The sequence below is a fragment of the Manis javanica genome, chromosome 10 (genome assembly GCF_040802235.1).
Source record: "Manis javanica isolate MJ-LG chromosome 10, MJ_LKY, whole genome shotgun sequence".
NCBI classification, from domain to species: domain Eukaryota; kingdom Metazoa; phylum Chordata; class Mammalia; order Pholidota; family Manidae; genus Manis; species Manis javanica.
Window position 1 is genome coordinate 59,295,534 of NC_133165.1, and position 125,663 is coordinate 59,421,196.

Genomic DNA, 125,663 nt, shown 5'->3' on the forward strand with positions numbered 1-125,663 from the left:
TATGTCAAATTCTTTCTCCTCTCAAAAACCTCCTTCACGCATGTGTTACTTTTTTTCCAGCTACTATGTATTGGGTGCCTGCTTACTGACAAGCACTGTAATGGGTGCTTTTCAAACATTACCTTCAATCTTTATAACAATCCTTTAGAGATGAGAAAAAGAGAGTCTAAGTCATTTACATGCCCAAGAGTCTATAGCTACTAAGTGCCAAAGCCAAGATTTGAACCCAAGTCATTCTGGTAGCAAAACTTGATCTGTTCTCCAGTCTACACTACATCCTTTCTAAAAATAATTATAACCACTTATTTTTAAAACTTTCATTAAATTCCCAGTGCCTAGAGGATGAATTTATGACCCAATACAATTCAGACTCAATCTACCTTTTTAATCAAATTAGTACCATTTTTTGAATTATTCATCCTCTGTCTATTTATCTATAATAATGGCTCTGTCTTGTATCAGGTTTACACATAGGCATTCTGGGCTTTCTAGTTTGTTCCACGGGTCCATAGCGATTATTCAAGGATTGCTAACTGCTGTTAGCTTGGAGGTGATCTCAGCATCTGACAGAAGGTGGCTAGTAAACACTGCATAATCAACTAATAAATGCAAAGAACCCAATTCTGCCACACCACCAGGTGCATGTACCTGAGAGATGCCTCCAGAGTAGAAGTGTAGGAACTGGTAATGGCATTGTGGCTGGAAATATGGGTGCCACATGCACACGTGCCCTTCGAGCAGCTCACAGCAGAGGTGCAGGTTCTCTTACGCAGCTCGCCATCTGAGCTCTGGGAACTGAGGCCTCTCTTCAGAGGCCCAGGCCTAACAGGGAAATAAAAGGGGAAAACACAGATGTGCTACTGAAAGACACCAACATTGTTTTAAGGCTTCATCCACGGTCACAAAATCATTCTAACGTAATGGAAAAGGATAATGTTGTTAATTTTACTGTTAATTCAGCTAAACATGTCTCACAAAGTCAGAAAGGGAAAGCTCAGTATTTAAAAATTTAAAAGTATGATTCTACCTATATATACTCTAGGAAACGCATACAAATCTATAGTGACAGAATGGGGACCAATGGATGCTTGGCAACAGGGACAGGATGAGAGGGAGATTTTAAGGCTTCACCAAGGGGCACGGGCAAGGGTCATGTTCATTATCTTGACTGTGGTGATGGTTTTGTGGGTGTGAAATTTAGACAAAATAGTTATTGTGGCAAGTTACTCAAAATGTTCCTCTGTGATTTCAAAGAGGAAAATTTATAGGACAATAATTCTGATAAAGATACATGTCAAAATTGATCAAATGGTACACTTCAAAGAGGCACAGTTTATTTATGTAAATTATACCTCAATAAAGGTGTTAAAAAAAAGTTTAGGAGGAACCAACCACTTTTTCTAAGATTCAAACTGAAACAGAAATTCCCTAAATATCTGTCCTGTGAAATAGTCATCCAACCTTTGTGACAGCACAGACAGCTCACTGTCTCCTGGCTGATGAATGTGAACCACAGAGCAGTTTATCCCTGCACTAGATGCAAACATACTTCCTCTTTCACTTACTTCACCTATGGATCCCATCTGGAGCCAAGCCAATTGTCCTCCTTTCATGTGATAGTCCTTCAGGTTTTTGCAGGCCATTATCCTTCCCTCCCTCATTTCCTTACACCCCTCAGGTTTTCCTCCTCTGGGCTAGTGCTTATGTACCTATAGAACCCCCTCACCCACCACCACCCCAGGACATCTTGAGTTGCTTCACTCTCTCGCAGTGAATTTCGGTCTGTGTCTGCGTCCTCTTGCAGGGCAGCACAGCCAACCAGCAGCCCTCCGCGGACAGCAGGACGAAGGCATTAGGACCACCTCTGACCAGCCTCCTCCTGGTCTTTGTTCTGCTATCAGCCCAGAGTAGGAGCATGTTAAGCTTTTCTGGCGGCCATATCATAGCGCTGACTCAATTTAAAAATGTAACTTACCCCAAGCCTTTTCACACACATTTTCAGCCTCTTTGCCTCCCAGCCAATTCTTCCTCAAATATAATTAAGCTAAAAGGTAGAAATCTCACATTTTTCTTAAATTTTGTACTGCTGCATTCTATCCATTGCACAAACCTTGTGATGTTTTTGTTACACACTTGGTTATTCAGTGTATCTACAAACCCTCTTAGCCTTAGCATATTTTATGCATATTAATGAAACATAGTAAAAGGAATTAGACAAAATAGTTATTGTGGCAAGTTACTCAAAATGTGAGGTAATGCAAATAATGAGTATTGTGGCTGAGTTGTTCCCCATCCCACCCCAAATTCAGATATTCAAGTCCTAACCCGAGACACCATAGCTCAGATTGTGACTGTATTTGGAGGTGGGGTCATTAAAAAGGTGGTTCAGTTAAAATGAGGGCACTAGGGTAGGCCTAATTCAACCTGAATGGTGTCCATATAAGAAGAGATGCCATGTAAGGGATGGGCATGCCCAGAGGAAAGGCCCTATGAGGAGGCAGTGAGAAGGCAGCCATCTGCAAGCCAAGGAGAGAGGCCTAAGGAGACCCAAACCTGGGACCCCTTAGGCTTGGGCTTGCAGCCTACAGAACTGTGAGAAACAAGTGTCTGCTGTCTAGGCCCCCCGAGTCTATGGTCTTTGATTATGGCAGCCCTAGAACACTAATGCAGTGAGTTACCTCAACAGCTATGGATGCAGGATGAGCTGGGAAGGGACAAAGCAGGTGCTGCCTGTTCCCCATGCAGCACTTGTCTAGGTGGGTTGTATAACTGATTGAACAGTGTCCCCCAGAATTCTTGTCCACCTGGAAATGGGGCCTTGCTGATGTATAAGTGGATGATCTCAAGCTAAAAATCATCCTGTATTTAGAGCAGGCCATAAATTTAATGACTGGTGTCTTTCTAAGAGAAAGAGGAGGACAATTTGGACAGACACACAGAGAAGAGGTCACATCAAGATAGAGGCAGAGATTGGAGGGATGCAGCCACAAGCTGAAGAATGTCTGGGGCCACCAGAAGCTGGAAGAGGCAGGGAAGATTTCTCCCCTAGAGCCTTCAGAGGGAGTACAGCCCTGGCAGCCCCTTGATTAAAGACTGAAGACCTCCAGAAAAATGAGAGAGTAAGTTCCTGTTGTTTTAAGCAACTCCATCTGTGCTAATTTGTTACAGCAGACACAGGAAACTAATACAGGGGAAGATGTGCCTCTCAATAGCCCATAGGACCATGAGGGAGGAAAGATAGGGACTTTGCCCAGCTTCCTCCTATGTCCTGTTTCCCCCTAGGAGATCACTGCCCTGAATCCATTTGCCTCCTGCTGCCTCTTTGGCAACAATGTGTGAAACGTGTTCGTGTTTGAGATGTGTGTGTAATTTTGCACAGAGAAGCAAAGATCACAGTTTGATAACACATCCTATGGGGAATGAAAGATGTGCAAACTCTACGGGGAGAATCTAGCAATATCATAGGTATCTTTCCCTACAGCAATATCTATTGCTGAATTGACACATCACAACCACCTCTAGCAATTTATTCAATACACATAAAACAAAAGGTGAACTTAGCTTTTTCACTGCAGCACTGTCTGTGTGAGCAAAAGACTGGAAACAACCTAAATGTCCCTCAGTAGGGGACCAGTTAAATAAACAGGGATGAGATAAATTCAGCAGAAATATGAACAGTACCAGAGGTGACCAGGAGAACGTTAGCACCTTAGCTCATTCCCAACCCTAACCTAACCTGAAGCTACAGGGAAAGGACCTGGGGCTCAAGTCAGTCTTTTCTAAATTTGAATGGGCAGAGAGAGACCCCAAATAGTATTATGAGACATGTGAACACTGAAGTCTATTTTTATGTTCTAACATGGAAAGATGTCCATAATACACTATTAAGTGGGGAAAAAAGTCCCTGGATAGGCATGATCTCATTTCCAACTAAAATTTAAATACCATGTATATATGTTAGTATATGCATAGAAAAAAAAAACTGGAAGAGAAGAATACACACCAAGCCATTAAAGCAGTTTATCATGCCTACCACTTGCTTGGTGCTGAGAACTTTCAGATAAGAAAATTGTCTTCCAAGGAGGAAGACAACTTTGCTGTTTTGCCAAGTGTCTGGTATATAATACATACTCATGTATGGAAAGGAAGGGAAAGAGGGAGGGAGGGATGCTCAGCCTAGCCTGGATACAGATGTATGAGCAGATGACTTCTGAGAAGGGACGGTGCAGAGAACTCTGGGAGAAAAGACCGCAGAGCTGGAGGGGTTTTGCATAAACTGTCTCTCCTACTTAAATCACCAGTCCATTTAGAAGAGAAATCAGTTACAAAGCCATAGCTGTGAAGCCCATTTTCAAACTCAGGTGTACCGAACTCCAGGGAGCCCTCTCCTTTCAGGACACTGCTTGGCCCGGTAAATGAGAACAAGATGACCAAGGCTGAGTCAGGGGATAGGAGTGCTGGTAATGAATACTTCCAAACTGGATCTTAGAGAGCCCAGCAACTCTTAGAAAACAACGCACTTTGTCAATGTCCAGAAGAGCTTGGCTTCAAACAATTCCAAAGTGACACCCAATGTCACTGTGGGGAACTACACAGAAATCCTAAAAGTGGTTCTGGAAGAGGAAGCAATGAGGACTCTTGCCTTTCACTGTTTTCCATTTCCTCTGCTAGGTTCTCAGAAAGGCTGTGCTAAACAGGGAGAGCCTGCCAGGACTTCATGAGAAGATCCTTTGGCTCAGCCAGGAGAGATTTGAGCACATTCTTGGGGTTACTATATCTTTTCTCTACCCAAATAAGCTGTTAGTGATTTCATTACTGGGTTCTTCTCAGATTCCTTTCCGGTAGCATTTGCTTAATTTCAGTTGCATTTAAACAGCAGAAGCTGCAAGAGTAGATGCCGATTCAGACTAAAAACTTTCCTGAGACCAACAGTTCTGGGGGTTTGTGAAGTCATCCAGGTCTGGGTAGGAATCTCTGCTTTTATCAGCTATGTAGCCCCAGACATGTGCCTTCATGTCCCTGAGCTTCAGTTTTCTCACTTATGTGGAGATGATGATTACCTATTTTGTGATGTTACCATGTAGATTAAATGAGGTCACATTTTGAGATTAAATGTACCAATTACAAAATGGGTAATGGATCTGAATATACATCTCTCAAAGGAAGATGTGTAAATGGTCAATGGGCATGTGAAAAGATGTCCCACATCACTTGCCATCAGTGAACTACAAATCAAAACCACAAAGAGATACCACTTCAGATCTACTAGGATGGCCATAAAAAATAAAGAAACAAACAACAATAAAATAAAACAGCAAGCGACATGGCCAAGGCTAGGGAATAAGCATTGGGAGGAAATGGGGAGTGACTGCTCATGAGTAAGAGGTCTCTTGGAGATGAAGAAAATGTTCTAAAATTGATTGCAGTGATGGTTACCCAACTTTAAAAAATGGTTTACCTTAAATGGGTGAACTGTATGGAATGTGAATTAGATCTCAAAAGAGCTGTTTTTAGACAGTGTATAAATAAATCTTATGATCTTTTTATCTTGTATTTGCCACATAGCTTATGCACCTCAAGTAATTCTTATGAAGACACACATCACAGTTTTCAGTCTGGGAAAGCAGAACGGTGTGGACCAGGTTCCAGGAGAGACATGAGTGGAAAAACTAAGGACCCACCAATGAATGACCCAGCTCATTCCAGCTTCGTGCCACCCCACAGTGAGTTACTTGAGAGCTGGAGGGCATGGGCAGAGCCTATCTGGACATGTAGTGTTAGGTCTTCTTCTAGATACTTCAGTTAAATTGCTCACAGCCTGACTTTATTGCTGTCGGCAGTGGTGTTTTCCTGTCATGATGAATGATCTGCACGGTTCCTGCTTTCAAGGAACAGCTGACACAATGTGTGATGTAATAGCTGATTTCTTATTCTTTGGACCATCCAGCCGTGTTTCTAACAGATACAGTTTCCCCAGGGCTCTGGGAAACTGGAGGAGGGGGACCTGCCTTCACCCCTACCTCCATTCCTCTAAACCATCAATTTGCCTTCCAGACCCTAACCTAAGCTAAACATTCTGTACTTTCTCCAGAGTCCAAATGAAACTGACCAACGCATCAGTATCTTTGTCTGCTCAGGTTGCTGTAACAAAATACCACAGACTGGGTGTCTTATAAACAAAAGAAATTTATTGCTCACCATTCTGGAAGCTGAGAGTCCAAGATCAGGGTGCCAGCACGTTCAAGTGAAAGCCCACTTCGGGGTTGCAAACTTTGCTGTGTCCTCACATCGCAGAAGGAGAAGGGATCCCTGTGGAGCCTCTTTTATCTTCATCTTCTCAGTACATCCTCTCTACCTCCCACAGCAGCATTGACCTCACTGTCTGGGTCCTTGTGTACTATGTAAATATTATTGTCTCCCCACCAAAATGATGAGCAATCTGAAGGCAGAGAGACTGTTTATTTTTCTTGGACTCTTCTGCATCAATGTTACAAACCAAAACTTTGGGCACATGGAATGGTAGGCTGAATGACGGCCCTCCAAAGATGTCCACATTTTAATCCCTGGAAATCTGTGAATATCACCTTACATGGCAAACAGGACTTTGCCAGTGAGTTTGCACATTGAATTAAAGATCTGGAGATGAAGAGATTATCACGGGCTATCCAGATGGGCCCGATGCAATCACAAGGGTATGTATAAGAGGGAGGCAAAAGGAGAGGTGACAACCTGAGCAGAGGCTGGAGTCCTGTGGGGCCATAAGCCAAGGAATGTGGGCAGCCTTTAGAAGCTAGAAAAGCAAAGAAACAGATTCTCATTTAAAGCCTCCAGAAGAAATGCATCCCTGATGACTCATTTTGGGCTTCCGACCCCCAGAGCTGTAAGAGAATAAAGGTGATTGTTTTAAACCACTTTGTGGCAATTCCTCACAACTGCATTGGGAAGTGTACATGGTACCACGGTCCTCTTCCTCCTCCTCCTCCTCATGGTGAAGGGTGATTGAGTTTACTGATGTAAGTCATAAAACAATGGAAGGTACTGTTATTGCCCCCATTTTGTAGATGAGGAGACTGAGGTTCAGAGAGGTGACAGAATGGAAGGGGTTTTTCTGGTTGCAAAGAGCAGAAACTGACTCTGGCTAAGGCAAGCAAGTAAGGGAGATAATGAATCATTGACAACTACCATCCAGGCAACATGAGAATTTTCCTCCTGTGACATTTTGATCTCCCAATACACTTCTCTGATGAACTTCCAGTCTTTCATTCATGAAATATTTGTTGAGAGCCTACTATGTGCGAGGCCCTGGATTAAGTGCTGAGTATAGAAAGTTGAACCAAAAACCAGGCACAATTCCTGCTCATGTGATGCTCACAGCCAAGAGAGGAAGCACATTAATGATACCATCACCCTGAAAGCTGATACGGTGCAATTTGCTGAGCCCTCTGGATGCAAAATGCAGACAGTGAGAAGGACAGGGGACGGGCAAGGGAGCTGATGTGAGATCCATGTAGAGTTACTAAGTATTGAGAGTTGGAAGGGCAGGGCCCACCTTCCCCTACTGGTGTCTTAGATGACAACAGAATTTTCTTTTAAAATTTGGGGTCATTTTCTCCATATTTAGTACCCCTACTAGAGGACAGAGGTGCAGCCATACCACCCAGAACTTTCTGCGGCTGAAACATTTTTTTCAATTATTTTTTTTTTATCGTGGTTAAATGTGTAACATAAAATGTGCCATTTTTAAGTGTACAGATCAACAGCTTGAATTACATTCACAATGTTGTGCAGCCCTCATCACTATTTCCAAAAGTTTTTATCACTCCCAACAGAAACCATATGCTCATTAAATATGCTCCATCCCCTCATCCAGCCCCTGGTTTACCTCTATTCCGCTTTCTGTCTCCATGAACTCACCTCTTAGGTGCCTCACGTAAGTCAGTCCATACAAAATATGTCCTTTTGTGACTGGTTTCTTTCACTCAGCATAATGCTTTCAAGGTTCATTCACATGGTGGCAGGTATCACAACTTTATTCCTTTCTATGGTTGAATAATATTCCATTGTATAGAGATACTGCCCTAAGCCCACATCTACTCAGACACACAATGCTAGGCCTTCAGATGAGTCTCTTTTTTGGACATGCCCCTGTGCTTGTTTCTCCTGTGGTTTCCATACCTATAAAACAGGAACATTTCTTAAAGGCAAAACACCCCAGAGAAGCAAGTTCTGCAGCCAAAGCAGCCTGTGGAATCTTGGGGCCATAGCATAGGTGCAGCAGAAAAGGTGGAGATACTCAGAGATCCAGGTGTGTGTAATGCACCATGTGTCCTTCACCCAGCAGCTGAAATGCCGCTTAGGAAAGACATTCAGGGACGCACAGTTCTCCAGCTTAGGGCTAAAGCAGGGGTGCTAATCCTCATGCTTCCTCAGGGAAGGAGGCCGTAGAAATGACTAAAGCAGCCTGAACATTAGAAAAACAACATAGGCCTGAGGATAAAATGGGAGGCGGTGGGGGCTGTGGAGAACAGAGAGAACACACCCCCTCAGTTCCGCTCTCTACCATATGGGAATGTGGCCCTCCTGCTGTCAGAGCTCTCTGTTTGTTAAACAGTGTTGGAAATCTGGATTTTTACGTGAAGTTGCCCAATTATAAATGCTGACAATTAATTTTAGAATAATAATCACAGTGCAACCTAACATAACATGTCATGTCTGGTGGCTGCATGTGATCTGGGGATAGCCAGAGCCAGGAGCCCATTCTGTGAAAAGAGACAAGACCAACACCTCTCCCTCCTTAAGTCCAAAAGCTCATGGGAGAGGGAGAAATTGGATGGGTGGAATCAGCTCCACCTCTGCATAATTTGCTGTGTGGCCTTGAGCACATCAGTTCCCCAGGATGGACCTCAGGACCTTCATTTGTGAAACGATGGGTGGACCAGATGTCCTCTAAGATCTCTTTCATGCCTGATATGCTAATATTTGATCTCCTTGAAGACTCCTCCCCACCCCCAAAGAGGACCCAGGGGACAGTGTATTTTGTTTAACTGTGGCCAAATAACACAGTACCTAATTCACCATTAGTGGCATTTGGAACATTCATAACATTGTGCAACCATCACCACTATCTAGTTCCCACACATCTTTGTCACCCCAAGCAATCTGTCTTTCATATCCCTGAGTTTCAAGGGAAAGGGGGTTCAGATCTGATCCTGAAGTATGTGGCCCTGAGGAAAAAAAAAAAACCACTTGGGAGGTGGGTTGCAGGACAAAGGGAGGGACAGAGGGGCAATTTGTGCTGTATGAGATGTTAGCTTCAGGTCTCCAGGGCACACAACCGGTTGATGCCAAAGCAAAACTGGCTCAGCCCTCTGGTGGTCTCTGAGGAGCCCCCAGTATTAGCCGAGGACACACAGAATGCTCCTGCAGCCTTGGGCCCAGCTGTTATTTTCCACTCAAGGTGAAAGCATTTCATTCTAATATCCCACGTGCAGAGCTTCCAGCAGGAAAGCCCTTCCAGAATTTGCAACTCCTTCCCTTGCATACAAGAAGCTAGGATTGGAGGAAAGTACATCCATGAGTGCCAGGGGACCCAGTTTGGAGACCTGTCACCTGCACCCCTGAGCAACTACGGTTTGAAAGCCCTGGATGGTGGAACAACAGTGGCATCTGAGTCCTTCTCTCCTTATCAGGAAGGAAAGTGAGAGCGGCCAGCCTTCAACCTTTCTTCCTCTTCCCAGGGCTTTTGGGTCACCAGTTCCAGGCTGAACTGAGAAAATACAGACACCCGAACAAGTCTGTCCACAAGGTAAACTGTGCCAGATGAAAGGCCGGCCCTTGTCTGAGATGATGTTATTGGTGTCTGTATGCTCTTCCTTTGTGACATGATGCTGAGAGGAAGCCGGAGTTTTTTGTTTGGTGTGGGGAAGTTGGGCCTCCTATGGCCAGGATGCTCACTGAACTCACACCACCTGATGGTGCAACTGGCCTGTTGCTAAGCTGCCGCTTCCACAGCTTTAGGCAATAATCTATTATTGCCCTGTATAGAGAGCTTGGCCCCACACTCTGGGTGGAGGCAGAGATGCTAGTGCTCGACTTACTGCCGGATAAACCCTTTCACCCCAAAGAAATGTTCTACTGTCATTTCTTTGGTCACACTGAATCCATAGCAAAACTTGCTGGGGGCTGAAATCCATTGGCAAGACATTTGGTTTCGTTGTAATTTGGCAAAATAAAAAGTTGACTTTGTCCTTCACCCAAAGGTTTGGAAAATTCACAGATCTGTGAAATTCTAAATTCTGCTGAGACACTGGCTTGCTTGTGACAAAGAGCCAGTGCCCTGGGCAGGAAGGGAGGTTCCATAGGAAGGATGAGAAGCCCATGCTGCTGTGTTTAATTGTTCTGATTAGGGATCACGTCAGCATTTCAGAAAGTAAAGAGGATAGTATGACAGGCCCTCATACCCCTCACCAGCACCTGGGTTAAAACATTACCAAATAAAGGCCAAGTTTGCTTCCTCCTTACCCCTACCTTCCTCCCCCAAAACAAAACTTAGACATCATGTCATTCCAACTGTAAATATTTCAGTATGCATCTCTGGAAGGTAAGGACTCTTCCTGAAAAAACATAATTGCAATATATTATTATTACACCAATAATTTCTTAATATCATCAAATACCTGTTAGTGTTCAAATTCCCCCACCTCTCTCTTGGTTTGTTCACATCAGGATCCAAATGAGATCAGTACACTGTAGCTGGTTGATATGTTTTTTAAGTGTCTTTTAATCTACAGATTCTCCCTCCATCCCTGGTTTGTTTGTTTTTTTACTTTCTTTCCAGCTTATCTGTTGAAGAACTAGGTCATTTGTCATTTGTCCTAGACAGCATCCTGTGTAAAGTCATTTTACATACACCATGGTCCTCCATATTTCTTATTCATTTGTACTTAGGTCTACAGGCTTCTTTACATTAGGTTCAATTTTTCGGCCAAAAATATTCAAAAGTGATGCTGAGTGTGCTTTCATCAGAGGCACACACTGACCAACTGTCTTTCTGTGGTGTCAGCAGCAGTTGATGCCAAGATTCACCAGTTCATGAGGAGTGCTTCTGTATTTCTGTTTGGTGAGGTCATTGGGTGACCAGCTCCCCCCGGTTTTCGTGGGACTTGCCCACTGTTAGCACATTAAGTCCTGTGTCCCAAGAAACCACTTCAACCCAGGCAAATCAGGATGATTGGTAGCCCTAGTTGAGGTTCCATATTTTCAAGAAGTGATTCTTCCCATAACTCCTCCTTCCCTCTTCTATACTGGGCAGAAAACTCAGAGACAAGATCAGAGAATGCAGGGGGGCAAGAGCTGCAGTATCAAGCAGCCAGTCGGGTGCAGCTGACACCTTAGCGGTCTGCTCAGCTTCCATTTCCACCTTCTTTGCATACCCTGATTTTTTATTAGGTGGTAATCCCTACTCACAGCCCATGTGCTACACGGGAGCTGACCACAGCCCACCTCTAAGGATGAGCTTTCCATTCCCAGAACTGAGGTCCCAAGCAGTCAGTATACAGCTTGGGCCAATGAAATCACAAAGGGTGTGATTCACAAAAGAATCACATTCTTTTATTTTTTTTTCTTTAACATACTGTGAACCATTTAAAGCATACAATTCAATGGTTTTTAGTAAATTTACTTAGTTGTGCAACCATCCCCATAATACAGTTTAGAACATTTCTGTCACCCAGATAAGATCACTCATGTCCATTTATACTCCCGTCCACACCCACACCAAACCCCCAAGCAACTGCTCACCTACTTTCTGTCTCTATGGAGTTGCCTTTTCTGAATATTTCATATAGATGGAATCATAAAATGCATGATCATTGGTGACTGGCTTCCTTTTACTTAGCAGGTTTTCAAGGCTTATCCTCATTCATGTGTCTGTACTTCATGCCTTTTTTATGGCTCAGTAGTATTCCATTGCATGGAAAGATCACATTTTGTTCATTCCTTGGTTGGTGGACACTTGTGTTGTTTCTACTTCCTTGGCTATTGTAAATAATGCTGCTGTGAACATTCCTATACAATCTTTGTGTGGACATATGTTTTCATCTCTCTCCATTATAAACACCTAGGAAATTGATGCATCATATGGTACATTTCTGTTTACGTTTTTAACAAACTACCCATCTGCTTTATAAAGCAGCTGCACCATTTCTCATTCCTATCAGAAGTCTATGAGGGTTTCTTACTTCTCCACATCCTTACTGTTTGTTATTCTGTCTTTTTGATTAGAGCCATCCTGATGGATATGAAGTGGTATCTCGTTGTGGTTTTATTTGCATTTCTGTAGTGATGACTGTTGTTCAGCATCTCTTCATGAGACATTGCCTCACTCTTAAGAGCAAAGCATGAAGCAACAGCAGTTTTGCTTCTTGTATACAGATGTGAGGTCCAGGACCCTTCCATGATCCTAGGACGAAGTGACTCACAGGAGAGTAGAGCTCAGACAGATGCAAAGGATGAGCATCAGAGCACTGCTGAGACACTACCCAGAGTGCATCCAGTCTCCAGACTTCTGCACCCACAGGAGCCAGTAAGTCCTTTGTACTATTTAAGCCAGCTTGAGCTGGATTTCCTGCTGCTTGCTTTCTATTAAGTATTTCGAGAAAGGCAAATTGCCTTACCCATTCTGAAGCAAAGACTGCCTTTGGAATAAGCTTTGCATGCTTGCTGAGGTGAAAACTAAGAACTGAGTGCAAGTGGTACAAAGAAGTTGATGGAGGGAGGCAACTGACTCTACTGCAATGTCAAGGAGTGAGAGAGAGGAAAATGAGCTAAAAATTGGGAAATTCTGAGCTAAGTCCCAGAGGACACCATACTGAGCCACAGCATAGAATATTGCTTTAGCCCAAACAAGGACATTTGTTATAGTGTCTTTGTGAGAAACAAGAAGTTAATATCAGAACAAATCCCACTGTCCAGAACACATAACCCATTAAGGGCCTTTCCCTTTAAATTATTAAAGTTCTAGAGCTTTCATTCCAGGGTATGGGTTCATTCATTCTCCACTTACCCTTTTCTCACCTAAATAGAGTCCCAGTAGCCCAAATATTGAATAGATAATATCTAATAGTTGAACAGATAAAACGAGATGGAGAGAATTATGTGGCTTTAGCACTAAAATAATAATTCTGTCTAGGTAGGAATTGTCTTTGTCGGTAAGAATGAGTAGATTAGGTCTAGGTTAGAAAGTGAGCCCCCTCTTCTCCCTCAGGCCTTAGGGTCATACGGTTCCAAGTGTTCAAAGGAAGGGAGAGCTACCCAGGAAAAGAGATTCCTGGGGGGAATTCTAGAGAGAAGGGATGTGGGTCAGACATAGGAAGAGGAAGGGAGGTGCAAAGCCAGCTATAGGGGGAAGCCAAGCACCATATGAAGTGACCGCTGTCTGGGATTTTCCTTAAAACTCCACTAGACTAGCTGTTGTGGAAACTGAAGAAGAAGTTGGATTCACATTAGGTTTGACATAGTGTGGGAGAGAAACAGCATTAAACAAACCAGAACCCAAGAGGAGAGGGAGGCCAGGAAAACATAAACCTCCTGGGAAGAAGCAGAAATCAAGGGGGTACCTCGGATTTCCCACAGGCTCTCAGATGTAGGAGGGGGGCCCCAGCTGGTGTCTGAGTTACACACACATATGTGGACTAGGTGAACCCTTATGCAACCAATACAGTCCATAGCTTGGGAAATAGATGAATCCCTAGAAACAGGCAGGAAAAAGGAATAGAATGCTAAAATAAACTGACAACTATTAAAGAAACTGTAGAGTTATCAGGACTTTCATCCCCCCAAAATTCCATGTCCAGTTGGTTTTAGAGGTGGATTCTACCAAATGCTCAAGATGCAGTTTGAGACAGAGAGGAAGCTGCCCAGATAACATGAGACTGGCACAATATTGATACAAACCCAGAAAAGATCAGTATAAGAAAATTATAGGCCCATTTCACTTAAGAATATAGATGCCAAAACCCTACATATTGTTGAATCATCCTTGCATCCCAGGGATAAATCCCACTTATTCATGGTATATGATCCTTTTAATGTGTGCTGCTGAATTCAGTTTGCTAGTATTTCATTGAGGATTTTTGTACTTATGCACATAAAGGATATTGGCCTGGGTATTATTATTATTATTTTTTTTTTTTTTTCGTCTAGTGTCTTTGGTTTTGGTATTGGGTGGTACTAGCCTCTTAAAATGAGTTTGGAGGTATTCCTGCCTCTTTTTTTGGTAGAGTTTAAGAAGGACTTGTATTAGCTCTTTCTGCATGTTTGTTAGAATTTAGCCATGAAGCCATTTTGTCCTGGGATTTTCTCTGTTGGTCAGTCTTTGATTACTGATTCAATCTCCCTATTTGTTACCGATCTGTTCAGGCTTCCTAGTTCTTCTTGATTTAGAAAATGTGGTATATATCTATACAGTGGACTATTATTCACCCTTTAAAAAGTAAATTCTGCCATTTGCCACAATACAAATAAAACTGTAGCATTTTGTACTAAGTGAAATAAGGCAAACATAGAAAACTATTGTGTGAATTCACTTATACATGGAATTTAAAATAGTTACATTCATAGAAGCAGAGCATAAAACGGTTGTTGGCAGGGGCTAGGGGGTTGTGAAAGGGGGAGATGTTGGTCAACAGGTACAAAGTTTCAGTTATGCAAGCTCTGGAGATCTAATGTGCAACACTGACTGTAGTTAACAATACTGTATTGAATACTTGAAATTTGCTAAGGGGGTAGCTCTTATGTGTCCTTACCCACAAGAAGATGGTAACTCTGTGAAGTGATGGATATTGTGGTGATTAATTTGTTTGATTGTGGTGATTATTTCATAATATGTACCTATATCAAGTAACCAAGTGCATACCTTAGGTTTACACAATTTCTAATTGTCAATTATATCTCAGTAAAGATGGGAAAAAATCTTATATAGAAAATTAGCCAACTGCATCCAACAGTATGTTGGAAAACAGCATACCATGATCAAGTAGAGTTTATCTCAGGAATGCAAGGATAGTTCAAAATAAGAAAATCTGTCATTGTAATTCATCACATTGGTAAGCTAAAGGGGGAAAACATATGATTACCGCAGTTCATATGGAGAGAGCATTTTATATTATTCACTCAAGAATATTCTACAGAGTAGGCAAAATAACAAAGAGGTGTCCCTTCTGGGATTATATCAGGAGGCATTTTCATTCCCCACTTTTTGAGTGACTACTATGTACCAAATGTTTTGCTGGGGGCACTTCAGCATGGGATCCTTTATGCCTCACTGAGGCCTTATGCAGTAGGTTCTATTGTGGCCCCCATTTTACAGATGCATACCATACGGTATGCTTCCCCACTCTGAGGCATGTGGCCTTGTCCAGCAGCTCCCTGCCTGAGAAGCAAGAGCCCCAGCTCTGCCACAGGCCATGGGCACAATTAGTTTGCTGATGTGTGTTGGAGGCCCCTGGAGCACATCATTCCCATTCAGTGTGCCGAGACACACAAGTCAGCAAAAACCAGCCTGGATGTCTGCTGAAAGATTGAGAGACCTTGGCTATCCCCAGGGTCCTCTCTTCACAAGAATCTGGTTCCAGGCAGAACGTCAAGTCGATTTTGTATAGCTCTCCTCTCCCCAGCTGAAGAGGGAGCTCTGTCTGCATGTTTAGCTGATGGATGAGTCAGCCAGAGATGGAGGAGCTGACTGAGCCCTGGTGGACCATCAGGAAGAACTGAAAGTGGTGACCTCCGTGCTCTGGAAGTCAGGCAAGCCCATGCATCCATGCACTGGGGAGAGACCCCAGCAAACTCTGGGTGCCCCTCATGGAGATGCCTGTTTCTGGGTATTCCATTCTTTTCAGAGAAACTCTGTACAGCCTCCCCGCTCTCACTGGGTGATCACTACTGCTGTCTGGCTTTCAGACTTACACCAGTCTATTGCAGAGGCCTGGGTTCAAATCTCAGCTCTAAAAGTTAGTTGTGTGACCTTTAGCAAGTTACTGAACTTCTTTCTAAGCCTTAGTTTACTCATCTATAAAACAATTAGTAAAAGTAGCTATCTCAAGGGGTTGTTATGAGGAATAAATTAGGTGACATGTGCAAATGGCTTAGCACAGTGTCTTGCATACCATGCACCCATTACATGTTAATTACATGTTCGTTATAGTCATGATGGCTGTTTTTACTGTTATTATTGTCCAATCTAAGTTTAAAGCACAAGGGCAGCTGTTGGAAGCAGCTTTCACAAAATCATTTGATTTCTTCAAGTCCTTGATAAGGACTGCAATGGGCATGTAGTCCAATCTCCCAGTTGATGTCTGATCCTTACAAATGCCAGTCTCTTACATCAGGTGGCCCATTCTATCTTTTGGACCTTTAGAAACTTCTACCATATCGCAGAGTACATCTGGAGTTGCTTCCTGTGCTGAATGTTTTCCATTTACCCATTAGGGTCTAATCTCTACCTTCTCTACCCTGCTTTCTGCCCTAGGAGGCTGACAGGTGTGGATTATAAGTATGTCTTCTTGCTTACAGTTGGATCCAGCCAATGGAAGACTGGCTGGGGAGTGGTGCAGGAGGAAAGAGGCTGGGGTGTTAATATCCTCAGCTACCTCCCTGGCCAGACACAGGGTGTGGGCTGCATTCTTCTACCAAAGGCCTTAGTTCTTCTACAGGCTGGATTCTCCTATGTCTATGGTTACTCTCTCTGGGTTCTGGTAACTGGTCTCCCCACTTGCCTAGATTCTCTGGTGACTGGTCCCTCCACTTGCAAATTCAAGCAGAAAGATACACACTCTGACCAGGGAAGTAGAGATTGCAGTGGGAGCAAAGAGAGGGGGCACCCAACCCAGACTCGGGGGGGTAGCGAGCATCAGAGATGTTTCCCTACAGGTTCCTGAAACTGCAACCCTTCTGTTTATGATCCAAACTAGTAATTTTCCTTCTGTTTAGGCTAGACACTTCTGGGGCCGCTGAACTTGTGTGGTTTTGAACATTTTACAACAGATCAAGGTGAATTCTGGAGGGCAGGAGGTGGTCAGTTTCAGTCACTCTTGTGTCCCCAGAATCCAGCACACAGCTGTGGTCTAACACAAGGGGCAAGGGACTGCTGAGTAGGACTCCAGGGGCCCCAGTGTACTTACATGATCTGTGAATTGCACCCCACCCCCAGGAGTGCAGGATGTGGGGAACTGTAAGGTGAATGCATGTACCTGTAGGCACTCAATCAAATACGTGTTGAATGAGTGGGTGAATGAATGAGCTCCGCCCTCACCCCCCCCTCAAAAACAGCCACAGTCTCATTTCCTTTGGAAAATTTCCTTATACATCATGATAGGGAGAAAGGAAAAAAAAATCTCAATTATGGGAAAGTGGATGCATTAGTCAGGTTTCTCCAGAGAAACAGAAACAGCAGGAAACATATATAAAAAGAGATTTATTATAAGGAATTGGCCCATGTGATTAATGAGGCTGAGGGATCCCAATGTTGCAGCTGGTGAGCAGGAGGGCCAGGAGAGCTGATGGCATGAGATCCAGTGAGAGTCCAAGTCTGAAAGCAGAACAATGTCCTAGCTCCAAGACAGACAGAGAGCAATTTCTCCCTTATTTCTCCTTTTTGTGCTACCAAGAGGCCCGCCCACATTGGGGATGGCAATCCTATTTCCTCAGCCTACAGATTAAAAGGTGAATCTCATTCAGAAACACCCTCAGGGATGCTCAGAATAATGTTTAACCAAGTATTTGGGTACCTTGTGTCCCTTCAGCTGACACATAAACTTACCCTTCTCAGTGATGTTTGCAAAGGCGTTAGAGGCTAGAATCCCTGGTGGCTGGCTGACAGCATTTAGGCCAGCTTCTCTCCTCTTTGTGTTGGGCTTTGGTGATGCCCCTCTGACATACTGGAGCCCCACTCAGTGACAGAACACACACAGGCACACAGCGCGTGTGCCCAGGAGTCATCAGGCAGAACAAAAGGAGTAACTGGCGTCGATCCTGAAAACCCGCCTTGCTCCCCACCAGGAGCTGTTGGTTATTCCTCTGCCCGCTAGCAGAGCTGCAGGCACCACTGCCAGTAGTCTAGGAAAACAAGGCAGACAGCTGGGAACTGCTAAGCAGGCCCACCACCAGCCTCTGCCCAAGGCTGCCAGGTCCCTGCAGTTGTACCTAAATGCCTCTTGGGAGGGCAGAGCTGGGAGACAGCCACCCTCTGTTTGTTGGTGGGGTGGCCTGGGATGCTGATGAATCCTCACAGTTGGGCTTGGATGTGTGTGAAGAGGAGGGGATGGAGACCTTTAAGAACTGGTTTTATTAACCACTTTTTAATGAGGCAGACACTGAATCTTAATCCTCACAACTGCACTCCACTCCCATGGTAATTTATTTTTCAGAGCAGAAACTGAAGCCCAGAGAAGTTATGGGACTTGCCCATTTCACAGATGAGGAAACAGCGAAAGGACGATGTAAGCCTGATCACAGAGCTGGCAAGTGGGGATACTTGGAAAGATGATGCCAGACTCCCAAAGAGAAAGGAAAACAAAACCTCTGGTCAGGGAGGACAGGAGCCCTTCAGTCCACACTGTGCCTTATCTTTACTTTGTTTGTTTGTTTTTTGAAGCAATCAGATCTTGTCTAGCCTTCTTAGCGAGTCATGATTTTATGCCTTCCTCCAGGGTCAGGTATAGTTAACTCAGTTCCTTTGGGGACCAGGTTCTAGGCAGAAGATTCTTCTTTTATGTCGTTCTCTCTTATCTCATTTGCAACAATATGGATGGAGCTGGAGGGTGTTATGCTCAGTGAAATAAGACAGGTGGAAGCACAGAGACAGTTGTTAAGCTACTCCAATGGATTATAAAATTCTTGAATTATATTCTAAACCGGTCCTGGGAGGCCAGCGACATCCAGGCTCGGCGCTGGGGCCAGAGGACACCGAGGCGGCGACCGACGCTCGTGCTCTGCCCATCCCCGGCTCCACGGAAGTGGCTGCTGCCGCCGGGCGGGGTGGGGGGTGGGGGGCGGAGAGCATCCTTTACTTTTTATTCCTATTCACCATCCCAAACCTCTGAGGTGCCTTCGCCTACTCCCTCCCCTCCTCCAACTCCATCCGCAAACTGACAGCCTCAAATGATGCCATTTTAATGTGAATTCATTAACATTTTTAAAGTTGGGAGACTTCACATTTTAAAAATCCAGAGTTCTAACATCTGTTTAAAAATCAGGCGTTCTGGTAATCCGGGCCAAACCCCTGCGGCAGTGGGAATGGGGACAGGGGGAAGGGTGTGCACCATTAAATGAGGCCTGACCCCACTGTCTGGGTCCCTTGCCCCACGACCTACTTGAACCTCTGCTCCTTTTGAGTTCTGTTCCAGCCACACTATCCTCTTGGCTGCTCCTCAGACACACCCAGCTTCTTCCCTGCAGAGGACACTGGCCCTGTCCTATATTCAAACTGCTCTTCCTTGGGGTCAGCTCTGGATGGAGCCCTCCTTCCCCGGTGTCTGTCAGTTATCCCCCCACAGAGCACCCAACCCAAAGGCACAGCATGCATTCCCCTCACTGTGGGTTGAATTGTGACCCCCTAGAAGAAGATCTGTATGTTGAAGCCCTAATCCCCAGTACCTGTGATGTGACCTTATTTGGAAGCAGGGTCTTTGCAGATATGATGAAAGTAAGATGAGGGCATTAGGGTGGGCCCTAATCCAATAAGAGCATTTGGACATAGCCACAGAGGAAGATGGCCTTGTGAAGGCAGAAGCAGACATGGAGTGATGCTTCTAGAAGCCAAGGAATTCCAGGAGTGGCCAGCAACCACTGGAAGCTAGCAGAGGCAAGGACCGATTCTTCACTTGAAGAATGGCAGTTTCTAAGCCAAGTGCCCACCCTAATCCAATCATCCTTGGCAAGTAGGTGGAGTAAACCAGTACAGGCATGACTACCTAGGGCCACCACTTCAGAAAGTGGTAGCTCCTGGGAAAGGGGAAGTCCCCCAAAGCAGAGAGGAAGAGAGAGAAATGCATGAGACGGTGATGGTGTGCCCTCAACCACCCATGGCTAAATCCCTGGACAATGTTCAACAGGCATTTATGAGCACCTACTCTGTGAGTGCCACAGAATGTAAACTCAGTGCCAGTGTTCAGCTATTCTCCTATGTTAACCCACAGAAAAACTATGAGTTAATAATACAAATCCCTTACAGGAATTGACAGCCTGATTATGTCCAAAACGGGTTCCATTTTCCCTGGAAGACAGAACCTGAAACAGCACCAACAGACCCAAATCAAACTTTATCACCATGACAGAGTGAGACAGGGACCATGGACTTAGACAGAGTAGGGTGAGGGCCTCCGGAAAAAGCAAGGCAAGATATTTACAGTCAAAGCAATGTAATAATGTAAAGTCCCTATTGAAACTCTTTATCCAGCATTATGCAAAGTCAAGGTCACACTAATTCTCCAAGGTAAAGATACCAGACTAGGAATATAGACACCTTCAGAGAGATCAGTTAAAGGTCAAAAGGCCAGGAGCAACTTGGCCTGGAATGTTTGATTGTTCTGCAAGGGTATCTCAGCATAACCTGTGACTTCACTGTAAACAGCCCTAGCAAACAGACAACAACCCAGCCCACCTTGAGGGCAGGGCAGTGGTACAAATCCACACCTTAAGCCATCAATTCCCGAAAATTCTCAACTGCCTATAAATCCCTTAGACAACGCACCACCCCAGGCTCTCTTGTCTCCTCCTGGTGTAAGCAAGGAGCTGTCTGTCTTCTTACTGTATCTCTTAATAAAAGTCTCCCTGTCTCTCCTACCTTAACTGTTTGCTAAGTTCATTCTTTGACTCCGCAAACAAGAACCCCGGCATCAAGAGTCCTTGTTATAACTGCTTCATTCTCAAAGGTTCCATGGCAAATTTCCACAGTAACATCTGGATGCAATGGCGACAATAATAACTAATATTTACCAAGGGACCAGTCTATATTCCTGGTAAGCATGTTTACATTCATTTTCTCATTAAAAGGGAGGCATTACTATTACTTATTATTATGTCTCTTTGTAGATGAATTTGATACACAGGGAGATTCAATTATTTGGCCGAGCTCACACAGCTGGTACATGGTGGGGCCAAATTTCTCTAAGTCTAGGTCTTTAGACCGCTATTTTTATGCTGTCTTCCTACAACTGGCCCATCCATTCATGGCAGGTGAAGGAATAGGATAACGTGAATGTCATGTAGACATAAGGAAAGTGAGAGCTGGTGCATTGTGACAAAGCCATTTTTCACTTGAACATCATTTCCCAGATCTACACAGTCTTTAGTGTCACTGCTACATCTAACGCTTCAAGGTTGAAAGACTGTGGGCAAGTGGAGACAAAAACCAAATGCATCTTCAGAAACAATCATTAAATAACAAGGGTGCAAATATTTACCCAGGGAGTATAAGAAAATATGAGGCAAATTCTCATCCTCCAATGTTATGTTTAATTAGAAACTGAATTATGAAAACACTAGATTTGTACACAAACAAAAGTTTCAAATAGATTCTCTTTGTCTGGTTTGCTAATTAGAAATCAGCCAGTCTTTCCGCCGAGCAAATATAAACAGACTCTAATTGCTGGCTGGAAATGAAAGGCAAACCTGCTCTGAGTCTAATGTTGGGGCTGCTATGAGCTGAGTGACATTAGTGGTGTTTAGTAACAGTGTGAGGATTAGCACCCCCCAGCTGGACAATCTGACAAAGGCAATTTAAACTTCAAAGGAGCAGGACATAATTATAATTTACAAGGGGAAAAGGCTTAAAATTTGTTCCTGACCACTAGGCCAGTGCAATATATCCCTCCCTTACCATGTTGGCAGCAGTGCAGGCAGAACTGCTTTATGGGGTATTAGGTCATGCGAATTGAAATGTTCCAAAAATATATATATACTTCCATCCAAAAGCTGACATCCAGAAATTTAGATTATGGAATTAAGGAAGCCTTTAAGGACTTGGTTATGAGAATGTCCATCATCAAGCTGTTTAAAATAATGACATAAGTCATACCATGAGAATTCGGTTTAATCAAATGTAGAACATCCATGCGAATGGTGTACTAATAACATAAATGTCATAGGGGCGTAAGAAAAGGGGGAGGGCACTTAGAATCGGGACATGAGTAGACATTTTCTCCAAAGAAGATATGCAAATGACCAACAAGCACATGAAAAGATGCCCAACACCAGTAATCGTTAGAGAAATGCAAATCAAAACCACAATGAGATACCACTTCACACCTTCCGCTAGGATGGCTATTAGAAAAATAACAGTAAGTGTTAATAAAGATGTGGAAATATTAAAATCCTTGTGCAGTATTTGTGGGAATGTAAAATGGTGCAGCCACTGTGGAAAAAAGTATGGTGATTCCTCAAAAACTTAAACTTTTACGATTCAGCAATTTCACTTCTACATAGGCAGGAAAAAAATTGAAACCTGGGATATGAACAGATATGTGTACATCAATGTTCATGTCAACAGCCAAGTATTCATTCACAATAGTCAGAAGGTAAAAACAATGCAAGTGGCCATTGATGGATGAATAGATAAGAAAAATATGATATATACATATAATGGAATATTATTCAGCTTTAAAATGGAAAGACATTCTGACACATGCTACAACATGGATGAACCTTAAGGACATTATGCTAAGTGAAATAAGCTAGCCACAAAGAGACAAATACTGTATTCCATTTACATGAAGTACCTAGGGTACTAGGTACTTCAAAATCAAAGAAACAGAAAATAGAATGGTGGCTACCAGGAACAAGGGAGAACACGAAAAAAGGAGTTATTGTCTAATGAGTATAGAGTTTCAGTTTGGGGTAATGAAAAGGTTCTGGAGATGGATGGTGGTGCCTGCTGCACAACAATGTGAATGTACTTAATGCCACTGCACTGTATACTTAAAAATAGTTAAAATAGTAAATTTTATATTGTATATATTTTCCAACAAGTTTTTGAAATACAAGACTTTTACTTCTAGTTTTTCTATAATGGACACATACCTGTACAACTTTACAGATAAAGCTATGAAATTAGCCAGATATAAGAAAAAAATCTCTAAAGATAGTTTGTAAATGTGTTACTAATACAGACTTGAGGAATACCAAGTTCATTCCAAGTGATTAGGGAATATCATCTACCTAAGAATAAAGATACTTAATTATTTATTTATCTCAAATTTATGGAATGCCTACTGTGTTCTAGGCTCAATTCAGACCTTGAGGATATAACATGAAACTAATGGAAACAGTGCATGCTCTTGGGGATTAGTAGGGGAAATACCCCAGGAAATGAAGAAGTGATCATTTCAGATGGAGAAAATGCCACAAGAATATGAGAGTAATTAGATAGGGAATATCTTAAGGGAGAAACAGCCCTCTTTAGATAGTGTTCAAAGAAGGCATCTCTGAAGAGGTGATATTTGAGCTGAGCCTCAAATGATAAAAAGCAGCCAAAGCTGCCAAGGCAAGAAGATTCTGGGCCTTGAGCAAGTGTGAAACTAGGCTCATTCAAACAGTGACTCTCAACTCTGACTTCACCTCAGAATCATGTTTTAAAGATCAATTCCAGGTCCCACCTAGAACAAGAGAATCAGAATCCCTGGGAGGGTAGGCCTGGAGACCAAGACCTTTGTTTGTTTTTCAAAAGCCCTTTCTATATACTATTAATAAACTTATGGGCACCAAAATTTTAAGTACAACACCATTGACAATAGCTCATTAAAAAAATGAAATACTTAGGAGCAAATCTAACAAAATATGTGTAGAACTTGCACTGAAAATTGAATAACACTGATAAATCAAACAAATGTAAAATAATGGTGAGATATACCATGGTCATGGATTGGAAGGCTTAGCATAATAAATATGCCAGTTCTCCCAAACTGATAAACAAACAATGCAATTCCTGCCAAATTCCAAGTAACATTTTTTATAGGTATAGATAAGATCATTCTAAATTCCATATGGACCTAAAATAGTTACAATGATTTTTAAAAGAATAAAGAAGGAGGAATCAGTCTACCCAATATGTAGACTTTGTACCTACAGGGATCAAGACTGTGTGGTATTCGTGAAGGGACAGAATGTTCTAGTGAATTGTACTGTTTTAGAAATAATGCATTTTCTTGTACATCCTGGGCCCCTTACATAAGCCAAGTATGAACTGAAGAAACAGTATTTCCAATGCTGAAGGAAAGATGGGCTAAGAGCTTAGATGTGGTATGTGGATCCTCAAAGCAATGGTTCTCAATAGATAGTCAAAGCCAGTTTTGATTATACTCTGTTTTCTCCTCACTCACATCCTTGGCTTCACTTTAGAACCATATTATAGATCTAGAAGAGTGTTGTTCAGATTGAGAGCTGGAACCCTAGGATAGACTTTCTCAAAGTATAGGGGGTAAATCATTGGCAACAGAATGACTTAGGGTGCTTATTTGAAAAGCAGATTCTGGGCTTCACACCAGGTCTTCTGAGACAGAATATCTGGAATGGGAGCCCAGGTATCCGCATCATTCATTCATTAATTCCTTGAGTGATCCTCTTGTAGACTGACATTTGAGGACACTGCTTAGAAACTGGGAAGTTGATGAAGTTGTAAGTTTCCACCCAGCTGTAACTATGGAAACAGGTTATGTGAAACAATTTAAACAACCTATTGCATATCATGTCCCTGGCTCACTTTATGCTCTTAATGGCTTCTAATAAGGGAGAGTGCATTTGCATGTGTGCTGCACCATCTGCCTGGAGTGCCCTGCCCTCCTTGTAGGCTCTGCAGTACTTCTAGTCAATCTTTAAAGCTCATCCTAGAAACCAGCACCTCTTCAAGGAAGCCTCCTCCGCTGCTCATATAGTTATTCCCTCCTCTATGCTACTTCACCTTTTACTTTGTTAACAAAAATATCAATAATAATAGTTTTGAGTTATGGAGTACTTATGGTATCCCAGGTTTTATGCCAAGTACTCTACCTGAATTAACTCATTTCAGCCTTGCAAGTAACCCTGTGGCACAGGAACTATTGATTTCTCCATTTTACAGATGGAGAAATTGAGATGCACAGAAGTAAAGTAACTTGCACAAACAGAAAGAAATGGAGCCAGAACTAAACTTAGGCAGGTCTATAATATCAATTTTTATACTTTGTACTACTAGCATCTCTCCACCAAGACCGTGAACACTTTGAGAACACGGATTGTCTCATTCATTTGTGGCTACCTGGTGCCCACCACAGTGACTGGCATATTGTAAGTGATGGGTATTTTTGCTGAATAATTTAACTTCAGTGGAACACAGATAGAGACCCCTTGTATCTCCTTATCTCACCTTTTAACTGAAAGCCCATTCCTAAAATGCCTAAGAGTGAAGAGTACAGGAGAAAAAGAAAGAAGTCACCCCCTTCTTTCATCTCTCCCCAAAGCCACTCTAGTTAATCTCTCTCCTCAACTACCCAAGTTGCCTGGCAGTTCTGTCTCATGTATATTACAACAAAGGCATCTTATCTTACGATATCACTTCTCATAATCAGGTTCTGTAATTTAAGGCTCCACAAAGGAGTCCTGCAGCTTCTCCAGCTTGACAGCCCCTCCTCTTTGGACCTCAAATAATTGACTTGTTTCCCAGAAGGTCTGCAAAGGAAGGCTCAGAATGGGAGACAGATATTATGTTAGTCACCTAAATTGGCTCTTCGTCTATTACAGACTGTGCCTCTCCACAATTACCAGTGCTCCTCCTATGCCCTTAGTATGAATTTTGTATTTCTTCCAATGACCTTTATCAACATTCTCAAAGCCATACATCATGACTTTGATGCATCTCTAGAAAGCAACCATCGCAGAGTTCTTATTACCTGGAGCTCCTGATCCCTTAGCCTATTTTCTGGGTCTAGATCAAATGTCAACTCAAGGAGTTGCATTTCTAGATCCTTAAATCCCCTTTACAACTTTCCATAATGTAAACTTTGCCCCCTCACACTGTTCAGAAATGAAGTTTTGCCAGGCATAAGGCCACACAGGTCTGCTGCTGTTTCCCAAAGCCTGGGGTGGGGCATGAATTGATTTTAGGAGGAATTTGAATAAATTGTATGTGGTAAAGAGGCATGGTGATAAATAACATTGAATTCCATAGGGAAACTTTATTCTCAGCTCAATCAGCCTTTGGTTATTTCTAGAAGACAGTCTCAGATGAAATTTTTTTTTTAGTACCTCTTTTTTAAAATTTTATTTTGGTATCATTAATCTACAATTACATGAGGAACATTATATTTACTAGACTCCCCACATCACCAAGCTCTCCCCCGCAACATACCCCATTACAGTCACTGTCCATCAGCATAGTAAGATGCCATAGAATCACTACTTGTCTTCTCTGTGTTGTACAGCCCTCCCCGGGCACCCCCCACAACATTATGTCTGCTAATAGCAATGCCCCCATTTTCCCCCCTAATTCCTCCCTTCCCACCCATCCTACCCAGTAACTTTCCCTTTCGTAACTGTTAGTCCATTCTTGGGTTCTGTGAGTCTGCTGCTGTTTTGTTCCTTCAGTGTTCACTTAGTTCTTATACTCCACAGATGAGTGAAATCATTTGGTACTTGTCTTTCTCCACCTGGCTTATTTCACTGAGCATAATACCCTTTAGCTCCATCCATGTTGTTGCAAATGGTAGGATTTGTTTTCTTATTATGGCTGAATAATATTCCATTGTGTATATGTACCACATCTTCTTTACCCATTCATCTACTGATGGATACTTAGGTTGCTTCCATTTCTTGGCTATTGTAAATAGTGCTGTGATAAATATAGGGGTGCATGTGTCTTTTTCAAACTGGGGTGCTGCAATCTTAGGGTAAATTCCTAGAAGTGGAATTCCTGGGTCAAATGGTATTTCTATTTTGAGTTTTTTGAGGAACCTCCATACTGCTTTCCACAATGGTTGAACTAATTTACATTTCCACCAGCAGTGTAGGAGGGTTCCCTGAGTTCTGTTTTTAACATGTCTCAAGGCTTGCTCACAGCATGGAAAATTTCAGATAGTTTGTACCCCTCTTTTCCAGAGAAGGACAATTGCTTATAACATGGGAGCCGAAACAAGGCCTTGCTTCAGCTCTGCCGTGACTGTGCACCTTGGATGCCTGAAACTTCTGTCACTCTGTGTACCTCTGTAACTGAGAAATGCTAAATGTGAACCAAGAGTGAGTGGACCTCCAGCAGGCAATAATATCTGGCCAAAATGTAATAACATTGCATCTCCTTTGTGTGTATTTTCAAAATTATCTTCTTTCTGTGGTAAGGGACACTTGTTTTCCATTTACAGTAGTAATAAAGCTTCCTTTTAAAATAAATTTGGTGAAAAAAGGATATTATTTTAAAGAAAAACATGAACCAAATTATAGTACAGATGGCAAGCACAGATATAACAAACCCCGAAAAACAGAAAGACTGGAGCTGAGAAGCAGTTGTGGTGGTTAAGGAGTCCTGGTCTGGAATCAGAGTGCCATGGGGTGGATTCTGTTTCTGCCACTGGATAGCTCTGAGATCCTGCACCAGTAATTTCACTTGTTTGAGGGGATAATCCCATCCTACAGAGCATCCATGTGGATTAAGAGATACGTAAACCAAAAGCTAAACACAGCATCTGAGTCATGAAAGCAGCCCACTCAGTGGATGCCATTGGTTGATTGCTGACTGGCCTACCCCCAGAATACATTCTGGCTGTCTTAGTAAATACTCAGAAGTCCATGCATGTAAGCATCTGTCCCAGTCCATGTCATCAGAACAGCATGGAAAATTTCTGGATTAGTCCCACACCACCCAGGCCTGGATTCTCTGCCTGCTAGCTGCCAGGCTTACATCATCTCTTCTGCTCCCATCTGCTCACACTTCCCAGAATCCAGTCAATGGGCTCTCCCAGCTCTTGACCCTCCCTCCTGAGTACCAGCCACCTGACTTTCCCAGTCATTGCGTTCCATCAATGCCACACAACTGACTATGTGCCTGCTGGGAGATGGCACAGAATGTGGAAGCCACCTTCAGAGCATTTATACTCCTAATGCTCAGAAATGAGTTACACTAAACAGGAAGCCACAGAGATGTGGGACAATTTCAGATAGTTTGTACCCCTCTTTTCCAGAGAAGGACAATTGCTTATAACATGGGAGCTGAAACAAGGCCTTGCTTCAGCTCTGCCGTGACTGTGCACCTTGGATGCCTGAAACTTCTGTCACTCTGTGTACCTCTGTAACTGAGAAATGCTAAATGTAAATATATGTGGAAATTCAGGGTAGATAAGGACTAGTTTTTAGCAGGTTTGTTATGTAGATTCCTCTGGTGCTGATAAGGGTCTGAAGTTGTCTCCAGTGATTAACTTTTTCCTGAAGTGAGAGGAGGGAAGACACCCTTACAAGTTTATGTCCTACTTTTATGCAAATAGGCAAAGGACAGAGAGATTTTCCTGTATATGCTCTTTATCAATTGCTTTCATTTCAAAATAATCCTTATGCCAAGATGGCATATTTTGGGGTGCCATATTCTGCTATCTTCAATAATTAGGTCATTTTAAATAAGTAAAATCTTATTCCATTGTCTCTAGAAATTGAACATGCATTTTATGCAGAGTTAATATTGAGCATCATTTCCTCTGGTGAACTCCTATCCACCTTTCAGAACCCAGCTAAGGGGTCATCTCCTTAGAGAAGCCTTCACAGATATTCCCCTAAAAAGGTAAGTATTCCCTGCTCTGCCCTACCCTTAAACTTTACATAGAGCTTTTTCACTGGAAACAAACCAAAAGAAAAAGGTAACTGTGATGTGATCAATGTATTAATTAACTTGATTGTGGTAATCATTTCAAAATTATATATGTGTATCAAATCATTACATTGTACACTTTGAATATATTAGTTTTGTCAATTATACATCAATAAAACTGAAAAAATCAAACAACATAACCATTAGCATCTAAAAAAATGCCTTGCATAGATTTCTATTGTTATGCAAATACGAATTAAAAACTATGAAGTATTTCAAACACAAAAATGGCAGAGAAATAACTTAGGAGACATCTATATATCCATCAGTTAGAGTTAAAAAATGAAAATATTCTGCAATATTTGCACCACGTCCCTTTTAAACTAACAAACTAAATAAATAAAATGTTATATATACAGCTAACATCATGCCCTCTTTCCCTCCCTCTTCTAGAATAAAAAATTAAGAAAAGAGTAGATGGGGTGGAAACCAAGCTCCAAAAGGTAATCAGCAATTCTTAGTGCAAGCTCCTTTTCCATCTTTTACTATTTCTCAGAATATTAGTGCTCTCTGTGGAGGAAGTCCCATGACAGAAGGGAGAGAACTAGACAGCTGTGGGTGAATCGATGATGCAAGAATAATTACAGAGAAAGGAACTGAGCATAGGGACAATTTCTAATGTCACTCATGTTCTGAAAACTGCATATTAGGCTTATGTAGAACCATACACTGGTAAATGTCTCATCTGCTTGCTTGAGCAGGCTCCAATGCTTGTCATGACCTCAACCAAGGTGATATCAATAATGGAGACCAATCACATGTGGGGAGGTCAGAGGTCAGGAAGGGAAAGTATAACAGCAACATTGTAGGTTGTGTTGTGTTGGTTAGGCTAACATCAACCTCCAGGAAATGACTTCAGGATCAGGAAAAAGTGTGTTGGCCCTGAGTAGCCTCACAATAAATTGAAATAAAATGAATGAAGGACCGAATGAACTATTGTATACTCTGCTGCCAAAGAGAGGTACATAATCCACTGTTTCTCTTTTCCCTGTGTGCTCAGGAACTTAAGAGTTAAATATAACTATCAGTCCACATAGCCTTCTTCAATCAACAAATCTGGATATCCTTTTCCCTTTTTTATCCTTGGTTTCTGCTTTTCTCTAATTTATGTCTATTGGCGTTACTGTCTCTGCAACTTTATTATAAAATGCTTCCAATCATCTTCGGAAGTAGATAGTGACATAGTTTGAATCAGTGACATTTTTAGAATATTCAGCTGTCCTGATATATTCACTGACATTTTTAAACCAGAGGTTTGTTTTTTATCCAATGAATCAGAAAACAGTTTGTTTGTTTAAAGACGTTCTTTACAAGGCTGGCTTATGCAATTTCTGATTGAGTTCCTATGCAAGATACACCAGTGTGATGTTAGAATTGTGTGTGTGTGTGGAGAATGAGCCCTGGCTTTACAGTCTGACCTTGGTTCAAGGCATACAATGTTTCTGAACTCTGCTTTCTCCCCTTGACAATGGAGGTAATACATGCAGACCTTTAGGATTGCAGTAGCATTAAAGATAAATATATTTTGAAGTTACATTAAAGATAATGACCATTTGACCTAGCAACTCCACATCTGGGCATATATCCAAAAGATTTGAATGCAGGGACACAAATAGATGTTTTGTACACCAATGTTCATAGCAGCATTATTCACAATAGCAAAAAAAAAAAAGGAAATCATCAAGTATCCATGCCCAGATGAATAAATAAAAGGCTGTATATACATTCTTTGGAATATTATTCAGCCTTATTTCCTTCTAATATAGTCTACAACATGCTTAAAAATATGTTAAGACAAATTAGCCAGACACAAAAGGACAAATACTGTGTTTCCATTTCTATGCCTGTACCTAGAATAGGCAAATTAATAGATAAAGAAAATTAAATAGAGCTTACCAGGGGCTGGTTCGGGAAAGAAGAATGGGGAGTTACTGTTTACAAAGTTTCAGTTTGGGATGATGAAAAAGTGCTGGAGATGGATGGTGATGATGCTTGCAGAGCAACGTGGATGTCCTTAATGCCACTGAATTGTACAATAAAAAATTGATAAAGTAAATTTTGCAAGGTATATTTCAATTTTTAAAAAATAAAAAAAATAATATTTAAAAATATGATAGTTCATTAATAACTTATAGTTGTTGTTATTACACATTTGTGTAATATATACATTATTTAATAGGTTAGCTGTGCAGCTTAAAACTACTGAACCTAGCTGGAGTTTTCCTTTGCCCACCCACAACACACCTTCCCCAATAAGGCCTCTGTGAATCTGTGCCAGGACCCTGGATTGAAAGTTACCAGGTTTACACCTAAGACTGTGTAAAATCATAATAAGCAATATGTTAATACCTCAGAAATAATGCAGTGAGATAATCATTAGCAATTAGGCAGCCATTTCAAATGTAAATCAATAAGCCAAAGGAACCTGGAGGCTGCTCCCATTTTGACACCTTTTAATGGCCCAGCTCTACTAATCCAGGGAACAGGGCTGGGCTGTGCTGGCCAAGGACATGGAGCTTTGAGGCTAGTCCCAGGAGCTCCATTCTATTTGGGGGTAAAAAAACATTTATGGGGACACCCGGGAGGTGGGGATGGGTCAGCGACCCTTAAACCTCCTGGATTTTAGCCAGAAAAGGCCCCCAGACTACATTGCTAAAATCTCAATATATGAGCATTTCCTCCTGGTGGATGGATGGTGTTGGAAAATGAGGGCGCAAAGTGACGCAGAAGATTTACTCACAGAAGCGTCTCATTCCTGGGGAAACTGGAACAACTGGTTTTCGCAACAGTTCATTGAAAAGGTGGTTAAACACACAGGGAGCTGGGGAGGAAGCCAATTTCAGCAGAAGGACTGGGTGACTGACTCGTCAGGAGATCTCTCAGGCTCAATGTTGTGTTCAGGTTGGCATCACTGAGTTGTAACAATGTCATCACCGTCATCAGCTGTAGATTCAGTCTTCCATTGCTGTTATTTTATCTTGCACAGTGCATTCTTCTTTGTGAAGAATTGTGTGTGTATTTTGTGTCTCATCAAGACTCCTCATTCCTGTTTCTGTTCCACTCGATGTCAGCTTTTGCATCCTTTTGTTCCAAATTGCATTTCTGTTAGTGAAGACTAAAAAAAAAAAAGAAAGACAGAAAGAAAGAAATGCCATGGAATTTGGTGACAGTTCCACAACAACTATACTAAAAACCATTGAGCTGGATGCTTTAAGTGGGTAAATTGTGGGACATGTGAATTAAATCTCAATAAAGCTGTTAAAAACAAACAAACCACATGAAATGATAAAGTCTGGCCAAAGTGCAGAGCCAGTTAGCTTAGCACAGTGTTTGTTGCCAATTCAGACAAAAAAAAAGTTTGTTGTGTGAGGAACTTAAGCAGCAAGCAGTGTATTTTCTGTCCCTGATGGTTACCTGGGTTAGCAGGCTACTTACTTCTGGTTCTAAATTTCTAGGAATAATTCGGACTTGGCTCTACAAAGTAAGCACAGAAACCCAACTGAGAACTCAGGAATTTTACTTCTGAGTAGTATTCAATGCTGCAATTGATTCTCCAACATCCATTTTTTGCTGGAAGATTTGTCTCTGGCTAGTGGTTCTCAAGCTTGGCCTGGGGTGTATTTAAAAAGTATCAATGCCTAGGTCCTAACCAATGCCCGTTAAATCAGAGTCTAGAAGTGCATTAGGTGTAAAATTTCCTGGGGTGATTTTAATGTACAACCAGCAGTGTAAACCACTGGTTTAGGAGATCCCCTTTGCATAGGGAGATACCACTTCACATCCATTAGGATGGCTATTACTAAAAACAAACAAAACAGGAAATAACAAGTGCTGGAGAGGATGTGGAGAATTCAGAATGCTTGTGCGAAATGGGTAATAATGTTGCTGGTGAGAATGTGTAATGGTACAGCCGATGAGGAAAACAATAAGATGTTATGTGTATTTTACCACAATAAGGAGAGAGAGATCTCCTTTTCAAAATTGGGTATGTGACCCAATTCAGGCCAATGACATGGGGGGAGACAGCTCCTGGTGGGCTTCTGAGAAAAGTTTCCTGATCCTAGAAGACAGCTGCAGGATGAGATGCACTCCCTTGCTTCCCCGTACTTAACATCTAGGACTCTAGCCATCTGGGAACCAGCCTGAGGATGAAGCCAAGACGCAGGGTAGCAGACAGATTAAAAGATGTAAGCCCTTGAGGTCATTAAGCTCCCTATGCAAGGGATTCAAGTCAGTCTTACCTGAGGGTTTATAGTTGTTAGAAACAGGACAATAGGCCCAAAGTGGAGTAATTTATGCTTAGCCCCACATAACCAAACTGAGACTTAGTTACAATTTTAGCTCCCCCAGAACTGTGATCTGAAACCAGTCAGTCAGGACTCACCTGGCCAACACTAGTGATATACCCTGCCTGATAGACCCCTGCCATCCCTCAGGGCATAAACCTTGCCACACCAACACACCTGTTCCTAGTGTAACTGCTTTATTCTTGCTCCCTTCTGTCCATAAAAGTCCTTCATTTGGTTTAACTCCCCAGAGCTCCTTTCTATCTGCTCCACTGGATGCTGCCCAATTCATGAATTGTTGAATAGCGCCAATTAGGTCTTTAAAATTTATTCACTTGAATTTTGTTTTTTAACATGGTTATGTAAGATAATACACTTATTCTGGTTAAATCCAGTTAAATTTCTGTAACTTGCTTCTGACAGTATCCAGACACTTGTACAAGTACTGTGGGTATAACAAAAATTTGGAAATAACCTAAAAGCCTAAAAGGGAAATGGATGAATAAAGAACAGGTATAAATATTGATGGAGTTACTCTGTCACAGTTAAGAGACAAACACATGATGTGAAAAGCATGTTTTATGTAGTATATATCAATTTTAAAACACTATGGTGATTTTCATTCATTTATATGTTGTATATGTGAATGTTTTTAAATAGATTAGATGGATCACATTTCATACTTGATAGCCTTTTGGGGAGGGTAGAATTTGACTGGGATGGAAGTAAAAAAGGCAACATACGTATTAAAATTGTTTTATTTCTGATCTTAAAACATAAAACAAGGTGATCAGATGTTAACAATTGACAATCTGGGGATTCTACATAGGTATGTGTTTGTGATTCTTGATACTGTTCTATATTTATAAAATTCTCAAAGTGAAAAGAAGACCCTCTTTCTCCAGGGCTACCCATGGCCCAAACAAATTTAATTAAGGAAGGCAGAAAAAACCTTCAATAAAGATGTAGGAATCAAGGCTAAAGTCTGTTTAATTACAAGTGGGCTTTACTTGTTCAGAAAACTTGCCTTTTTTGTTGGTATGAGCATTTTTAACTTTCTAACTTTTAGTTGGAAACTATTACAGAATCCCCAAAAATTGCAAAACTATTATAAGAGGTCCCCCATCACCCCACTTTCCACACTGGTAACATCTTATGTAACTATAATACACTATCAATACCAGAAAATTGACATTGCCCTGATACAAGTAAGTAGACTATATACCTTACTGTGATTCACCTGTTTATCCTTTCTTTTATTTTTAATGTATTTAAGTTGCAAAAGCAAGTTGTTCATCAATGGAAGAATGGATGAATAAGAAGTGGTACAGCCATACACTGGAATATTATTTGGCCATAAAAAGGAATGAAGCTCTGACACCTGCTACAACATGAATGAACTGTGAAAATATGATGCTGGTGAGGGCAGCCAAACACAAAAGATTATCTATTGTATGATTCCATTAGTATGAAATGCCTAGAATGGGTGAATCCTAGAGATAGAAATGAGATGGTGGTTATGGGGACAGGGAGGATAGGAGAAAGGGGAGCATGTTCCCATGGGAATGGGAAGCATTCACAGAATGATTATGGGCACCCTTATGCCACGGGGGAAATGTTTGGGAACTAGATTAAAGTGGTAGCTGCACAAACATTGTGATTACACTAAATACCACTGACTTGTTCACTTTAAAGTGGTTAATTTTATGTTATATAAATTTCACCTCATTAAAAAGTTCTTGAAAAAAGCAATTTGCTTATTGTAGGAAAACCCAAACATAATAGTATACATACAAAGTTGCACTTCTTCTCCCAGCTGCTCTCCTCTCCACATCCAATCCCACTCCACAAATACATCTTCCATTAACTGTTTAATATTTAACTGTCCACATTTCTAAAAGTTTTATGATGTACAAAAAGATGCATGTGTCTCTTTCTCTCCCAAATGTTTACTGAGCACTTTATCCACACCAGACAATGATGCAGGTGACTGGAGCACAGTCTGATGGGATTAATTTTCTGGTAGGAAGAGAAGGACAGTAAGCATGGGAACCAGTAGGAATTTCAGATTGTGTAAGTGCTGTCAACAAATAAAACTAGGTAAGAAAGTAGAGAGTGACGTGGGTTGGTGGAGGGCCAGGGTGGCTAGGAGAGGTCTCTGAGCTGAGAACACCGTATCTGAGTTGAATGTGAATGAGCTAGAGGTGAAGGTCTAGGGAAAGAGCATTCCAGAGAGAGGGAAAAACTAGATACTTTTAAAGAAATAGGATTGTATGAGAGAGATTGATTTACTGTTTATTCCACCACTACTTCATTGTTCTTTCCCTGATTTACCATATATTATAAATGTATTTCTATGTTGGTGCCTTGTCTCTTTCACTCCTGTAATAGCTGCATATTATTCCATAATATTGATATACTATTACTTAGCTAATCATTTCCCTGTTGAGGGACATTTAGGTTGTTTCAAGTTTGGAGCTACTGCAAACATGCTGGAAAGGACAGCTTTTCACCCTTGCACACAGAAAACATTTCCAGGAGTTGGGACAGCTGCATCAGGGTCCATTCGCGTGAATGCGTTTTCACCCACTAAACCCTGGGACAGCTGTGGCTTTTCATAGTGGCTTTGTGTTCAGAAGTATAAAAGAGAAAAAGATTTTTTAAAAGATAAAAAATATCGGCTTCCATCTCTGAGGTCACCCGCACTTTTTAATTTTTGAAAATGTTTCAGCATGCCCCTGTCCCCAAAGTAGCCCACACTCCCCTTTCTCTGAGTGTGCACTTTCTCTCTTCAAATAAAACTTATACCTTTCAAGGCGCCTCTCTTCCTTGAGGTCGCCTGCACATTTTCTCTCTTTAAGAAAGCAACTTTACATGAATCATTTACTCTATTTCAAAAAAAAAAAGATTTTAAAAACAAACAAAATACTGTGCAGTTGACTAAAAGTTATAAATGCTGAGACCCTGATTCTATTTATTTATTAATTTTTATGTATATACTTATAGGAGAGAGAAACATTATTATTTTTCTAAACTACTTGAGAACAATTTTCAGACATTATGTCTTTTTCTATTTTTTTGGTATAATTAATCTACAGTTACATGAGGAACATTATGTTTACTAGACCCCCATCACCAAGTCCCCCCCACAAACCCCATACAGTCACTGTCCATCAGAATAGTAACATACTGTAGAATCACTATTTGTCTTCTCTGATTTGCACAGACCTTTCATGCCCCCCCCCACATTATGCATACTATTCGTAATACCCCCCTTTCTTCCTCCCCCCTTATCCCTCCCTTCCCACCCATCCTCCCCAGCCCCTTTCCCTTTGGTAACTGTTAATCCATTCTTGGATTCTGTGTTGCTGCTGTTTTTTTTTTCCTCCATTTTTTCTTTGTTCTTATACTCCATATATGAGTGAAATCATTTGGTATTTGTCTTTCTCCGCCGCCTGGCTTATTTCACTGAGCATAATACCCTCTAGCTCCATCCATGTTGTTGCAAATGGTAGGATTTGTTTTCTTCTTATGGCTGAATAATACTCCATTGTGTATATGTACCACATCTTCTTTATCCATTCATCTACTCATGGACACTTAGATTGCTTCCATTTCTTGGCTATTGTAAATAGTGCTGTGATAAGCATAGGGGTGCATATGTCTTTTTCAAACTGGGCAGCCGCATTCTTAGGGTAAATTCCTAGAAGTGGAATTCCTGGATCAAATGGTATTTCTATTTTGAGCTTTTTGAGGAACCTCAATACTGCTTTCCACAGTGGTTGAACTACTTTACATTCCCACCAGCAGTGTAGGAGGGTTCTCCTTTCTCCACAACCTCGCCAACATTTGTTGTTGTTTGTCTTTTCGATGATGGCGATCCTTACTGGTGTGAGGTGATATCTCATTGTGGTTTTACTTTGCATTTCTCTGATGATTAGCGATGTGGAGCATCTTTTCATGTACCTGTTGGCTATCTGAATTTCTTCTTTGGAGAAGTGACTGTTCACCTCCTCTGCCTATTTTTTAATTGGATTTTTTGCTTTTTGTTTGTTGAGGTGCATGAGCTATTCATATATTTTGGATATTAACCCTTTATCAAATCTTTCATTTATGAATATATTCGCCCATACTGTAGGATGCCTTTTTGTTCTCTTGGTGGTGTCCTTAGCTGTACAGAAGGTTTTCAGCTTGATAAAGTCCCACTTGTTCATTTTTTTTTAATAAAACTTCAAGTAAGTTTCATTCACTTTTTAAAATTTTGGTATCATTAATCTACAATTACATGAAGAGCATTATGTTTACTAGGCTCCCCCCTTCACCAAGTCCCCCCCACATACCCTTTCACAGTCACTGTCCATCTGCGTAGTAAGATGCTGTAAAATCACTACTTGTCTTCTCTGTGTTGCACAGCCCTCCCCATGTCCCCACACACTATACATGCTAATCATAATGCCCTCTTTCTTTCTCCCCGCCCTTATGCCTTCCTTCCCACCCATCCTCCCCAGTCCCTTTCCCTTTGGTAACTGTTAGTCCATTCTTGGGTTCTGTGATTCTGCTGCTGTTTTGTTCCTTCTGTTTTCCTTTGTTCTTATACTCCACATATGAGTGAAATCATTTGGTACTTGTCTTTCTCTGCTTGGCTTATTTCACTGAGCATAATACCCTCTAGCTCCATCCATGTCATTGCAAATGGTAGGATCTAGTTTTTTCTTATGGCTGAGTAATATTCTATTGTGTATATGTACCACATCTTCTTTATCCATTCATGTACTGATGGATATTTAGGTTGCTTCCATATCTTGGCTATTATAAATAGTGCATCGACAAACATAGGGGTGCATCTGTCTTTTTCAAACTGGACTGCTGCATTCTTAGGGTAAATTCCTAGGAGTGAATTCCTGGGTCAAATGGTATTTCTATTTTGAGCATTCTGAGGAACCTCCATACTGCTTTCCACAATGGTTGAACTAATTTACATTCCCACCAGCAGTGTAGGAGGGTTCTCCTTTCTCCACAACCTCGCCAACATTTGTTGTTGTCTGTCTTTTCGATGATGGCGATCCTTACTGGTGTGAGGTGATATCTCATTGTGGTTTTAATTTGCATTTCTCTGATTATTAGCGATGTGGAGCATCTTTTCATGTGCCTGTTGGCCATCTGGATATTTTTTCTTTAGAGAACTGTCTATTCAGTTCCTCTGCCCATTTTTTAAATTGGCTTATTTGCTTTTTGTTTGTTGAGGTGTGTGAGCTCTTTATACATTTTTTTATGTCAATCCTTTATCAGATCTGTCATTTGTGAATATGTTCTCCCATACTGTAAGATGCCTTTTTCTCTTGGTGGTGTCCTTTGCTGTATAGAAGGTTTTCATCTTGATATAGTTCCACTTGTTCATTCTTTATTTGTTTCCCTTGCCCAGGGAGTTATGTTCATGAAGAAGTTGCTCATGTTTATGCCCAAGAGATTTTTGCCTATGTTTTTTTCTAGGAGTTTTATGGTTTCATGACTTACATTCAGGTCTTTGATCCATTTTGAATTTACTTTTGTGTTTGTGGTTAGACAATGGTCCAGTTTCATTCTCTTACATCTAGCTGTCCAGTTTTGCCAACACCAGCTCTTGAAGAGGCTGTCATTTGCCCACTGTATGTCCATGGCTCCTTTATCATATATTAATTGACTGTATATGTTTGAGTTAAAGTCTGGACTCTCTATTCTGTTCCACTGGTCTGTGGCTCTTTTCTTGTGCCATTACCAAATTGTCTTGATTACTGTGGCTTTGTAGTATAGCTTGAAGTTGGGAAGCGAGATGTCCCTTGTTTTATTCTTCTTTCTCAGCATTGTTTTGGCTATTTGGGTCTTTTGCAGTTCCATATGAATTTTAAAACTATCTGTTCCAGTTCATTGAAGAATGTTGTTGGTATTTTGAAAGGCATTGCATTGAATCTGTAGATTGCTTTAGGCAGGATGGCCATTTTGACAATATTAATTCTTCCTAGCCAAGAGCATGGGATGAATTTCCATTTGTTAGTGTCCTCTTTAATTTCTCTTAAGAGTGTCTTGTAGTTTTCAGGGTATAGGTCTTTCACTTCCTTGGTTGGTTTTATTCCTGGGTATCTCATTCTTTTTGATGCCCTTGTGAATGGAATTGTTTTCCTGTTTTCTATTTCTGTTAATTCATCGTTAGTGTATAGGAAAGCAACAGATTTCTGCGTATTAAGTTTGTACGCTGCAACTTTGCTGAATTCACGTATTAGTTCTAGTTGTTTTAGAATGGAGTCTTTAGGGATTTTTATGTACAATATCATGCCATCTGCAAATAGTGAGGGTTTGAATTCCTCTTTCCCAATCTGGATGCCTTGTATTTCTTTGTTTTGTCTGATTGCCGAGGGTATGACCTCCAGTAGTATTTTGAATAACAGTGGAGAGAGTGGGCATCCCTATCTTGTTCCTGATCTTAGAGGAAAAGCTTTCAGCTTCTCAATGTTACATATGATGTTGGCTGTGGGTTTGTAATATATGGCCTTTATTATATTGAGGTACTTGCCCTGTATACCCATTTTGTTGAGAGTTTTTATCATGAATGGATGTTGAATTTTGTTGAATGCTTTTTCAGCATGTATGGAAATGATCATGTGGTTTCTGTCCTTCTTTTTGTTGATGTGATGGATGATGTTGATAGATTTTCAAATGTTGTACCATCCTTGCATGCCTGAGATGAATCCCACTTGACCATGGTGTATGATCCTCTTCATGTATTTTTGAATTCGGTTTGCTAATATTTTATTGAGTATTTTTGCATCCATGTTCATCTGGGATATTGGTCTGTAATTTTCTTTTTTCATGGTGTCTTTGGTTTTGCTATTAGAGTGATGCTGGCTTTACAGAATGAGTTTGGAAGTATTCCCTCCTCTTCTATTTTTTGGAAAACTTTAAGGAGAATGGGTATAATGTGCTCTCTATATGTCTGATAAAATTCAGCCGTGAATCCATCTGGACCAGGTATTTTGTTCTTGGGTAGCTTTTTGATTACCGCTTCAATTTCTTTGTTGGTAATTGGTCTGTTTAGATTTTCTGTTTCTTCCTTGGTCAGTCTTGGATGGTTGTATTTTTCTAGGAAGTTGCCCATTTCTTAATAGGTTTTGTAGCTTATTAGCATATAGATTTTTGTAGTATTCTCTAATAATTTTTTGTATTTCTGTGGGGTCCATCATGATTTTTCCTTTCTCATTTCTGATTCTGTTGATGTGTGTTGATTATCTTTTTCTCTTAATAAGTCTGGCTAGAGGCTTATCTATTTTGTTTATTTTCTCAAAGAACCAGCTCTTGGGTTCATTGATTTTTTTCTATTGCTTGATTGTTCTCAATTTTATTTATTTCTTTTATGATCCTTATTATGTCCCTTCTTCTGCTGATTTGGGCTTCATTTGTTCTTCTTTATCCAGTTTCAATAATTTTGACTAAATTATTCATTTGGGAATGTTCTTTCTTTTTTAGATAGGCCTGGATTGCTATGTATTTTCTTCTTAGAACTGCCTCTACTGTGTCTCACAGAAGTTGGGGCTTTATACTCTCAGTGTCATTTGTGTCCATGTATTGCTTGATCTCTGTTTTAATTTGGTCATTGATCTATTGGTTATTTAGAAGCATGTTGTTAAGCCTCCATGTGTTTGTGAACCTTTTTGTTTTCTTTGTACAATTAATTTCTAGTTTTATGCCTTTGTTGTCTGAGAAGTTGGTTGGTAGAATTTCAATCTTTTTGAATTTACTGAGGCTCTTTTTGTGGCCTCGTATGTGGTCTATTGTGGAGAATGTTCCATGTACACTTGAGAAGAATGTGTGTCCTGCTGCTTTTTGGTGTAGGGTTCTGTAGATGTCTGTTAAGTCCATCTGTTCTAATGTGTTGTTCAGTGACTCTGTGTCCTTACTTATTTTTCTGTCTGGTGAATCTGTCCTTTGGAGTGAGTGGTGTGTTGAAGTCCCCTAAAATGAATGCATTGCATTCTATTTCCTCCTTTAATTCTGTTAGTATTTGTTTCACACATGTTGGTGCTCCTGTATTGGGTGCATATATATATTTATAATGGCTATATCCTCTTGTTGTGCTGACTCCTTTATCATTTTGTAATGTCCTTTTTTATCTCTTTTTATTTTCTTTGTTTTGAAGTCTGTTTTGTCTGATACCAGTACTGCTACACCTGCTTTTTTCTCCCTATTGTTTGCATGAAATATCTTTTTCCATCCCTTGACTTTTAGTCTGTATATGTCTTTGGGTTTTAAGTGAGCCTCTTGTACCAGAATATAGATGGGTCTTGCTTTTTTATCCATTCTGTTACTCTGTGTCTTTTGATTGGTGCCTTCAGTCCATTTACATTTAGGGTGATTATTGAGAGATATGTACTTATTGACATTGCAGGCTTTAGATTTGTTGGTATCAAAGGTTCAAGGTTAGCTTCTTTGCTATTTAACTGTCTAACTTAAGTCGCTTATTAAGCTATTGTAAGCACAGTCTGACGATTCTTTCCCTCCCTTCTTTTTTCTACTCTTCCAATCTTTATATGTTAGGTGTTTTATTCTGTGTCCTTTTGTGTTTCCTTTGACTCCTTTTGTGAGTAGTTGATTTTTTTTTTTTGCCTTTAGTTAGTATTTGGTTGGTTTGCTTTCTTTGCTGTGATTTTATTTTCTCTGGAGACATCTATTTACCCTTAGGCATGCTTCCATCTAGAGCAGTCCCTCTAAAATACCATGCAGAGGTGGTTTGTGGGAGGCAAATTCCCTCAACCTTTGCTTGTTTGGGAATTGTTTAATCCCTCCTTAATATTTAAATGATAATTGTGCTGGATACAGTATTCTTGGTTCAAGGCCCTTCTGTTTCATTGCATTAAATATATCATGCCACTCTCTTCTGGCCTTTAAGGTTTCTGTTGAGAAGTTTGATGATAGCCTAATGAGTTTTCCTTTGTAGGTGATCTTTTTTCTCTCTCTGGCTGCCTTTAATACTGTGTCCTTGTCTTTGATCTTTGCCATTTAATTATTATATGTCTTGGTGTTGTCCTGCTTGGGGCCCTGTGTTGGGGGTTCTGTGGGCCTCTATGGTCTGAGAGACAAATATTATTCCATTTGGATTGGTCACACAGTTCTCTTTATATTCTTTCATTCCTGGAGATCCTTTTCTCTCTCTCTGTGTCAGCTTCTCTGTGTTCCTGTTCTCTGATTTCTATTCCATTAATGGCTTCTTGCACCTCATCCATTCTGCTCTTAAATCCTTCCAGAGATTGTTTTATTTCTGTATTCTCCCTCTGTACTTGCTCCTTTAGCTCTTGCATATATCTCTACAGATCCATCAGCATGGTTATGACCTTTATTTTGAATTCTTTTTCACATAGATTGGTGAAGTCTATCTCCCCAGGCCCTCTCTTGGGGTTTGTCTTTGTAGTTTTGGACTGGACAAAATTCTTCTGCCTTTTCATGGTGATAGAGGTAGCTGTAGGCAGGTAGCACGTGTGCTACCTGGAGTTTTGGGGGCAGGCAGGGAGTGGCAAACTTGGGAGTGAAGAAGTAGGGGAAGGGAAGGACTGCTTGCAAAGTGGGACCTTTCAACAACAACTCTTGTCCTTGGGGCCAGAAGAGGGGCACCTACCCTCAGCCCTGCCACCAGCACCCAGACCCATGTTCAGGGCACCAGGAGGCCGGCTGCCCCTCCTCCACCCACTCCCCAAGCCTTTTCCTGCATTTCCTCTAAACACAGACATTTCCTCCCCGGAGAGGGCCTGGCAGTGCTGGGGTCACACATGGCTGGCCTGTGAACCTAGCACACAATGGCTGGCCCAGAGCTCAAGCTGGCCACTGCACACCCCAGGCCTTCCCTGGGACCCAGAGAAATGCCACCTTCTTTAGAGCTGGACAGTCAGTGCTCCCATGCCAAAGGTGGGCAACCTGAGGCTGGGGACGGTAGGGAAGGATGTCTGCCCCAGGATGCACAGCACTTCAGCAGCATAACATGCGTGGTCAAACTGCTCATAAATGCTCATCTCTACACCCTGGCCAGTTTGGCACTGACTGTCACACGCTGAGTCCCTGAAGTGGGAACACTGGGTAGAACTCCAGTGCCAGCCCCCTGGGCTTCCAAAATCTGGTTCTTAGCCATATACCAGCTGTGCAGCCTTGGGCAAGTTTTCTGTGCCTGTTTTCTCATCTGTAAAATGGGAAAATAATAGTGCAGATTTCCTTGGGGTTTTGAGGATTTAGTGAGTTGATATATATACATAAAGCACCTAGGATGTTACCTGAAACATAATAACTATGTTATTGTTGCTGATTTTTTAATGTTTTGCTCTATCCATGACAGACCCAGCTCTCCAGGCTACAGCCCACCAGGGATGCATTTTGGGATTGGATTTCCAACCTCAAAATCACTCAGAGCTAGAAGGGCTGTTCTGAGGGTCCGGACACTCTTGTTCTGCCAATGACTCACCCTGTGGCCTTGAGCAAAACCACTTCCCTCCTCTGCACCTCAGTATCCTCATCCACAGAATGAAGATGAAAATCTTTGCTCTGCCTACCTCATGGGTTGTTGAGAGATCAAACAACATTGGCAGGGAAGCAAAGCGGTATGTTAAGGGTTTAAATCAGGGGCCAGCATTCCCCAACAAATCATCACAGAACCTCATCTTCAGTGATAACTCTCAAAGTCCTTCCTGGTACAGTGTTAGTGTTACAGCTGCACCTGCGTACCAGGCCCTGGCCGAGCACCCACCTGCATGATCTCTTGCTCACTCCTCATGACAGGTGTCCGAGTGGGGCAGTACCACCCCATGTCCTGGATGATGAAACCAAGGCCTGAAGCAGTGGAGGAGGCCTGGAACCACTCTCTGTCTCCAGAGAGACTACACATGCTGCCTCCAGGGGAGTGAGACCCGAAGTTTAGCCTCTGATTTGTCTTTAACTTGACGTTTTAGGCACTAAGAATGGGCTCTAAAGGATTTCCTTATAGCCCAGCTAAGATCTGCACAGCACTTTACAGTCTATAAACACCTCTGCATACTTCACCTCAGTTGATTCTTCCCACCAACCTCTAATGTAGACATCATCACTTCTAACAAAGATGAGAGAATGAGGCCCAGAGAGGCTGAGTGACCTGCCCAGGGCCCCACAGGAAGGGATTAGAAATGGAGGACAAGAACCTGGGTGTCTGACCCCCAGGCTGAGAATTCTCCCCTTCACATGGCAATGCCCCCAGAGGACCCTGGATGGCGTGGGGGCAGGTCTGGCAACTTGCCCATGGACCCAGGGTACTGTGTGAGCATTTATTTCTGGGGGGCCTGTGGCTGTGTATCTGGAAGTATTTATGAGCTGTGCAGCTAAGCCTAATTTTTTTTGTCCGTGATTGCTTTGAAATGTGGGTTCTGAGATTTCAGCTGTAATGCCAGCTGGCACAGCCCTCTCCCCACACGCCCAGGACAGAGTCTACAACAGTGGTAGGCTGGAGAAAGCACCCATCACACAGGCCATTCTATGAGTATTTCCAATCCCACTGCTGCAAGAAAGTGCTGGAGAAGAGGCAAAGAGCTGGAAAACAGAACCCCTGAGGACAGCACATTGTCCTCCTCCTGCAGTCAGTCCTTGCAAATCCCATCTTTCAGCCCCCACCCCCATGGAGAACCCTGAGCCCCTAAACCAGTTGAAACATTTTCTTCTGTGCACCCCAGTTCAATTAAAATGATGAGTTTGTCCCTAGTTAGTGATTCAGGAGACAAATCTTATATAAAGCAAGCTGGAAGTATCATCACCTGGGAAGAGCAACTCACCTTTACTGAAACGAATTGCAGGACTTGATGGGTTGAGTCCTCTGTACCTCTGTACCTCCACCCAGCCCCAAATCCATCCTCCAAACACCCAATTCTACATCCCTTCATCTTTCCTCTCTACCCACTGGACCACCTGGCTCCCAACCTCAGCCATAGCTCCTCTCCAGATTCTAGGATTCATTCTGCCATTAGTCAGGGAGGAATGGTGGGCTTCATTCAGGCCTGCAGGGTCTGAACATAAAGTGCATTAAGGCAGTTATGAAACTGTAAAGTCTATGTAAGAGATAGTGTGCTGGGGTGACCCAACTCCAGAGCCCATCTGCTGTTTGATGTCAAGCTCACCTTATAACCCTGCTCCAGAGTCTGCGTGCCTATCTTGATAAACTCTGGTACATCCCAGCCTCAGTAAATGGAATGTGCTACATTCACCCTGCCTGCTGCACTTGCTCCCAGACTACCTGGTTTGGAGAAACTTTCTGAATTTCTCAGAACAGCAAGAGGAATCAATAAATAAAACTGTAGTGATGCCACTGCCTCCCATGGGGAGATGAGAACCCCATCCCTGGAGGAACTCAAGCACCAGCCCATCAACAGGGGCAGGGTGTCCCAATCTCCAAAGTTCCTTCCAATCCGGAGTGTCTACCTTCTCTAGCTCGAATTCAGACTTCCCACAGCAAAGTAAGTTGTGGGTTGATGAAGCCAGCAAGTTGAGAATGAATTCAGGATGCAGCTGGATAAAACCTCTCCTGCAGTCCACCTCAACCTACAGGATCTGCCTTCAGAATCCCTACAAAGGAAATGAACTGGTGGTGAGGGGGGGGGCATCAGGAGGATTTTGTTTACTTGTACAAATTACAGAAAAGGAAAAACCAAAAACAAAACAAAACCTAGAAGTTCTAGGCATTTTCTGAGTGAGCTAAGGCAGTTGTGTTAATTCTCAAACTCCAGAAGGCATAGCAATTAGAACCTGAGCTGAGGTAGACACCTGTCCAAAACCCAGGGTGGGGACTTCCTTGCACACCTTAGAAGGTAATGAGACACTAGTCGTGGGCTATTACAACTGACCGGACCAGCAACACTTAGTTAACAGGAGAGATGGCAGAAAGGGTTTCCAGGAAGGAAAAGCCACAAAAAAAGGGCATGAAGAGAGATACATGGACTTACTTAGGAGAAATTTGGGTTCTTTTTAGTCAAACACAACATAAACAGCTCTTTATATACATTATTTAACTTAGTTCTCCCAACAAGTCTGTGAGACTGGAGTTACTAGCTCCATTTCACCAATGAGAACACCAAGGTGCGGAGACATGAGACAGCAAACTCCACATCACGCCGCTGCCCAACCATGGAGCCGGAGTCTCACACCCAGTCTGCCTGGTTCGGAGGCTGCCTCCCCTCCAGAATGGAGCTGACCCCAGGGGAGGCAATTTCTCCATGCAGCTATGTTAGGGGAGAGTTTCTTTAGAGTGAACTGGGAATATCTGGGGGAATCTGTTACAAATGCAGATTTCTGGGCCATACTACAGAATCTCTGGGAACAGAGCCTAGAAACCTGCATTTTTAAGAGTTTTCTTTTTTATGGTATATTAAGATTTGAGAAATGCTGGAGTTATCCCAGCTCCCCTAGCTGTGCAAGCTTGGACAAGCCACTTCTCTTTTCTGAGCCTCAGTTTCTCCATTGCCAGGTGAGAACCCCTTCCCTCCCTCCAAGTTGCTATGAGAATCAAAGGAAGTTAGAAAAACTCTCTGGACACATGTGTAGACCCCAAGAGGCCTGGGTTTCTTCCGGCCACCAAACTGGTGCTTTGTCCATGGAAAACACTCCCGGGTGGGGAGTGGCTGGCTGTGACTACCTCAACAGCAGGGGTGGGTGGGGAGAGGGGGCAGGGTGGACCCAACACATCCTCCCAGCAAGGCGAGTTGCCTGGCACCCAGATGGCACTCTGCCAGTGATGCCTACTGCACAGCCCTAGTGGGGACGGCCATCTGCAACCGGGTCTGAGTAAGTGCCAGTCCCCACGGGAGCCTCTGCAGAGGGAGAGGGGAGCCTGGGCCCAGATTGCAAGACTAAAGGGGGCGGCCACAGCAGAGGGCACATCTGGTAGGCACACCAGCCTCACTCTTCTGCCCAGCTGAGAACCCCCTTTAGCACACCTAGAGGGCCCTCTCCAAGTGGCAGAGGTGTAAGGGCTCCTCGGCTCAGCCACCGTGCAATTTAGTTCAGGATTTCCAGAGACTCTGCTGTGTGGCAGGTGCTGTGCTGAGTTTAGGATGAGGACCCTTGCTTTCACGGAGAGCCCGAGTCTACAAAGGCCAAAAACCAATCAGGCAAGATGTCGAACATGAGGAAAAGACAGCTCACCATAGATTCTATTTGTTTTGAAGAAATACTAAGTATTCTGCTCTCAGGATTTTTAAATTAAGTACAAGAAACATCAAATTCATTTGACAAATGTAACAAACTCTTAAAAATATACTTGCATTCTATCTTCATAGTGGGGAGGGAGACGGTGGGGAGGAACCCAGCAGAGGCTGCCCTGGGGCAATCTGTCTTGGGCAAAATGAAACCATGGACACTACAGTCCATGGGACCAGTGTGTACCATCCCCTCTCCTGTCCAGCCATCTACCCATGTGCCTGCCCACCCACCACCACCCTGTTTCACATCCACACACAGGTCTGCACATGTGGTGCCCCTGCTAGACAGGGAAGGAATGTGGGGACAGGCATGCCTGCTCACTAGGAGTCTGGTTTGGTGGGGAAACTATGCACCATGCTGTGCACACAGCCACAGCACAGGGAAGGCGGCCTGAGTCCCAGGGGCCAGAGGAGGAGGACAGATAAACTGCTGGGAAAATTCAGATGACATCAGGTACCACTAATTGCCAGAAAATACGATGAAGGATTCAAGGAGAAGGTGGTACTTAAAATGGACCAAACAGCATCCCTGGGAAGCCTCGGAACCTGCAGAAAGAGGAACTGAGTAGCTGGGCATAAAGGAGAGCGTGAACAAGTCAGGGAAGCCAGATAGCTCAGGACGTTGTCAGGGGACCAGAAAGCATTCTGCTTGATGGATGGAAGAGGAGCAGAGAGAGATTAGGAGAAACGGGTCCCAACAAGCTGGCACAGCCTGGAGGTAGGCTCTGGGGCCCTGCCGGGAAGAGCCGGGCTAAGGAAAGGCCATGCGGGCCTCACAAACGCCCTGGCTAGGTGGACTTCCTGAGACCTGCCTATCTGCTCTGGTTAGTGATCAGAGAAGCACCCACTGTGAAAAGTGCCCGGCCCTCCCGGAAAGCCATTTCCAGCCACCAGGCAGCAGCTGGTGGCATACTGAGGGGGGAGGGACGGCTGTGATCCTGAGGTCTGTGGGCGACGGAGCTGCTCCCCTCAGACTTCTTACAGGGAACAGGGGCCCAGCCAGGAACACTGCTGGATCAACATGGGGACATACAGTTACATTTCCCTGGGTTCCAGAGAGCTAAGCTCCCCAAGTCAGGATGCCTTCCCAGGAAAAAAGCACACCCAACTTAGCTGTCAGGCTGAGCACTATGCCAAGAAGAGATGGAAGCCAAATGCCTGGATTTTAGCAATTCCCTGAGACCTCTTCGGGGAAAAAGTACTGCAGAGAGCCAGGGTCTGGGAACCGGCACAATGCGCCTGGTGGGGAGCTCCTGAGCACTCTGCAGTGACTAGGAGCTGGGAAGGCAAGCAGGAGAGGACTGCTGGGGGCCAGGTACCTCTCCATCAGACCCACGGGGTCAGTGCTGCCTGGTGACAGCACTTCCTCAAGCACCCAGATCCACAGAGGCCCCGCCCCCCTGTGTCCTCTCCAGATAAGGGAGAAAGGACAACTGTCAATTATACCCATGTCCTTTGCTGTTTGACTTTTTCTGTATCTTTTCTGAAATCTTATCCTTTAAAAAAATACATCTTCTCCTTAACTGAGACTCTTCATCTCCTTCCCTCCAGCAGTCCTTTTAGAGTCTGAGAATCTTGAATTAGTCACACCAACCCATCTCTGCTCAACAGCCATCCCTAATTTGATACCAATCAGGGCAGAGCAAACAAATTTAACCCCATGGACGCTGGTGCTCTGCAAGTGCCTGCACGCCAGCTTGCCCAAGCATAGGCAGTCATTAACTCTGCATACATAGCACCTTCCCTCTGTAATCTCACTGTCTTGTCTTTTACTAGCAGGTGTCACTATTATGCCTCACTGCCTCTTGGCCACACCACAGTTCCTGTTTTAATGGGACTCCCTGAGCAGTCCCAGGTGATTATGGGTGCAGCCCCATTGGAGAGAAACATGGAGCCCCTTTTCCCACTGCCATCTCTCCTATGGAAATAAACCAAAATGCTGAAAAAGCTTTAATTAGAGACATGTCCACCTGAGCGTTCTTTACAATGCAAGCTATTACAAATACCCAAAATACACAAAGGAATGAGTACATTAATTTGGGCGCAACCACTCAAATGGAATATGTGCGGTTCCTCAGGGCTGCTGTATCTGCAAAGCCTGGTAGAGACCCTCTCATACCAATTTTTATTAATTTAGTAAGTCATTTAATAACATAGGCAAATATAATATCTGGTTAAATAAAATTAGCAAGATAAGAGATTTTATGCACAACATGACAACTGTCTCCATGTTAAGTAACCCCTAGACACAGTCACATGAGACAAGATTAAATACAACCAATGCTAACAGTGATTATGTTCACATGGTGGCATTGTCTTTGTTTTTTAACTTTCAGATATATTTGTAAATATGTGCAAATGTATGTATAAAGTTATTAATTTTAGCATTTTCAGAAGAACATAAGATTGGAAACAACCTAGCTATCCATCAGTATGTGAATAGATATTGGAATTCTTTGCATTTATTAAAAATAATGGGGGCAGAACAACAAATGCTGGCGAGGATACAGAGAAAGGGGAACCCTTCTACATTGCTGGTGGGAATGTAAACTAGTTCAACCATTGTGGAAAGCAGTATGGAGGTTCCTCAAAAAGCTCAAAATAGAAATACCATTTGACCCAGGAATTCCATTCCTAGGATTTACCCTAAGAATGCAGCAGCCCAGTTTCAAAAAGACATATGCACCCCTGTGTTTATTACAGCACTATTTACAATAATCAAGAAATGGAAGCAACCTAAGTGTCCATCAGTAGATGAATGTGGATAAAGAAGATGTGGTACATATGCACAATGGAATATTATTCAGCCATAAGAAGAAAACAAATCCTACCATTTGCAACAACATGGATGGAGCAAAAGGGTATTATACTCAGGAAGCCAGGAAGAGAAAGACAAGTATCAAATGATTTCACTCATCTGTGGAATATAAGAACAAAGAAAAAAACGAAAGAACAAAACAGCAGCAGAATCACAGAACCCAAGAATGGACTAACAGTTACCAAAGGGAAAGTTACTGGGGAGGATGGGTGGGAAGGGAGGGATAAGGAGGAAAAGGGGCATTATAATGAGCACACATATGTAGGTGGGGGACAGGAAGGGCTGTACAACACAGAGAAGACAAGTAGTGAGTCTATAGCATCTTACTATGCTGATGGACAGTGACTGTAATGGGGTATGTGGGGGGGACTTGATAATGGGGAGAATCTAGTAACCACAATGTTGCTCATGTATTGGATATTAATGATACTGAAAAATAATAATAATGTGGGCAGATCTATATGCCTTGAATGGGGACAATGTCCACAGTGATAAGAGCAAGGTCCAGAAGAGCACATACAATATTCCTCCACTTATTTCAGAAAAAGTCAAGGGTCAGGAGATGAATATGTATGTGTGTATGTTGTATATCACTGTGTGTTTGAACACACATAAACACCTGGGAAGGGGCTGGAGAACAAGAGTTTAATCATGCAAAATTTGATTTTTTCCCTGCAGATCTAAATTTTTGGAGTGCATGTTACCTTTCATAAAACATTTTTGAAGTGGTTTTTGAACTGAAATTGGTCAAATTTCTCTCTCAGAGGACCATACTAACACCATGGTTTCCCCTGTGGCTAGATTCTGGCCATTGTGACCTCCTGCACCTTGTGCTGTGCCCCCCAAGACAGGATCCTGCCCCCTCATTCTCTAGATACTTGTCAGTTAATCCAATTAGCATGGGGGGTGATATTCCAAAGGAGGAGGAGAAGGTGCCATGGCAGGCAAACCTCCTGGGGCCTCCCTGGATGGGCACAGAAGGGCTCAGAACACAAACACAGCTACTACTTGCAAATAGTTCCAGATCTGTAAAACACTTCACATATTATTCCCACTGGTTATGCACAAGTCCATGGGGTGTGCAGTACTATCTTCACTTTACACTGGAGGAGACCAAGGCTCAGGAAGGTGAAATGAATTCCCTACTTCCACCCAGCTCCTAAGTGGCAGACCGAATGTTAAAAAAATCTGCATTTCTCACTTCCTGGTGAGAAAAGTGAAGGGAAGGTGCTGGAAACACATGCTTTTCCTTTCTGGGTTCTAAGAATCCCTTTTCTTAGCAAACATCAATCTTAAGTCCTACCTAAATCCTTTTCTGCTGTATCTCAACCACATTCCCTACTGCTTCTAGCTAACTGATACAAAGCTGTGCAAATGTTTTTCCCAAAACCCTAAAGATAAGGCCAGAAAATAGCCACCAGTCTCTGCAGAGGTGAGGAGGGGCTGGGCGGCTGGTTCTGTTGTGTTTTTTCTCCACAGTTTTGGGAGAGGGGTATGTACGAGTCCCCCTCAGCGTCGGCTAACTCTGTTTTCCATTTTCTCCCTCTTTGAGCAGGATGTCTGTAACTGGTCCCACCATGTATCTGGGGGCAGATAATTTGTCTGTGTGTTCCCATGTGTACAAATGGAGGGGAATTATGCCCCAGGCTGGATGAGCCTGAGATGGTTTAGATGATGAGATAGATCTAGGATTTCTGGGCTGATGTTGAGCTGATGCTGGGAGGTGACTTTGGGGACTTGGAGTGAATTCTTCATCTGGGATAGACATGAATCTTGGGAAGTCAGAGGGCATACTATTGGAGGCAGAGTAACAGCCCTAAAAATGTCTATACCCTAATCATGGAACATATGAATGGAAACTGTGCATTACATGGCAAAAGACATTTTGCAGGTATATTTACAGTGACAGATGTTATATTGGGGAGATTATCATGAATTATCTGGGTGGGCCAATCAAATTACACTGGTCTTTAAAACAAAACTTTCTCTGGTTGGAGTCAGAGATTCAAAGTGTGAGAAAGACTCGACTTTTTCCAGGGACCCCAAGGAAAGCATGAGACAGAATGCAGGCAGCTTCCAGGAGCAAAAAGCAGTTCCCACCAACAGCCAGCAAGGAAATAGAGCCCCAGTCCTGTGTGGAACTGAGGTGGGCCAACAACCTGAATGCACTTGAAAGCTGAAAGTGAATTCTCCCTCTCTGCCTCCAGATAAAAACCCAGGCCAGCTGATACCTTGGTTTTGACCTTGTGAGACCCTAAGCAGTGTACCCAGCCCAGCCCACTGGACTTCTGACCTCCAGAACTGTGACTTAGAAAATGGATGCTGTTTTAAGCCAATAGAAGTGGGTAGTAAACTGCTACAGCAGCAATATAAAACTAACATGTCATCTCAGAAATCACTTCCCTGAATCCTTCGTTTTGAAAATGGGGAAACTGAGGCCCAGAAAGTAGAACACAGCAAAAAGATTACACAGCAAGAGTCCAAATGTTCCAGGCCAGTTTTCTTGCTCTCAGAGGGAGACTCAGGGCTCTAAGCCCAACACTAAACCATGGAACACAATGAAAACCTTTGTGAATGACCATAACCATTCTACACATGGTGATTCAAATAGAGCCCGCAAGCAGTTCCCAGCCTGCCTCCATCTATCTGGGAGGAGAGGAGTCTACCCACGCTGGACTTTATTTATACGAAATCCAGCTGCTCCTCTGGCCAAAGAGATAGGAATGGGAGAAGCAGATGCTGACTCAGAGACCAGGATTCTGAAAAGCCACAACCTAGAGAAGGCTAGTCCTTGGGCCAAAGCCGCCTAAATACATCCCCCCACCCCCCCAGCAATTAGCTCTAATTGGCCTATTCAAAGGACTCCAATTTATGCCTGTCCCCAGGGCATTGCAGATCAGAAGCAACTTGAGAATGAAGCTCTGTGTGCTGAGTACTGCCTCTCCAGCTGTAACTGGCAGACCAGACCCCAGCCTCAAAAGACGCTGTTACAGCCACACATTTCCCTTTTACGATGGGCGGAGCTCACATAATCCAGATAATTTCAATGGAGGCTGAAAAACGGCAGGGGATGATCTGATGAAGGAAACAAGGGCAGGGAGAGCCCAGGCCTGGGAGTCCCCTGCACCTGAGCTACACCGTCAGCCTCTGCACTCAGCCAGGCTGGTGGCTTTACTTTCATCACCCGCTGCCACATACAGTCTGGCCACTGTGTGCTCACCCTTAGTCTTTGCACACTCCTGGCCCTTTATGACTGTGTGCCTGTCATCTCTTCTGTTCAGAATGCCCTTTCCAGGCTTCTTCACTTTGCAGACTCTCACTTGCCCTTCAAGCCCAGGTCAAATGTCCAACTGGAACCCTGCAAACTTGTCATGGAAGCCTTTTCTTGGCCACTCCTTCTGTGTGGCCACAATATGGTTCATTTTCCTATTGTACCTATAACAGCATCCAGTTAGCTCTTTAGGGATCTGCCGCCCACCAAGACCTGAAGTCTGAGCTCCATCTGTGATTCCCCCAGCTCCCAATCTTACTGGCATGGAGTTGATGCTCAGTGAATGCTCCTTCAATTGATTTGTGTATTTCTTTCTAGACATGAGGCTCATGAATGTTTCCCAAGGTCAAAATTATATGTAGTAAAATCCCAGACTGTCTGGAGCCTGAGAAGGTCTGTAGCCTGGTACTTTCATTGCACAGCTGGGGAAACAGACACTCGGGTCATACAGGTGATGCCAGGACAGACGAGGCACAGAGCAAATGAGAGCAGAAGGAGCTGGTGGTAGTGAGCCCCTGGATACAGGGAGTGTGTGGAGTCCCATCTTCGTGAGGGGGAAGGAAGGGCTTTGGCCCCAGGCACTAGGATGCCACCACAGCCTGCTCAGGCTTCCTGCCTCAGGCTCTGGAGTCTGACAGACCTGCATGTAAATCCTAGCATCTCCTCTTGATACCCATGTGGCCTTAGGCAAGTTATGTCCCTGCTCTGAGCCTCGGTCTCCTCGTTTGTAAAATGGGAAATATGTACCTTTCTCACAGGGTCCTTCCTGACCTTCTGTCTCTGTCTAAACTCCCTCCACTCAGTTAATTCCTCATCATATTCAAGACTAAGTTCAATCTCATTTTCTCAGAGGTCTTTCTCAGCCACAAACAGGTCAGGGCACCTGTTAGAAGCTCTTAAAACTGCCTATACTTCTTTGGAGTGCTTAGTACAGTTGAATTTAAATAATTAACTGTGCAATCAGGCATTTCATATCAACCTGCCTCAGTTCTCCTGTTGCCCAGGCACCCAGAGCACTAATGGAACTTTGGGGGTGGAAGGGCGGCAGGGGGATTCCTCATGCCAGAGACTGAGCAGCCATTTAAACTCTGATCCCCGCTAAGGCACTGACTCACTCCACAGCTCTGAACCCAGCCTTGACCTCTGGCCTCAGGCCTGCAAGGGAACTTGGGTTTGGACCTAGAAATCAGATGCAATATCTACGAGGAGCTTCCTGGGAGGAGAGCGCAGGTCCAGAACAATCTCTAGCAGCATGACATCACCCTCCTTTCTTCTATCATCACCCAGAGCAGCTCCAGGTATTGCTCAGGACCCACCACACCCAGCCCAGTTCAGTCCCAGGGCCCAGCTTTGCTCACCTCAATCCCTGGCACGGTGCTTTGCAGCAGACACCTGAGTTCTTATGTGCAACTGCCACTTGCAGGCTATGTGAGCGGACAAACCTCCTTCAGCCTCCAGTTATCTTCCTGCTCCTCATCTCCCCTCCCCTGGTATTTTCCCAACCCTCAGTCTATAGGGACCTTCTCCTGCTGTACTTTCCCAGACCCTTTCCTCATAATAGGTACAATCAGAGCAATAACCACAGTTAGAGTCACTGAGAACCTATTTCACACCAGGCCCTCGGCATGGGGTACTGTTAGTCATTAGATACCTGTCACCACTTCTTATCCCCATTGTACAGTGAGGAAATGGAGGAGCTTTCCGGGAAGTGGCTTTCCTGAGGCCCCGAACAGAAAATAACTCTGCCTCACTACTCTTATTCTCCTTCTTAAATAAAAAACAAGAAAAATTTGCTTCAGAAGGTCTTTGCTTAACTTTTGCTTTGAATCAGTGTCTTGCCTGCTCTGAACAGTGGTTGTTGGGAGAATCAATGCAGCTCCTGTGAAGTGTAGAGCACAAGTATATGGCTGCCACATCAACGTTTCATGACTTTCTGAGCTTTCTGGGTTTTCTAGTCTAGCTTTCTGGCCCACAGAGGACTCCCCAGGATGGCTCTTGAGGGTGAATCACAGCCTCCTAGGGTGAGGCAGCTCCTACAGGAGCACACTGCTCAGCAGAGCTAGGACCTGCCTGCCGGTGCCTTCCCTGCAGGTCCTGGTGCTATGTTCAGCTCTCAGACCCTGTCTGTGTCCTGCCTCTGCCCCACTATACCTTGAAGCCTCAGTTTTCTCACCTATAAAATGGGGGTGATAATCAGTGAAATAATATACATCAAGTACTGATGTATATAAAATATTCATAGGTGGGGGAACCTACCGAGTATTGCTCCCTTTCCTCATTCACATCATTCATTTCATGTCCATTCTTGTAAAACCCCTTGTGAGGGGTTTTTTACAAATTCAGGAGTTAATGATCAAATCGTTATTTACCCCTAAACTGCTTCATAACCTGATACATTTTCCTCCTCAAATAACAAAGGCCTGTTTTTTAAAGATAAGCAGAAACCACCATTTCTCCACCTTCCCTACTGTATCTGAGGGCACAGGGTTTTGTAAACCACTGATTAAATTATTGGTGAAAAGGACTTATAAATATGTACACCTGAAACATACACTTATTAAAAGAAGCCTGCCCAGACTGTATGAGATGAGGTGGGATTTTCAAACTGCATTCCTCAGAAACCCTAGGCTCCCATGGGCAAAGAGTCACAAAAGTCTGCTTCGACTTTCCAGGACACAGACACTGCTACAGTGTTAGTAATGACAGCTAAAGTGCTGGGCACCCAAAATGCACCGCACCCCAGCTACATTCCTTGCAAATGCTCATTCAAACCTCACAACCTCTTGAGGTTGAAGTAGGTAGTGTTTGCTTCCCTGTTTTTACAGGTGAGATGGCAAAACCACAGAGAGGCTGGGTAATTTTCCCAAGGACACACAGCTAGTAACTGGGATGAGAACCCAGCCACCTGCTCTAGAAAACATGCTCTTAGCCCCCATAATATAACACTTGACATAATCATTGCCCTTCCTTAGGCTGTAAGAACAGCACCACCATCCCTAACTCCCAATTTCCATGGTTTCCATTCATCATGAAAATCTCATTAGTTTTCCTGTGAAGTATTAAAAATTGGAGAGAAATTGAGTAACAAAGCCTTGCCTTCTACATGGGGGTTCCAAGTAAGATTTCATTTGAAATGGTTCCTGCTGCAACAGAACCTTTGGAAACCACTGAGATTAAATGTATGAGGGAGCCCCCAAGGAGCCGCAACTAACCAATCTGCCCATCTTCTTCAATGTGGCCAGGCCCCTGGCTCCAGAAGGGGGACATCTGCCTCTCCTGAGGCAGGCAGAGCCCAGGGACTACCACCCCTCTGAGTGCTGCCTTCTCTGCAGGGAAGCCTTTCAGCATTTCAGTACTTTAGGATTCAGATGCAGTGGGCTTTTAGGCATGAAAAATGTGTTTCACTGTGCCGGGGGGCATCTTCTGGATGTTGATTTCTTCCTAAAGTCTTCTGGAGCTTCTCCAGCCTCAGATGCTGGACACCTTTCAGGGGCTGAGGTGGTGCCTACAGCAGCCGACCTACCTTCTCAGAACTCTATCTGCCCAGTCAAAAATGATCCCAAGAGCTCAGAGTTCCTTGCCAGGGCAAATCACAACAGGCTCCTGATAGATTCTGGTATCCCCTCCACGTGTGCTAAATCACCGACCATGATGGCGAGCTCACTGTCTCACAGGACATCCCAGTTGGACACATCTCTCAGGGGTAGAACACCTCATCATAACGGAGTAGAGCAGAACTTAAGGCATCAGAGCAGATTCTGTAAGGCAGGACTGTGTGTGTGCATGTGTGTTGTTTTCTTAATTAAAATGATACAAGCAAGCCTGAATTTTCAAGTGTTTGGGTCATGCCTTGACCTGGAGAAAACTTCTCTTGGGCTCCATCCAGGGCTTCAGGCCAACCCCATGCACAGAGAGGATGGGTCCATTTACATAGAGACCAGCCACATCATCCCCCAAAACAATCGCAACCCTGAGACATTCATCTGGCAGAAAAACAGCCAAAGACACAGGCCTAAGACAGGGAAACACTGCAGTTCAAAGCTGCAGGCTCAGAATTCCCTGACACATGGCTCAGTGTCTGCCTTCATCTCTTGGAGGCTGGAAAGTCTTGGGGCATCCTCAAGGAGCCAGATGAAACACATTAATTCATCACACAGAAATTATTATGAGTTCTTTGTCCTGTTGACCTGAAGAATCGTGAGCATGGACGATAAATTCCCCAAGGGCCCTTGCTGAGCCTAGCCAGGCAATCTAAGGAAATGTCAACCTCCTGCATAATATCATTCTTTTGATTTTCAGTGCAAGAGTATGCGCTGTTCTCTCTGCTTATAATTTTTACATCATCCCCTGGCCATGTGGATCTAAGCAAGTGGACATTCATTATAGGCTGACCATTTTGAATGCCTATAACAAGGACGTTTCCATTCTGAAGATTCAGACCTTGCTGTATGTCCTCACCTTTGACACCTAGAAGGCCAATTCCAGCTGGGAAGTTCTCAAAGGGGGTGAACCAGCAGAGGGAAGAACCTATACCTAGAGACACCCTCCTTCTGGTCCTAGATCTATCACTTATTGGCTAACAAGTCCTGTCACTACTCTGAACCTCAGCTTCCTCTTCTAGTAAAAAGCAAAACTGAGTGACTATTCCCAAAGGGGCATTCAGCAAATTAAATGAAATGATGTGCAAAAGTGAGAACAAACCTCACAGCATAATTGAGAGCACAAGTGCTGGAAGCTGCCTGGGCTAAAATCCTGGCTCTGTCGCTGACCAGCTGTGTGACCTTGGGCCCTTTACTTAACTTCTTTAACCTTAGTTACGTCATCTGCCGAGTATAGACTTTTTAAGAAGTATCTTTGTGGCAAGGTGGTTTTTCAGATTAACTGAGTTAATACATACAAAGGGTGTAAGGCAGTGCCTGGCATACACTGAACACTCCATAAAGCCTCATGTGCTGTAGTGCATAGCTGTGTATGTTCACTTCAGCTCCCTGCAGCAAGTCCAGGACTGACAGTGTGATTTTTTAATACCTGGCAAAGCCCTTATAACGGGCATTATCTCTGCCTCCTCATGTCACCTCAGTGATGAAGGGCACACTGTGCTCCTTCAACAGGTGAGGAAACTGACGCTCAGATCAGATGACAAGGTTAAGGGGCAGAGCCAGGCTTGAGCTCATTCTCTCTTCTTGCCACAACATGCTGCCTCTCTGGTTCTGTCACCCGCGCTACCTAAATGCCATTAACCACCCTGAGAACCTCTCCGCTGGGGAGCTGCAGCACAGCCGGAGGTCTGGTTTATTCTGCTCTGTGTGACTGCAGTAGCTGCAGCTGGGAGTCCATCACAGTACAGAAATGAAGATGCTGGAACCTGTTGCCATACCCAGGTCCCTGGGCATTTACACACCTCACTGGGCTGGCTTCTTTTCTTCCATTCCACCCCACACAGCTGGCAATGACTGTGCTAGAGCACTAGCCAATCGTGTTGCTCCCTTGCTCTAAAACCTTCAATAGCTCCCTGTGGCTCACAGATCAAATTAATTCACCAAGGGAATACAAGTCCAAAGGCTGCACATTCATTTCCAAGAACCTCCCACTCTTATCACCTTCTTCCCCTCCTCTGATGTGGCTGGCTCAGTCTCCTCTCAGTCCCCTGGGCCACCACCCTCTTCTGGAAAGAGCAATCAGATGGAGCATTAGAACCACTGTCTCTAAGCCATTCCAGAGCAGTCACGGCGGGGACAGGGACCTGAGACCCCAGATCTCAAAATTCACATAACCAGGGACAGAGCTGGGACCAAATTCAAACCTCTAATTTATGCTTCCAGAACCATTTTGAGTATCAGCATATACTCTGCTGCATTTTCAAGTTATTTGTTGAGCTGATACTAAATGTATGAGTCCTATGAAATGGTCCAGAGAGTTCAGATCATTTAAACATTTTTGGATCCTAATGCTTCCATCCAATGGTGCCTATTAAAGTAAAATCAAAAACTTTACAAACGTCCTGCCACCCCATACCCCATCATTCTCTATGGCACTCTAGCTATGCTGGCCTCCGGCCCCCCCCCCCACCCCCGGACAAACCCCACAGGGGCCTCCAGCCTCGGGGCCTTTGTCCCTGATGTACTCTCTGCCTGCAATGCCCTTCCCCTTGATAATGTCTGATCATCATTCAGGTTTCAATCAGATGTCACCTCCCTAAAGAAGCCTTCCCCGACCACCCTAAAATGTCCCTTCCACCAGTCACTTTCTACCACATTCCTTTTTCTTTTCCACAAAAGAGTCATCTCACCACAAAAGAATGACCTGTTTGTCTATGATTATTATCTCATTTACTTATAAGTATGTTCACTGTCTGCCTCTCTGCAGGGGGATATTAGCTCTACCAGAGCAGGGACCTAATCTGTCTGCTCCCTCCTGTAGCCAAAGCTCACAGAACCACGCCTGGCACACAGTGGGCACTTGATGCAGATACACTGAAGAAACATACAAATACAGAGATGATTTTTCTCTCTGGCTGCATCCTGTGTGTGATGTGCTCATGCCCAACCCTGAGGTGGGGAGGAGTGGGTAAGGCCCAGGGAATCAAGCCCCATCCAAACCCAGGCTGGAACAAAGTCCTCACTCCTCCACTGGGGCACAGCTGCCCAAGAAGACCTGCTGCTGACACTTCACCAAACAACTCATGCAACAAGACTGTCTTCTATTAATGAGAATTATTTTCACACTTCCCACTGGGGGATACCCTGACTTTATGAAGGTAAAACTGCATTGTGATTGACACTTAATCAGGATTTCAGCTATATTACAGTTATTCAAGGGAAAAAAAATAGTTGGGGGCCTTAATATCACACTAGTAAATGTTACAGTAAGTGTGTTCCTGACATGATTTTCTTATTAGGGTCCTTCCCTGTAAATTTTACTGCATTTAATTAAAAATTACTGCTAAAAGAAACAGCTGCAGATGATCTTTAGTCAGAAAATTAAAAAGTAAATATTCTCATCAGTCAATTTCAACAAGAAGCACAGCCACACATTAGGAATGTGATGGTTTTGAGATGATAATAATTTTTATGGCATTTCTAGGTCCTTTCAGTGAAACTTAATGAAAGCTGTGCATGAGTTAATTTATCAAATACATAATAGCAAGGCTCCCAGTTTACAGGCAGATATGAAGATATGAATGAATACCATGGCTAGGATGTGCCAAAACTCCAGCCACGCAGCTCTCAGCACCAGTGGCATCAGTCAGCAGGAGGCTCGGTTGAGGCTCCACCGTACAGCCACCCAAGGACTTAGAGCTGCTGTAAATCACCTTTGTTTTACAATCATGCATATATTTGTTGCTGCACCACTGTCTAAGGTTGTAAAAAATATAAGTCAGGTTTCATTCTCTCTCTCTCAGGGAATCTCTTCAGCAAAATATTTATAGCATTCAAAGGATGCAGGGGTGTGCTAGGGATTGGGGATGGGAGGGAGGGAGGGGCTCTTAGGCCTGATTCACGGCTGCATTTCCAAATTTTAATTGTAGCTGCTGTCCTTGGTCTGACTGCCCATTCCATTACCCCCCTTCCAACTTTGTTAGGACTTGTGTCCTTCCACTTTATTTTCAGGACTGAATTCTTACTGTTTCTTGCTGTGTCTTTTACTGGAAACCCACTCAGATCTTTTACGTATTTGGGATTGGACAGACTGTAACAGAAATGAAAGGACAAAAAGAGAAAAGCAAAGGCAGACCCAGCCAGCCCTGGACTTGCTCAGTACTGGAGAACTGGGCTGCCGTGCACATTCTGGAAGCCCCACCCCCATGCCACCTGCCACAGCCCTGCTCAGTCCTCATTGTCTCTGCAGGGGCTGTTGCAATGGCCTGTGAGCTAATCTCCCTGCTTCCCAACTCTGCAGCCCCTCTGCTCTCCACCGGCCAAGGAGCGGCTGGTGCCAGTCCCCCTCCCTGCCACACACACCCCTACTGAAAGCCCCCCAGGGCCTCCCCAGCCCAAGAGGTAACGGCCTGATTCAGCAGGCTGGTGTACAAGGCAAGCTGAGGCCCGGCCAACAAGTGTGCCTCTCCAGCTTCATCCCCCAGACGGTGTACTGAGCTCCATCTGAATACATCACGGTCCTTTCTGACTCCCAGACTCACACTTCATGCTCCTCCTAGACTGTCTGTCTCCATTGTGAATTCCTGTTCCACTGGCGGTACCTGCCTCAGTGTCCCCCAGATAGTCAAAAGGCTCCCCGCTGCCTCTCCTCCAGAACTGTCTGGAGGGCCTTTATCAAAGTCTGCATCACACTAGGTCCCAGAGGCCTCCATCAGCCTTCCGCCCCACCAGCCACAAAGGCATCATGAGGACAGGGACCTTCATCCCACTGGTGCCTGGACTAGTAGCTGACATGTAGATGCTGAACAAATGTTGGCAGGGTGAGTGTGCACCGTGTGAGCTGGGGCAGCATTCTACTGTAAGAACTAGAATTAGAAAAAAGTGGTGTTTGAGTTTAGTCCTTAGAGCTTTTCAACTCAACTGCTTCCTATAGTCTCTATGTCTGTAGAGGATGGGAACTGTCTGCCAAAATAAAGATATCAAGGTACCTTATGAACCAAGATTAGGTCATTTTCATTGCAGCTTTACCTGCTAAAACCACAGTACTATGTTTCTCTACATGTTCTCACATAGACCTTTCTCCTATCTCCATATGTCAAATCCTACTTTTCCTTCAGTGTGCATTCAAATGCCACCTCATCCATGGTGCCATCGCCCTCCTTTGGAAGCCTGCTCTTCAGGTCCTAAGCATTTTCTACCTGGCATTTCAGGGACTTGGGTCTGAGTGCTTTTCCTAGTTCCCAACTATAAGGTCAGTGATGGTACCTGGCCCACCTCTCTCTCCTTCCACACTTCACTTGGTGCAATTCCTTACCAGAAATACTCATTTCTCCAATGGCACCAATCAGTTAGCCAAATCACTGGGGTTACCTGGATCTTTTCACTCCTTATCCTCTAGCAGGCTATACAATTTTAGGCCAATCAACAAACTGTTAAACGTGTAATTTGAGTTGCATTCCAACAATAAACAGCTCTGTAAGGATCCTGGGCTGGAAGAAGAGAGTCATGAAATGTTGGAGCTCCATCTTCCAGAGCTCTCCCTGGAAGACACAAGCACTCCTGAACTGCAGCTCTTGGGTGGGCTGAGCCATCTGAAGCTCCCTTAATGATCCCAAACATATGGCCTGCTCCAAAGCCAGAGCTCCTGGTAGCTCTGCAGGTACAGCTGCCCAAAGGAGGGCAAGGGTCCCCCACCATGGCCCTGGGGGAGGGAAAGTTGTCTGAGTAGCTCATTAGCAATTCCAAGAAAGCCTGCCAGTCTTCCTGATGAGCTGTCAATGGATGCACAAACCTGCCAGCAGCCATTAGGGAAGTAAAGCCTCCTTCCACCCTTCCTTGAGCCCTCTGGGCCAACAAGCAAAGCAATGGAGGTGGCTGTGCTGGCCTGTCTTCTGCGTGGCAGACACTCTGCAGCTGCTGGACAAAGACCACCAGAAAACATGGCACTTTTCAATCACAGGAAACATGTAGTAGTGGAAAGAGTGGACTGAGTCAGAGAGACTTGGGTTCGAATCTTAGTTTGACCACTTACTACCTGTGCGACAGAGGAAAGTTTATTTCACTTCACTGGGCCTCAGTTTTCTCACCTGGAAAATGGGGCATGGAAACTCCTCATATGTCTAACTAATTGTGAATTATAAGAGAAATAACAGCTATAGTCTGGGTCACAGAGATAGGCATTTGTCCTACTATGGTTACAGAATCATAGAGTTCCTGATACTGCTGTTTTTGGTGTAAGATGCTGTGAATGACTCCAAATCAGTCTCACTCAGCCTGTTGTCAGCAGCCGTGACCCCAATGCGGGAGTTTGAGGTAACGCTGACACCACCCTCAACAGCTGAAGCTTGCAAGTTTGTGGTCCCAGTTTTGCTGATGTGATGTCCTGCACACTGAATAAAACACATGCAGAACAGTCACAGGAAGGGGAGAGACCCCCACAGTGAAAGGACCAGATTGTCCATGACACCTCTGGAATCAAATTCAAATTCTGCATCCATTGCTATGTGACCTTGATCATGTCACTTAATAACAACTAAGACTTACTGATGATTTCACTATGTGCTATATTAACTCATTTGGCCTTAAAAACATTATGAGGCAGGCACTATTATCATTGCCCTTTGCAGGTAGAGAAACAGAGGCACAAAGAGGTACGTAACTTGTCCCAGGTCACACAGAGAGTAAGTGGTGGAGTGCAGTCTAAAAACCTAAAAACCCAGGCAGCTTGGCTAAAGCTTGTGTGCTCAGCCATCACGCTCTCATAGGCTCTCCCTGGGCTGCAGTGTTCTTGTCTCTGAACATAAAAATCCACCAAAAAGGCATCAAAAACAATATGCCTTACTGGTTGGAGAGAATGCTAGAGAGAGATGAGAACAAAAACAGTGGGGCAACATACTCATGGTGAATCTAGGTGGTGGGTATATGGACATTTGCTCTAACAACTCAACTTTCCTGTTAGTTTGGGTATTTTCATAATGGGATGGGGATAAGTGGCATCAGGGATCTGTGTTGGTGTATAGTGCTGAGTGATTAAAGTAGACTCATCATAATGCAAAAAAAAAAAACACCCCACACAATTATGGGGATCTCAATGAGAATCTTAGGACAAACCAGATGGTGCACTGTTTCACTTCAAATGGGAATTTAGTAAATGGATACTAACACCTAGCACTGTCTTGCTGAAAACAGATGCAGCCCCCTGGTGAAGCTCAAAACCACCAGCTTGCATGGGATCATAAAACCCCTGGTCAGCAACATGCATTTATTAAGCTCCTACTGCATAACAAACATACTGAGGTATCATGGAATATTCAGAAGTAAAGACTAGGTTCCCCCAACCATGAGTACTGACTGAGGACCTAAAACATCCTGCTTGAAAAAAGTAAGAGGGTTGGACCACATTTCTCCACCTTTTTTTTTTGTTTTTTGCATGAAAGTCAATTTAAGAAAAAAAGAATGCTTTGGGGGTAGCCTTTAACCTAAAGAGTGATAAAACCTTTTCTGCATACCATGGGAAAGGTATATGTAAGATAGAAGAGTACAATTTTATAAGATAGAAGACTGTCAATAAGAATATCATTGCAGCCCCTAAAATGTTGTTATCTGTATGCAAAGTTTTCAAAGGAAGTAACTTCATAGAAGAACCTTTATCATTATCCACCAAGCCCCCTGAGCTGCTGCTCTGCTTCAGGGGTCTCTAAGGGCTCTCTGAACTCTATTATATACAGTTTCTTGAAGGGAGGTACTTTGAGTGGAAAAAGGACTTGGATTTAAATAACACTGAATCACACCATGAAAGAGTTATTCCCTTTTCAATCCTTTTGAACCCTGATTACACCGAAAAGGCCTCTGTATGGTGCCAGGATGTCTTTAAGCTCCCTGCTTAACAAAGGGCTCAGGCTTCTAGCTCACAGCCTTGGCAAATAATAACCTCAAATGAGAATTTACCCTGGTTACTTTTTTTCTCTGTATCTTATTTGTACAACTGCCTTCTATTTATGGTAACCGAGAGTGTTTTTTCCACTTTCCAACAGTGACATAAAATTTCTTTTCTAAATATTTTTTAAGTAAAAAAGATGGACTGCATTGAAGAAAACAGTGATAGTACAGGTGGTCAAACAGAAATGGCAAAGGTGGTCCAGGAAAAGCAAACTGCTACTGAGAACTAGAGATCTGCTCCAATTCACCATTTTACAGATGAGCAAACTGTGTCCTAGCCTTTTCCAAGACCCCACAGCAAGTCAGTGACCATGAGGGCTTTGAATCCAAGTTTCCCCATGCCCTGTTGCCCTATTTCAAGGCTGTTGATGTTTATTTTAGCTTCTGCCTCTGAGCCTCATGTGAAGCAAGGTGTGGGGCAGGACAAGTAGCAGAAAGAGGAAAGAGAACTGCCTTCCCATCCTCTTATTCCATCCCATCCAACCTAAAGCCACCTAACTCTCCAAGTCCCAATTCCGGCAAAGAAGCAGTAGGGTCGCCAGCCCCATGGAGGTCCCTTAGTGCTCAGCTTGATGTGTCTGAAACCTCCCTTGCCCAGACCTGTTCCAGCCCAAAGCAGGGATTTTTCTCCCCATTTGCTTGCACATCTTTCATGCAGAAAGACAGAGAAAGCTTTGCTCACTATTTGATGTCCAAGAGGTAACATAAGGGAAGAACTAGCCCAGTGCCTGGCACACAGTAAGTAGTCAAGATATGGTAGCATTAGCATTTTTCTCGAGTATTTTATTCCATTATTGTCATGTTAATTTGGACAAAGGTACTTTTGGTTTTTTTGGACAAAGTACAGATCAAGGCAACAGGCCTTTGCATACGGTCAAACAGCACAGGGGCTTGACTGAAAGAGGGTGTGGCCCTGGGGCTGTGCAGTGCACAGCCTAAACAAGCAGACCTGACATCTCAGCGTAATTCACTGCAAACGCCTAAACCAGGTGTCAGGAAATCTGAGTCCTAGCACTGATTTCTCCACTAAATCCTTGAGAAGCCTTAGGCAAGTCCCTTTCCCTCTCTGTGCCTCCATTTCCTCCTCTGTAACAGGATCCAAGGTTGTCAAAGTTCCCTTCCTGCTATAAAATTTGGTGACTCTACAGAACCAGATTTCAATTTCTAAAGGGTTGTCCTTCAAAACTGGAAATGAGCTCCCTAGCCTGACTGAGAGGGAAGAGCCAGCGTGAGAGGGGCAGGAATATTTCAGGGAGACAGCTTTTGCCTGGGTTGGAAGGAAAAACTTCATCGGAATACCTAGCAACAGACGAGGCAGCTGTGGGAGGTGGTAAGTTCCCCATGGCTTGAGGAATTCAAGCCCAGGAGGTGTTAGAGATGGGAAGTTTGGCCATATGCTGGAGGAGGTACTTTCCAGCCTGGAGAGTTTGGTTTTGGAGCTGGTTCCATTTCCATCAGTGCTAGCAGGCGCCCAGCTAGGGTTGGGTCTTGTCAAACCCTGCTGCTAACTACTAATGCAATAAACTGTCAGCAGCATTGCTCTTACCCCCTTAGAGTCTGCACATGTCCACGTTCCCCAAATTAAACTCACCCCTCCAGCAGGGCTGGTGTTTACCTTTGCTGCAGCCCTTTCAGCGGGGAGCAGTGCAGCCAGGGTGCAGAACCAGGTAAAAAAAACTCAGGAGAATAAACCATACAAACACTTCTTAGCACCTATATTCCAGGGAGCACTAATGCTAATTGCAAATCATTCTTTTCTGTCCATTACTGCAGGTGCCCTGGGAATTCTTAGGAGGAACAGCCTGTGTGGGAGTAGGTGATGATGCTGACATGGGGGAAAGAATCAGGCTACCCTTTAAAATCACCACCGTTTGGCTTTCACTCGTTCAGATCAGGTGCCCCCAAAGAGCATCCGTGGTGGAGGCTGAATGGTGTTGCCTTTAAGATGCATCCACAACGTACAAGGAATAGGGAGATTTGGTAATTATCCATTTGGGATGATCAATAGAGGCATTCAGTCAGTCTTGGGACAGTGGAGTCAGAAAATCCCTGCTATTGTCAGTAATTTCAGTGTTCCGCTCCTATTACCAGGCTGAATGAGTCCAAAAAAAAAAAAAATCAGCTTGGGTGCACCTCCTGAAGACCCCTATTCAGAAATTTAGCTCAGGGCACCCTTAGGTTTTCAAACAATTTAAATAAATTCCTGCTTCTCATTCCCTTGAATAGAGTGTGTGTTTACACAATAAAAAGGTATCAATCTCAATTTAGGGTATTTTCCTGATGGTGAAAGATATTTAGCTTGGCAAGGTTCCAGAACATTCTCTCTTGGTGATTTTCCCAGAGGGGAGTGGCAAAGCCATCTACCTAGGAGATGAGAAATGTTCCCTAAATAATGGAAATACAAATTGTCGGTCCCCTCCCTGCTTCTGAGTCGCAGACAAGGGAGGAGACCCGATGAGATATTGAAGATCTGAAAGGGCCAGCCAGGGACTCAAGGCATAACAGCGCAAGAGCAATGCCAAAAAGGCACTCCTCATGTTTACTGAGCAAATGAACTTGCAGTGAACTCAAACATCATTCTCCGGCCTTGAGTCTAGCCCAAGGACGGGACGCTTCTCAAGGATACCAAAACTGTGTGAAGGCGGCTCCGAGCCATGAGAACTGCTTTGGTTCTCATCACTCTGTCCTTGATTACACATCAACAGAGTGTATGGGAAAAACAATCAAGTCATGTGTACTTATACATTTGATTTCTATATTACTTGAATCATGTATTAACCCCATCAATCCCACACAAATGCTTACATTTGTACCACATTTGGCATTTTAGATAACACTTTTACAGAAATTATCTACTCGGATCTTCTCAAACCCTCTGTGAGGGAGCACGAATCCCACTTCACAGATGCAGTAACTGAGGCTCTGGGAGGTAAAGCCACTCACCCAAGTCACACAGCTAGATAGGAATAGAGCGTAAGGTTGAAAAGCAAGTCCACTCTGTCCCCTGCACCTGAGCTTGCCACTCAGATAGTTAGTTACACCTGCCCAACAACAAAGAAAACAGAACTTCACAGTACCTTTCTGCATCCTGGTCTGCACTCTGCTGTTTGCTCTCGAAGGCGTTGAAGCGGCTCATGTCCATGTAGCCATTGTTTTCATTGGCCATGGACAGGGCTCTGCTCTGCTCTTCAAACAGCTTTGTAAACGTCCTAGCCCTCGAAGGCCTCCAGGGCGGAATCTGGATATTCTCATAGTCCGAGTTCATGGCTGGAATGTCCTCGTAGTCCGAAGTGTCAGCGTTGGGGAATGAGATGGACCGTGGCTTGGTCAGAGGCAAGGGCAGAAAGGGGGGCCAGGATTGGTCTTTGAAGGATTCCCCCCTGGACACTGTCCTGCTGAAAGGGATGCCTTTCCTCTTGCCATCCCTGTAGAAGATGAGGGAGGAGGGTGACTCAGAGGCCCGGAGCTTGCCAGTCCGAGCCTGAAGCTGAGGCGAGTTGCTGAGGCTCCTCCGGTCAATTTCCAGAAGCCTGGAAGGCCTGTGGTAGCTGGATTCTGAAGAGGACCTGGGAGAGGACATGCTGACATCCACGTGCACTTTGTTCTCTGTCTTCTTTTTGAATGTCAGTGCCAGGAACTGCTTAAAGGACAACTTCTTCTTGGTGTACTTGTGCAGGGGCTTGCTCTCCATCAGCAGGGAGGGGGAGCTCTTCATGATGGGCTTTTCGGTGATGCAGGCCAGGTCAAAAGGGGGCGGGATGTCGACCACGGAAGATGGTGTGGAGGTGCCACTGGATGGGAGGTGGTTCCTGTGGGAGAAGCTCCTGGAGGAGCCAATCACACCAGGCAGTGAAAGGCTGTCATCCCTCCTTTTGATCTTGCGGTCCTCTAAGCTGGATGCGTCCTGATCCCGAGACAAGGAGACTGGAATCTCTCGGCCTTCCATGGAGGATGACCGAGGGTACAAAGTGAAGGCTCTGGGCTTTGCTGGCAAGGCCCTGCCAGCTTCCAGCAGCTTCCCCTCCAACGACAGAACCATCTTTCATGCTTCTTGGTGGCACCTCCAATGCAAATGGCTGACAAGCCAGCTTCTGACCCGGTTCCTTCAGGGACAGTTTCCGGGACACAGCCTGCCATCTTCCTGGAGTGGGGCCTGGCCCTTGGGATCATGTTCTTCCTGTCGATGGCAGTCAGCCCACCCTCAGCATCCAAGGTCATCTCCTCTTTGGTGCCATGACCATCCTGGGCAGCCTTCTCTTCCTCCCCGGGGTCAGCCCCACACAGTAGGCTGACTCCCATCTCATAGGGGCTGGCAAGTGCGTTGTCAGCAGCATCCTTGCCCTCCAGCACGACCATGCCAGGGACAGAGGGGCCCTTCCTGGTGCCACCCTGCAGGGAGCCACACTGACCACGCTGTGCCCCAGCCCCGGTGGCCTGCTTTGCACATTCTCCTGGCTGTGCTTCATGCTCTGACTCTAGGCCTTTTGCTGATTCCAGAAAGGGGGAGTAGCTTTTGCTACAGAAGGAGGTGCTCTTGGTTGGGAAGAACTCATAGGGACTTGCTGACAGTGAAGTCACAAAGTCGTCCACACACTCATTCTCAAAAGGAACGATCTGGCAACTGTCCTCGGCAGGTTCCTCCTGCACAGGGTCTTCACCTTCCCGGGGGTCTCCTCCTGCCTCCAGGGTGGCTGCCATTTCTTCTTGGCTGGTTTTCTCACATCAGTCAGGTGGTTCATCCTCATCACCGTGGTTGCCGCCACCTGTGGAATCTTCACACTCCTTGGAGATTTGAGGGCTGTGTGTGCCCATCACTGCCTCCAGTTTTCCCACAGCCAATCCATCCGGTCATTCTCTGGGGGGGGCCTCTCTGGCATCTTCAACATCCCCCTTGGCTGGCCCGTCTGAATCCACGTGCTTGTCTGGTGCCCCTGGCTCTGCATGAGTGCAGCCTTCCTCACCACCCTCTTCTGCCCCTGGGGGCCCGGGCTCCTCGCCAGGAGGTGGCGGATCTTCTAGATCAATGTGAGTCAGGATGATATAGCTCAGGAGCACCACCTCTCCATCCCAGGGGCTCCTGTCCACCAGGCTGTCGATACTGTGTCCTTCTACCAGCTGCACTTCTTCCTCACCTGCTAAATTCTGCTCCTCTACACCCAGGTCAGGGACATAGTCCTCAGGAGTGAGGGCTTCGTCATCCTCTCCACTCAGCACCACGTCAGCTGGGGCTGCCACGTCCTCAGAGGCTCCTGCCCCCTGTATGTCACACTCCCCACCTCCCTCCTGACACTTGTCTTCCCCAGTGGCATCCAGAGGCATCATGACTGCATTCTCTGCAGGGCCCCCATCCCTGGGTTCATCCTCTTTTGGGGGAGCCCCAGGGACCACAATGTAATCTTCATACCCCTCGGATTCAGAGCACTCCGGGTTGGACAGGTGCTTTTCATAAAGCCCCCTGTCCACGCACACCAACTTCCCATTGCTGCACTTGTTCAAGCTGTTGATCAAGTAGATGCTGGCTATCCACTTGCTGGGGATGGCCAGCCTGGGTTTAGAGGCGATGAGGGGTTTTGGCCCCTTAGACATGGAGTTAGGACTGTGAAGATTATCGGGCTGGGGTCATGAAGGAAATTTGGGTGCTGTTACTGATGTGAGAGGACTGGCAGTCTGGCTTGGGAGCAACTGGTGATTTTGGTGAATCTAAGGGATAAAAATGGAGAAAAGAAGGAGACAAAAGTATAGTTACCTTTATTTCCACTTAGAGTCTCCTACTTCCCATTTTCGAGAGTGAACACAGAAGATTATTTCCCAACCTGTGAGAACCCAATCTACTGTGCTCTGTCTCAGGTTTCTGCCCTCCACTATCATCTTTAAAAATCCTTGACCTTGCACTAAAGATTCATTCTGTAAACAAAGTGAACAGACCTTTCTTCTATACATAGTCCAGCAAACAAAACCCAAATGAATGGTACCTTGTACCCCTCAAATAAAGGTGTCCAGGTCATTGTGCTCAGCCTTTCAACATCTATGTCTGAAATAATTTCTATGTGCCTGGTACCCACAAGTCAGTGCTGGACTTGACAATCACCACCCCTGTTGTCCTCACAGAGTTCACATTCATCCTACAGGTCATTCATTGCCTACCTACTATGTAAACACATAGCACTGTACATGGTACAGTCTTCTAGGGTCAAGAAGAGAATACCTCTAGTTGACTTAGGGACACAAGACTAACAGGACAACTGGAGGACAGAACCGCAGACCCTTGGAATAATATGACTCAACAGGCATTATCTCATTCCCTCAAGAATGCTACATCAAAGGTTTGGGCAGGGATATATGATTCTTCTGATGTATGATTCTCTGAATTCTATGTGCTTCAAGACTGGTGTGCAGCTAACTGCTCTGCATTCAAATTTCACAGGAGAAATTATGTGGTCTTTCCCAACCTGGATATTTGCAAAAGTCTCTTCCCCTATGGATGTCGAGGATCATGGCAGAATAACAGATGTGGTACAAATGGAGTTAGAGAAGCAAGAGTTGCCATGACTAGGGAACACCTCTTGGAGAAGGTGATATTTCAGCTGAATTTTGCTGGGAGGGAGCTGGACAAGTAGAAGAGTCAAGGGAATGGTCACCCACTTCCAAGGTCAGCATCTCTCCTGCCACAAGCGAGCCCTAACCTCCATGCTTCCTGCCTGTGCCTCCAAGCCCCTGGGCAGACTGTGGGTAGCATGAGGAATGCCAGTTTCCAGGGATACAACTCTATCCTGACAGCTTGGCTTCAAAAGCACTGCCTGGCATCCCAGCCCATGGATTAGGATGCATGAGTCTCCCCTTCAGCCAGTCTCATCTCTAGTTCCATCCCCACTAGGGCTGGGGTTTGACACAGATCAGCCTCAGAATGACAGCCTGGCGTGTGACAGAAGCAAGATGGAGCAGAGGGCCTGGGGTCTATCAGCAAACTCTTCTCCCCCCTGCATTTGACTCCCAGTTAAATCCCTGCAGCATCTAACCCCAGCCATCTCTAATCTATGTCTGTCTGACAGAAATACAATGTGAGCCACATTTATCATTACATGTGTAATTTAAATTTTTCTCATAGCCACGTTAAAAAGTAAAAAAGAAACAGGTGAACTTAATTTCAGCAATACATTTTTGACTTTATATAACCAGAATTTTATCATTTTGGACATCATAATGTAATCAATGAATCATGTTTGGATCAACATGTAATAAATGTATGAAACTTACTAATGAGATATTTGACATTCTTTTTCATACAAAGTCCTCAAACCTGCATGTGCATTTTATGTTTAACAGTACTTCGCAATTCAGACTGGTTGCATTTCGAGCGGTGGGCAGCCACATGTGGGTGGTGGCTGTGTACTGACCCAGCACAGCTCTGATAGGAACCCCAATTTCAATATGTCTGAGGCCAAAGTCAGTATCATCCCCCCCAAACTGGCAGGACTGTGTACATCCTTTGAGGCCCCAAAGGAAATAAAATAGTCTGGAGCAGCAATAATACAGGTATATAAAACCCATGCACTCCGTTCCTGAAAGGGCCTGATTTCAGAACCTCTTTACTTGGGCTTTGCCCATAAATCTAATGAACTTGGCTCTCTGGTTTCCCAGTGCACAGTTAATGAGGAGGGCAGGGGGAGTTCTAACTGAGTTAGAATAGGAGCACTGCCAGCTGTAAGATGTGACGGCTGACAGAGAGGAAGAGGGAGAAGAGGCACCAATGTCAAGACCTTAGAGACTAAAGCCCCCAGGGCATCAACCCTCTAACCTACACCTAATTCATCCCCATAAACAACAAGGCCAGCCACTGACATCCAGATAATAACCCAGAGTCTTCAAGATATAATGAGGGACTTTCCAACTCCTTGTTTCTGTAGGCAATCAAATATACAACCTACTCTAGAAAAATACCTGTTCAAATTGGTAAAAAGCAAACAAACAACTGTTTGGAGCTTCAACAGCCAAGTTCAGCTACCTGTTAATACAGAGTTACAGAGTGAGCTTTTGGAGGCATGCTGATCTGGGTTCAAATCCTGCCTCAGCCACTTACGAAGTATGAAACCCAGCCTCAGTTACCTCTTCTGTAAAATGGGTACTCTCCTACTCCCAGGAGGTCATTATGAAATTTAAAATATATATAATATATTAAGAGTGCTTAGCAGCAGGCCTTTGCATAGGGGTACTCAATAAACAGTAGCTATTATTGCTCTAATAAAGTCAGTCTTTGCCTATCCCACAACCCTGGTATAAGCCTTGCTCTCCACTCATATATTATGTGACATTAGCTTCAAGATCTCAGCATCAGATGTCAGGTGTTGGCATGATATTATTCCTTGGGGTGGGGATCCTCATTTCTCATCTTTAAAAGGTGGTATTTCACAAGGGCACCACGAGGCCTGACAGAGAGACAGTGAAAAACGAGCATCATCTTGGCTGCATCACCACCACCACCACCCCATCCTTCATCCGATCAAGCTATTGATCTGTGGGCACCATCTCCTCGAGAAAGGTTACACTGGGTGTCTGAGGCATGAGCCTGCAAGAAAAAGCCTTCCCCGCAGGAATGACAAGACAGAGCATCCATGCCCTGCTCCGAGCTCAGAAGATCAGAGCACTTCACCGGCATCTCCCCTGAGATCAGAAGATACCAGAATCAGAAAGGCCTGGTGGCACCCCTCATTCAAAGATGAGGAAGCTCAGGCACAGAGAGGGCAGGCTAGCACATCCAGAGAAGGGCCAAGCTAGAGTGTGGTTTCCTGCTTCCTGCTCCATTCACTTGAATCTCTGACTTTACCCTGTTGCCACTGAGCATTTCTTCTATGGTGGAGACTCAGGGTTCCAGTGAGGCAGAGAAGGGTAAAAGGCAGGGAAACTGAGGCCAGAGAGACCAGCAACAGCTAACTATGTGAGAAATTTACCTAAGGCTGAGTCCAGAGCTCAGAAGTACAAACTGACCATAAGGTGAATGGCTGGCTTTCATTTGCTCCCATCCAATTTCCTGTATCCAATTCAATTAAATAGAAATTTACTGAGCACCTACTATGTGCCAGACACTCATCTCCATTCTTTGGCTCTATCACTGAACAAAATAAAAACCCTGTCCCTTGTGGGCCTTACATTCTATTGGTAGGAGATAAGCAATAAAAAGGGTAAGTGTATTACATATCATAGATGTCACAAAGCCTATGGAAAAAGATTAGGAGTTGGAGGTTTTTGCAATTTTAAATAGAGTGATCCAGGTAGGCCTCACTGAGGGGACATTAGTGCAAAGACTTGAAAGAAATGAAGGAAGCCGGAACATTTTTAAAGGAGGCCAGAGAGGCTAGAAGTGAGCAAGCAAGAGAAGGGGAGAGGCAGGAGTGAGGTCAGAAAATTACGGGGAAGGTGCAGGTTATGCAGGACCATGAGCAGATGGAGGACATGCCCACTCTGGCTAATGTGTTGAAATAAACAGAAGTAGTGAGGATGGAGGCCGGGGGACGAGGGAGGAGGCTCTTGCAGTAATACAGGCAGGAGATGATGGAGGCTTGGACCATGTTGGTAGGAGTGGAAGTGGTTAAAAAAAAGGGGTGTATGTCAGAATTCCAAAAATGAAGGTAAAGTTGGTGGGATTTGCTGACAGTATGGACATGGGGTGTAAGAGAGAAGTCAGAGACAACATCAAAGTTCTGAATTGGAGCAGCTGGAAAAGTGAAATTGCCACCAACTGAACTGGGGAAGGCTGCAGGTGCTGGGGAGGGAAAACTAGAAATGTGCACATGTTAAATCCAAGTTACCTGTCACACACTGAGGTGGAGATGTCAGGTGGACTCTTGGATGGGTCCTAGCAGAGGCCTGGCTGGAAGGATCCATCACAGAGAGAGAATTTAAGGCATAAGCCTGGTGAGATTACCATGAATGAGTGTGGACAGAGGAAAAAGCAGGGCTAAGGAGTGAGCAAAGAAAAGGAGTGTGAGAGCTTCTAGCTCTGCTCCCTCCCAAAAAGGAAGGGGATAGAGCCCTTACCTTCAGTACAAGGTTATCTGGGCCTCAGACCAATTCTGCCTGGAGACCTAGGGAAGAGGCAGCATCGGGGTGCATACTCAAGGACAGAGAGAAATTTCATAATCAAAAAAGAGATTGGGTATTCCAGATAGAACAGAATGTGCAGCAGCCCAGAGGCAGTGAGATGCAAGCTCTTTGAAGTATGGTAAAGAGTAGAGTTTGATGACCTTAGAGTACGGCGGGGATGAGTGCATTACAGGGCAAATCAGAGCTGGGGTCTCCTCCTCTGGGTAAAGCTTCACTTTCATGGATGGAGCTGGTAGACCCTCTGCATCTCCTGAGTCCCTCTGGCAGCTGCATGGACCTTCTCCCTGTGTCACAGAGCTTGGGGGTTGTACCCAACCCACCCAGGACCACCTGGCAATTTGCTGTGCCTGAGGATGACTCAAATGCAATACCCCTCCAGCCAAGAGGCCAAGAGTTAACTGGGAGAGTGGAGGATCCCAGTGACAGAAGGAACAGACTTAACAGCTTCTGGTGAAAGAAATCTCCCCACACAGCCCCTGGTACAAGTTTATATTTTCTCTAATTTATTTAAATATCTGTCACTCACACATTCATGCTGCTGCTCCTTTGTCACCTGTGTCAAGGTTAAATGAGAAGCAGCGTCAGGAGGAGCACTGGACTTGGAGTTATGAGCTCTGATCTCCATGCCTGGCTGTTCCACTAGCTGGACGTCTGGCCTTGGGCAAGTGCCTTCCTCTTTCTGGGCCTCAGTTTCCCCAGCTGCAAAGTGAAAGGACTGCACCAGGCAGTCAGCACCTTCTGCTCTGGCCAGCTGCAGCCTATTCAACTCATGGCTCTTCTTCTGATGCTCCTGATATCCCCATCTTCAGTCCCTGCGTCTGTTTCAACTACGGTTCAATATATTCCCCCTGGAACTCTCATAACCATATGTTCTAAGAGTAATTATTTTCCAATTTCAACTTCCAATTACATCTTAATTTAACTTTAATTCCTGGGTGCCCGTTGGACTATCCAAGCCAAGCCTGATGACTTCTAATTAGGCTGCTGTTAAACTAGTCCAATGATCCATGACAGGGCACTTCCTGAGAAGACAGCATGGGCCAGAGTGGGAAAAGCATGGGCTCCCGGCTCAGGCAGACCTGGACTACAATCCCAGCTCTGCCATACGTTAACTGTGTGATCTTGGACATGTTACTTCACCTCTCTGAGCATCCAGTTTCTTTATTGATAAAATGGAGAACTACTCCCTTTTTTTCATAAGGCTGTTGAGAAATTGAAGAGAAATAATAGAAGATGCCTAACAAAGTCAACCATCAGACATTTCTTGTGTACCTACTTTGTGTCAGACACTGGATAAAAAAGCAGCCTCTCTGATACAAGTAAAACACAAGCAGTACCTGGTTCCTAGTAAGAAAGTACCCAATAAACATTAGCTAGTATTTATTGGTCATTGACAATGTGACACTCTTCCAGGCACTTTACGAGCTTTTTTTAATCATGAGAACTCAATGGCAAAGATCTCATTATCCCCATGTTTCAAATGAAGAACTGAGGCACAGAGAGTTTAAGTAATGTGCTCAAGGTCACATAACTAAGCAGATGGTGGTTTTGAGATTCAGTCCCATGAAGTGTGACAACCACTGTTACATGATCAGGAAATTCAGAGCATGGCACACAGAAATCATTAGGGGAGTTTCCACCACTGCCATCACAGCTGAAATAGTAACCAGGTTTAGGCTGGAGGCAAATTACAGAGGCTGACCCCGAGTGGCAACTGCTAGGATTTCCTGGGACCAGACCTGCCTTCAAGTTTTTCCAGCTCACTCCATCCCCTAGATTCTCAGAGAAGGGAGAGCTTGCCCAATCCTTCTGTAGGGAAAAACGTGGGAAAACTGGAACCGCTCTCACCATTGTTTTAAAGCGAGTTTTATTAGGAGTGTAGGAAAAAGCTAGCCTGGCTCTGTTCAGGCTGTGCCAGAACAGGCAGGAGGGGACCTTGTTCCTCCAAGGGATGGCTGGCTGGGCACTGGGGCTCTGCTCCAGCCTTTCCCAATCCCAGAGTAGCACCTCTGCTCTCACCGCACCACCTATTCTGTGACCCACACTCACTCACTACCCACGTGTCCACATGTCCAGCAACAACAGAGTCTGGACAAAGGGAGGCGGCTACCACACTCCCTAGTCCCTGAGTGTCTCCTTTGTCAGAGCAGTCTAACCAAACATCTCCGGTCTGCACCTCACTCCTAAGACAATGGCTCTTTTCATAAAAAATATTTTAGAAAGCAAAACCCACAAACCTCCCATCCCCCCCCCACTCCCACCTCCAGCAGGATATGGTTCTAAGACAGCCAAAATGGTGGCTTCCTGTTTCTTTAGGGATGTGTGTTTTGGACTATGGCTTCAGACAAGGGTGTGTGTTTTGGACTATGGCTTCAGACAAGGGTGTTGGTAGGGCAGGGGGCTGCCTTCTGCTAAATTCAGAGAAAAAAGAAAGAATGACAACCGCTCCGTGGCAAACAAATGAAGTTAGCTGGATTGTTGCTCTACAAACTCGCCTCTTGGAGGGAACTTCATGCCCTCCTCGTGGATGGAGTCAGGAATTCTGAGAAATGGATTCCAGGCACCGCCCATCTCTGAGTCTCAGTTACTAAATCTGTTAAATGGCACTGCTGGGGGGTGGGGGGAATGGCTAAAATTGACTGTCAAAACGCATTCTGGATTCCATGGAATCCCTGAACTGGTGGGGTCAGATTCACAGAGAAGAGACGCCAGGGATGGGTGGGAACACGGCGCGTGCGGCTGGGCTTCGCGCGGAGTGTCCCCTGGGCGCTCTGTGCCCTGGGAAAGGCACAAGGAGGGCCCGGGCCAGGGCGCTGCGAGGGAGGGGTGCGCTGCAGTGGGGGAGGGGGATAATTTAGGGCTTTAGTCTCATCCGGGGAGTGAGTTCCAAGTCTCAGGGTCTAGGAGAAAGAAGGGAGCAGGAATCCTAAGAGTGCACCGCCGGGCACTGAGGAACCAGGACCAGCCCCCAGGGTGGGGAAGAGCTCCGGACGGATCCCGTGGGCCAGAAGGGACCTCTGAAGGGCTAAAAAGGGCCTGGCGGGGTCCCCAAAGAGCAGTGGTGGGGGGTTAGGGGCGCGCCAAGTTGCCATTTCGAAGGGAGTGTCTTTCTCCACTGCCGAGAGGACCCTCCCGCGGGTACGCGGCGGGAGTGGGCTAAGGGCGTGCACGTCCAGGGAGCGGCCTCGCCGACTTGAGGGGCGTCCCTGAGGCGGGGCGTCCCGGGCAGCGGCCTCCGAAGAGTCTCAGCCTTGGGGAGAGGGGACTCTAGCCCCACCCATACCCCGGCCGAAGAGGCGCTGAGTGGGAAGGTCGGGGGATCCTGGGCGGCTCGCTCCAACTTGGAGAGCCTGGCCGGGCCCCTAGCGCGCGGCCCTCAGCGCCCTGAAGTCGCGCGGAGCCTCCAATCTGCCCTGTTCATCTTCCGGCTCGCGGAGTCCGGGGACGCCGAGGGTCGGTCCGTGCGTCCGTCGGTCCATCCGAGCCCGAGTCCGCGCGCCGCCTCACTCCACGGCCGCCCCGCGGGGCCCGCCCACCCCTGGCGCCCGCCCCGCCCCCGGCAAGAGCCTCCGACGCTGGGCCTGGCCGGCCAGGGTGCAGGGAGCGAGCGCGGGGTCCGCGGCCGGGGCGGCGCGCGGCTTCGTGTTCACTGGGGGTTCCGCGCGGAGCGCCGGGCAAGTGGGCGCGGAGCGCGAGCCGCCGGGGGCGGGGCCGCGCTGACGGGGGCGGGAGCCGTGGGCGCACGAGCGCGCTGCGCGTGGGGCGGTGGCGGCGGGGCAGCGCGCGGCGTCGCGTCTGCTCCTGGCTCCCAGCTCCTCACCCGGCGCGCTGCGCTCTTGCCGACGCGCCTCTGCGCTGCAGCCGCGCCTCCTCCTAGACGTTTCCTCCCGCTCCCGAAGAGAGCAGTTTTTTTTTCCCTTTCTGCTGTTAGGGATCTGGGCAGCCGAGGGGCGAGGCGTCCCCGAGCACATTTAAAGGGGCCGAGGCCGTGGGGCCTCGGGGAGCGCGCGGGGTTCAAGGGACTAGGATCCGGGCGGGGGAAGCCGGCGAGTTGGGCCTTTGGGGCCTTCCTGGGCCCTTCGCTCAGTAGGCCATCCATGTCTTCGTTTTCATTCAGACGTACACCAAAAGCGGTGCTGAGCGCGGAACTAGACAGCTCCAAATTCTTGCCGTCACGCAGCTTGGTTGGGAGAAGGTCGGCAGAGGCACAAGACAAATATGCAGTAAGTATCATTTCAGATATTGGTAAGTACCTTGCGGGTGATAAACCATGGTTATGGGGCAGTGGCTAAGTGTGAAGAGCAGCATTAGAGCTGTGAAGAAACGCAAATTCTCGGGACCTTCCCCATCCTTACTAAGCCAGAAATCCCGGGCTTAATAAACCCTTCAGGTGGTGCTGATGTGCCGGAGTAGAGAATGGGTGATCAAGGAAGGCCTCCCTGAGGAAGTGACATTTAAAGGAAGACCTAGTTGCTGAGCTGCCTTTCTTTGTTCACTTTCAGTACACAGGCCAGCACCTCTCTGGGACCAGACACGGTGCTCATTGACATGAATGACTCAGAGAAGCCTTCGCCATGGAGCTCCGCGTCTGACTGGCCAGGCAACATAGTTCTGCTTCCTTGGAGAGTGCTGGGATGGGGACAGGAGTGCACAGTGTGGGAACTCAGAGGTGGCCCCCAAGTGGAGAGGGCCCAAGCAAGGAAAGTCCTTTCAGGTAGAGGGAATAGCTTGGGCAAAGACAGAGGAGTCAAAAAGTATGGCCTGTTGGGGCTGCCAGGAGGAGTTTGGATTGGCAGGAAATCGAGGGTGGAAACATTCCCAAAGTGAGGTGCAGAAGGGCCAGCGTGAGAGGTGCTTTGCCACACCAAGGGCTTCCTTCCATCAGTCGCTGAAAGCTGGCAAGGATCATGTCTTTCACATATAACTGGCAACTAATATTTATGGAGCACCTACCGGGTGCCTGTCACAGTGCTTAAGCTATGTACATACATGTTTTTTCATGTAAGCCTCACTACAGTCCTATGAAGCTGGTATCAAAATTCTTGCCATTTCACATGTGGCGAAACTGAGTAAAGTATTCAAATGAGAGTTCCTGATTCTGTTTTTGCCAGAATTTGCTCTGTGTCTGCCGCTCCAGAACCTAGCTCAAGGAGTGGCTTGGTCATTTGGTAGTTTGGTTGTGAGTCTAAGTGCCAGGTGTATACTTTCAGCATTTCCAGCACTCTGTGGGAAGGGCAGCAGGGGGATGTCTCAATTTGTTTTGGCAATTTAGTCAACATATCTACTACTCTGTGGAAGTTGGGGAAGGAACATGGGACATATCCCCCACCTCCCACTACCACCACCATCCTTTCCTATCCATCAGATGGGGAAGAAAGGCCCAGAGATGACCCCTTGCCAAGGTGATGGCTCCAGGGCCGGGGCAATGCATGCCCTGCTTACCACTGTGCAGCCCTGGCATCTAATGTTAGAACCCAACACTTAGCAGGTTCTCAAAAAAATTTTTTGGACAAGAAATAAAGGCTTAGGACAGAGGTTCAGATGATTATGTAAGATCACTTTAGTTTTCTGGGATTGAAGGTGACAGAGGCTAGAATTTTTGGAACTTGCTATGCTGGGACTCTGCGAGGAGACAGAAACCCAAATGAACACAAGGCATTTCACAATATGGCTGTGTCGGCCTGCACCTAGGCACTTGTGGTCCAGCCTTTGGTCCAGGTGGTCCCAGATGACCAGATGTTTCCATTGCATAGATGAAGTACTTACTGCTCTGAGCATACTGCTGAGCCATAGCATCAGCATTGCTCGGGTGCTTCTGTGAAATGCAGAACCTCAGGCCCTGCCCCAAACCTACCAAACCAGAATCTGCATTTTAACAAGCTCCCCAGATGATGTGTTTACATGTTACAGTTGGAGAAGAGTGCCCTAGATAACCGACCCCATTCTTTTTGGCCAGAGCACACAGAAGTAGAGAAAAGACATTGATTGAACTTTCCCCAGGTTTTTACTGGGGTGAGAACAGAATCCCCTTACCTTTGTCTCCTTGTGAGTACATTACTGGAAGGTTGGTAGGTTCTGGGTATCTGTGGGCCAATGCTGAGCAGAACTCCTGGTACATACCAGGTGCTCACTAAAAATATTACATTCATGAAGGTCTGATTTGAATTGTTGCATGAGTCAGTTGGTGCCTGGCATACAGAAGGTGTTCAGTGTACACACAGTGAGGATAGGAATGAATAAATTTCAGTTTGGTAATGTGGAAAGGCTCTGGGGAGGATAAACTTTTTTTGCCATCATTATGAAAAATCTTATATAGTGTTTTCACTCTCAGCAAGCTCTCCTGTCCACCTAGCCAGGTTTGCAGGTTTTCTCTTGGTTTATCTTTTAATACCTACAGTATAGAATGAGATTATGCACACTTTCAAGCCAGAGCCTCAGGTGTACCTCAGTTTCCCCAACCAGGAATTGAATTGGAATCCTTTCAAAGGACCTTTTAATCTTCGAGCCATGACAGAGTCCTTAAGCCCCCAGCCTTTTGTGGAGAAGTACTTGGGCCTCTGGAATAGAAAATCTATGGCAGAATCAGTGTCATGCAGATGGGCTCTTAATAAACTTTGTGGATCCCCTCATGGAAGTGGTGAAGAAGGTAAGTTGATGAAGTAACCGTGGAAGTCATGGTGAAGGTGGGAGATGGGATGTGGCTGGCAGTGGAGTTGGAGGTACTGGACCTGACAGATGGAGGAGATGATAGACTTGGAGGAGAAGATAGAGGTGGTGGGAGGGCTGGTCAAGGTGGTGGAGAGATCGTAGAGGAGGGAGGGTGTCTGTTGGAATGCAGGTACACATGAGTGAGTGGATAAATCACTTCAATATTTGATGCCAAAAGAAAGTATGTTTTAATAATTAGCTTGTTTTTGGGTATTAAAAAAATTCAAATAACCTAGGACCCCAGGGCAGCTACAGGAGAAAGCTCAGATAATTCAATATACAGCCACTGCTACCCTCAGTGGTAGGACCTGCAAAAGGAGAAAGGAGGGCAGCAAGAGACCTCAGTGCTTTGCTAAGCCCTTTCCACCACTGTTGAATTTGGGATTTGAGGCTAAGCCATGTCTACTTAAGGAGATCACAGCACCAGTGACAGCTGGAAAAACACACATGTCTGAGCCTGTTGGCTGAAGCCACATGGTGGTGTGGAGTGATGGACTGTGAAGCTGAAATGCTTATTCCTTTGTTTGCTTTTCTTAATAAGAGAAAATGAATGTGAAAGACCAGAAGACCGGATGTGAAATACCCACATCCGGTGCTAATACTGATGGATGGACTTACTCGGTCCTTAAGGAACTAAGCCATAACCACTCATTCGGCTCGGGGGCCAGCTGTAAATACCCACAAGGGACATGAGTGTGTGGGGGTAATTACCATCATCACTCTTCTTTTGAGCCTTTCATACATGTATTCTTCCCAAGAATCCTATACAGGGATTGTTATATCTCCATTTCACACATGGGAAAACTGAGGCCCAGACAGAGGAAGTGATTTGCCCTTACAGGCCAGCCAGGACTCACACCCCAAGAACACAGACTGAGTTCTTAACCACTGGGCTACACTATTTTCTCTGTGATGTGCAAAAAGTCTGCTTAGATGTCACGTTTTCCAAATCACTACCATCTTAATTGTTGCTCTCAGCAGACCGTCAGGCTGCCGTCATAATAACACTGGTAATAGTAACGAATGCTGATCCCTAATATCTACTGAGCACGTTCTCTCTCTATGCTTCTTGTGATACCATTTTAGAGAAATGAAGGTCAGAGAGGTGAAAGCCTTACTGAAGACTCAGAGCTTGAGCTAAGATTAAATCCAGGTCTTTTGTGGTGGAGCTAAGATTAAACCCAGTTCTTTCTGTCCTCAGGCCAGTGCTATTCACATTATACCACATTTGCCTAAGATCACAGTGGCAGAATGAGGACCAGAATCCTAGGCTGCCAGCCTACCTTCCTTTCTTCCATAAAAATGCAGTGTGCCTTCTCTGTGCCAGGACCAGAAACACGCCAGACTTACTCCCCAGCCAGCTGAGGAAGCAGGACACCCAATAGCAAATTTCCATCACTTTGATGAGAACAACTAATGGAGAAAACAAACCTCCCAAATCCCCTCAGATGCCTTTAAACCCCTGGCATGGGGCTGACCAGTTTTCTGGGGTCTCTGAAATCAAAGACACCCCTCACTAGACTCCTTAGGACCCTTAGGCTCCTCCCCACCAAAACGCCCTCCACATCTCTCACTCACACATAACTCAGCAGAAAAGATTAGGATCCTCCAACTAAGCAAATATCTCCTGCCTTCTTATTATCCTTAGACCATCTGGGGCTAATTATGTCCCTGCACACAGCTTAGATAACATCAGATCAAAACCGCTGAAATCCGCTGGATGTGGCCATGTTCTCCAGCAGCAGAGAGCGCCCAGGCTCTGTGAGCTCATGCCAAGCGGCCACGGCCAAGCCTCCCAGACAGGCAGTAGAACGCAGTGGCCAGGCCCCACACCACCCTGGCCATCAAGTCCCAGACTCAGCTTCTCCATCAGTAAATCATAATAACTAGTATTTGGTGAGTGCTTATTTTGTGCATTTAGCAAGTGTTTTGCCTATAGTATTAACTCATTTAATCCTCTCAACAACCCATGAAGTATGCCATGTTTGTTCTTACCTCCACATTACAGATGCGGCTACCATGGCACAGAGAGGCTGAGGCACTTGCCTAGGGATACTCAGCTAGTAAGTGGTGGGGACTCGACTCTGGCTCTGGGACCAGCTTTCTTACCCACTTTGGCACCCTGCTCACCCCTGTCAAGTGGACATGATAATAGCATCTGCTCATTAAATGAGATAATTCATCTAAAGCATAAAACATGCAGGAGGGGGAGATGGACACAGATGATCACTGTCATTTAAATGTCTAGTACATGTTGGTGCTAAATAAATGTTTGCAAAGTACACCAGGAACTGGGTCACACAAACTCCACAATCAGGGCAGGAGAGGACAGGGCAGAGAATTTACTGAGCGGCTGCTATACGCTGGGATGGGTGAGAGGGGGAAATGTGGGAGCCCCAGAGGAGCACAGGGAGGCAGCCCGGGTTCTGCTTCCCACCCAGCCCGGAAGGAGTGACAACCAAGGTTTTGTTTCCTGCTGAGATGGGTACTTTTCTGTAAAGCTGGGGCCCGATGCTGGCCGGTCCACTCCTATGGCAGTGTACCCCTGGGCTTCCCTTTTCAATAAGGAGGACTACTTTTTGTCTACAGGGAAAAAGTGCATGTTATTCAAATGGAAATGACCCTGGCCCCACAGCCTCTTTGACTGCTGAACCCCAAGTTTCTGCAGCCTTGGGCTGCTCACCTCACCGCACCATGATTGCATCATCGTCAGCTTCCCCTAGACATTAACTGAGGTGCGTTCCTGGCTCCAGAGGCAGTCGAATGAATCTGGGCCAGACACCTGCTGGGGTGGACTGGTCTTAGCAAGGCTGCCCTGCCCTTCTGTGCCCCATATTGGTTGGTCAGATAAATTCAGTTCAGGCACAGTGCACCCGCACCCACCTGCACACAACCAGGCCAGGCATGCAGAGAGAGCACAGCTGGCTCCAGAGAGATTAGGCCAGAATTCATGAATGTTCCTACCCATAGTACCAGGGGCTTGAGTGCATGCTGGGAAGGCTTCCAGGGGGAGTCAGGCTTTGCCAGGCATCCTGAAGAAGTCACATAAGCAGAGGGGAGCAGGAAAAGGCCTGCCAGGCAGGGGCTGGAGGTGGGAACTGGGACCAGTAGTCCAGTTAGGCCGAAGTGTCTGGTGTGCAGGGTGGAGGGTACATTCAGGTGAAGGAGAAGACAGGGTCCTCCAAGCCCATTGTGTCCAGCAGGTGGTCAGCTCCCCAAGGAAGGGCTGAGCTCTGGAGGAGGGGAGTCTGAGGCTGGACAGGGCCAGCTTGGAGTTTTTATCACCACTGGGTGGGATCTGAGGTCTGTGGAGGAAGTGGCCACCCTCTTCTGGCCAGGCATTTTTTTTCCTTCTACTGGCCCACTGGGCTTTTTCTCGAGGCCACATTTCCACACTGGCCCCTCCTGGCTGGCTGAGTGTGGGCATGGCTCCACCACACACCAAGCAGCAGGGGTGTCCTGGCCCTAGGCTTCCTGCCCCACCTTGGCCAGGCTGATTGGAGGAAAACAGCCCTCAGTCCCTCTTCAAAATAGGAAATTGTTCTCCTAGCTTCCAGAAGGACAGGAACTGTTCCCATGGCAACCATGAGACAAAGAGGCCTTGTTAACCCTTCTATGGCAGGCTTGGCTGAAAGCCCCTTCTTGCCAACTCCTTGTGGGCCTGGCACCATATAGGTGACACAGAAGGTCCACTTCACTGACATCCTCCGAGGCTCACTACCACTCCCAGGGCAAGGCAGGGCTGGGGTTTGAAACTTATCGGACGGATGGCACGTTGAGATTAACTCAGAGGGTGAAGACCTGGTCACAGGGGAAGTTGAGCACAACAGGGCACAAGCGTGGGGTTTGAAGTCAGTCTGTTCTAGCTCCTTGCTAGCTGTGTCCCTTGGGTATGTGGCTTAACTTTCCAAGCCTCAGTTTCCCTACCTGTGAAATGGGACAACTAGAGAGCCTGCCTCATGGGCCTGTTGTGAGCATTTACTGAGGTCATTCATTCATCGAACACACACTCGTGTTGTGCCAGCTATTGTAGGCCCGCCGGAAATACCTATGACAACACCACAAATGAAAACCTCCTGCCTCGTGGGGTGAGTGTACCATTCGCGGGAGGCAGGCAGTAAAGGCCACACATGGATGGAAGAGACTTTTAGAGATTCTATGCTGTGGGCAATGGATGGTGCGTGGAGCGTGGAGAGGTCTCTGGCTTCGTGGTCAAGGAGAGGCAAGAGTGGGAGCCTCCCAAGGGACAACCTGGGGGCCCCATTCAGGCAGAGGGGCCAGCAGGAGAAAGGCCCACGGTGGGTCAGGGCTGTGACATCGGAGGAGGGGAGAGGGAGTGGGAGCGAGAAGGTGGAGGAGGCTGGGCATCAGGGCCTCTGGGCTGTATTCATGGAGCAAGGCGGGGCCCTGAGGGGTGACGCAGTCAGGGGCACATTCGGATTCACAGTTGTAAAGATTTACCTCTGGCTGCCGGTGCCCATGGGACACAGCTAAGAGTGACAGGGACTTGGGACTCTGTCAGGCATGTCTTCTGGGGGACCTGGCCCTGTGGCCCTTGAGAGCCCTGAGTCATGGCAAGAGGCTTATTGGTGTTTTGGCAGGGACCTGGTGGCCTGCGCCCAGGGCTGCCACCATTCAGGAGCCCAGCCATTTTCTTGCCCACCCACCAGGACATGCTCTCCCTCCCTGTCTCTTGATGCTCAGGGGCCGCTGTGAGGGGGCCGTGGATGTAGCCCCTCACAACGTGATGCATGCAGCAGCTGCCCGATGGTTACTTTGGGATAAGATCTTCTCTCCTCACCAGGGCCTCCAACACCAGAACATGCCCACCTCCTCAAGCCCCCTCCCACCCCATCTCCCACCACCGCTTTTCCCTCAGCTCCAGCCACCATGGCCTTTCTCTCCATCGCTGCACCTGCCCAGCTCCCCCTGGCCCCATGGACTTTGCACATGCCATTTCGCCTTCCCAGATTTTCACATGACTGGGTTATCTCCCCTCATCAGTTATGTGTCAAACGTCCGCTTTTCACAGAGGCATTCCGAATGCACCCCCAGTCCCTTTCCATCCACCCCATCACCCCATGTCCCTTCTCTGCTTGCACTTACCCATCACTGGGTCCCACATTGGTTTGTTTACCTGCACACCGTCTGTCCTCACCCAGAATGCCAGTTCCAGGAGGCAAGTCTGTGTCTCTTGGCAGCTCTCTCCTGGCACCCAGAACACAGCCTAGCACACAGTAAGTGCTCACTGTCATATGGTACACACTGAATGAACACAGAGTGACAGAGACTCCCATTTCCTGGGCTTAGTACCAAACTCCCACTCACTAGCTGTCTCTCTGCCAGGAGGGCAGCCCTCAAGAGGACTCCGTTGCAGATGAGGGGAACAGGGATTAAATGTTTATCCTAAAGAGGAACTACGTTTACTCACCAATGGACAAACCAGTGAACAATCTCCGAGGACTGTGTGGGAGCTAATGCACTGGGAGGTATGCATCATTATCCCCATTTTTCAGATGAGGAACCTGAGGCTCTGAGAAGGGAAGTCTCACACCCAGCTGGGAAGTGGCAGGATTGAGGGAGACTCAGGAATGACACCAGGAGCCCATGTCTTTCTCCATACTCTCCCACCATGTCAAAGGGCCCTCGAGTACAGGCAGACCAATGGAAAAGGTTATAGAAGTTCTGAAGAATCTCCTCCAAGGGCTTGTCAAGGTCTCTGCCACAGCCACATCTCTGGGTTAATACAGAATCCAAACCTCCCGACCTGAGGAATCTTGTGGGCTGGTTAAACAGGACCAGTGAATCAAGATTCCTGGGGTTGGATTGGAATCGATTCTTCATTTGGGGGAAATGTGCTAAAGCTTTGGAAGCCACTTTAAATGGCAAGTGGAGCCTGGGTGGGAGGAACACTGGGACCCTCCTCTAGCCAAAGGGCCTGAGGTTCCATCTGGTCATCAGACAAGAACTTGACCACTGCTCATTTACCAAGTGCATAGTAATGTCCAAAGGGGCAGTGGCATGTCTGTGCCTTGCCCTGCAGAGCTGGGAAGTAGGGGCAGTCCCGGGAAGACCCTGCCAAGCAACTGACTCCAACTTCCTACCTCTGACAGCCTCCCGCATTTGATTCCCCCCAGGCACAGGGAGCTCACACCCTCACAAGGCCATCCTTCCCTTGTGGGGTAGCTTTGCAGTATGCGAGTGGCCATGTCTCCTTCCCCAATGTACCAGGAATGGTGGCAGTTTAAAAAGAGGATTTTGATTAGCTACAAGGCCTGATTCCTGATTTATTTTCCCCATGGAGCTACAGAGTGAAGACTGTGTCTCTCTGCCAGCTCCATGGCAGAGGGTGATGGAGACAGAGGCTCTGGAAAGACCATATTAATTAGCTTAATAAGGGAGTGTGCACCCACATGGTTGTGCTCAGAAAGGGACCTGGGAGGCAATGTGACCTCCTGTCATGGACACCATCAATTGTTGGGTGAGCCTCCCCCTACCTGAAACCCAGAGGCTCAAGAAAAATGGATCAGACCCAGTCCAGGAACACTATTAAAATGCTCAGAGCTCTGGGCACCAGTCCATTGCCCCACACTCACACCTCCATCCTTATAGAAGCAGCTGCTCTCCACACACGTGGTTCCTGTGGGAGCTGCCCATGGGCTGCCTGATGGCAGAGAGGCTGAAATCGGCCCCCATCCAGCCCAGGGGGAAGCACCTTTTGTGCGTGGCCTGCAGGAGCCATTCACAAAGCATGAAGCGTTCTAATGACCTGGTGCCAGAGCTTTGACAGCTCGGAGTTTGGGAGGAGGGTTTGAGGCCCAGCCCTCCAACTTCTCAGCTCTGAATCCCAGGCAAGTCCCTTTCCCTTCTGGGTGTCCCTCTCCTATTCTGTACAAGTGCATTTCTAGCACCTACCACACATGCCCATTAGGAAGAAGAAATACGATCGTGACCTTAAGGTGCTTAGCCTGGTGCCGTGCACACAGTAGCCATTTCAGTGCACACTGGGTATTATTTCTAAGTATGAATGAAGTACCTGCCACATAGTAGGTGGTCCATTAGGACTTGATGTCTTTTTGTAGGTAGACATTTGCTTATGTTTTGTGAAGGCCTAATTCATATGCCATTTCTCACCGACTTGCTAGTTTGGTTAACTAATTTTTAACTTTTTATAAATACAATTTATAAATACCATTTAGTCACATTTCCCTGATTAACAGGCAGCCGCATCCAGCCTTGCTCTCTAGCGACAGTGTCCCAGGCTGACCACATTCTTCATTTTAAAGCCTGAGGAGGATTTGTCTCTAGTTGCAAACTCCTCCCTCAGTATCCAGTTACCGACCTTCTGTCCAGATGTCGGTTGCTGCTTCCTCAAACTGAGAGATTTACAGTGCTTTAGACATTACCTGTCTAGGTGCCTAACTATAGTTGCATGTAGGGTGTGACTATACCCATTTTACAGAAGAGGAAATGGAGGCTTGAGACCTGCCCAGGCACTGGGGATTGTGACATGTTGCAACCACACAGTTGGTACTTTTCCCAATGCACTCAACTGGGGACCTGAAGACAGTTTTTTCTGGAAGTGGCAGCTGCAGTGCTTAAGGTTTGGGGAGTCTGCTGTGGCCAGGGCACACCTGGAGCAGGTGGCAGAGCAGAACCATAACCCCTGGCTTCTCCTCTCCCAGGCATTTCAACCCCACTTACTGGCTTCCTCCTTGTGCCTAGCCTTAGGGGGAACCCAGAGAGTCAGGCACATGCATTGAGAGATCAGAAGGCATCACACACACACAAGAGATATGTAAGTCTTGGGGCCTAGTGCAAAACGAAGATGCAGGGCATCTTTTTCAAAAATTAGGACTTTCAAGCTGGTGACAGCAGAGCAGGGTCTAAACTAAGCACAGGCTCTCGTGAGCATAGGCCCCTGTGTGACCACACTGGTCACAGACCCGTGGTACTGGCCATGCACACACCAGGGCTAGGAAGGCAGCACCTCAGGGTGTCCAGACCCCTGTTCATAGCCTGGAACAGAAGAGGAGTCAAATACACACCCTTAGTGAGTGAAAAGACACATTCACCCCCAGCTCTGACACACAGACACAAGATCGTGAATTTGCAAGTTGGTAAACTGAGGTTCAGGAAGACTCCCGCCTTTCCCAGCCTTACCCAAAGCCCAGATCCCTGTCTCTGGTCCCGAGTGCTTGCCCAGTTTTGTGCTGACCCCAATCCTGGCCTTTGTTTTCCTGATCCCACAAAGAAGGGGTAGTTTACTACAGGCTGAAGTTTATTTTATTTTTGTGTTTTCGAATAATTGATTCCAACAGTTCCTACAGACGTCCTGCCGAAGGAAAACATGTTTTGCTTGCTCAACCTCCAACTTCCTCGCAGCACACCGTTGGGGCGCCCGTGGCCACAAGGAAGGTGTGGGTGACTTTTCCCTTGGTTATTTTCTTTTTTTCCATCTCGTTGTTGGGGGACAACAAAACATGTTTTCCTCTTTCTCCAGAGGAAATAGGAACTTTCTTATTGACTACTTGTTGCCTGAAATTCATCTTCCTTCTCCTGTGATTATATTGGATTGGGTGAGTGGTGTGATTGAACCTCAAAATAAATATCCTTCATTTTACTGAAAGGACAAGCATGACAACCAAGATTTTCAGTCACATGAAGCCACGGACACCACTGAAACTCACCCTGGCCTCCTTGTCAGTGTCAGTACACACATCTGAAGTGGCTTTACTATCCCAAGTTCATCTTTTCCAACATGCAGGACTAGGCAGGGGTGCATAAAGCCAAAATTCTGTGGAAGGTGACTTGTCGCTTCGAGTTTAGTGCAACAGGTAAGGGTGTATGGTGTGAGGTAGGGGTCAAGAACCCTTTTCTCCCCCATATACACATCCAACTGATTCAGCAGCATTTATTTAAAACACCATCTTTTTTCCACAGTACTGAAGCATCTTGGTTACCATAAACCTGGTGATTCCACATATGTTGGATTTCCCATTCTGTCCCCTTAGTCTATCTGTCCATCTTTCTGCCATGACCACCTGTCTTAATCACTATTGTGTTCACTGAAATCTATAAATCATGGTTGGCTGAATAATTATCCTATGGCTGATTGGTTTACATTGTTTCCAATGTTTTATTATTATGACTTTCATTGTACTAGGTCATAGTAATAAAAAATATAAAAAGGAGTAATAGCTGAGGCCATGTGCCAGGCTCTGTCCTAAGTGCTTTCCATATATTAACTCGTTTAATCTTCATTCACAGCAACCTTTGCAGGGAGGTGCTATTGTGATCTCCTCTCTTGAGAGATGAGGAACTTGGACATAGAGAGGCTAAATCATTTGCCTTTGCTCCCATAGCTTCTGCTTGGTGGTGCTGGGGTCTGTACCCAGACAGCCTGGCTCCAGAACCTCTGATTTTATTTATTCCCCTCTATAATCCGAGAGTGGATGAAAGGGGAGTGTACAAAACTGAATGGAAGGAATGCCTTTCTTCTCTCCTTGAATTAATGAAGTGGCTCCACCACTCATTGGCTATGGGACTTTGGACATGTTACATGCCTCTTTAAGTTTCAGTTTCCCTGTCTGTAAAATGGACATAAATGGACATAATAATCCTAATTGCCTGGGTTATCATGGAGCTTCAGGGACCAGTACAATGCCTGCTGGCTCAGAGAAGGTTCCCTGTCCTGTCTTAACCATCTTGACTGATGGTCTCAGAGGACTCCTCCCAAAAAGGTCTTTGATTTGCAAACATTCTGGGCTTCCTGCTGGAGCTGGAGGAACCTTCCCAGATGGGGAAACTGAGGCCTGGAGAAGTTGAGGCCATAGATGGTGGGTCCCCCTGCTTCTCATAGCCTCTCTCTGCACTTGCAGATCTAATGTTGGGCTTTCTTGATCATCAGCTCACCAGGGTGGGAGTTCTGCCCAAAACACCCTATGGCAGCAACTTCTCCTTCATCAGAGGCAGACCCTGCCTCACTACACAGAATAGCTCTCTGACCTCCTGGAAGGTTTGAGTAAGCATCTGATGACATTACCTGCCTCCCGTGAGCTCTGGGGGGACAGGACCCTGTCATTGCTCTATGGACACAAGGAGTATTTGATAAAAGAATGAATTAATATTATCAAGCAGTTACCTTGGGTGACCAAATGTCCTAGTTTGCTCAGGACCAAGGGGTTTTCTGGGATACAGGACTTTCAGTGCACATTTCAACCACAAATGCCTTGGGCAAACCAGGATGAATTGGTCACCCTAAGTTACCACCATGTAGCAGGCACTGGATTTAGCCTTCATAGTCACTGTTTGATCTAATCCTCATGTCTTAGGTCAGGGCCCTTGGAAGCAGAGACTGAGCCAAGGATCCAGGTGCATGTGAATTATTGAAGAAGTGCTTTCAGCAGGGAGTGAGGACGGAAGGAGGGCAGAGCAAAGCACCAGTGAGGCTGTGGTCCTGGATGGAGGCTGGCCTCAGCCTGGCCCCTCCAGGGAGACTGGAGCTCAAAGAACACCACAGAGTTGACCTTGGCTTGAGGCCCAGGGTCCCACCCTGGAGAATGGAGGCAGCCAGGGACAGTGCTCATGAGAAGGGGCAGCTACTAGCAGCCACCATCCCTGCAGCATGGGAACAGGAGCACTGTCCTGTGACGGGGTTGGGGGGGACCCCAGTGTCCACATAGCTATGGAGGGAAGTCAAGTATGATTATATACCTAACGACCTTTTTAATCTAAAACCACCCAATGGTGCACCACTGCACTGAGAATAAAATCTTAAGTCCTTCTGGGGGCTGCTGGCCCATTTCTCTCCTCCCTCATCTCATTTTACTCAGCAGCCCTGGCCTCCTGTCTGGTCACCATGCACACGTGAAGCATGGCCATCATTCTTACCATTTGCTGCCTCTGCCTAGACTCCCCTTGGCCCAGATCTCTCTGGGGGCTCCCTCCCATCACTCAGATGTCAACTCAAATGCCACCTCCTTGAATATTCATGGCCATCCCACCAATATCCCCCAATGCCCCTGGTCATGCTCTTCCTTGTGATTTGGGATAATTTTCTTCATTGCACTCACCGTTGTCTGTAATTATTTATTCTCTTCAATTGCTTTGTGTCTGTCTCCATCTCCAGAATATAAATTCCATGAGGGCAGTATGCTTTTCTGTCCTTTACTGTATGGGCTCAATAAATATTTGTTGAATGAATGAACACCCCCCCACCCCACTTACAGATTGTAAAATGGAGTCTCTGAAAAATCATGGGACTTATATGCAAAGTCACCTGCTGCTGAGTGGCAGAGCCAGAAATCAAACCAGGAGACCCCAAGCTTGTGCCCTTAACCACTGGGCTGCCCCACCTCCTTTGCTTCATGGCCAGGCCCCCATGATAGAAATGGTGTCTGACTGTGTACTGAGGGTTCTCCAGCTCCTGGCTCAAGGCCTGGCCCAAAACAGGGGCTGGCATATATGTGAGCAGTGGATGAGTTACACTACCACAGATGAGCAACCTTTGTTGGCTTCTTGGAAGGGGCAGCTGAGGCTGTCTATGCCTGGCCTGCATTTCCTGGGCCCTTCAGCTCACATTACCATCCTGCATTCAGAATGCACTAGCTGGCTCTGCAGGGTGGGGTTGCAGGTGCTGTCTGCCTCAGTGATCAATGTGAATAATAAACGTTTAGAGTTAATAAGCTCCAGTTAACGTCTCTCGCTTCAGTGACTAATGGGCTTCCCAGAGCCCATAACTCACGCTGTTGCTTGCCTCCCTTCCCTCCATGGCTGCCCTGGACCCAGCCTTCTGGGAGATGTTGCTGAGGGAGGAGGAGGGACCTGACTTGGCTGAGATTTTATTTATGGCAGTGAACATGCTTTTGGGATACAGCAGGGTCTTTCTGGGGGAGTTCTGGCTCCAGAGAGAAGATAGTTGAGGGTGAGGGAGGTTGGTGATCCATCTACCATCCAGGCCCACCTCTGATGTTGGCAGCTAGGAGACCATGGTCATGTCCTTTGTCCTCTTGAACCTCCAGTTCCTTATCCATCAAGGAAAATAATAATAACCAGGGCTGCTCCAAGAATCAAATGATATAATGGACATAAAAGTGCAGAACAGTGGGCAGGGGTTGATCACTTCTGTTTGCAAATGTGTGACAAGTTGAGATAGAAGAGAAGGTGGTGTGAATGGAGATCCTTGCCCAGAGGACCAGCAGCATAGGTACCCACTGGGGCTTGCTAGAAATGCAGAATCTTAAGCCCTCCCCAGACATTGCTGGACCTGAATCTGTGTATTAATAAAATAAGTGATCCTAGTACATATTTCAGTCTGGGAATCCTGGTCTAGACCAAGCATGGCCATTTAGTAACTTTGGTACACCTGGTCACCAATCCCTGCGAAGATCAGACATTACTAATCAATCGCAGCACTCTTCCTAGTGGAGCCTAGAAATAGCCTCAGAGTCTGTACAAAACAACCTCTGTCACTGTTCAGAGCTGGCATGCAAGACAAGAACTGGTGGTGGTCCTAGGCCTGCCCCTGGACCCCCAAATATCTGACCAAGATGAGGAAACTCAGCCCAGTCTCTCCTGAAGTTTTGGGAACCAGTACCATTCACAGGATAGGGAAGGCTGGATGAGGCATGGGAGAGGCAGATAAGGGAAACAGAGGCAGGGAGACTCCAGGAGGCTCAGTGAGCAGTGGGGTTCCCGCTAGTGTGAGGGCAAGAAGCAGACACTTGCATGTTCCCTGGAAAGCCCAAGAAGAAAGTCCATGATGAGCCAGACTCCCAGCTCGGGATGGGAAGGACACCTTCCACCCTTTTGCCCTTTGTTCATTACAATGACATGATGGGCCACTCTCCTTAGGAACCTCCTAAAAATGACTTGTAAGGAAAAGTATTTGCTATTTAGATTATTAGACCTATAAAAACTTGTTAAAGTCAAATAATATGAAATGACAAAAAGTATAATAATCTTGCTCCCAGCAATCCTCTTGTCCTGGTGTTGCTAGGGTTAGCAGTTGGTGAATATTTCTTTAGTTAACCTTTTCAAACCTACTTACAAAAATAAGATCCATATAGCTGACTTTGCAACCAGATTGTTTAATAATAGATCATAAACACAGTTCCAGATACATACATAGCTACCTACATACATACATTGATTTTTGTTAGCTGCCTACTATTTTATAGATAAATGTCCCAAGATTCCTTCATTCATTGTCCTACTGATTGACATTTAGTACATTCTTAATTTTTTGCAACAAACACCCTTATATATATCATCTTATGCATCTGTGTGGTATTGCAGGATAAATTCTCCTAAGTGGGTTTACCAGATCAAAGGGCATGTGCATTTTAAACTTTAATAGAAACTGCAAATTACTGTCCCAAAAGATTCTGGCAGCTCACACTCCCACCAACAGTGTCAAAACTGCCCCCCTCCTTGCTGGAACTGGATGTCATCAATATTTAATATTTTTTTCTAATCTGATGGGATAAAAAATGGCATCTCATTGTTCTTTTAATTTGTATTTCTACAACTACCGAAGAGGTTGAGCCTCTTTTCATTTGTTTATTGGCTGTTTGCAATTCTGCAGTGAGCTGCCTGATCATATTCTTTGCCCATATTTCTTTCTTTGTTGTTGTATATTTTTCTTATAGATTTTTGGGCACTTTGTATGTTAATATTAACTCTTTGTGTCATATGTGGTCCACCTCTGTACCAAAAAAATTTCTGCAGGCTGCATGGATAGAATTCCATGAGATGGAACAATAGGAATAAATACAAATTCCTGGTTCTGGATCTGTAAGCACACACCATCCTTGGGTGGAGAAGGCAGGGCTTGCGGGCCAGGGAGTCAGCAGTCATTAGCTCAGTAGGAGGTAGCAGTGGGATACAGCTGCTAAAGCAGCTAAAGTGGGGACTTAGGTGCAATTGGAAAGATAGAGGGTTTAGAAATGCACTGCCCACTTTTGGGAAAGGTGGTCAGCTCTGAGCTCTGGAGCAGTGTGAGTAGGGGGCTGGCTGGAGCCCTCTTCCAATGAATAGCTGGCCTGCTCAGCCTGGAAAAGAGCAGGGCTGTCCCAGGACAGGGGAGCAGATGGGCTGGGGGCCCAGGGGGCAGAGTGGGTACCCATGAGACCCCCCAGGGGGTTGGCTGCCAGCTGAGAGTAAGGAGGAATTTTCTGCTTAACTCCCTGTTTTTAGAATTCTGACGTACCTACTACTCCTTTCCCTTTGTCTTCTCACAGTGCTTGCGATTTCTAACATACTATGAATGTAATTAATTATGCGTCTGTCTGTGTTTCACCAGAATGTCAGCTCTGTGAGCAGTATTTGTCTGGTTTGTTCACTTCTGTGCCCCCTCCAGAAGCATTGTTATTGCCTTCCCCAGTCCGAGCTGTGCAGAAACGGGATGGGCTGACCAACAGGTAGGTAGTTCCACGTTGGGAGAGGTGAGCAAGCAGAATCTGCCGGCCCGCCAGCAGGCTTTCTGCACAGGGCATCCTCTTTGTGCCTGCAGTCCTCTCAAGGTGGGGTCCGGAAGGGGCTTTGGATTAACAAGAGACCCAGTGCTCCCAGTGCTGCCAGGGGCCTAGGAGTCGCCAGCTGGGACACTGGAGCGCTCCAACTGGGTCAGCCTCTGTTTATGGCCTTGTTCTAGCCCATCCTGAGACCTGCCCCACCCCCAGCCAGCCCCTGACTCCCGCCTCAGCTAAAGGCCTCATGTTTTGGAAAATCAGCCAGCATCACAGCAGACTGGAGATACCTCAAAACCCCCCTTGCGACTTCCTCCTGCTCCTGGAGGCCACTGCCTGGGCAGGCAGTAGCCTTTCCCATGCTGTTGGTTTGCAAGAAAGAAAGGCTCTTCCATCCTTGGGACACAGGGAATTTTCAGTATTTTTCTTCCTCTGCTGTTTTTTTTTTTTTTTTGGCCTTCAGATGCCCACACTGTGTTATCCTGACACAGCTCCAGGCAATGTTTGGCTCCACAGGCCTGGGCTGGGTCGGGGAGGTGTGGACCAGCAGCCCTGGCTCCTCAAGTGCAGGAACAATGCCTCCATAATTCATTGAAAACTCCCCTCCACTGACTTTTTCCTGTTGCTCATTGTCTCTGCGTTCCAGGCCTGCACAAACTGCTTTTTCCTGAAGCTAAATTTAAAAGAGACAGACCCTGGAAGTGGTGCTCTAGGCTGGCCTCACTGTGGAGGCAAAGGCGGGGAGGCTGAGGGAAAGTGGAGCACTGCAGCCACCAATTCCCACCAGTCCTGACATACACACACAGGTGGCTTAAGCTTGTTTTCATTTTAATTCCCCAAACCACCCTCAGAGCCTCCTGGGGCATAGTCACAGACTTAGGAGTTCTGAAAAGCCTACTGGGTCTGTAGAGGTCAGAGAGGCCCCAGGTGCCGCCCAGAGCAGGCAGAGCAGGAAGGTCTGGGGGTCCAGGGGCAGCACCAGCCCCTACTGGCTGTTGGTCTCAGAGGGTGAGGCAGAGGAGGAGGCTGATTTCTCTCAGGCAGGGCAGAGCAGAGAGGGCACAGGAGGCCAAGAGGGACTGAGCCCCTCAGGGCTGGGGGTGTGCAAGCAGATGAGGCAACCCACCCACTAGGGAAGCTGTGAAGGGCTGGCAGTGCCAGGTGGAAGGCAGGTGGCTGAGGGCCCCTCTGTGCATCCAGCCCTTCTACACCAGCAGACTTGGGGCTTCCAGCAGGAAAGGAGAGCTCAGCCCTGCCCCCTCTGCCCCCACAGGCCTGGGCTATAGGTTTTGACAAGTGTGGCCCTGAATTCTCTGGGCTTGACTTCCTGCTCTACTGCTGACCTCCAATGTGACCTTAAACAGGTCTCTTGACCTCTCTGTGCCTCAATATCCCCATCTTCAAAATGGGAATAATAAAGGCACCCACAGGACTCTCAGGAGAAGTAAACAAGTTAACACCTGTGAAGTGATCAGAATAGTGCCTGACACTTAGTAAAGATGATAAAAATGGCAATGATGATGACTAACATTGAGAGATTCCAGGGAGGAGACTTCACCTTTCCTATGTCAGAAATGGCAGCCTTTTGTGGGAAGCACTGTACTCTCTGGGGGTCATATTTAAGCCCCTCTGAGGGAAGAGTAAGCCTCCAATGTCTGGAGGACCTCGCTTTGTCCCTAACAAGCTAGGCATGTGGAAGGGGAGCCACTGGCCACATGGCTGAGCCCCGTGGAGAGAGGCACCGTCCTAAGGCCACTTCCTGCCCCTCGTCCCCTCTCCCAGGTGGCTCCCTCAGGGAGCATGAGGGCCCAGCCCCGCGTCCACTCTCGTGTGTCATCCTGGATCAGCTGCCCAGCTGCCAGGTGATCTCACCAGGCTCCTCGCTGCTCAGTGTTGGTCCCCGTGTCACAGGACTGCTGAGAAGGAGAGCCCTAGTGGAGAGGTGTGGAGAGAGCAGGGGTCAGGGCATGGAAAGCCCCACAGGACAGAAAACAAGGAAGCTAAATGGTGCTGCTCTGAAGCCCTAAGGCCTGGGAGGAAGGTGTGAAGTCAGCAGAGCCGGCCAGTGTGGAGACGCCACCCAGTGGACTGGAACCGACAAGGATGCTAATCCGCTCTGGAGAAAGAGGGTCTTAGATGTTCCAGGGCCTGGGCAGGGTGGGTGGGGCAAAGGCTAGATCCAGCCCATTCCTGCTTACAAGAGGAAAAGGCCAGGGAACAAGACAGAAGAGGAGCTCAAAATACCGCAGAGAGGGACAGACACAGCAAGTACCTCACACGGAAGGACGGACACGGCCAAACCTCACTCACAGCAACCCTACAAATGTGTGTGTGAAGGGAGGGTGTCCTAAATGCTGGGGTGTACTACCACCACGATGGGTGCTGCGTATCTTCCAGTGAATCCATCCACACTTTCAGCTTAGATGTATTTAACAGAAACTTCCAATCACTGCCCAGATTTGCCATAAATACACAGCCACTGTAAAATAGCCATACTGGACCTAAAGCCATATTGTTAAATTCTAGCTGTACACCATTGTTTGCAGAGGCTGAGCCTGAGAGCTGCTTCCTCTTGGTTAAGGGGGACCTGCCAGTGTGGAGGAGGTGTTAAGGATGGGGTGGCTCCCCCGAGGCTCTCCTTGATGTGCTGGAGAAGGGGGCAAGAACGGCAAGGAATACCTTTCTCATTCTGTGCCCTGTCTGCTTCTGCCTAAAATAAACTGCTCACAGCTAGTGACAGCTGGAGAGCATCCCTGGAAAGCACCAACAAGGTGAGAAGCCAGCTATCCTCAGGGCACCCTCCTTGCTTCTCTCCCCACACCTCCCCGAGGCCAGACTGGAGGAGGGTCGTGGATCTCAGGCTGGGGAACTACAGGATCTGGGCCACATGCACCCTTGGTTTGTGACCCTTCCTGGGACCCCCTGTAGCGCTTGCAGCCCCAGCAGTGTCTTACTTCCCCAGAGAGTCAATCCAGAGCCAGGAAGTCCGCCTTTCCTCTTTCATGTGCTGAGGGACACGCTGAATGGGACTCAGGGAAGGCGGCATCAGCCCTCCTTAGCTGGGTGCTCAGCGGCATCCCTAATCAACACAAACACAGCTGAGATCCTAATTGCAGCCTCTCACCTCAGGAACTGCATTTCACCCTTCCAGAATGCTGTGGTCACTCCCGCTGCCTCTCTCCTCTCCCACCCCAAATCCTGTTAGGAACTCCTATGGGCTTGATCTTAGAAACATACCCACATTCTCTGTGCCTCCACCACACTGTCCTTCCCAGTAGCTAGAGGGATCATGTTAAGAGCAAGTCAGGTCCCATCTCTCCTTTGTTCTACACCCTCTGTGGCTCCCACCTCACTCAGATAAAAGCCAAAGCCCTTCCCAGTCATCCACAAAGTCCCCCCCGAATGTTACCTCTCTGTTCTCACCTTCTCCTGTGTCACCAGGCTCCTCCACGCTGGCCCACCTGGCCCTCCCTGTTTTTTCAACACTCCAAGTATGTGGTGCCCCAGGGCCTTTGCTTGGAAGGCTTTTCCTTTGGACATCCACATAGCTCAACCCTCACCTTCTCCAGGGCTTTGTTCAAAGGTCCCTTCCTCTGGGAGGATGTCCCTGCTTTACTTCCTCATAACACCCATCACTGTGGGACACACAGAGCATGACTTGCTGGGTGTGGTGTCTGTCTCCTCTCCCTGGAGAGGAGGGATTCTGCCTGTTTTGTTCACTGCTGTGGCTCTGTAGGGGCCATGCACTAAGGGTCAACATACAACTGTGGATGTGTTGAATAGATGACTCACAGATGGGGAGAGGGACTCTAGCAGCCCTGAGGGCATTAGCTGCCACTCACTGGCTAGCCTAGCCATCACCACCCTCCACTCAGCTCCTGTGACAAGCTCTGGGGACAGAGCAGAGCTTGGCACATCTGCTTGGTGCTGGTGGTCATCAAGGGCTTACAGAGATGTGCACAGCTGGGTGGCCTCTGGGCTGAACCCAACAGCCTGCAGAGTGGCTTGGTCTTGAGTCCTTGCCCACCAGCCCAGTGGGTATCAGCAGTGGGCCACGGTGGACAGAGTGGATGGAAGGGGCCACTGACCCCACCTGTGTCCATAAGCAAATCTGTCACTGACACAGGGCTGGACCCATGCTTCCTGACTCCGAGGCTTCCTGTCCCAGACAGCAGAGCTCCTCACCCTGGATGGTGCGCTGCCTCCCTCTCTAAAATGGTTTCGTAGAAGCATCAACCATCGAGGCCTTCGGGAGAGACTTAAATGAGATGGCCATATGGGGTTACCAGCAGCCTGCCAGGCCCTGAGGCAGAGTCAGATAAACCCTGCCAGCCTAGAGAGCCTCTTGTTGGCAGGGACAATAATGAGGGATGTCAGGTACGGTGCAGCCCTGAATTATGAACTGTTTTGGAATGGGGGCACTGGGGCAAAGGTAAGAGATGACCTGAGGAGTGAGCACACTGTTGCTCAGTGGGGGAGCAGGGAGAAGAAGGGAGCTCAGCTGGCTATGTTGGGTTGACTCTGGGGTATGCAGGCCTGCTCCTGGGTTAGGGCTGAGCAAAGCTAAAGGCCTGGTGGCTATCCCCTTCTCCCACCTTCCCTTCCAGCTTGCCTCTCTTCCTTCTAATACTCAATTGATCACACATTCAACAAACACTCCCTGGGGACTTTCTCTGTCACTCCTGGCAGGAGCAGGGGTCACCAAGAAATGAGATTTGGGTCCTGCCTGGAAGAGCCCAGAGTCAATGGGGGAGGTTGATGCAGGCAGGCATTCATGACTAGGGGATGTGAGAGGAGGGGGCTGTGAAGCCCAGGAGAGACATGCACCTCCACCAGTCCTGAGGAAGTCTTCCTGGAGGAGGTGATATCTGAGACCTGCTCCATGAGCAGAAATGCACAGGGAGAAATAAGATACTAGGAAGAATATTTGCAAAAGCTAAGGGGAGCAGGAATTGTGAGCAAGGAGTGCCACTGCCAGATCATGCCTTAACAAAACCACTGTGAGTGGCTGGGTGGAAGCAGAGAGCAGGTGACTGTGGTGGTCCAGAGGCACTCTGATAGGGGTCTGGGCTGAGGTAGAGGCAGCAGGGAAGATAGAAGGGGCTGGCCTGGAGGGATGTGCGGGAGACCCAATCACTTCCCCCGCTCAGGGCCATGCTGGGCTCCCAAATCTACTCTATGGCCAAGTGTACATGGCCCAGGAAACTTGGCTTAAAGGGTCATGGTCTGAGCACCCAGGTGGGGAGCACCAGCTCCATAAACCAAGGACACTACAGCACCACCCAGGAGCCCTCAGCGCAGGCACCTTGACTGGGGAGGCAGGTGATTCTGGGTTGCCATGTTGCCTGCTCCTCCCCTCTCTGCCCCAGGCACCTTGGTGCCTGTGTGCTGTGGAAAGTTGAGAATTAGGTCCCAGGGAGCCAGGAGGCTTGCTTTGGCATTTAAGGCCCTGGGGCACCAACCCAATTCCTACCATGCCTTCTCCTGCTCCCTTCCAGGGACCTTACCTTCTACAAAGACTCTGTGTTTTGCCCAAGCTGTGTATGCCACCTGCAGTGCCCTCCCTTTGCCCCACCTCTGCCTAGTGACACCCTCCCTGACTCCCTATCCTTGTCCCCCCTCCTCCCAGCTTTGGAGCAGCACTCACATTCGTGTTTCTGGGGGAAACTGCCACCTTTCCTATTTCAGACACTCTCCTCCTCACTCTGCCCATATCCTGTGCTTTAATCTCTATCCTAAGCCCAAGCTTTGTAGTCAAAAGACTTGAGCTCAAATCCTGGCTCCACCAATTACTATGTAACTTTGGGCAAGTTACTTAAATTCTTGTCTTAATTCCCACTTCTGAAAAATGGAGAGAATCAAAGAACAAAGTCAGAGGACTGACACTACCTGACTTTAAGACTTACTAGAACTATAGTAATCATGACAGTGTGGTATTGGTGAAAAAAAAATCATTGGAATAGAACAGAGAGCCCATAAATAGACCCACAGAAATAAAAATGAATCTAGACACAGACTTGTCACCCTTCATAAGAATTAAGTCAAAATGGATCATTGCTCTAAATGTAACCTGCAAAACTATAAAACTCCCAGGATATATCATAGGAGAAAATCTAGATGACCTTGGGTATGCAATGCCTTTTTAGATAAAAGACCAAAGGCAAGACCCATGAAAGAAATAACTGATTAGCTAGATTTTATTAAAAGTAAAATTTCTATTCTGAGAAAGACAATGTCAACAGAATGAGAAGACAAGCCACAGACTGGGAGAAAATATTAACACATCTGATAAATGACTGTTATCCACAATGTACAAAGAACTCTTAAAACTCAACAACAAAAGGAACAGGCCAGTTAGAAAGTAAGCAAAAAACCTGCATAGACACCTCATGAAGGAAGATATACAGATGGCAGATAAGCATATGAAAAGATGCTCAAAATCATAAGCCATCATGAAAGCACAAATTAAAAACAATGAGGTAATACTACACAGCTTTTAGAATGGCCAAAATCCAAAACACTGACACCACCAACTGCTGGTGAGGATGTGGAGCAATAGGAACTCTCGTTCATTGCTGGTGGGAATGCAAAATGGCATAGCCACTTTGGAAGATAATTTGGTCATTTCTTACAAAACTATACTTTTACCATATGATCCAGCAATGATGTTCCTTGGTATTTAAACAAATGAGGTGAAAACTTATGTGCACACAAAATCTGTGCCTGGATATTTATAGCAGCTTTACTCAAACCTACCAAAACGTGGAAGCAACTGAGATGTACATCGGTAGGTGAACGGATAAGTAAACTGTGGTTCATCCAGGCAATGGCATATTATCAGCATTAAAAAGAAATGAGCTATCAAGCTACAAAAAGAGAGGGAAGAACCTTAAGTGCATATTACTAAGCTAAAGAAGCCAATCTGAAAAGGCTACATACTACTCCAACTATTGACATTTTGGAAAAGGAAAAACTACGGAGACTGGGTGTTTGGAATGAGTAGGAGGAGCACAGAGGATTCTGAGGACAGTGAAACTACTCTGTGACACTGCAAAGATAGATTCATGTCATTATACCTTTGTCCAAACCCATAGAACGCTCACCACCAGGAGTGGCCCTTACATAAACTGTGGACCTTGGGTGATTATGTGTCTGTGTAGGTTCATCAGTCATAACAAATGCACCACCCTGGCGGGGAGGTGACAGTGAGGAAGGCTGTCACAGCCACACAAGAGATTCCAGTGTTGTTATCAGCCATCCCGTCAGGGGCCCTTCCTCCTGCCCCATCTGACCACAGCAGTCAGTGGCATTTCTGAGCTACCACTTCTCCTGGCAAAGGCCGATGCTTAGCAGAAACAGAGGACCCCCGGCAGGCTCTGCTGGGCACAGGAGTGCTGTGGGGACACTGCCTCAGAGTGAAGCTGCCATGGGGGGTTTATTTTCCCACAGACCCAGGGCCAGCGGATGACTGACTACAGAGATGCCAGCCACAGAATTTTTTTCGAGTTTCTCTCCTTCCTTCTGGTGCCAATTTGTTGAGAAATTGGGGGAATTTTTATCATTTCCATAAACTCTGTTCTCCAAAAAGGAGACCCCTGTTGGGGTGGGCCTGAGGGGCCTGCTTGGTTCAGTACCCAGAGTCAGGCCAGCAGCCACAGGTGATGACAGGAAAATGCCCTCCACCCTGAGCCTCCATGGTGACCCCAGCGGCCGCAGTGGCTTGCCCCCGGCGGGGTGAGGGAGGCCAGCAGGTGGTGTGTGCTGTGGAGGGCTGGGGACATGCAGACCCACCTCTAGCTTCTCCTTCCCCTCTCAGGCCCCTCTCCTAATCTGCCCAGAGCAGCACCCCTGCCCGAGGCTGCTCTCCATCTTCTCACTGTAAGCAGGTCCTGTACTCAGCCCTCAGATCCAGTGGCTTTCAAGACCCTGTGATGCCTCTTCCAGGGAAGACATTTTGCACATGAGGACAGGAAAGGAGCCAAAACTCACTGTGGGTCCATGCTCCCTGCTCTTCTGTATCACTCCTTCGTTCCTCACAATCACCCATGATGTGGGTGCTGGTCTTCCTGTGGACAGAAAATGAGACTGTTGTGCCCAAAGTCATGAATCCCAGAAGACCACCAAGGAGCCAACACTGATGCAAAAGCAAAGAGCCTTTACTCAAGCTAGCTCAAGCTCAATCTCTCATCTACACCAACACAGTGGCAAGATGCCAGAGAAAGAGCACGTCTTCCCCAGAACAAAGGTTTTATGGGTTTCCAGGGCGATTTGGGGGTGCAGGTGATGGCCGTGGCCCTGGCTGATTGGCTGGGCCTGGGGGTAGTTGGGGGGTGATGAGTCATGGCTTTGGTCAGTTGGCAGGGTCCAGAGGTGGTGGGTGTTCTTGCTGACTGGAGGGGAGAGAGGGACTAAGCTCCGATTGGCTGAAATAGGATCCAGGACCCAATTGGCTGAAATAAAATCTGGGAGCTTGCCCTTTCATTCCCCCCTTTCTCTGAATCCTAAGAAGGGACCCAATCATGGGTCTGATAAGGTTTCGCAGTTGTAAGGAGATAAAGGCTGATACTGTTGTCTTAGTACCATTAGCTGGACTGTATTAATTCTATCTTTAATAAAAGTTACAAGTTTATTGAGGATACATGGTCTAAAGGTAAGCAGGAGTATCAAGATTACTAGGGGCTTGTATTGAGCACGGAGGACTATCAGTTGGACAGCCCCCACGTGGTCTCTGACAATCTGGACCAGCCTGTTGATGATACAGGGCTCAAGGGTTAGTAAAAGGAGTAGGATGGCAAGGGGTCTTTGAATATTAAAGATAATTTCCTGCCTTGATTTCTCTCTAGGACACTGGCACCTTGGTTCGGGTGCACATCAAAAGACTGCGTGCCCAGCCTCTAAGGTGGGCTGAGATATTGTCTATTTGCTAAAGAATCCTGCCTTTTACTATGCCATCTACAGCTGGGTCTGCATGCTAAGTCAGTTGCTCAGCTTGCAAAATTACCTAGTCAGATCAGAAAGAGAAAAGACAGCACATAGGCCTGGGCCTTTTAGAATGCTAAAGTGAATCTTATACACGATTACAAATGATTAGCATAATAAAACATGTGCTACTCTTCTTTATCTGGGGAACATTAACTGATCTTACTGAAAAATGATTCTAGAGCTTAATATTCAACATAGTTTTAGTAGGGGGGGTTTCCAGCATGTAGTTACATTGCTCTGATTGCAAATATCCTGCCTTGCTTTCTCCAGAGGCTCTCACTTTATTCTGTCTAAGCCTATGGTCCCTGTCTCATTCTCCACTCTACAGATAGAGACTCTTGCTGCTGCTAGGGAAAAGGGGCGATGACCGCTCTGGCTGCTTCGTGCTGAGAAGGGGGTGCAGTAAAGGGTGCAGCTAGGTCTCCATCACTGGTCAGTTGAGAGGGCCTCAGAAGGCTGGCGCTTCTATTCTGGGTTTCATTTCTATTACTATTTGCAGTTTTGTGGCTTCTAGGCAAGATAAAACAAATTGTGTTATTAGGTTATGTAGCAACATCTGGAGTTGGATTTTCCATTCTGGAAGGACAAACTTGATGAGATTAAGAATGCATGGCTGAATATGAGAACTAGAAATAGCAAAACTTTAATTGCAATGATAGAAGAAAACTAAAACATCTGGGAAATCATAGCTAGATATTTTGAAGAAGCTGGAATTCTGGATCTAGTTTATGTCTCAATGGCTAGTATTAGGATTTAGTATGGATAAGGCTGAGTTATTGAAACAATACTTTTTTCTAAAATCACTCTCATTTTTGTTAGAAGTAACCAGGTTAAGAAAATAATTAACAGCTGGCTTGATTATTTGCATAAGTGCAGCAAGAAGAGCAATTGATTACACAGGCTCTTTTAAATATGCTTTGCTGGAACTTTCTGTAAGGAATTTCAGATTGAATTTTTAAAGGCCTCGAGGCCAGACATCCAAACTAGACTTGCCATCAGGCTTTGCCTGCAGCACCTGTAGATTTGGATGAATTCTTCTCTTCTCGAGGTCTCTGAGACATCCTGAGATTCCTGCACCTGCCAGGAAGTGACTTTCCTTACTCACCTGGTAAGGCTGCTGGGAACTTCATAAGCAAGGTACCAGGCCAGTTTTTCCAAGGGGCTTCGTTGGCTTTATAAAGTCAACCTTAGTTCCTTAAAGCTGATCATACCTGAGTTTATGCATGTGTCTCTCAGGTATGACATTCCAGTCAAAGCCTTTCAGGTGGTATAACCTGTGTTTTTAATTGGTCCTCTTATAAGGAAAGCAGGTTCTTATTGAACTTATACAAAAACTGCCATGAAATATAAAAATAGTCACTGAGAGTTTTTAAATTCTGGAGGGATCAGGTAGAGAGAAAGATAAAGTTTCAATTCTGCTTATAAAGATAATTATTTAATAAACTGTTGTCAGCTTAAGAGAAAAAGCTTAAAGCACTTTATCAGCAATATCTGAAACAAGAAGCCATAAAATCATCTTCTTTAGTTTACTTAACCCTACGTAACTAATACTTGTTCTGCTGAAATTTAGTTCTTTACTAGTTTAGGAGTAATAAAACAGTGACTATAAATGACAAAAGACTTACAAATGACAATGGCTAAAGATAAGATGAGAGCTTACTGCAAGACAGTTGACATAAGGAAATTCGGATATTTCTGTAACAAAAACACATTCAGTAACAAAGTTTAGCATCATTCCCTTTGACAGTGCTTTCCAGGTAATTAAGCAGGTAAGTATATATCAGATAAATAAGTCAAATTAGTCAAATACTTTCTCCAATGAGAAAAAAATTCCTCTGACATGTTCCAGGGGCCCTCTGGAAAATCTCAGAGTTAACTAGAGGTAAAAGTACCTTTTTGAATTTGATTTGGGGAAGTTGTCAGAAGAAAGTTTATTTGGCACTTGCTTAAATAGTATTATAGGTTGCTATGAAGCAATACTTACCCATTTAACCAGAATGACAACAAAATACGTCAAAAGCAAATAAAGAAGGTTACACAGTTGTTAGCATAGTTTAGCTTTTAGTCCTTTTAATATTAAGATCTCCTTTTCTTAAATACTCGGGCAACTCATTGAGACTTTAAGCATGAGAAACTGCTTTGATAAAACAATTAGAGAACCCTTTGTAATCTTTCAACAGAAAGAGCAGATTAACAGTTAAGAAAACCTAGTCTTTTTAACTGAAAACAAAATTCTAATTTTGCTGTGTACTTGATACTGAGACTCATTTGCTTTAATTTTATATAGCATGACCATATCAATTCTTTCACAAACTTCCTACAGCTTCCTTTTACATTCAGTTCTCCCTCTTTAAATAAACAGCTGTACTTCAGAACAAAGTTACTTTCTTTTATCAAAAGACACATTCTTTAGCATGTAGAATGAATTTCCATTCTTTATATTTCTCTTATTAAAACATACATCTTCTAGCATACAGAAATGTTTTCTTTATTACTTTAAGTAGTTTTAATTAGAACTTAAAACCATTAGAAACTTTAATTTTCAGTGAACACTGAGAAGTAGGCTATTGTAAACGGTTATGCTAGCATTCTTTAGATTGACAAATTTATGAACATTTTATAATTTCTGTAACTATGAGCTTTACAGCACAATCTCTCACTAAACATAAAGTATATCTTAACTTAGCAAAACTTTAAGGTTTTAGGTTACCACAAAGATTCTCAGGCTGCAGGTAGGTATACACACTGTAACACACAATTAAAAAGGTGTTCACTTGCCACACTCATTTAGTTCACTCATTCGTAACAACTATGCTAGATTACTTACAAGACCTTTACTGAATATTGGACAAAGCCAAGCCTTTAAGCATTTTATTCTTAAAAGATTTAGCAGATAACATAGACTTGAATGACCTTAGGTAAACATAGGCAGCTGATAACTACAAGGACATGCAGGCCTCAGCCAAACTCAAATTAGCATTGATGCTTAACAATTTTTATGATTTTCTGGAAGTTTTAGAATGCCTAATTTTCACAAGCACTTCCTTTAAATCAATTTCATTAATACCATCCAGAGGTAGAAAGATATTTTCATTTACACACTTAGACACACAAACATACAGACTGAGACATAATGATAAGGTTCCCTCTGGCAGCCATCCAACATTAAAACCTGGCTACTCACTAGAACAAAAAGTCTGACACCAACCCTTCTGGACTTCCACACTGAGGTTGTTAGCTCTCCCCCTAATATCTTTAACCTGTAAAAGAGTGGTTGGATTAAATGTTCCCTCCGGCAGCTAGCCAACGTTAAAGGACGGCCACTCGGAGGTGCAGAAAACACGAAATTTTCCTTTCCTGACGTCCGTACTCAAATTGTGAGCTCTCTCCGTAATGTCTGAGAAAAATGGTCTGTCATGAGAGACAAGGGGGTTGTGTGAGTCTGTCCCATTTCTTCTGTCAACAAGACTAAGACAAACATGACAAACAACAGGGCCTACAGAGAAGAATCTGCCGCGGCCACGGAGGCAAAACTGAAAGTAAGTTGAGGGTCTGTCATACTGCAGTGGCAGTCGACATTTCTCACAGATGAGAACCTCATCCTCCAGACGGGGGCAAGGGACGTCTCCCAAGAACCCTGGTCGGTGATGAAGGGCCCTCACCAGTAAGATGGCAAACTTCCGGCTTCTCTTTGGGGTCCTCAGTTCCCGCCGGCGCCACCTGAAGCCCAATCACCTCTCACCCCCCTACCAATCCCAGCACCTAGCCAACAGCCAACAGCCCCGTAGAAGTGACACTTCAATCAATTCATGTCCCTTCCTATATAAGCCAGCACCTTTCCCTAATAAAGCAGAACTCTCCGGTGAATTGCTGCTATGTGTCGCTCCTTTCCTTTCATTGGTGCCGAAACCTGGGAAACGGGACACCCCAACTGGGCCCCGTCTTCCCCCCGACACCAGCAACAGCTTGCCTCGTCCTCTTTTTCCAGCGCTGGCTCATCACACTCACCACTCCTCTCTGGCCTTTAGGTAAGTTTTCCCCCTGGAGTGGGCCACTCTTCCCCGAGCTATCGCAGTGCCATTGACCGTGATCATCCGGCAAGGCCCTGACGCTGGGGATGAGGAGGGAACTCTCCCCGCCTCAGGCCTTCACAGCTGCGGCAGACCCTCAGGCCACTCGTCCAACAGCCATAAATCCCCGCCTCAGGCCTTCACAGCTGCGGCAGACTCTCGGGCCACCCCCTCCAACATCCATAAACGAGGTGACTCCTTTGTGGATGAGAACGCTCCCTTTCCCCCCACCCCTTCCTCCTTCTGCTCCATCTGCCGAAATCTGTTCTGTCTGCCAAAAACTCCTAGCGCTAGGTACCTCATGACTCCGGCAAACTGCCTTCTTAGGGAAGTCTGGGTGACGACCCACACTTCCTAAGAAATTCCGACTCGTATACGAGTTTTCGCAGACCACCAAGGATTATCGGGGACGCCCTTTGTCTCCTTGCAGTCGCTTCTAGTCCAAGGATCTCCGTTCATCTTCCCCTGTTTGCTCCTTCTCTGTCCTTTAGCCATGGGAGCCTCCTCATCCCTCCCTGGAAGTTCACCTCTTGAATGCCTGCTTAAGCATCTGGCTACACTCTCCCTGACGCCTGATATAAAACCAAAACTTCTCCGTAAATATTGCTCCCAAGATTGGCTGACATACCCCCTAGACAATAACAACCAATGGCCCGCAGGGGGAACTCTTGATCCTAACATCACTCGCGATCTTTTTAACTACTGCCAGCGCCTGAAAAAATAGAAGGAGATTCCCTATATCGAAGCTTTCCGCCTCCTCCTCCCCCCGCCCCCTCCCAAGTTCTCCTAGCCTGCAAGCCGCCGCACCTGCAGAAGCCTTCCGTTCACTCCCTTACCCTTCTTCTCCTACAACAGCCCTTCTCCCTTCCTCCCCCACCATCTCCTCCCCCATCTCACCTCCTCCACCTTCGTCCCCCACAGATTAAGCCTGAGCCTTTCAGCCCCCCCTTTAATTAGGTCCCAGGGGCCTCCTCCGTCTTTGCCCTCATCACTTGTTTCTCCTCTGTTAGGGACTGCCTTTCTCTTCTCACATGTCTGTAGGGAGAATGGGAAAGCACCTTCCCCCATGTCTGAATGCAGCATGGGAAAGCACAAGCTAGAGAACAACCGGTGCAGTCCTTAGAAGTTATCTGCCCACAAAGACATATCTTGCCAAGACTCCTCACTCTGAAAATAGGGAGACCTTGAAGATGTGTAGAAACACCACCCCTGCTTCTAGATATGCCCTTCCCCCACTTGCCGATGTGGCAGGAATGGAGAACAAAGAACATTCTGTTTACGCATTCCATAAGCAATTAACTAGAGCCCTGCTGTAGATCAGTTAGTAGAGCATGAGACTCTTAACCTCAGAGTCATGAGTTTAAGCCCAACTAGAGCCGCAGAGGCAAGCAGCTGGGCTGCTAGCTGGTGACATGTGGGTCTGATTCTATCTTTCTTTATTTTCTTTGCCCTCCTTCTGCACTTCAGGACCTGCTCGACTAAGCACGGCTAGACCACGTCACTCCACCACAGACTGAGCCAGAACCCTTCAGTCCCCCTCAGACTCAGTCCCAAGGGCCTCCCAAAATTATCGCCCCCCTCCGGGAGGTAGCAAGATACAAAGGCATCGTGCGCGTTCACGTCCCTTTCTCCTTAGGAAATTTAGCCCAACTAGAGAAATGCCTAAGTTCCTTTTCCACTGATCCCACGACATACATCAGGGAGTTTCAATGGACCCTCCAGTCTGAAAGCCTCACACATCATGACATTTTCATGCTCCTGGCCAATACTCTCCTCCCTGAAGAGCGTAGACGAGTTCGGACTTCGCCCAAACACACGCTACCGAAACCCACAGGACTGACCCCACCTATCCCCCTGACCCCACTGTTGTCCCTGAACAAGACCCACACTGAGAGTATAACACCGCCATGGGTCTCTGCTCTCGAGATATTTTTGCCTGCTGCCTAATAGCAGGTCTGGAAAAGGCAGCGCGTAAAGTAGTCAATTTTCAAAAGCTCCAAGACATAATGCAAAAGAGAGTCGAAACCCCCTCCGAGTTCTTAGACAGACTCATTCAAGCCCTATTACAGTATACCAGCCTGGACCCAGAAACACCTGAAGGAAGACATGTCCTTATGACATACTTCCTAGCTCAAAGCTACCCCGACATTAAAGCTAAACTCAAAAAGTTACAACAGGGACCCGCTACCCCACAGACTGAGATCCTAACAGTAGCCTTTAAAGTCTTCCATAAGCGGGAGGAGGAGAAAGAACATGGTAAACAAAAAGATGATCAGGCCAATTTCCAGATGTTGGCCCAGCTGATAAAACCACAACCTGGGCGCCCCTCTACAAACAAGCCCCCACCAAGGAGCTTGTTTCAAGTGCGGAAAAGAGGGACATTGGTCAAGGGCGTGCCCCTCCCCCAGATTTCCTACCACCCCATGCCCCAGATGCCACAAAAAGGGCCACTGGGGGTCTGATTGCCCAACCACCCGAAGGGGAGGCTGGACGAACAACCCCCATCCTAAGCCCGCCGTAGTGGAGCTGGCAGAAGAAGATTGACGGGGCCCGGGGGCTTCTCACGCGACCATTTCCATCGCCAAACAGGAGCCCAGAGTTACTTTAACAGTATACGGTCACCCCATCTCCTTCCTACTAGATACAGGAGCCACCTTCTCAGTCTTGCGAGAATACCGGGGCCCTACCACGCCAGCCATTACTCCTATAGTCGGGGTAGGAGGTAAACAGATTTTCCCATTAACCCCCCCCCCCTTTTATGCACAATCCTAGACAATCCCATACCTTTCTCTCACTCCTTCCTGGTTATGCCCCAGTGTCCCATCCCTTTACTAGGACGAGACATCCTTTCCCTCCTCCACGTTTCCATAACTATATCCACTCCCACAGCCCACAGTACTCTCTTTCTGATGGCCCTCATAGCCGACAACCCCCCTCTACCCAATGAAAGCTCCGGTTCCGCCCTCATACACCCTGTAAATCCCAAAGTTTAGGACATTACAAGCCCCTCCGTGGCCCTATGTCCCCCTGCCTCTATCAAATTACGTGACCCCTCTCAGTATATCTGTCAGGCCCAATACCCCCTAACCACTTCAGCCCTCATAGGCCTCCAACCCATCATTCAAGATCTCTTAAACAAAATTACCTCAGACCCACTCACTCCCCTTTTAATACCCCCATATTAGCTGTTAAAAAAACCAACAGATCTTTCTGTCTTGTCCAAGACCTTCGCCTCATCAACATGGCTGTTGTCCCTATCCATCCCTTAGTTCCAAATCCATACAGCCTTTAATTGCAGATCCCTTCCTCGGCCTCCCACTTCTCAGTCCTAGATCTCAAAGATGCATTTTTTCTATCCCTCTGGACCCCCTCCTCCCAAGATTTTTTTGCCTTCACCTGGATGGACCCATACACAAGACATTCTGAACAACTCACTTAGACAGTTTTGCCACAAACCTTCCGAGATAGTCCCCATATTTTTAGACAGGTCCTAGCTCAGGACCTCAAACAGTTTCATCATGATCACTCCGAGTCCACCTTATTACAATACTTGGACGATCTTCTACTCTGCAGTCCCTCGTGGGAACAGTCTCAACTTGACACTGCCTCCCTACTTAATCTTCTAGCTTCCAGAAGTTACCGGGTATCCCCTGTCAAAGCTCAAATCTCTTCCCCTTCTGTCACATACCTTGGATTCCTTCTGTCTCAACAAAGAAAGTCCATTACCTTAAACAGAAAATGACTCCTCTCTGACCTGCCCATTCCCAAAACCAAGACAGAAATCCCTTCCTTTCTAGGCCTGGCTAGATATTTTAGAACGTAGATCCCTAACTTCTCCCTGCTCCCTGTTGGCAAGACCCCTATACGACCTCAGCAAGAGCCCCCCTAAAAAACCATTATCCTCCTCACCCTGACACTCCTTCATTAAGCTCTGTCAAGCCCTTGTGGAAGCCCCAGCTCTCTATCTTCCTGATTTGTCAAAGCCCTTCTCATTATACATTCATGAGAGGTCCAGTCAAGCTCTAGGAGTCCTAAGCCAATATTATGGCCCATCCGTTGCCCCAGTAGCTTATCTCTCCAAGCAATTAGACCCCACAGTTCAGAGATGGGCCCCCTGCCTATGAGTATTAGCCGCTAGACAGCTCTTTCAGAAGGAAGCTCATAAACTGAGATTCAGGGCGCCCCTTACCATTCTGTCCCCACATCACCTAAAAGATCTCTTAACCTACAAAAGTTTATAGACTCTCCCTCCCTCCCTCCAGACTTCTGACCTTACTGTCCTCTTTCCTCCAATACCCTGTTCACCCCCTTTACCATCCATATCCGAATCATGACTTTTTCCTCCTTTACTGCTCTCTCGCTTTTTTTCCTCATTCCTATTGTCTTCCCCGCCACCCCAGACTCCTTTGTATGGTGATTCAAAGTCAGACAGACTTACACACAGCATCAAACAAAAGTTACTGCCCTCATTGCCACACCAGACTGCCTTCTGAAAAGCTGCTCTGAGCCTTTATACCACCACTTTCCTCCCTCCACCGAAGTGTTCACTAGCAGCTACCCTTATTCTCCCTACCTCTGCTTCCTCTATGACCAAAAACAAGCCTATTGCAGGTGATGGCCAGACACCTACAGGAGATGTCCCTACTAGTCTTGTGCCATTCACTACATGGGTAACTTCCAGTACCCACAGTATTACTCCTCCAACCGTTTCATGAAATATCCCAACGGCTCATTCTCCTTATCAATCCCAGATCCCTGGGACTCTCGATGGGCTGCCAGAGTCACAGCCTCAGTTTACTATGGGGGGTCCTCGACCCCCCACAGTACCCTTCATATCTCTCGAAACTATGTTCCCTCTCATTCCCAAATCTCTCAAGTTGCATCAGATATCAGACATTCCGAAAAAGTCATTATCCAAACTCTTGACGGCGCCTCTTCATCTTCTTATCCCCGCCCCCTTCCCATTTCTCCTACTCTTCGTTACAGCTCATTCAAGATACCACCATCTTTCTCAACCACACCCTTAACACCACCAATTGTTTCTTGTGTGCATCACTACAGCGCCCACTGCTGGCCGCCGTGCCCCTTAATATTTCCAACTACTCCTTCCATGCAGAAAGACAACCCCTCTGCCTGCTGGCAGACATACCCCTATGGGAACCAGAATACGCAGATAATCTCACCATCCACCATTGTGTAGGCCCAACTCCACCCCCTTCCAGCGCACTTCACTGCCTCTCTATCTACACCCCTACCTCCGGCTCTAAGACTTTTATGCAACCGGGACACTTCTTTTAGTGTAATGGCAGTCTTTTCAACTCACTGCCTCTCAGCTCCGATACACCCTGCATTCTCATCACCCTAATCCCACAGATTACACTTTACAGCATGGCAGAATTTCTTGAGCTCCAACCTCCCTTGCCCTCGCCCACAAAAAGAGCTGCTTTCCTTCCCATCATGGTCGGTTTCTTTTTGATCACCTCAGCCATTGGAGCAGGGTTTTCAGGAGAAGCCTTGGGTCCCTCTCTATAGGCAGTTAGAGATTTCAACGCCAAACTTGAGGGAGCCCTGACATCCACTGCCGATTCCCTAGCCTCTCTCCAAAGACAGGTCACTTCACTAGCTAAAGTCACCCTTCAAAACCGGCGAGCCCTAGATCTGCTTACAGCCGAGAAGGGCGGCACCTGCATCTTCCTCCAGGAAGAGTGCTGCTATTACATCAACGAATCCGGCATTGTAGAAACTGACATTACCAAACTCACCGACCTTGCCTCCAGTCTCCACTCTGCTTCCAATTCCAACCCATTCTTGTCAATACTAACAAACCCCGTCCTCACCTGGCTCTGGCCCATCGCAGGCCCCATAATAATCATTCTTCTTGCCTGTCTCTTCTTACCCTGTATAATAAAGTTCATCAAATCCCAAGTTGGAAAAATATCTAATCAAGCTTTCAACCAGCTTTTACTCAGGAACTACCAGATTCTGGCCACAGAAGATCCCTCACCCTCACGTGACCTCCTCACCACACACTGAGATGGACCCCTCTCTCCACTGGAAACTGTTCCTGGAAACAATGGCTACAGACGCCTGGCTCCTGACACCCATATCCTCTTGGCACCATTGGAATCAACAGGTCCTCGACCTATGGTTACAGGGAACCTTCATTGATTTCCAAACCTGAAGAAGTCCACATCTACTCATCCTTACTGGTGGGAGTCCTATCAACCCTTTCCTCCCAATCCTCAAGCCCTCACTCCCTTCTCCTCCCCTTTTCAGCAAGAAGCAGCCAGAGAGAAAGCAACATCCACAACCCCATAGAGGAGAAAGGGGGGAACGAAGGGCCCCCACCAGTAAGATGGCAAACTTCCGGCCTCTCTTCTGGGGGGTCCTCGGTTCCCGCCAGCGCCACCTGAAGCCCAATCACCTCTCGCTCCCCTCCCAATCCCAGCACCTAGCCAACAGCCAACAGCCCCATAGAAGTGACACCTCAATCAATTCATGCCCCTTCCTATATAACTCAAAAACTTTCCCTAATAAAGCGGAATTCTCCGGTGAATTGCTGCTGTGTGTCGCTCCTTTCCTTTCAGGCGACCTGCCAGCGCATCTGCCTAAGTCAATGCTGACCCAGATACAGATTGGAGCTCCTACAGGCTTATACAGGCTTGTTCGTGAACAAAAACAGTGAGACACAGATAAAAACAGAGTGAGACACAGGTAGACAAGGACAGACAGATAACTGAGTGCACTCACCAGGCCGGCACAGGGCCCTCTGGGTCGGAAGTCCTGGGGGTCTCTGGGATCCCGGACGAGCCCCCAAATGTTGTGCCCAAAGACCACCAAGGAGCCCAACACCGAATGCAAAAGCAAAGAGCCTTTATTCGAGCTAGCTGGAGCTCAATCTCTCATCTACACCAACGCAGTGGCAAGATGCCAGAGAAAGAGAGCGCGTTTTCCCCAGAACAAAGGTTTTATGGGTTTCCAGGGCGATTTGGGGGAGTGGGTGATGGCTGCCCGTGGCCCTGGCTGATTGGCTGGGCTTGGGGGTAGTTGGGGGGTGATGAGTTGTGGCTTTGGTCAGTTGGCAGGGTCCAGAGGTGGTGGGTGTTCTTGTTGACTGGAGGGGAGAGAGGGACTAAGCTCCGATTGGCTGAAAAAGGATCCAGGTCCCGATTGGCTGAAATAGGATCCAGGACCCAATTGGCTGGAATAGAATCTGGAAGCTTGCCCTTTCAAGACTAAGGCCCGGGAGGTTAAACAGTATGCCCAAGGTCCCGTGGATGCGCAGGGGGTCTCCAGGGTTTATGGTTTTAACCTCTACACTCCAGGTGACTGAGATAAAGCTTGCTGATTTATTATATGCAATGCATTCTATTTTCTATTTCAGTTCTCTTAAAAAGTGCAGATCACAACCCACTAAATGGATTTGACAGCTCACTAATGGGTTGTAACCTGCAGGCCTGAGGCAGGATGGATTGGTTCTCTGAGACCCAGAATGGTCAGAGCACAGCAGGGGGATACTCCCCAACCTGTAAGCAACCCCAGCTCCAAGACCCCTCCCAGCTCACATTTCCATTTCCCTTTCCTCCAACCCTCCAGGGCCAGGAGCTGGAATGAAGCAATCCCTCTCGTACATGCAAGATGACAGCTCCAGAGCAGCTCCTGGGTTCCTGCAGCCCCCCAGACCTAGGGAATCAAGCCAGCTCACTAGAGAGAGCCGGGAGCAGAGGGCCCACCACAATCTCCCAGCCAGGGAACGTCATTGTGATGCAGCCGGCAGAGGAGCTTCAGCCTGCAGAGGCTTTCGTTTCAGAAGGCCGGAGCTGGGGGTGGGAGAGATTGCTCACAGATAGGCAGAAGCGCCTGGGGCAGACTTTATTCCTGCTTCAGGCAGGCAGCCAAACCCCTTAACCTTAATGGAGCTGAAGACTGGGAGGCAGCAAGCAGGCTGGCCTTGCTGTCCTGGACCCTGGTGTTGGGGTGCATGTGTGGGGGGTGGGAGGGAGGACTCTTTAATCACTTTAGTAACAAAGTTATTCTCATCCATGTGTCACTGAGTCTACATTATTGTCATATCTAATCCACCCCATCCCTGGGAGGTGGTTATTGTGATTGTTCCCACTTTACAGATAAGGAAGTGGAAGCCTAGAGACCAAAGTCACTTGCTCACAATCTCATGGCATGGGTGGAAGGTGGAATGCAGGAGGAAGCAGGCTTTGATTTTTGAAGGGGGAGATACGAGGTTTCTGGGTGAGGGGCACTGGGGGCCTCATATTTATTCTGTGTCTTCCTGGCTGTGGCTAGACCTCCTGGGATCTCAGCAGAGCAGCCCCACCCTCTCTCTGGCAAGCACTCTCTGCTCTTTCTGCCTCAGTTCATTCCTGGCATAATTTCCCCCATGCTCTTTAAGACCCCCGTTTCAGGGCAGGCAACCTGGTCCACTGCTTTTTACTGTGGGAACCTGACTATGGTTCTTCTTATGCCTAGCACCTGAGTGAATCCATACTAATCTTAACAGTCTATTTAGGCTTGTTTTTTCTAGGTAGGTGGTTAAATGACCTGCAAATTATGACAGTTTGATTATTTCCTTTCACACCCTACTTCTCTCTGCTATGGAATGAACATTTGTGTCTGTGTCCCTCGCAAGTGTTTATGTTGAAGCCCTACCCCCAATGTGATGGTGTTTGGAGAGGGGGCCGTTGGGAGGGAATCGGGTTCACCTGGGGTCATGAGGGTGGAGCCCCCATTGGGAGATAGGGCCCTTACAACAAGAAGAAGAGAAGAAGAGCTCTCTGACAGCACACACCAAGGCAGGCCCAGGCTGTCCCACTGGCACTGTGAACCTGGACTTCCAGGCTCTGGAGAGATTATGTGTGTTGTTGAAGCCACCTAGGCTATGGTATTTTGTAGTAGCAGCCTGAACTAAGACATTGTTTTGTGCTTACTTTTTATTTTTTATTAAGGTATGATTGATATATACTCTTATGAAGGTTTCACATGAAAAAACAATGCAGTTACTACATTTACCCATATTATCAATTCCCCACCCATACCCCAATGCAGTCACTGTCCATCAGTGCAGTAAGTTGCCACAGTTCACTATGCCCCTTCTCTGTGCTACACTGTTCTCCCCATGATCCCCCACACCATGTGTACTAAACATAATGCCCCTCAGTCCCCTTCTCCCTCCCTCCCCACCCGTCCTCTGACACCCCTCCCCTTTGGTAACCACTAGTCTCTTCTTGGAGTCTCTGAATTTGCTGCCATTTTGTTCCTTCAGTTTTGCTTCATTGTTATACGCCACAAATGAGGGAAATCGTTTGGCATTTGTCTTTCTCTGCCTGGCTTATTTCACTCAGCATAATGTCCTCCAGCTCCATCTATGTTGTTGCAAATGGTAGAATTTGTTTCTTTCTTATGGCTGAATAGTATTCCATTGGGTATATGTATCATATCTTCTTTATCCATTTATCTACTGAAAGACACTTAGGTTGCTTCCATATCTTGGCTATTGTAAATAGTGCTGCAATAAACATATGTCTTTTTGAATCTGAGAAGTTGTATTCTTTGGGTAAATTCCAAGGAGTAGGATTCCCAGGTCAGATGGTATGTCTATTTTTAGTTTTTTGAGGAACCTTCATATTGCTTTCCACAATGGTTGAACCAGTTTACATTCCCTCCAGCAGTGTAAGAGGGTTCCACTTTCTCCGTGTCCTTGCCAGCATTTGTTGTTCTTAGTCTTTCTGATGCTGCCATCCTTACTGATGTGAGGTGATATCTCATTGTGGTTTTAATTTTCATTTCCCTGATGACTACTGATGTGCAGCATCTTTTCATGTCTGTTGGCCATCTTTTCAGTCTGTTGGCCATCTGAACTTCTTCTTTGGAGAACTGTCTCTTCATATCTTCTGCCCATTTGTTAATTGGGTTATTTGCTTTCTGGGTGTTGAGGCATGTAAGTTCTTTATATATTTTGGATGCTAACCCCTTGTCAGATATGTCATTTACAAATATATTCTCCCATACTGTAGGATGCCTTTTTATTCTGTTGATGATATCCTTTGCCATACAGAAAATTTTCAGTTTGATGTAGTCCCAGGAGTTCATTTTTGCTTTTGTTTCCCTTGCTCAAAGGGATGTGTTCAGGAAGAAGTTGCTCAAGCTTATATTCAGGAGATGTTTACCTATGTTGTCTTCTAAGAGTTTTCTGGTTTCATGACTTACATTCAAGTCTTTTATCTATTTCAAGTTTACTTTTGTGTATGGGGTTAAACAATGATCCAGTTTCATTCTCCTGCATGTAGCTGTCCAGTTTTGCAAACACCAGCTGTTGAAGATGCTGTCATTTCCCCATTGTATGTCCATGGCTCCTTTATCACATATTAGTTGACCATATATCAGGGCTTCCTAGTCTGTTCCATTGGTCTATGGGTCTGTTCTTATGGCCACTACTAAATTGTCTTAATTACTGTGGTTTTGTAGTAAAGCATGAAGTTGGGAAGCATAATTCCCCCTGTGTTATTCTTCCTTCTCAGGATTGCTTTGGCTATTTGAGGTTTTTTGTGGTTCCATAGGAATTTTAGGATGATTTTCTACAGTTCATGGAAGAATACTGCTGGTATTTTGATAGGCACTGCATTGAATCTGTAGATTGCTTTAGGCAGGATGGCCATTTTGATGATATTAATTCTTCCTATCCATGAACATGGGATGTGTTTCCATTTACTGATATCCTCTGTAATTTCTTTCATGAGTGTCTTGTAGTTTTCAGGGTATAGGTCTTTCACTTCCTTCATCTATTAGTTTTGGAGTGGATTCTTTAGGGTTTTTTTATGTAAAATATCATGTCATCTGTAAACAGGGACAATTTAACTTCTTCCTTGCCAATCTGGATGCCTTTTATTTCTTTCTGTTGTCAGATAACCATGGCTAGGATTTCCAGTACTATGTTGAATAGAAGTGGAAACAGCAGGCATCCTTGTCTTGTTCCAGATCATAAAGGAAAAGCTTTCAGCTTCTCACTGTTAAGTATGATGTTGCCTGTGGGTTTGTCATATATGGCCTTTATTATGTTGAGGTACTTGCCCTCTATACCCATTTTGTTGAGAGGTTTTATCATGAATGGATGTTGAATTTGTGTCAAATGCCTTTTTTGCATGTATGGAGATGATCATGTGGTTTATGCCCTTCATTTTGTTGATGTGGTGGATGATGTTGATGGATTTTCGAATGTTGTACCATCCTTACATCCCTGGAATAAATCCTACTAGATCATGATGGATGATCTTTTTGATGTATTTTTGAATTTGGTTTGCTAATTTTTGTTGAGTATTTTTGCATGTATGTTCATCAGGGATATTGGTCTGCAATTTTACTTTTTTTTGGTGTCTTTGCCTGGTTTTGGTATTAGAGTGATGCTGGCCTCATAGAATGAGTTTGGAAGTATTCCCTCCTCTTCTATTTTTTGGAAAACTTTAAGGAGAATGGGTATTAGGTCTTCACTAAATGTTTGATAAAATTCAGTGGTGAAGCCATCTGGACCAGGGGTTTTGTTCTTAGGTAGTTTTTTGATTACCAGTTCAATTTTGTTACTGGTAATTGGTCTGTTCAGATATTCTGTTTCTTCCTTGGTCAGCCCTGGAAGGTTGTGTTTTTTTAGAAAGTTGTCCATTTCTTCTAGGTTATCCAGCTTGTTAGCAGATAATTTTTAATAGCATTCTCTAATAATTCTTTGTATTTCTGTGGTGTCCATAGTTATTTCTCCTTTCTCAGTTCTGATTCTGTTTATGTGTGTAGACTCTCTCTTTTTCTTAATAAGTCTGGCTAGGGGTTTATCTATTTGTTTACTTTCTCAAGACATTCTTATTTCTATTTTTTCCATGCAGTCCAGGATTTCCAATGTATTTTGCATAGTGATGCTGACAGTTCTGCCATCATCTGTTCCTAACCCTGCAGAGAATGCATTTAGTGTCCCATTAAGAAAAATGTTTCCTGCATGGATTTTTGGGGTTTTTTATTTTTTAGTAAATTACACATGACATAGTTTCCCATCTTAAGCATTTTTAAATGTACAGTTCAGTGGGATTAAATATGTTCATATTGCTGTGCAACTATCACCCCATAACACTTTAATCTTGTAAAATTAAAATGCCACACCCATTAAATAATAACTTCTAATTCTCCACTTCCCCCAACCCCTGTTAACAACTATTCTACATTCTGTCTATAATTTTGACTTCTCTAGGGACATGATAAGTAGAATCATACAGTATTTGTCTTTTCATGACTGGCTCATTTCATTTAGAACAATATCCTCAAGGTTTATCCATTTTGTAGTATACTGCAGAGTTTTCTTCCTTTCTAAAGCTGAATAACATTCCATCTTTTGATCATCCATTCATCAATTTGTATTATTCCAGGGACACCGTCATATAAAAATTTATATTTTGCTATCATATTTTAGCTACTGTGAAACATGGGTGTACAACTGTTTCTTGGAGATCCTGTTTTCAATTCTTTTGGGTATATACCCAGAAGTGAAATTGCTGAACATATAGGATTCCATTTTCCATACACAAATTCCACTTTTAATTTTTTGAGAAACCACCATACAGTTTTTCATAGCAGCTGTAGCATTTTTACATTTCCACTAAGAGTACACAAGGGCTCCAATTTCTCCACATCCTGTAAACACTTCCTGGGGTTTGGGTTTGTTTTTTTTTATAGTAGCCATCCTAATGCATATGCAGTGGTATCTTATTGTAGTTTTGATTTGCATTTCCCTAATGATTGGTCATGTTGAGTATCTTCTCATGTGCTTTTTTCCATTTGTCTATCTTCCTTGGAGAAATGACTACTCATGTCCTTTACTTTGAATTGGGCTGTTTTAGAAGTCCTCCATATAGTCTGGATATTAATCCCTTATCAGACATATGATCTTCAAATATTTTCTCTCATTCTGTTGGGTTTCTTTTTTACACTGTGCATAGTGCCTTTTGATGCACAAAATTTTCATTTTCATGAAGTCAAATTTATCTATTTTTTCTTTTGTTGCCTGTGCCTCTGGTGTCATGTCTGAGAAATCGTTGCCAAATCCAATGTCATGAAGCTCTCCTCCAATTTTTCCTTCAATAGGTTATATTATTTGAGGTCTTACATTTAGGTCTTTGATCAAATTTGAGTTAATTTTGTACATTGTGTTAGGGAAATATCCCTTCTTCTGCTTGTGGATATCCAGTTTTCCTGGCACCACTTGTTGGAAAAACTGTCATTCCCCATCGAGTGATATTGGCACCCAAAAGACCACATATGCAAGGGCTTACTTTTGGGGTCTCTGCTCCATTCCACTGGCCAATCTGCTTGTCATTATGCCAATACCACACTATTCTGGTTTTTGACTTCTGAAGTCAGTTAGTGTGAGTCCTTCAGTTTTGTCTCTCAAGATTGTCTTGACTCTTCAAGGGTCCCTTGTATTCCATATGAATTACACTCTCTCAAAATCCCAATGACTCTTTTTTCAAAAATAAAGTCATTGGGATTTTGAGAGTGGGTTGACTGTTAGATTGCTTTGGGTAGTACTGACATCTTAACAGTATCACATCTTCCAATCCATGAATGTGAGATGTGTTTTCATGTCTTTATATCTTCAATTCCCTTCAGCAGTGTTTTGTACTTTTCATTGTAGAAGTCTTTCACTTCTTTGGTTATTTTAGTCTTTTTGATGCTGCTGTAATGAACTGCTTTTGTAATTTCCATTTTAGGTTGTTCACTGGTAATGTATAGACATACAACTGATTTTTGTATGTTGGCTGTTGTCCCACTACTTTTTTAAATTTTTAATTTTGATATCACTAATGTATAATTACTTAAACAACATTATGGTTACTAGACTTCCCCTATTATCAACTCCCCCTCACATGCCCCATTACAGTCATTGTCCATCAGCAGAGTAAGATGCTATAGAATCACTACTTGTTTTGTCTGTATATACTGCCTTTCCCATATCCTCCTCCACTATATCATGTGTGCTAGTCATAATTCCCCTTTTCCTCCCTTATCCCTCCCTTCTCACCCATCCTCCCCAGTCCCTTTCCCTTTGGTAACTGTTAGTTCATTCTTGGGTTCTGTGAGTATGCTACTGTTTTGTTCCTTCAGTTTTTCCTTGGTTCTTATACTCCACAGATGAATGAAATCATATGATACTCGTCTGTTTCTGCCAGGCTTATTTCACTGAGCATAATACCCTTTAGCTTTATCCATGTTGTTGCAAATGGTAGGATTTGTTTTCTTCTTATTGCCAAATAATATTCCATTGTATACATGTACCACATCTTCTTTATGCATTCATCTACTGATGGACACTTAGGTTGCTTCCATTTCTTGGCTATTGTAAATAATGCTTCTATAAACAGGGGTGCATATGTCTTTTTGAAACTGGGCTCCTGCATTTTTTTTTTGAGATGGCACCTCTCATATTTATTGATCAAATGGTTGCTTACAACAATAGAATTCTGTATAGAGGTCTCAATGCACAATCATTAATCAACCCCAAGCCTAACTCTCAACAGTCTCCAATCTTCTGAAGCATAATGAACAAGTTCTTACATGGTGAATAAATTCTTACATAGTGAAAAATTTCTTACATGGTAAACAGTGGAAGGGCAGTCATACCAACAGAAACTTTCGGTTTTGATCATGCATCATGAACTTTAAAAAATCAAGTCAGATATGGTTACTCATTTCATTTTTATAGTTGATTTATATGTGAGTCCCACATTTCTCCCTTATTTTATTTTTTTTAAGAAAATGCTGAAGTGGTACGTATTTCTGTGGCATTTCTATTTTGAATTTTTTGAGGAACCTCCATACTGCTTTCCACGATGGATGAACTAATTTACATTCCCACCAGCAATGTAGGAGGGTTCCCCTTTCTCCACATCCTCGCCAACATTTGTTGTTGTTTGTCTTTTAGATGTTGCCCATCCTTACTGTTATGAGGTGATGTCTCATTGTGGTTTTAATTTGCATTTTTCTGATGATTAGTGATGTGGAGCATCTTTTCATGTGCCCGCTGGCCATCTGAATTTCTTCTTTGGAGAATGGTCTGTTCAGCTCCTCTGCACATTTTTTAATTGGCTTATTTGCTTTTTGTTTGTTGAGGTGCATGAGCTCTTTATATAATTTAGATGTCAACCCCTTATCAGATGTGTCATTTATGAATATATTCTCCCATACTGTAGGATGTCTTTTTGTTCTACTCATGGTGTCCTTTGCTGTACAGAAGCTTTTTAGTTTGATATAGTCCATTTGTTCATTTTAGCTTTTATTTCCCTTGTCCAGGGAGATATGTTCATGAAGAAGTTGCTCATGTTTATGTCCAAGAGATTTTTGCCTATATTTTTCCCTAAGAGTTTCATGGTTTCATGACTTACATTCAGGCCCTTTAATTCATGTTGAGTTTACTTTGATGTACGGGGTTAGACAATAATCCAGTTTCAATCTCTTACATGTAGCTCTCCAGTTTTGCCAATACCAGCTGTTGAAGAGGCTGTCATTTCCCCATTGTATATCCATGGCTCCTTTATCATATATTAATTGACCATATATGCTTGGGTTTATATCTGGGCTCTCTATTCTGTTCCACTAGTCTATGGTCTATTCTTGTGCCAGTACCAAATTGTCCTTCTGCTTCATTACATTAAATACATCATGTCACTCCCTTTTGGCCTATAAGGTTTCTGCTGAGAAGTCTGATGGTAGCCTAATGGGCTTTCCTTTGTATGTGATCTTATTTCTCTCTCTGGGTGCTTTTAATAATCTGTCCTTATCCTTGACCATCACCATTTTAATTACTATATGTCTTGGTGTTGTTGTCCTTGGGTTTCTTGTGTTGTGAGATCTGTGCACCTCCATGGCCTGAGAGACTATGTCCTTCCCCAGACTGGGGAAGTTTTCAGCAATTACCTCCTCAAAGACAATCTCTATCTCTATCTCTATCTCTCTTCTTCTGGTATCCCTATAATGCGAATATTGTTCCATTTGGATTGGTCACACAGTTCTCTCAATATTCTTTCATTCTTAGAGATCCTTCTCTTTCTCTGTGCCTCAGCTTCTTTGTATTCCTGTCCTCTAGTTTCTATTTCATTTATCATCTCCTCCTCCTTATCCAACCTGCTTTTAATACCCTCCATTGTGATCTTCAGCTATTGGATCTCTGACCAGAATTCATTCCTGAGTTCTTGAATATCTTTCCGTACCTCCATTAGCATGTTAATCATTTTTATTTTGAACTCTCTTTCAGGAAGTGTCATGAGGTCCATGTCATTTA

General features: G+C 45.5%; 1 protein-coding gene and 3 long non-coding RNA genes across 5 annotated transcripts; 2 read left to right on the forward strand and 2 right to left on the reverse strand.

Moving 5' to 3' along the window:
- Positions 1-18,320: 18,320 nt before the first annotated feature.
- Positions 18,321-27,744, forward strand: LOC140844098 (uncharacterized). Its single transcript, XR_012122319.1, has 3 exons — positions 18,321-18,494; positions 20,928-21,014; positions 27,121-27,744. It is a non-coding gene; the product is annotated as an uncharacterized lncRNA (long non-coding RNA).
- Positions 27,745-30,775: 3,031 nt separating this feature from the next.
- LOC108395559 (FYVE, RhoGEF and PH domain-containing protein 5-like) lies at positions 30,776-72,177 on the reverse strand. The gene is given in 4 exon segments (XM_017657937.3): positions 30,776-30,896; positions 31,614-31,988; positions 68,088-69,066; positions 69,069-72,177. Coding segments are annotated over 3 exon segments (2,517 nt in total). The 5' UTR covers positions 70,597-72,177; the 3' UTR covers positions 30,776-30,896; positions 31,614-31,978.
- A 6,642-nt stretch (positions 72,178-78,819) lies between these two features.
- On the forward strand, positions 78,820-94,651 carry LOC140844096 (uncharacterized). Of its 2 annotated transcripts, XR_012122317.1 has the most exons (5): positions 78,820-79,331; positions 79,611-83,712; positions 83,825-87,305; positions 90,138-90,234; positions 92,151-94,651. It is a non-coding gene; the product is annotated as an uncharacterized lncRNA (long non-coding RNA). The 2 variants fall into 2 exon arrangements; XR_012122316.1 differs by lacking the exon at positions 92,151-94,651 and having other exon boundaries at positions 90,138-91,155.
- Positions 94,652-94,798: 147 nt separating this feature from the next.
- LOC140844097 (uncharacterized) lies at positions 94,799-116,446 on the reverse strand. The gene is made up of 3 exons (XR_012122318.1): positions 116,090-116,446; positions 104,277-104,353; positions 94,799-98,218 (listed from the first exon to the last, which is right to left on the reverse strand). It is a non-coding gene; the product is annotated as an uncharacterized lncRNA (long non-coding RNA).
- Between the last annotated feature and the right edge of the window lie 9,217 nt (positions 116,447-125,663).